The following is a 143,565-nucleotide window of genomic DNA, read 5'->3' as shown; positions in this document are numbered from 1 at the left end:
CATTAAATCAGGCTGTTTATCAAGTATAGTGCTTTACTAACGAGATTATTTCAGAAATAAGCAAACAAAACAATAAGACATGTGCTGTTTGTTTTTTGAAACAGGGTCTTGCTCTGTTATCCAGGCTACAGTGCAGTGACACAATCACGGCTCACTGGAGCATTGATCTTGTGGCTCAAACAATCCTCCTACCTCAGCTTCCCAAGTAGCTGGGGCCACAGGTGTATACCAACATGCCCAGCTAGGTATTTTTATGTCTGTCTGTCTGTTTGTTTGTTTGTTTTATTTTGCAGAGTTGGATGTCTCTCTAGGTTGTCCAGGCTGGTCTCAAACTCCTGGGCTCAAGTGAACCTCCTGCCTTGGCTTCTCAAAGTGCTGAGATTATGGGCATGTGCCACTACACCTGCCCAATATTGTTGACCAGAGTAAAGAAAAGACATAAACACCCAATAACAGTTAGAAGCCATATTCAGATTAGCTATAATTTTCACTAGAACCATCCCAATCTCTTGAAAGATAAAACATCAAATTAAATGTAGCCAAATCTAATTGCTTCACCTCTGATTTTTTTTAATCACTTGAAAAGGGTAATGGTTCCCTCACATTTTGTATAAAAAATCTACTAGCACAGAGCCTGGCTAGGGGAAGGCTCAGAAACTTGAATGTTAAATAGGATCCCAGGTGATTCTTACACACACTGAAGTATAAAGGTCACTGGACCATTCTAGTGACCATGGGTCCCCTCTGGTTGGCCTGTAGTTGTAATCTATGGGAACAAATTTCAAACTACCACATCTGAGGAATAAGTGGAGGTTGGGAGGTTACTTTTAGAAGGTAATTGGGAATGTACTCGAATTTGAGATTTGTTAAAGTTCATTTTAGTTATCACATATGAAAGAAGAAGCACACATGAGGAAAGGAGAGCTCCAGGGCTCAATGATAATTCAGTATGCCACAAGAGAACACTGAGACACAATTAAATGAAATCACAACAGTGTAGATGAGCAAGATAAAAATATTGAAGTAAAGATATAGAAATTTTACAAGAAGAAACAATTAGAAATTCTGGAGCTAAGAATTCTATGACCGAAATAAAAAAAAATCACTAGTGGGTGTTCAAAAGTAGACTTGACCAAACAGAAGAAAGAATCAGCTAATCCAGACACCAGTCATTTCAAATTATATAGACAAAGGAGCAAAAGAAAAAAGAATGAAAAAGAGCAAATGAACCTATGGACTTAAGGGACATCATAAAGTGAAATAGTATACTGATCACAAAAGTTCCAGATGGAGGAGAGAAAAATAAGAAGGAAAGTACAGTCCTGGCTAAAAGCTTGCCAAATCTGTAGAAGGAAAAGGACATACAGATACATGAGGCCAAATGGAACTCAAATAAAACAAATTCAAGGGAAGTCCACACAAAGACATGTTATAATTAAATGTCAAAAGTCAAAAAGAGTGAATTTTGAAGAAGTAAGACAATGCTGAAAGAGAAAAATTCTCAACCAAGAATGCAATTTCTGGAAAAAAATTTTCTTCAAAAATGAAGAATAGATGAAGACTTTCCCAAACAAAAGCTGAGAGAGAAAACTTCATCACCACTAGATTTGTCATAAAATAAATGACAGGCGAGCTCTTTGACTCAAACAAAAAGAAACTAAATAGCAAAACTAAGCATATTAAAATATAAAACTTACTGGAAAAGCTAATTATTTAAACAAATACAAAATTGTGCAACATTGTAATGGTGGTGCACCTTTTTCTAATATGAAAGTCAAAAGACAACAAAGTAGAAATTATTGTAACTACAGAAGTATAATAGTAGATATACACATATAAAAGATGTAACTGTGACATCAATAACAAAGTGGGAGAACTAAAAGTGTAGAATTTTTATGTGATTAAAGTTGAGTTGTTATTAGCTTAGAATAAACTTTGCCTCCATATATATGATGTTTTACATAAGCCCCAAGGTAACCAAAAAATAAAATACTACAGAAAATATACAAAAGAAAAAGAAAAGGAAATAAATACATATCAATACAAAAATATCAATAAACACAAAAGAAAACAGCAAGAGAAAAAAGAAAGACAAAAGAATTATAACACAGAAAGAAAAAATAAAATGAAGTGCCATAGCAAGTTCTTACTTATTAATACAACTTTGTAAATACAGTTGTCCCACAGTATCCCTGAAAGATGGGTTTCAAGATCCCCTGTAGATACCAAAATTTATGGATGCTCAAGTCCCTTATATTAAGTGATATAGTATTTGCATATAAACCATGCACACCATCCTCTATACTTTAAACCATCTCTATATTACTTATCATATCTAATAGAATGTAAACAGTATATAAATACCTGTTACACCATCTGGTTTGCATTACTTTTATTATTCCATTGTTATCATTGTTATTTTTATGGGGGTGTGTGATTTTTTATGCATGGTTGATTGACTCTGTGGATGTGGAACGTACATCCAGCTGACTGTAAATGGATTAAATTCCCCAGTCAAAAGACAAAGAACGTCTAAATGCATTAAAAAATAAAATCAAACTATAGGCTGTCAACAAGAGACTATAGATTCAAGGACGCCCAAAGGCTGAAAGTGAAGGGAGGAAAAAAATACTCCATGCAAATCATAATCAAAAGACAGCAGGAATGGCTAAATTTATACCAGGCCAAATAGACTTAGGTTAAAAACTGTCACACGAAATAAAAAAGGTCATTATATAATGATAAAAAGGTCAATTATCAGGATGTTAGAACAACTCTAAATGTATAGGCACCCAAGATCAGAGTACCTAACTATATATAAGGCAAACATTGACAGATTTGAAGGGAGAAATAGCAATAAAATAACAGTGAGGCCCATCATTACACCACTTTCAATAATGGGAATGAATCTCTAGCAGAAAATCAGTAGGGAAATAGCAATCTTAAACATCCTGTAAAACAAAAGGACCTCATAGACATGTACAGAACTATCCAGCAACAGCAGAATACACATTCTTCTCAAGTGACCATATAACATTTTTCAGGATAGGTCATCTGTTAGGCCACATAACAAGCACAAGTAAATTTAAGAATATAGAAATTATGTAAGTAGGAAAAGTATCTTTTCTATCTATAGTGATATAAAACTAAAATCAATAACAAGCAAAACTAGAAAATTCACAAATATATGGAAATCAATACACTCTTGAAAAACCATTATGTCAAAAAGATATCGAGGGAAATTAGAATGTATCTACATATAAAAAAGACCAAAAACACAAAATAACAAAACTTATGGATGCAGCTAAAATGGTATTGAGGCAGTATAGCAATAAACATCTACTCTAAACATAAGAAAAATGTCCCAAAACAAACCCACCTTACTTTAAACTTCAAGGAAGTAAAAAGGAACAAATTAACCAGAGGAATTAAATAACAGATTAGAGTAGAAATTAAATAAATCAAATACAGAATAGGAAAACAATAGAAAAAATCGATGAAATATAAAATAATATTGACAAATCTTAGCTAGACTAACCAAGAAAAAATAGAGAAGACTCAAATAAATAAAATCAGAAATGAAGGAAGAAACAATACAACTCATGCCATAAAAATACAAATGATCATAAGGGATTACTATAAACAATTATTTGACAATAAATTGGAAGGCCAAGAAGAAATGATAAATTTCTGGAAATGTACACCCTACTATGACTGAATCATGAAGAAATAGAAAATTTAAACAGGCCGATAATGAATAAGATTGAATCAGCAATAAAAAACTGATTAAAAACCTCTCAGCAAAGAAGCTCAGGAAGAGATGGCTTCGTTAATAAATGCCACCAAACATTTTTTAAAAATACCAGTTCTTTATATACTCTTCCAAATTATTGAAGAAAAACCACATTTCCAAACTCATTAAATGAGGCTAGTATTTCTGTGATATCAAAGACAAAGACTTTATAAGATAAGAAAATTACAGGTGAATATTCTTGATGAATAAAGATGCAGACATTCTCAACAAACTGAAATACTCACAAACAGAATTCAACAGCACATTAAAAGTATCATACCTCATGATCAAGAGGGATTTATCCCTGATATGCAGGGATGATTCAATATATGCAAATCAATAAATGTAGTACACCACATTAACAAAAATACAAAAAACATATAATCTCCATAGATGCAGAAAAAGCATTTGGGGCTGGGTGCAGTGGTTCACGCCTGTAATCTCAGCACTTTGGGAGACGAAAGTGGGCAGATCACGATGTCAAGAGATCAAGACCATCCTGGCCAACATGGTGAAATGCCATGTCTAACAAAAATACAAAAATTGGCTGGGTGTGGTGGTGCGTGCCTGTAACACCAGCTACTCAGGAGGCTAAGGCAGGAGAATTGCTTGAACCTGGGAGGTGGAGGTTGCAGTGAGCCAAGATTGCACCACTGCACTCCAGCCTGGTGACAGAGTGAGACTCCATCTCAAAAATAAATAAATAAATAAATAAATAAATAAATAAATAAGAAAAAGAAAAAGCATTTGGAAGTGGGTGGAGCAAAATGGTGGAATAGAAGTCTCCATCAATTATCCTCCCACAGGAACACCAAATGTACCAACTGTCTACACAAACACAGCACCTTCATAAGAACCAAAAATATGAGCACTCACAATACCTGGTTTTATCTTCATATCATTGAAAGAGGCACTGAAGAGAGTCAGAAAGAGAGTCGTGAATTGTTGATGCCAACTCTCCCTCATACCCACTGCAGCAGCCACATGGCACAGAGAAATATGTGTTTGGGAGAGGGAAAGTGCAGCAATTGTGAGACTTTGCATTGAACTCAGTGCTGCCCTATCACAGTGGAAAGCAAAACTGTGTTGAACTCAGCTGACACCCACCCACAGAGGGAGCTTTTAGACAAGCTCCAGCCAGAGGGCAATTTGCCCACTCCAGCAGATGGAGCTTGAGTCCTGGCAAGCCTTGCCACCATGAGCCGGAGTACTCTAGGGTCCTAAATAAATTTGACAGGCAGTCTAGGCCACAAGGACAGCAAGTCCTGGTGCTGAGCTGGGCTTGGAGCCAATGGACTTGGGAGCACATGACTTACTGAAACAACAGCTGGGGCAGCTAAGAGAGTGCTTGCCCACACCTCCCCTAACCCCAGGAGCACAGCTCATGGCTCCAAAAGAGATCCTTTACTTCTGCTTGAAGAAAAGAAAGGGAAGAGTAAAGAAGATGTTTGTCTTGCATCTTAGATACCAGCTCATTACAGTAAGAAAGAATATTGGTCAGTCATGAGGCACCATTCCAGGCCCTAGCTCCCAGATGACATTTCTAGACACACCCTGGGCTAGAAGGGAACCTGCTGCCTTGAAGTAAAGAACCAGTCCTGGCAGGACCCATCACCTATTGACTAAAGAGCCCTTGGGCCCTGAATAATGAGAAGCAACACCCAAGTAGTATGCCATATGCCTTGGGTGAGACTTGAGACATACCAGCTTCAGGTGAGACCTAGCACATTCTCAGCTGTGGTGACTACAGTGAGAGACTCCTGCTTGAGAAAAGCAAAGAGAAAGGTCAAGGGGACTTTGTCTTGCACCTTAAGTACCAGCACAGTCAAGTGGGCATAGTGCATCAAGGGGGCTCTTGAGGTTCCCTATTCTAACCCATGGCTCTTTTATGGCATTTCTGGAGCTTCTCTGGGCCAGAAGGGAGCCCATGTCCATGAAAGGTGATTCCCAGGCATAGCAGCATTCACCAGAAGTTGACTGAAGAGCCTCTGGGCCTTAAGTACACACAGGTGGGAGTGTGGCAGTTACTTACCATGGGCCTGTGAGGGTGGTGGCCACAGGGTCATTCTCCTCTGCCTGTGGAAAGAAGAGGGAAGAGTGGGAGGGACTGTGTCTTGTGGCTTGAGGACCAGTTCAGCTGCAGTATAATAGAACATCAGGTAGACTTCTAAAGTTTTTGACTCCAGTCCCTGGGTACCAGACAGCACCTCTAGACCTACCTGGGGCCTGGAGGACTCACTGCATGGAAGGGAAGGACACAAACCTGGCTGGCTTCACCACCTGCTGATCATAGAGCCCTAAGGCCTTCAGTGAACATAGGCAGTATCCAGGTAGTAGGCACAGCAGGCCTTGGGTGAGACTGAGTGTTGTTCTGCCTTTAGGTCTGACCCAGCATGATCCCAGTAGTGGTGGTCACAGGGGTGCTTCTGCCACTCCACCACCAGCCTCAGGCATCTCAGCATAGGGAAAGAGAAACTCCATATGTTTAAAAGAAAGTAAGAGAAGAGAACAAAAGTCTTTGCCTGGAAATCTGGAGAATCTTCTGGATTTTATCCAAGACCACCAAGATGGTACCTCTGTGAGTCTGGAAAGACCACAGCATTACTGAGCTTGGGTGCCTTTGAATGCATAATCATTCATCATAACCAAGCAGGATTTATCCCTGGGATGCAAGAATGGCTCAACATATGCAAATCAATCAGTGTGATACATTTATATTAACAGAATGAAGAACAAAAACCATATGATCATTTCAATTGATGCTGAAAAAGCATTTTATAAAATTCAGTATCCCTTCATGATTTAAAAAAAACTGGCTGTAGAAGGAACATGTCTCAACACAGCAAAAGCCGTATATGATAGACCCAGAGCTAGTATCAGAATGAATGGAGAAAAATTGAAAGCCTTTCTTCTAAGATTGGGAACATGACAAGGATGCCTGCTGTCACCACTGTTATTCAACACAGCACTGGAAGTTCTAGCTATAGCAATCAGACATGAGAAAGAAATAAAGGGCATCCAAATTGGAAAGGACAAATTCAAATTATTCTTGTTTGAAGATGATATGATCTTATATTTGGAAAAACCCAAAGAGTCCAGTTTATTAGAAGTGAAAAACAAATTCACCAAAGTTACAGGATAAAAAAATCAACATACAGAAATCAGTAGCATTTGTATATGCCAACAGTGAACAATCTGAAAAAGAAATAAAAAAGAATTCCCATTAATCATAGCCACAAATAAGATTAAATACCTAGGAATTAATTACAAAAGTGAAAGATCTCTAAAATGAAGACTATAAAACACTGATGAAAGAAACTAAAGATGACAACAAAAAATGGAAAGATATTTTATGATCATGGATTAGAAGAATCAATAATGTTTAAATGTCCACACTACACAAAGCAATCTATCAATTCAATGCAATCCTTATCAAAATACTAATGACATTCTTCACAGAAATAGAAAAAAACTATTCTAAAATTTATATGGAACCACAAAAGACCCAGAGTAGCCAAAGCTATCATAAGGAAAAAGAACAAAACTGGAGGAATCACATTACCTGACTTCAAGTTATACTACAGAACTATACTAACCAAAACAGCATGGCACTGCCATAAAACCTGACACATAGACCAATGGAAAAGAATAGAGAACCCAGAAAGAAATCCACAGACCTATAGTGAATTCATTTTTGACAAAGGTGCCAAGAACATACACTGGGGAAATGTCTCTTCAATAAATGGTGCTGGGAAAACTGGATATCCATATGCAGAAGAATGAAATTTGACCCTATCTCTTGGCATATACAAAAATAAAATCAAAATCTCACAGGATGTATAAAACAAAAACACAATAAAAAAGGTATTCAGGCAACATATAGCATAATGAATTGAATCATACCTCATATCTCAATATTAACACTGAATGTAAATGGCCTAATGCTCCACTTAAAAGATACAGAATGGCAGAATGGATAAGAATTCACCAACCAAGGATCTGCTGCCTTCAAGAGGCTTACCTAACACATAAGGACTCACAAAAGCATAAGGTAAAGGGGAGAAAAGAAAGATATTCCATGCAAATGGACATCAAAAGCAAGCAGGAGTAGCTATTCTTACATCAGACAAAACGAACATTAAAGCAAGAGCGGTTAAAAAAGAAAAAGAGAGACATTATATAATGATAAAAAGCCTTGTCCCACAGGAAAATATCACAAATCTAAATATATATGCACCTAACACTGGAGGTCCCAAATTTATAAAACAATTACTAATAAACCTAAGAAATGTGGTAGACAGCAAGACAATAATATTGAGGGACTTCAATACTCCACAGACAGCACTAGAGAGGTCATCAAGAAAGAAAGTCAACAAAGAAAAAATGGACTGTATCCTAGAACAAATAGACTTAACAGATATTTACAGAACATTCTACCCAACAACTGCAGAATATACATTCTATTCATCAACACATAGAACATTTTCCTAGATAGACCGCACAATAGGCCACTAAACAAGTCTCAGTAAATTTAAGAAAATCAAAATAACATCAAGTACTCTCTCAGAACACAGTGGAATAAAATTGGAAATCAATGTCAAAAGGAACCCACAAAACCATGCAAATAGGTGGAAATTAAATAACCTGCTCTTGAATAACTCTTGGGTCAACAATGAAATCAAAATGCAAAAATTTTTGTGAAGTGAATGATAATACTGACACAATTTATCAACTTTGCTCTGGGATAAAGCAAAGGCGGTGCTCAAAGGAAAATTCATAGCATTAAATGCCTATATCAAAAAGTCTGAAAGAGCACAAATAGACAATCTAAGGTCACACCTCAAGGAACTAGAGAAACAAGAACAAACCAAACCCAAAACAAGCAAAAGAAAATAAATAACAGAGATCAGAACAGAACTAAATGAAATTTAAATCAAAAACATACAAAAGATAACTGAAACAAAAAGCTGGCTCTTGGAAAAGATAAAATTGAAGACCATTAGTGAGATTAACCAAGAAAAGAAGAGAGAAGATCTGAATAAACTCAACGAGAAATAAAACAGGAGATATTACAACCGATAACCACAGAAGTACAAAAGATCATTCAAGGCTACTGTGAACACATTTACGTGCATAAACTAGAAAACCTAGAGGAGATGGATAAGTTCCTGGAAATATACAACCCTCCTAGTTTAAATTAGGAAGAAATAGAAATCTGAACAGACCAATAACAAGCAGCAAGATTGAAACAGTAATTTTTAAAATGCCAATTAAAAAGAAAGTTCTATACCAGACAGATTCACAGCGGAATTCTATCAGACATTCAAAGAAGAATTGGTAGCAATCTTACTGAAATGATTCAAAAAGGTAGAGAAAGAGGGAATCCTCCCTAAATCATTCTATAAAGCAAGTATCACCCTAATACCAAAACCAGGAAGGGACATACCAAAAAAAAAAAAAAGAAAGAAAACTACAGACCAATATCCATGGTGAACATAGATACAAAAATCCTAAACAAAATACTAGCTAACAGGTTTTTTGAAGAATAGATGGTTGTAGATGTGCAGTCTTTTTTCTGAGTTCTCTGTGCTGTTCCATTGATCTATGTGTCTGTTTTTCTACCAGTACCATGTTGTTTTGGTTACTGTAGCCTTGTGGCGCAGTTTGAAATTCAGTAGCATGATGCCTCCACCTTTGTTCCTTTGCTTAGGATTGTCTTGGCTATACAAACTTTTGTTCTGGTTCCATATGAATTTTAAAATAGTTTCTTCTGATTCTGTGAATAATGTCAATAGCACTTGCACCTCCTTGGTTAGGTATATTCCTAAGTATGTTTATTTATTTACTTATTTATTTGTCGTTATTGTAAAAAGGGATTGAATTCTTGACTTGATTCTCAGCTTGATCATTGTTGTTGGTGGTGTATAGGATTGAATTCTTGATTTGATTCTCAGCTTGATCATTGTTGTTGGTGGTGTATAGTCATGCTACTGATTTGTGTACATTGATTTTGTATCCTGAAACTTTACCGAATTCATTTATCAGATCTAGACGCTTTTGGATAAGTCTTTAGGGCTTTCTAGGTATATAATCATATTATTGGTGAACAGCAAGAGTTTGACTTCCTTTTTACTGGTTTGGATACCCTTTATTTTTCTCTTTTCTGATTGCACTGGCCAGGACTTCCAATACTATGTTAAATAGCAGTGGTGCAAGTGGCCATTCTTGTTTTTTTCCAGTTCTCAGGGGGAATGCTTTCAACTTTTCCCTGTTCAGCATAGTGCTGGCTGTGGGTTTGTCATAGATGGCTTTTATTACCTTAAGATATATCCTTTTTATGACAATTTTGCTAAGGGTTTTGATCATAAAGAGATGCTGGATTTTGTCGAATGCTTTTTCTGTATCTAATGAGATTATCATATGATTTTTAATTCTGTTTATGTGATATATCACATTTGTTGACTTGTGTATGCTAAACCATACCTGCATCCTTGGTATAAAATTTAATTGATCATGATTATCTTTTTTATATACTGTTGGAATCAGCTAGTGTTTTGTTGAGGATTTTGTATCTATGTTCATCATTGATACTGGTCTGTAGTTTTCTTTTTTTGGTATGTCCTTACCAGGTTTTGGTATTAGAGTGATACTGGCTTCATAGAATGATTTAGAGAGAATTTCCTCTTTCTCTGTCTTTTCAAATAGTTTCAGTAAGACTGGTACCAATTCTTGTTTGAATGTTTGATTAAATTCAGCTGTGAGTCCATCTGGTCCTGGACTTTATTTTGCTGGCAATTTTTAAATTACTGTTTCAATCTTGCCACTTGTTAGTGGTCTGCTTAGAGTTTCTATTTCTTCCTAATTTAATCTAGGAGGCCTGCATATTTCCAGGACTTTATCCATCTCCTCTAGATTTTCTAGTTTGTGCATGTGAGTTGTTCATAGCACCCTTGAATGATCTTTTGTATTTCTGTGGTATCAGTTGTAATATCTACCATTTCATTTCTAAAGGAGCTTATTTGGATCTTCTCTCTTCTTTTCTTGGTTAATATCACTAATGGTCTATCAATTTTGCTTATTTTCTCAAAGAACCAGCTTTATGTTTTAGTTACCTTTTGTATGTTTTTGTTTCAATTTCATTTAGTTCTGCTCTGATCTTTGTTATTTCTTTTCTTCTGATTGGTTTGGGTTTGATTTGTCCCTATATCTCTAGTTCCTTGAGGTGTGACCCTAGATTGTCTATTTGTACTCTTTCAGACTTTACAATGTATGTATTTAAGGCTATGAACTTTCCTCTTAGCACCACCTTTGCTGTATCACAGAAGTTTGGAATAGTTGTGTCACTCTTGTCGTTCATTTCAAAAAGATTTAAAATTTCCATCTTGATTTCATTTGTTGATCCAAAGATCCTTCAGGAGCAGACTATTTAATTTCCATATATTTTTATAGTTTTGAAGTTTCCTTTTGGAGTTAATTTCCAGTTTTATTCCACTGTGGTCTGAGAGTGTACTTGATATAATTTCAATTTTCTTAAATTTATTGAGACCAGTTTGGTGGTTTATCACATGGTTTATCTTCGAGAATGTTCCATGTACTGATGAATAGAATGTATATTCTGCAGTTGTTGGGTAGAATATTCTGTAAATATCTGTTAAGTCCATTTGTTCTAGGATATAGTTTAAGTTCATTGTTTCCTTGTTGACTCTTTGTCTTGATGACCTGTCTAGTGCTGTCAGTGGAATATTGAAGTCCCCCATTATATTGTGTTGCCATCAATATCATTTCTTAGGTCTAGTAAGAACTGTATTAAAAATTGAGGAGCTCCAGTGTTAGGTGCATATATATTTAAGATTGTGATATTTTTCTGTTGAACCAATCCCCTTATCATTATATAATGTCCCTCTTTGTCATTTTTAACTGTTGTTGTTTTAAAATCTGTTTCTGTTTTGTCTACAAGAATAGCCACTCCTGCTCATTTTTAACTTCCATTTGCATGGAATATCTTTTTCTACTCCATAACCTTAAATTTATGTGAGTCCTTATGTATTAGGTGGGTCTCCTAAACACAGAAGATACTTGGTTGGTAAATTTTTATCCATTCTGCAATTCTGTGTCTTTTAAATGAAGCACTTGGGCCATTTACATTCAACATTAGTACTGAGATGTGAGGTACTGTTTTATTTATCATGCTAGTTGTTGCCTGAATACCTTGGTTTTGGGGTGTGGGTGTGTGTGTGTGCATATGTGTGTGAGTTTTATAGGCCCTGTGAGATTTATGCTTTAAGGAAGTTCTATTTTGGTATATTGTGAGGTTTTGTTTCAAGATTTAGAGATCCTTTTAACCTTTCTTATAGTGCTGGCTTGGGAGTGGCAAATTCTCTCAGCATTTGTTTGTGTGAAAAAGACTGTATCTCTCCTTCATTTATGAAACTTAGTTCTTCTGGAGACAAGATTCTTGGCTAGCAATTAACTAGTTTGAGGAGGCTAAGGGTAGGACCTCAATCCCTCCTGGCTTGTAGGATTTCTGCTGAGAAATCTGCTGTTAATCTGATAGGATTTCTTTTATAGGTTACTTGATGGTTTTGCTTCATGGCTCTTAAGATTCTTTCCTTCATCTTGATTTTAGATAACCTGATGGCTATGTGCCTAGGTCAAATTTTTGTGATAAATTTCCCAGGTGTTCTTTGAGTTTCTTTTATTTGAATATCTAGATCTCTAGTAAGACCAGAGAATTTTTTTATTAATTTCTCAAATATGTTTTTCAAACTGTTAAATTTCTCTTCTTCCTTGGGAACACCAATTATTCTTGGGTTTGACCATTTAACATAAGCCCAAATTTCTTGTATGCTTTGTTCATTTTAAAATTCTTTTTTCTTTGTCTTTGTATGTTTGGGTTGATTTGAAAGCCTTGTCTTTGAACTCTAAAGTTCTTTCTTCTACTTGTTCTAGTCTATTGTTGAAACTTTCCAGTGCATTTTGTATTTCTCTAAGTGTGTCTTTCATTTCCAGAAGTTGTGGCTGTTTTTTCTGTATGACATCTATTTATCTGTAGAATTTTTCATCCACATCCTGTATTTTTTAAATTTCTTTAAGTTGATTTTCACCTTTCTCTGGTATCTCCTTGAGTAGCTTAGTGATCAACCTTCTGAATTCTTTATCTGGAAATTCTGAGATTTCTTATTTGTTTGGATACATTGCTGGAAAGCTAGTGTGGTCTTTTGGGGGTGTTATAGAATCTTGTTTTTTCATATTACCAGAATTACTTTTCTGATTCCTTCTCATCTGGGCAGACTATTTCAGTGGAAAAATCTGGAACTCAAGGACTGCTGTTCAGATTCTTTTGTCCCACAGTTGATCCCTTGATGTGGTGCTCTCCCTCTTTCCCTAGGGATGGAGCTTCCTGAGAGCCAGACCGCAGTGATTATTGCTTTTCTGGGTCTAGCCACCCAATGTCTAGCTACCAGGCTCCAGGCTGGTACTGGAGTATGTCAGCAAAGAGTTCAGTGATGTGATCCACCCTCAGGTCTTCCAGCTGTGGATACCAGCACCTGCTCTGGTGGAGGTCACAGGGGAGTGAAGTAGACTCTCTAAGAGTCCTTGGTGATAGACATGTTTAGTGTATGGGCTTTCTTAAATGCTGGTTATGCTAGCAGTGAGGTTGTCTTGTGGATATACTCAGGGCCTCTGGTTAGCCAGGATGTTGCAGGCTGTGGAATTAGCTGTTGTTTTCTCCTTCCTGGGAGGAGGGTTATTCTGTCATGAGTTGCTGTAATGTCGTGAGTTGGTGGCCTCTAGCCAGGAGGTGGTGCTTTCAAAAGAGCACCAGGGATTTTTGCCTATCTCATGGAATTTGCAGTGGCATGGTGCTTCTTTCAAAAGATCCGTGGACTCTTTTAGTTTTCCCGGCACATTCCTGTGGTGGTTCTTGGAGCAAAAGTCCACAGTGTGAGTCTCCACATGCTGTTCTGTCTGTCCAAGTGGGAGCTGAATCTTATCCCTGTCTCCTATCTGCCATCTTCTGTGAATGACTCTTTTAATGTACTGTTGAATATGGTTTGCTAATATTCCGTTGAAGCTGATATTCTGTCAAAGATTTTTGCACCTATGTTCATTAGTGAGACTGGCCTATAGCTTTCTTTTCTTGTAGCATATTTGTCTGGCTTTGATATTATGGTAGTGCTGGTATTGTAAAATGAGATTGAAAGTATTCCTTCATCTGTAATTTTTGGCAAGAGTTTGAGAATAATTGACATTAGTTCTTTCAGAGTTAGAATTCAGGCATGAAGCCATCTGGTCCTGGCCTTTTCTTTCATGGAAGACTTAATTTGATTAAATCTTCTTGTCCATTTGTTCCATTCACCTTTACAATTTCTTCATGAATCAGTCTTGGTAGCTTATATGAAGAAAGGGGAACACTACTATACTACTAGTAGGAATGCAGATGAGTACAGCCACTATGGGAAATATGTAGGTTCCTCAAAAAAAAGAAAAAGAAAAATAAATCTAACACATAATCCCACAATTGCACTGCTTGATATATAGCAAAAAGAAATGAAACCAATATATAAAAAATATATCTGCACATTCATGTTTATTGCACTATTCACAATAGCAATAGCGCTATTCACCATAGCCAAGATATGGAGTCAAGTGTCTATGAATGGATAAAGAAAATGTGGAGGAGGAGCCAAGATGGCCAAATAGGAACAGCTCCGGTCTACAGCTCCCAGCATGAACGACACAGAAGATGGGTGATTTCTACATTTCCATCTGAGGTACCCGGTTCATCTCACTAGGGAGTGCCAGACAGTGGGTGCAGGTCAGTGGCTGCATGCACCGTGCGTGAGCTGAAGAAGGGTGAGGCATTGCCTCACTCGGGAAGTGCAAGGGGTCAGGGAGTTCCCTTTCCTAGTCAAAGAAAAGTTGGTGACAGAGGGCACCTGGAAAATCGGGTCACTCCCACCCGAATACTGCACTTTTCTGACGGGCTTAAAAAATGGAGCACTAGGAGATTATATCCTGCACCTGGCTCAGAGGGTCCTATGCCCATGGAGTCTCACTGATTGCTAGCACAGCAGTCTGAGATCAAACTGCAAGGCGGCAGCGAGGCTGAGGGAGGGGTACCCGCCATTGCCCAGGCTTGATTAGGTAAACAAAGCAGCCTGGAAGATCGAACTGGGTGGAGTCCACCACAGCTCAAGGAGGCCTGCCTGCCTCTGTAGGCTCCACTTCTGGGGGCAGGGCATGGACAAACCAAAACACAGCAGTAACCTCTGCAGACTTAAATGTCCCTGTCTGACATATTTGAAGAGAGCGGTGGTTCTCCCAGCACACAGCTGGAGATCTGAGAATAGGCAGACTGCCTCCTCAAGTGGGTCCCTGACCCCTGACCCCTGAGCAGCCTAACTGGGAGGCACACCCCAGCAGGGGCAGACTGACGCCTCACACGGCCGGGTACTCCAACAGACCTGCAGTTGAGGGTCCTGTCTGTTAGAAGGAAAACTAACAAACAGAAAGGACATCCACACCAAAAACCCATCTGTACATCACCATCATCAAAGACCAAAAGTAGATAAAACCACAAAGATGGGGAAAAAATAGAGCAGAAAAACTGGAAACTCTAAAAAGCAGAGCGCCTCTCCTCCTCTAAAGGAACGCAGTTCCTCACCAGCAAGAGAACAAAGCTGGACAGAGAATGACTTTTACGGGCTGAGAGAAGAAGGCTTCAGACGATCAAGTTACTCCAAGCTACGGGAGGATATTCAAACCAAAGGCAAAGAAGTTGAAAACCTTGAAAAAAATTTAGAAGAATGTATAACTAGAATAACCAATACAGAGAAGTGCTTAAAGGAGCTGATGGAGCTGAAAACCAAGGCTCGAGAACTACGTGAAGAATGCAGGAGCCTCAGGAGCCAATGCGATCAACTGGAAGGAAGGGTATCAGTGATGGAAGATGAAATGAATGAAATGAAGCAAGAAGGGAAGTTTAGAGAAAAAAGAATAAAAAGAAATGAGCAAAGCCTCCAAGAAATATGGGACTATGTGAAAAGACCAAATCTACGTCTGATTGGTGTACCTGAAAGTGATGGGGAGAATGGAATCAAGTTGGAAAACACTCTGCAGGATATTATCCAGGAGAACTTCCCCAATCTAGCAAGGCAGGCCAACATTCAGATTCAGGAAATACAGAGAACACAACAAAGATACTCCGCAAGAAGAGCAACTCCAACACACATAATTGTCAGATTCACCAACGTTGAAATGAAGGAAAAAATGTTAAGGGCAGCCAGAGAGAAAGGTCAGGTTACCCTCAAAGGGAAGCCCATCAGACTAACAGCGGATCTCTCAGCAGAAACTCTACAAGCCAGAAGAGACTGGGGGACAATATTCAACATTCTTAAAGAAAAGAATTTTCAACCCAGAATTTCATATCCAGCCAAAATAAGTTTCATAAGTGAAGGAGAAATAAAATACTTTACAGACAAGCAAATGCTGAGAGATTTTGTCACTACCAGGCCTGCCCTAAAAGAGCTCCTGAAGGAAGCGCTAAACATGGAAAGGAACAACCAGTACCAGCCACTGCAAAATCATACCAAAATGTAAAGACCATCGAGACTAGGAAGAGACTGCGTCAACTAATGAGCAAAATAACCAGCTAACATCATAATGACAGCATCAAATTCACACATAACAATATTAACTTTAAATGTAAATGGACTAAATGTTCTAATTAAAAGACACAGACTGGCAAATTGAATAAAGAGTCAAGACCCATCAGTGTGCTGTATTCAGGAAACCCATCTCATGTGCAGAGACACACATAGGCTCAAAATAAAAGGATAGAGGAAGATCTACCAAGCAAATGGAAAACAAAAAAAGGCAGGGGTTGCAATCCTAGTCTCTGATAAAACAGACATTAAACCAACAAAGATCAAAAGAGACAAAGAAGGCCGTTACATAATGGTAAAGGGATCAATTCAACAAGAAGAGCTAACTATCCTAAATATATATGCACCCAATACAGGAGCACCCAGATTCATAAGGCAAGTCCTGAGTGACCTACAAAGAGACTTAGACTCCCACACATTAATAATGGGAGACTTTAACACCCCACTGTCAACATTAGACAGATCAATGAGACAAAAAGTCAACAAGGATACCCAGGAATTGAACTCAGCTCTGCACCAAGCCGACCTAATAGACATCTACAGAACTCTCCACCCCAAATCAACAGAATATACATTTTTTTCAGCACCACACCACACCTATTCCAAAATTGACGACATACTTGGAAGTAGAGCTCTCCTCAGCAAATGTAAAAGAACAGAAATTATAACAAACTGTCTCTCAGATCACAGTGCAATCAAGCTAGAACTCAGGATTAAGAATCTCACTCAAAACTGCTCAACTGCATGGAAACTGAACAACCTGCTCCTGAATGACTACTGGGTACATAACGAAATGAAGGCAGAAATAAAAATGTTCTTTGAAACCAATGAGAACCAAGACACAACATACGAGAATCTCTGGGATGCATTCAAAGCAGTGTGTAGAGGGAAATTTCTAGCAGTAAATGCCCACAAGAGAAATCAGGAAAGATCCAAAATTGACACCCTAACATCACAATTAAAAGAACTAGAAAAGCAAGAGCAAACACATTCAAAAGCTACCAGAAGGCAAGAAATAACTAAAATCAGAGCAGAACTGAAGGAAATAGATACACAAAAAACCCTTCAAAAAATTAGTGAATCCAGGAACTGGTATTTTGAAAGGATCAACAAAATTGATAGACCACTAGCAAGAATAATAAAGAAAAAAAGAGAGAAGAATCAAATAGATGCAATAAAAAATGATAAAGGGGATATCACCACCGATCCCACAGAAATACAAACTACCATCAGAGAATACTATAAACACCTCTATGTAAATAAACTAGAAAATCTAGAAGAAATGGATAAAGTCCTCGACACATACACTCTCCCAAGACTAAACCAGGAAGAAGTTGAATCTCTGAATAGACCAATAACAGGCTCTGAAATTGTGGCAATAATCAATAGCTTACCAACCAAGAAGTCCAGGGCCAGATGGATTCACAGCTGAATTCTACCAGAGGTACAAGGAGGAACTGGTACCATTCCTTCTGAAACTATTCCAATCAATAGAAAAAGAGGGAATCCTCCCTAACTCATTTTATGAGGCCAGCATCATCCTGATACCAAAGCTGGGCGGAGACACAACCAAAAAAGAGAATTTTAGACCAATATCCTTGATGAACATTGATGCAAAAATCCTCAATAAAATACTGGCAAACCGAATCCAGCAGCACATCAAAAAGCTTATCCACCATGATCAAGTGGGCTTCATCCCTGGGATGCAAGGCTGGTCCAATATACGCAAATCAATAAAGGTAATCCAGCATATAAACAGAACCAAAGACAAAAACCACATGATTATCTCAATAGATGCAGAAAAGGCCTTTGACAAAATTAAACAACCCTTCATGCTAAAAACTCAATAAATTCGGTATCTCAAAATAATAAGAGCTATCTATGACAAACCCACAGCCAATATCATACTGAATGGGCAAAAACTGGAAGCATTCCCTTTGAAAATGGGCACAAGACAGGGATGCCTTCACTCACCACTCCTATTCAACATAGTGTTGGAAGTTCTGGCCAGGGCAATCAGGCAGAAGAAGGAAATAATGGGTATTCAATTAGGAAAAGAGGAAGTCAAATTGTCCCTGTTTGCAGACGACATGATGGTATATCTAGAAAACCCCATTGTCTCAGCCCAAAATCTCCTTAAGCTTATAAGCAACTTCAGCAAAGTCTCAGGATACAAAATCAACGTACAAAAATCACAAGCATTCTTATACACCAATAATAGACAAACAGAGAGCCAAATCATGAGTGAACTCCCATTCACAATTGCTTCAAAAAGAATAAAATACTTAAGAATCCAAGTTACAAGGGATGTGAAGGACCTCTTCAAGGAGAACTACAAACCACTGCTCAAGGAAATAAAAGAGGATACAAAGAAATGGAAGAACATTCCATGCTCATGGGTAGGAAGAATCAATGTCGTGAAAATGGCCATACTGCCCAAGGTAATTTACAGATTCAGTGCCATCCCCATCAAGCTACCAATGACTTTCTTCACAGAACTGGAAAAAACTACTTTAAAGTTCATATGGAACCAAAAAAGAGCCTGTATCACCAAGTCAATCCTAAGCCAAAGGGACAAAGCTGGAGGCATCACACTACCTGACTTCAAACTATACTACAAGGCTACGGTAACCAAAACGGCATGGTACTTGTACCAAAACAGAGATATAGATCAATGGAACAGAACAGAGCCCTCAGAAATAATGCCACATATCTACAACTATCTGATCTTTGACAAACCTGAGAAAAAGAAGCAATGGGGAAAAGATTCCCTATTTAATAAATGGTGCTGGGAAAACTGGCTAGCCATATGTAGAAAGCTGAAACTGGATTCCTTCCTTACACCTTATACAAAAATCAATTCAAGATGGATTAAAGACTTAAATGTTAGACCTAAAACCATAAAAACCCTAGAAGAAAACCTAGGCATTACCATTAAGGACATAGGCATGGGCAAGGACTTCATGTCTAAAACACCAAAAGCAATGGCAACAAAAGCCAAAATTGACAAATGGGATCTAATTAAACTCAAGAGCCTCTGCACAGCAAAAGAAACTGCCATCAGTGTGAACAGGCAACCTTCAAAATGGGAGAAAATTTTCGCAACCTACTCATCTGACAAAGGGCTAATATCCAGAATCTACAATGAACTCAAACAAATTTATGAGAAAAAGACAAACAACCCCATCAAAAAGTGGGTGAAGGACATGAACAGACACTTCTCAAAAGCAGACATTTATGCAGCCAAAAAACACATGAAAAAATGCTCACCATCACTGGCCATCAGAGAAATGCAAATCAAAACCACAATGAGATACCATCTCATACCAGTTAGAATGGCAATCATTAAAAAGTCAGGAAACAACAGGTGCTGGAGAAGATGTGGAGAAATAGGAACACTTTTACACTGTTGGTGGGACTGTAAACTATTTCAACCATTGTGGAAGTCAGTGTGGCAATTCCTCAGGGATCTAGAACTAGAAATAGCATTTGACCCAGCCATCCCATTACTGGGTATATACCCAAAGGACTATAAATCATGCTGCTATAAAGACACATGCACACGTATGTTTATTGCGGCATTATTCACAATAGCAAAGACTTGGAACCAACCCAAATGTCCAACAATGATAGACTGGATTAAGAAAATATGGCACATATACACCATGGAATACTATGCAGCCACAAAAAAGGATGAGTTCATGTCCTTTGTAGGGACATGGATGAAATTGGAAATCATCATTCTCAGTAAACTATCACAAGAACGAAAAACCAAACACTGCATATTCTCACTCATAGGTGGGAATTGAACAATGAGAACACATGGACACAGGAAGGGGAACATCACACTCTGGGGACTGTTGTGGGGTGGGGGAGGGGGGAGGGATAGCATTAGGAGATATACCTAACGCTAGATGATGAGTTAGTGGGTGCCACGCACCAGCATGGCACATGTATACATATGTAACTAACCTGCACATTGTGCAAATGTACCCTAAAACCTAAAGTATAATAATAAGAAGAAAGAAAGAAAGAAAGAAAATGTGGAGTACTATTCAACCACAAAAAAAGGATGAAATCTTGTCACTCACAGTAACATGGATGGAACTGGGGGTCATTACATTAAGTGAAATAAGCCAGGCAAAGGCAGACAAACATCACAAATTCTCACTCATATGTGGAGGCTAAAGAAGTTGATCTCATGGAGGTAGAGAGTAGAATGATGGTTACCAGATACTGGAAAAGGGGTAGGGGATTAAGAGAGGCTCGTTAATGGGTACCAACATACAGTTAGATAGAAGGAATAAGTTATAGTGTTTGACAGCATATTGGGTGAATATAGTTAACAACAATTTATTGTATATTTCATAATAGGTAGAAGAGAACATTTCAAATGTTCCAGACACAAATAAATGATGTATTTGAGGTGACAGATGTCCTAGTTACCCTGATTTCATCATTATACATTGTATGCATGCATCAAACTATACCATGTACACTGTAAACATAATTATTGAGTCAATTAAAAATATGTAAATGAAGAAAGACATGATACTCTCAAAATCTCAGAAAATTCTCATAATTAAATTAAATCCACTTATATTTGGGAATTTATTATATAATATATAGAGCGTGCTTGGGGAGAACAATAGACAGAGTGTGTTGAAAGTAAGCACTACCTGCACCAACTCTAGATTTCGATCATTGCCATAAAATCTGTTATGGCATGACAAGTTGTATATTGTGCCACTTGTCTCTCTCCTGCTTGAATTCCACAGGGCTCTTAGTAACCCTGAGAGCCTTTACATATAGCCTGGGGAAGGTAATGAAAAGAGAGGGGCCCAGATTTCCTGGATCATGCTGCCTCAGCTGCAGTACACCTTCCAAAACACCCTGATTGACAAACAAAGGAGCTGCGATGATCAGGTTTACCCCAGATGCACCATTTTCTGTCAGTGGCTTCCACATCCAGTTTCTTCCCAGAGTTTCAAGCCAGAAACTTAATCAGGACTTGGTTTCCCTTGGGTACTCCTAACTTAATCAGTGACTTCCAGGCCCCATGGATGTTTTCTCTTCAGCTATGAAATATCCTATTTGGCCTGAGTTTAGCCTTGTCCTGGGACATCCAGAATGACATAGTTTGGGCACCCCCAGAACTTTACAGTCTGAGCTCAGCTATCCACTGATGAGTGAGATGAGAGGCAATGAGTTAACTAGAGATGTCACTGAACCTCAGTTGGTAACCACGGCAGTGATTCCAGGAAGAGAACACAGAATAAGGGAAGCAGAGAAGGCAAAAAGAGAGAAAAATGTAAGAATTATGAAGAGAGAAAAACATATGGGATTCAAACTTAATTTGAATAATTTATCTGAAATTGAAACACTGAGAAAAATTATGTTGTTTTTCCAGAATGACTGTCTTCTTGAGGCAGATGATATGTCAGAGAAGATTGTTACTTTTTTCTGAAGTTACAAATAGTAATATCTGATTTGGGGGGTCATGTACTAATGCAATCTCAACATAAATATTAATTTTACATGTATGCCTGTGCATGTGTGTGCATAAGGAATTGTACAAAAGAGGTCAGGCAGTCATCATCAAAGTGACAAAGAATCAATGAAAACCTAGGCAGTACCATTCAGGACATAGGCATGGGCAAGGACTTCATGTCTAAAACACCAAAAGCAATGGCGACAAAAGCCAAAATTGACAAATGGGATCTAATTAAACTCAAGAGCTTCTGCACAGCAAAAGAAACTACCATCAGAGTGAACAGGCAACCTACAAAATGGGAGAAAATTTTTGCAATCTACTCATTTGAAAAAGGGCTAATAACAAGAATCTACAATGAACTCAAAGAATTTACAAGAAAAAAACAACCAACCTCATCAAAAAGTGGGTGAAGGATATGAACAGACACTTCTCAAAAGAAGACATTTATGCAGCCAAAAAACACATGAAAACATGCTCATCATCACTGGCCATCAGAGAAATGAAAATCAAAACCACAATTAGATACCATCTCACACCAGTTAGAATGGCAATCATTAAAAAGTCAGGAAACAACAGGTGCTGGAGAGGATGTGGAGAAATAGGAACACTTTTACACTGTTGGTGACTGTAAACTAGTTCAACCATTGTGGAAGTCAGTGTGGCGATTCCTCAGGGTTCTAGAACTAGAAATACTATTTGATCCAGCCATCCCATTACTGGGTATATACCCAAAGGATTATAACTCATGCTGCTATAAAGACACATGCACATGTATGTTTATTGCAGCACTATTCACAATAGCAAAGACTTGAAACCAACCTAAATGTCCAACAACGATAGACTGGATTAAGAAAGTGTGGTACATATACACCATGGAATACTATGCAGCCATAAAAAATGATGAGTTCATGTCCTTTGTAGGGACATGGATGAAACTGGAAACCATCATTCTCAGCAAACTATTGCAAGGACAAAAAACCAAACACCGCATGTTCTCACTCATAGGTGGGAATTGAACAATGAGAACACATGGACACAGGAAGGGGCACATCACACACCGGGGACAGTTGTGGGGTTGGGGGAGGGGGGAGGAATAGCATTAGGAGATATACCTAATGTAAATGACGAGTTAATGGGTGCAGCACACAAACATGGCACATGTATACATATGTAAAAAACCTGCACGTTGTGCACATGTACCCTATTTATTTATAAATAAATAAATTTATTTATTTATTTATAAATAAAAAATAAAAAAAGCAGTCACCACTTAACATAAACTTCTTTACTTAACCTGATCATCTGCCAACACTCTGAAATTTTCATATTTTTAACTAAGGCACAAAAATTAGGGGGAAAGGAAAGAGAGGTGTTTGTGATGTTGTCTCCAATACGTTGAAGAGAAAGTTAATGATTTGACTAAAAACATCCAGTCTAGATTAGACTTCATATTCAAGTTTTTCCTGTGAACATATACCTCTTTTATTATTTTATTTGTTAAATTTTATTTCTAATGAACACATGATAATTATATATTTATGGGATACAATGTGATGTTTTGATAATCATTTACATTGTGAAATGATTAAATCAAGCTAATTAATAAATTCATCATCTCCTGTACTTATTTTTTGTGGTTAAAACATTTGAAATCCACTCTTTTAGTAGTTTCTAAATATATGGTGCATTATTATTTATTATAGTCACCATTCTATGAAAGAGATCACTAAATCTTATTCCTTCCATCTAACTGAATTGTTAGATGTTGATCCTTTGATCGACATCTCTCCTCCCCTCAGCCACCTCTTCCATCCAGCCTTAGTTAACCACCATTCTACTCTCTACTTCTAAGAGTTCAACTGAATGAGGTATCACCTCATATCTGTAGAATGGCTATCATCAAAAAGATGAAGGATAAGTATTGCTGAGGGTGCAGAGAAAAGTAAACATTTGTGCACTGTTGGTGGAAATGTAAATTAATATAACCATGGAAAACAGTATAGAAGTTCCACAAAACACAAAAATAGAACTACCATATGATTAAGCAATTTCACTTCTGGGCACATATCCAAAGAAATTGAAATGAGTATGTCAAAGAGATATCAGTACTCCTAAATTCATTGCAGCATTATTCGCAATAACCAAGACATGGAAGCAACCTAGGTATTTGTCATGAGATGGGTAGATACACAAAATGTGATATATACACACAGTGGAATACTATTTGGCCCTTAAAAAATAGAGAAATTCTGCCGTTAGTGACAATGTGGATGAACCTGTAGAACATTATGCTGAGTTAAAAAAAGCCAGACACACACAGACATCTTAAAATCCTCTTCCAAGTTATTTTGACTTTTGGAATATTTTCTACAATAAAATATGTTAAGGGATAAAGCTTCATAGACCACTGTGGAGCTAAGGGAGAATTCAGAGCAACCTGCAATCCCAAAGCGTTAGTTCTTCTTGCCCTCTGCAGATTGTAGAGACTTTGCCCGAGATAACCCTATTAGAGTATAATTCTGCCAGTGTTCTTACTTACAGCCAATAAAAGCTAACTGTAGCTGATTATGTAAATGAAAAAGGATTTATTGATGGAGTAGTAGGAATCTCACAGAACCAATGAAAGCTGAAGCCAGAGTTGAGGCTCAAATTCAAAGATACATATGCAAACCATCGTGCAGAACTGAAGATGAAAAATCAACATGACTGCAGCCATGGCTGTGCTATCGGCCACCAAAATGCTACATGAGCACCACTGTCATTCTGTTCTGGCAACTTGTCTTTTCTGCAATAAGTGTGCTACCTTCTTCATTTTTTTTTTTTTTTTTTTAATTGAGACAGAGTCTTGCTCCCTCTCAGGCTGGAGTGCAGCAGTGCGATCTTGGCTCACTGCAAGCTCCGCCTCCCAGTTCACGCCGTTCTCCTGCCTCAGCCTCCTGAGTAGCTGGGACTACAGTCACCTGCCACCACGATGGCTGATTTTTTTTTGTATTTTTAGTAGAGACGGGGTTTCACCGTGTTAGCCAGAACGGTCTTGATCTCCTGACTTCGTGATCTGCCCACCTCGGCCTCCCAAAGTGCTGGGATTACAGGCACGAGCCACCACGCCCGTCCTCTTTATTGTCATTTCTTATGCCAATATTTCAACATTGTTGCTCTTCCTGCTTCTGCTTCTTGATTCAAAGCCTGGTATACCTGTATCTGGTGGAGCCAAGAGTATATTCCTACACCTTCAAGTGTAAGGGAAGCTGGGAGAGCTAATATCTGGCAATATAAACAACGATTACATAAATAGAACTCCAAGCCTGATAATATTGGGATTACCTCAAACATAAAAAGGGATGGAGATACTGGACAGCAAACACACACACACACACACACACACACAGAAAAAAATAACAACTCAAATAAGCCATTCATTTTGACTATCCCATATCTCTGAGCTATGTTTCCTCTAGAGGTTACACAGGGTGGGAATTAAATTATCCACCTATGCAACAGCAGTGAAATGGGAGCAGGATGAGTAAGCGGTAAAACACTGTCTTGGGTAGTTGAGGACTTGTCTATCTCATGATGAATGCTGTTAGAAGATACTGTGCTGCTTGTAAGTTACTACTGCATTATCTGGAGTTCTGAGAGTAAAAGTTAAGCTAAAGGTAAATAAATTATCATCTGGAAAATCTCTGTAAGCCGCAGTGAAAGTTAGTGTTGTGCACTTGCCTTTCATCCTTCTTAGAACTAGTGAAGAATGGATATAGAGGATTCTTCACTTACTGTTTCTCTTTAAGCCAAAAATTCTTAGACTTGGGGGAGGGGGCCACTGAACCATAATTAACTGAATAACTAAAATCCTCACTTGTATCTAAGCTCTCATTGTGCTTGAAAAAGATGTTCATATATAAAATTGAAATATTTTAAATTAAAGTATGTTTTGTTTTAGTCTAAATGTGTACATAAAAGCATAAAAGTTTTAATAACTGGGGCTTGCTTAGCTACACTGAAATGAATTGTATTCCATTTTGTCTACTTTTTAATTATACAAATCGTATATTTTATAGTAAATAGTCATTGTAAAGAAGAAAACGACAAAATAATGAAAATTTTCACATCTCCACACCTCTACACACACACTTGCCTCCTCAGCAATGTGTTTAGTTTGGTGGATGTATTTCTAAGTCCTCTTTCTGTACATATAAAAGCAAAATCTCTGGGTTTTGAGTGGGTATATAAATTGGATTATACCTAAGTATTGTTCTACAACTGATTGACCCTCCCAACCACTCTGTACTCTCACCTAAACAGCAGTGTCTGAAAGGGAAATTCTAGCCAGCTCTGCAGGTACTTCTGTCAGTTTGGGACAAATCAGGACAAAGAAGCTGAAGATACAATTCTTCAGGAAAGACTTTCCCAGGAGATGGAGCATGGATGTGTAAGGCCACTAGTTCCACCATGTAGCACACTCAGTGGGTTCTTTCCCCTGCCAAAATCAGGATTTCAATTAGGAAAATACGTGAAATAAGAGCATGCTTGTTCTCTCCAGGCAAAGAAACTTTACTCTGAAAAATAAAGTCAATTCACTATTTGTTTAACCTCAATATTATTTGAGGTCTGTATTTAGTCGTTAGACCTCTTTTTAACCTGTACTGTCCAATACAATTAGACAGTACTGTCCAATACAATAGCCACGACCCACATGTGGTTACTGAGCACCTGCAATGTGACTAGTCCTAATTAAGATGTGCTCCAAGTATAAAATCAAATACCAGTTTTGAACACTTGGTGGGATGAAAGAATGTAAACATCTCATTAATAGTGTTTATACTAATTACATGTTGCAATACTATTTTGGGTGAGTTGGCTTAAATAAAAATATTAAAAATTTCACGGCTGCTCTTCAGCAAGGTGGAGTGGGCGCACCACGCGCCCTTCTTCCCTGAGCTGCCGGTAGCCGGCCAGGTGGCGCTGCTGCGCCTGAACTGGAGCGAGCGCTTCGCTCTGAACGCGGGTTAGGGGGCATTGTCCCTGCACACTGCGCCGCTGCTGGCCGCCGCAGCCTCCACGCAGAGCCCATGGCCGCTGAGCACGCCCTGGCCTTCATGGACCAGGTGCGCGCCTTTCAGGAGCAGATAGACAAGCTGGGCCTCTGCAGGTCGACTCGGCCGAGTATGGCTGCCTCAAGGCCTTCGCGCTCTTCACGGGCGACGCCTGTGGCCCACGTGGAGAACCTGCAGGAGAAGGCGCAGGTGGCTCTCACCAAGTACGTGCGGGCGCAGTACCGGTCCCAGCCCCAGGGCTTCGGGCGCCAGCTGCTGCGGCTCCCCGCCCTATGTGCGGTCCCTGGCTCCCTCATCTCCCAGCTGTTCTTCAACGCCTGTTGGGGAAGACGCCCATCCAGACGCCAGACATGCTGCTGTCGGGGAGTACCTTCAACTGGCCCACATTTCGGGCCGGTGACCACGACGGGGCCGCGTGCGCTGTGGCCGGGCCTGCAGACGGACCTCAAGGGACAGGGAATGCTGAGGCCTCCAGGGGCCTCCCGGGACTCAGGACCCTGGCTTCTCTCCTCAGACTTCTATTTTTTAATGACTGTGAAATGTTTGTCTTTTCTGTTTTTTAAATGATCATGAAACCAAAAAAAGACTGATCATCCAGGCCTCAGCCTCCTCCTCCCCAGGATCCTGGCCAGGATGGAGGTAAGGGATGGAGGGTCCAATCCTGGGACAGCCTTGTCCCTCAGCACCTCAGGCATGAACTTGTGGGACGGTGGGGTTGGCTTCCCTGGCATGATGGACAAAGGCCTGGCGTCTAGACCGGAGGGCCGCTCCAGCAGGCAGGAGTTGCTAGCATATGCCAGGCAGATCCTCTGGACACGTAATCTACCTCAGACAATATGTGATGACTCAATCAAGGCCAATAATAAAGACATTTCCTACCAAAAAGTAAAAAATAAATTTCGGCCGGGCACGGTGGCTCAAGCCTGTAATCCTAGCACTTTGGGAGGCCGAGGCGGGCGTATCACAACGTCAGGAGTTCGAGATCAGGCTGGCCAATATGATGAAACCCCGTCTCTACTAAAAATACAAAAAAATTAGCCGGGCGTGGTGGCGGGCGCCTGTAGTCCCAGCTACTCAGGAGGCTGAGGCAGGAGAATGGCATGAACCCGGGAGGCGGAGCTTGCAGTGAGCCTAGATCGTGCCACTGCACTCCAGCCTGGGCGACAGAGCGAGACTCCGTCTCTAATTAATTAATTAATAATAACAAAATAAATTTAACCAGTTTTTCTTTACCTTTATTAATGTGGCTTCTAGAATATTTAAAATGATTTATGTGGGTCACATTATATTTTTATTGAACAGCGCTGATTTGGACTGATCTCAAAGATTTCAATAGCTCTAAATACCATTACTATGTTGACAAGTCTCGAGTTTTTATCTCCACTCCCAATCTTGTATCATACCTCAAGACTTGCATATCCAATTGCCTACTTAAATTTCCACTTTGATGTTTATTAGTTTCTAAGTGTACTTCCTATCCTTTATTTCAGGGTACCTGCTTCAGCCATGATCTTGGCATAGGATGAGAAACCCTGGCTAATGTGCATAGTTCAAGTATGGGTTAGTCTTGTTCTGTCATGAGACAAAGTAGATTACCCTAGTATATTTATGTAACCTGATAATATTTATATAACTACATATAGAAGTACTTACATTTTCATTCTTTTCCCTTTTCCAAGTGGAAACAACCACCTTAATTGAAAACTTGGATACTGCTAACCAAATCTAACTTTGTGTATAAAATGAATTTAAATATAGTACGTATAATTTTAAAATTATAATAGACATTTCCATATTTTAACAAAAAGTCAGTAGGCAATAATTACTTAAGGTTAGTTATTTTTTGAGATATTAAATTTCTTCTTTTTACTTTCTTCTTAAAGCTGAGAAAAATAATTTTTGTTCCAAGGATACACCTCCTGAGATTCCCAAAGTGCTCTCTGGGCTTGTCCTTCCCCAGGTTATGTCTTTAATCCTGTCAACATTCATGTATAAGAATTCTGGGATATCAGAATCTTCCACCCAAACAGCCCATGGAGATTCAAACCAGTCTTGAATCTGTTGCGTTTTTCAATGGTGCATCTTCAGGCACATTTTTAAACGAAACTTCTCGCCTTTCTTAGTAGCCACCATTTGGATTTGGATCTCTAAGTGCACTTGTTAGAGCATTTCCAAACTCATTTTGATGATTGCCTTGCTTTCTTGCTCACATTAAACTTGAAATAGGAAGGACAGAACTCCCGCACTTCCTGCAGGTCTCCTCAAAATTTAGCTTAACTGAAGCCTTCCCAGACTGTTCTATTTAAAAGAGCATCCCCACTCTCACTAGTATCTATTCCCATCACCTGCTTTGCCCTTCTTCAAAGAATGTATCACTACAGGAAATATTGTATCTGAAATATTTATTTCTCTATTTCTTGATCCCTGTCTTCCCATACTGTAATATAAACTGCATGAGAATAGGTATCACTGCTATAGCTTCAGTGCTCAAATAATGCCTAATACATAATAGGAGCTCAATAAATGTTTGTCAAATAACCTTGTTAACTAACTCAATAATTGAGTTATTACTATTGCAGAAGCCATTCAGGAGCAGTAAAAAGAGAGTATAACTCATATTTCCTGCCCTAAAGAAACTTATATTCTAACTGGTAGGAAAGTTAAAAAATAGCACAAACAATGCTGTAATAGATACCCAAAAGGCAGACTAATTTTGAGTAAATATTTGGCAAAACTCAAAAGGCAATGAATTTAGAAAATAACATTATGATATGCTGCAGTGGGCAAGGAAAGTTTTGTAAGAGGTATCTAAACATGGGCAAGGTATGAATAGAACAATCTTAAGCTCAGGTTGTAAAACTAAGATTATACCCTGTAAATTAGACAGAGTGAGTCAAATGGGAGTGATGAGACATATATTAAGGTAAAAATAAAGTTTAAGAAGAAATTGAGAACATAAAAACTTATACAAGGTAAAGAATTCGGGATTTTTCCTGTGTTTAGGTAGAGAGAAAATAAGTGACTGATGGAGGTTTAAGAATATAATTCTGGAATTTGACAAGGGAGATAACAGAGACAGACCACTTATGAAGTGATTATGCCATCACAGATATGGAGTGCTCGGAACCTGCACAAAAAAGATGAGCATAAAGATAACAAATGATCCCAGGAAAGATGCCTAATCTGTTTAATGACAGATTAGAAGTGGGAATGAGATGGTAAGGAATTCTATTGTCAAGATTTCAAGTTCATGCTATAAATCAATAGATCCATTAGAAAATAAGGATGGCTAGAGCTAAGTTAAAAGGAGATTAACAAATTTAGGATTAGACATTTGAATTTGAAAATATCCAGCAGGATGCTGCAAATATTTAACTATACTTTGGTGGTAAAGTCAGTGCTGGAGTTACTCTAGAATCAAGATTTAGCACAAGATTTCCTCATGGAGTGTAGTACTGCAAATTAGTAATAAATTGCTACTTAAAAAAAAGAAAGAAATTAGAGGGTAGAAATTACCCCTGAGGAACAGTTTTCCAGAGTTTTATGAAGAACCACACACAAAAAACGTGCTTAATAGGCCTAGATTGTCAGCAATCTCACAGATTCTATAGCACTTTGGTTTGCACTGGGCATTAACTGACCTTTTTGTGTCTACCTATGCTAAAGTGTTAGCATTGGCAAAATGTGAGGTGTCAATCAAGTCAACATAATATTATTGAAGGCCCTTGTTGGTCCCAGAAGTTATACTTCAAATTATAAAGAATACAAAGGCAGATCCTTAAAATTGTCCCTGAATTGTTGAGTTTTGAGTGTGTGTGTGCGTGCGTGCGTGCGTGTGTGTGTTTTAATCTGGTAATTTGAAAGATCAGTGGAAAACTATTTGCATAGTTGCAATACATTCAACCATTGCTGTGCTCTCAAAAAAAAAAAAAAATTTGCTTCAATGAAGGCAGAATCTGAGGATGCTGAAATGTACCAAGCAGTATGTATTGAAAAGCAAAAGAGTAAGCAGAAGCTCAGTTTTAGAGAAATAGATGAAAATATTATTATGTAGAATTGCAAAATTAAAAAATCTATTTAAGGTACAAACATATCTGGACCATAATAGTAATAACTTCCTAAGACTGCAACCTTGGGTCCAATTAATTCTTTCAAATTATCTTCCCAATATATAAAAGTAGAACAAAATGAAAAAAAGCATGATCTCATTGGTCTTATGATCTTTCATCCTCCTAAACATTAATGATGCATTGTATTAAATTTGACTCTTAGATCCTTTAGAAATTTCCTACTATAACACATACAGAAATTTCATTTTTTTTGCTATCCCTCCCCCTCCCCCCACCCCACAACAAGCCCCAGTGTGTGATGTCCCCCTTCCTGTGTCCAAGTGTTCCCATTGTTCAATTCCCACCTATGAGTGAGAACATGCGATGTTTGGTTTTTGTCCTTGCAATAGTTTGCTGAGAATGATGGTTTCCAGCTTCTTCCATGTCCCTACAAAGGACATGGACTCATCAGTTTTTATGGCTGCATAGTATTCCATGGTGTATATGTGCCACATTTTCTTAATCCAGTCTATCATTGTTGGACTTTGGGTTGGTTCCAGGTCTTTGCTATTGTGAATAGTGCCATAATAAACATACGTGTGCATATGTCTTTATAGCAGCATGATTTATAATCCTTTGGGTATATACCCAGTAATGGGATTGCTGGGTCAAATGGTATTTCTAGTTCTAGATCCCTGAGGAATTGCCACACTGGTTTAACCAACAGTGTGCTGATTCCTCAGAAATTTCTTTAGTGCCTCTTTCATATCCTTGTTCTGGAAACTGTAGATCAGGGGATTAAAGAATGGAGTCGCCAGAACATAGAACAAGGTCACAAACTTCTGTATCCCATGATAGTCCCCAGAACCTGGGCTAACATACATCACCGTAAGGCAACCATAGAAGAGTGACACTACAGCAAGGTGAGAGCCGCAAGGTGAGAGCCACAAGTTGAGAAAGCCTTATGCCTTCCTAAATCTGAAGGCTCCTGTAGCACTGTGCTTAGGACACAGAAATAAGTCCCAAGGATATACAAGAAGGTAGGAAAGATGATGAGAGAGCTAATGATACCACAAGTCAGAGTAATTCCAGGTATTGGAGCACAAGACAGCCCCAGCAAAGGTGCCAGATCACAGAAAAAATGGTTGATAGTGTTTGGACCACAAAAGGGCACCTGAGATATTAGTGTCGAAGGGGTCAATAACCAGAGACAGCCACCCACCCAGCAGAAGATCACAAAATGATCCCAAACATGATAGGTCATTAAGGTGGGATAGTGCAAAGGTCTACAAATGGCAAGAAATCTATCAAAAGACATCACTGACAGAAATAAGCACTCTGCAGCACACATGGAGAAGAAGAAGTAGAACTGGGGCAGGCAGCCAGCATAGGAGATGCTCTGTGTATGGGAGATGAGATTGGTCACCATTATGGGCACATCAGAACTGACATAGCAGATCTCCAGGAAGGAGAAATTGGCCAATAGGATATACATAGGTGTGTGGAGTTTCTGGCTTGACCACACAGCACAGATGATGGATGTGTTACCCAGGAGGGTCAGAAGGTAGATGAGAGAGAAGACCACAAAAAGGAGGATCTGCATCTCCCTGCGGCAGGGGAAGCCCAAGAGGATGATCTCATTCACAAATCCAGAGATATTAGTGGTCTCCAAGGTCCTCATTGGTCTGGCCTGTAGAGGTGACAGAGATAGTAAGAACCACAGAAATTCTGCCCTGTCTCTTTTCTATCTCTTCTTCTGGTGAATAGATACATGTTTATTCTCTTCAATTTGGGTTTGTGACACTGCTGTCTTCCCCTTGGAAGGATGAGCTGTTCTTTCCTTTTCATCTCCTGTCCTAGTTTATTCAATAAATAGTCATTTTGCAAATTATTGTTCTAGAAGATAAATAACAATGAATAAAATAAAAAGAGTCCCTGTTATAGAGCTTATGCCAAATACCTGTTGTTCAAAGCAACTTCAAGCAGTACGTTGATGGCTCCAAAAGTTCTATATAGAGCAGGCCTTGGAGCATACATGTACTGGAAGAGATCTGAGGAGATTTACCTTGGAACATAATTTGCATAGCAAAGATACTGTTTTTACTTCAATTGTATGCTTCTGATAACTTCAGGAGAAGCTGATACAAATTATGGGGTTGATGTGAGCATCCCTCCACCTATATCAAAATGCTGCCATTGACACGGTAGCAATAGAATGTGACAAAAACAAAACTTTTCGTGGTTGTCTGAGACACACAGACAATATTCATTTGGAAATAATAACAAAAGGCTTTTGAGAAGAAAATGAACCTTGAGAAAATATAGAATTTTCCATAATGATGGAGGGAGAATATTATTTGCATATAATAAAAATGTCAAAAGATTTGGATACAAAAAATTACAACCAGAGAAGAGTCTAAAATAGTACAAGTGTACTTGCAAAAAAGTTGTGAGATATAAGGTATAAATATACGGTAATCACATGGCAGAGGACTTGCTGCCAGTCTAACTAGTTCAAGTTTAATTTGCTAGTCAAGGAAAAACAAGATGTACTAGTAGAAGAATGAAATAATTGAAGCTTTATGAAAACATTTTTCAAGACCATTTGGTGCAGGTTAATAAAATTAGCAAAAAAAAATTGGAAATTATTTCAATAGCCCAAGGAAAAAGTGTAAAAAGCTTGACCTGGGGCAATGTACATACAAACAAATACCAGGGAAGGGACAGAGGTAATTAAATTCTGCCCAAGAGGCAGAGGATGAGAACAAGAAAAAAAAAAAAAAAAAAAGCAAGGTTTCACTTTCCATTTGCCACAGATAGTCCTCTGCATGGGGTATCTCACAGGCGAGAGCCACTTCCAACACAGTAGTTGTGCACTGAGGACCTTTCTGTTCCAAAAGATTAGCCTACTGAAGGGTCATGTTGGATATCTCTTAGATTCCCCAGTCCTTTTTTCTTTTGACTCTTTTGAATCAGAATGTTACATTTCATGAAATAAATTAGCTACCACTTACAAAGTTTTCTTTCCAAGTCACACACAATGAGTGAAGATATGCTATGCTGTATCTGTGTGAAAGAGAACAATAAACAAGAGAGTTAGTCCAAATTATTGCCCAAACCTGCACCAAATGGTCTTGCAAAATGCTGTTTCCATAAAGCTTTGAACATTTCATTCTTCTAGTACATCTTGTTTTTCATTGACTAGCAAATTAAGCCTGAACTAGTTAGACCAGCAGCAGTGACTCCCATTTTCCTGTCTTCTAAGAATATAATCCTTTTGAAGATAATCTGCAAAGACAAAATTACAATTTGACAAAAAAATTCTTAATTCCATGTCTAATAAGCCTAATAATAAGAAAGCTGTTTGTGAAGGAAAATAGTTATGAAAATGTATGCTCCTTTTTATACCAACATCTAAAACAAAGTGGACTTCGAGATACAGAAAAGTTACTGCTCCACCTGCCTATAATTCCATATCCTAAATGTAGCCGGGGAGTCAAACAGCCTCTAAGCAAAGCACCTTTTGATTCTTTTCTTTACACAGGCCCCTTTCAGGCTTTACTCAGATGTAGAACATGCCACAAATCTCCCCATTCCTCATTACTTATCCCTTCCAGACTCTGAGGCTCTGTCTCTGGAGATCTCAATCCTGGGACCAGTGGGGGCAATTAACGTGCATTATACAGGCTTGAGTATGTTTCATCTTCAGAGATAATCATATAGTAGACAAAAACTACATAATATGCATACAGGCTCATGTGCAGTCACACACACACTTACATACACACAGATCAGGCTGTTAACATAGCAGTATTCCCTCCAGAGTTTCCTCTCCTAATCTTAATAAATTATCTTTGTGCCAACAAACTTTTTCTGCCGTGAGAGGCACCATTACCTTCAAATTTTGTTAATCTCAGAAACTAGACCCAGAATTTTTTTTTCTTCTCAAACAGTTTAATAACAAATAAACAAATGAAGGTACCACACTTGGCAGATAAAAAATGACATTTTGTCCATGTGTCTGTGCAATTAAAACAGATTTAGGTTCCCCATTGGGACAAAAAGAAAAACACACCAAAAAAGGAAGGAGGTTCCTTTGAAAAACATACTCCCTTGCTCCAAATTTGTAACAATTTTTTTTTTCTTTTTAAATTCACTACATGAACTCTGTGATGAGGTAAGAAAAGTGACGAGGGCTCTTCTTGCCTTTTTTCTTAAACCATTAAAGTAAAATCCATAATTTTCTACAGAGTACAACACAAGTTCACACAAAAAAGAAATTTTCTTTTGCAAATCAAAACAGGAAAGAAAGGAAAAGCTCAAACAAGGTGAAGGAAAAGCATTTCTACGGCTGAATCACGACTGAGTTGATCGAAGCCCGTTGTTGCTGCAGAACAGACTGTGCGTTTGGTCATAGCGGCAATTTTTTTTTTTCTCTTCACATTGTGAAATCACTTTACATTGTTTTCTAGTAGAAAAGGCAAAAAATTGTACAAAACCCCTAGTGTTAAATATGTTTGTACCAATAAAAAACTCACACAGGTTTGTCTCCAAAATGTAAAGTTTCTTTTTTTTCTTTGCTTTTTAAATTATTCACAAGACCCACAATTTTTCATCCACGTTGCCCAATTGGCAGTTTGAAGATCTTGCCCACTAAATCCAGAAGGATCTTATTCCCAGAAATCCACAGAGCTACCCATCTTTATTTCTTATAAACTCTTTTTCTTCACATATAGATCGAACAAGATAGATGTCAGTCAACCCAGAAGTTAAGACATCAATTGGGTGAAAAAGACAAATCCATTTCCTCTTTTTCAAGTGTAGATCACATTTCTAAGTCTCCTTTAGAGTTAGGTGTGGTCATGTGACTGAGTTCTAGTTCATAGAAAACAATTAAAACTGCTGTGCAACACTTCAGGCACTACCCATACAAGGACCTTGATGATTTTTGATACCGTTGAGCACAATGACATTGAAAGACATTTGTGAAGATGATGAAGTCAAAGAGAAGTCCTGAATTTCAGAATCAGCACTTGAAGAACCTGCCAATCAGGAGCACCCATTCGGATTTTAAGTGAGCAATAAACTTCTTTTGGCTCATGCCTGTAATCTCAGCACTCTGTGAGGCCGAGGTGTGTGGATCACTTAAGGTCAGGAGTTCGAGACCAGCCTGGCCAACATGGCAAAACCCTGTCTCTACTAAAAAATACAAAAATTAGCAGGGTGTGGTGGCACACACCTGTAATCCCACCTACTTGGGAGGCCAAGGCAGGAGAATCACTTGAACCCAGGAGGTAGAGGTTGCAGTGAGCCAAGATTGCACCACTGCACTCCAACCTGGGTGACAGCGAGACTCCATCTCAAAAAATAAAGAAAGAAATAAACTTATTTCATGTTTGATCCACTTTTAAAAAAATTGTTTGGAGAAGGACGTGACCAATTGAAACCAATATTTTTACATTTTGAAGAATGTATTAAAAAAAGAATTTGTGAATGGCTGTATCAACATATAATTCAGGGGCTTATTCCTTTCAAAGATTCAATTCTGAAATAACAGGAATAAATTAAGGAAATAATTTTTGGAGACTGAACAATTACTAGGAAGGAATAGAAAGTGAGTGTTAGTGAATACATTTACTACAAGATCACCATTAGGTTGTATTTGAATTTGAATATGATTTCCTTTGAAATATATGATCTTGTGCCTATCTACATTCACAGCAAGCACAATCCTTCCTTTAGTTTAAGCCAAAACCTGTGGTGCAGAAATAAGAAAAACCTTAAGCAGTAGGAAGCAGTGTGGAGTTTTTCAGTTTTTTGAATGCAAAGGTTTACAGAGACCTGAGGACCTTCAATTAAGTGAACATAGTTACAGGGGGAAAAAATAGTAAGAATTATCCATACCATCAGCGTTCAATTAACAGTAGTGAGAAAATACAGCTGTAAACCCAGTTGAAGAAAGTTGAGGATAGGACAAATTCAGAAGCTCTTAAAATCCTGGTAAGTAGAATTAAATTTTATTTAAAGCCAGCCATGAAAATTAAAAGTTATAATTAAAGTTTAATTAAAATGTAGAGGGTTTAAGACTTTATGTGAGTGGTATATCACTTTCTTAGATGCTATAAAATTAAATTAGAAATATTGATAGAAAACATGTTCTTGAAAATATTATTTTGCTGCCCTGTTTCAGGTATCTCTATGTCTATAAATTCAATTCCTGTCTCCCATGGGTTTGCTAATGCTGGTCTTTCTGCCCATACGCCCTCACTTTCTATCTCTGCAGTAAAATGTCACCATCCTTCTTAGGCAAATCACACACTATCTCTTAAAACTTCATTCTGAAAATTGCATGCGATTACATCTATTCAGAAATCGATAGGCAAATCAGGGTAGTCTTTTGGTCACACCTAATTTCCAAGTGTCAGGGAGGTACAATCCTATCATGCACTCAGGAGGAAAAACAAAATATTGGTGAACACAGTAACAACCACCACAACATTTAAGCTTCCTTTGTTCTTCATGTAAGCATATAATTAAACCTTTATTAAAAGGATGTAAAACAACTATATGTTTAAATTGACTACAATACTTTAAGCTCTTTGAAGCAAAGGTCTTTTCTTGCCTTTTGTCTTTTTACCTTAGAAAGCCCTCAGGACCATGGGTTCTTACTTTGTATATAATAAATTTATTTATAATTTTCCTTCAGTCAAAAATTCACTGAGTGAAGATGAGTACTATATACAACCTCTTCCAGGATACCCCTTTCTGGATATTGGTCATGCATACACTCAACACCATTGCCAAAATTTTGACAACTTGCCCTCAGAAAGATTTACTAGCTACTTTGTTAAATTTTGATTCTTCCCTTTTTTCATTTAGTTTATACCCTTGAATCACAGCATTTCACACATACATTGCTTTACATATCAGAGTTCAGTACAGGATAGAAAAACAACTCCAAGTATTTTAAGCAGAAAGAAATTTAACAGGGAATTAATGCTTGATTAACTCTTTTTCCTTGTTATTCATAGTCATCCTTAGAGAGGTAGCATAATTTTACCACATTAGGATAATCTGCACTTTCAGTATCTTGTCTTTCAATATCTTAATGTTTCAAAATGCTCTGTACTATACATTTGATGATATTTATCATACATGATATCATTAATTGATTCAATCCTTGAGTCAATAAATATTTGTGAAATAACTACTATTCACCAGACACTTTTTTCACTCACTCTTGATATCATAGTAAGGAAATCTGCCTCCAAAAAGTAATTAATTTGTGACATAGCAAACCCCAGAAGGGAAAATTTGAGGTAACACGATGAGTTCACTTGTACACATGGTCAACTATGTGTCACTGAGGTATCCAAGTAAAGACAACCAGTCAGTGATTGGACAGAAAAGTCTCAAGCTCAGGAGAGGGTAATATATATATTAGACATTAGAAGCTGTTAGTGCAGAAAGGGCATTTGGACCTGAAGTGGGTATATACTTCCTAAGAAATACTGCCTAAGAAATATTCATGAGAAAAGAGCAGAGAGTCTAATGTCAAGCCACCAGTAATGCCATAATAAGCACAAAAAAAATATAGCGGATAGGTGGAGAAGCAAAATACCAAAAAAGAAACAGGAAGAGTAAGTAGAGGGGGGGAAAAAAACAGAAGAAAATAAGCAAAGAAAATTGGATTTTCTTTGAATTTTCCTTTAGAGAGCAGTCAGTCTGGTCAAACGCTGCTAAAAAGTCAAACGATTCACGAACTTACAAGTGACCATTTGATTTAGGTACATAAAAATCACTGACGACTTTGGCAAAATTTCAGAGACATTGTGGAGAAGGAAGCCAGATTGCTGTAGGCTGAGGAATGAAGTGACAATGAGAGACAGAGAGAACCGGTGTAGACATGGGGCTTGGCTAAAGGAGAGGAGAGAGATGAAAACTGAAGGGGGATGTTAGATCAACGAAGAATTTTGTTTTGTTTTGTAAGGTAAGGTTCAGCAGGAAAAGGAGAGAAAGGTGGTAAGCAAAGGTACTTGCTCCCTGTAACTGTGGTGGAGGATGGAATACACAATGTGAAGGGGGAGATTTCAATTTGAACAAAAGGGTAAGAATCTCTTTTATTGTTTTAGGAAGAAATGAAAAGAATGTGAGGACAGATTCTTTCACTTTAGTATCTTCCAATCATCAATAACAATCTTCCTGTGTCATACTACTGGTTTGTCTTAAGTGATGTCCTAAGTGAAACACAGTACACTAGCTTTGCCTCCAAAGCTTTCTTTTACTTAAGTAATCCATCCACATAGAAAAAATAAATAAATAAATATTGAATAGTATTGTTAGACAATAAGATAGCTCTCCCACCCAAGACCCTCAGTTCTTCTGAAAGAAAACTGCTGTTCCTAAGTCACGTATAGATAATCAGTGCCTTTACAAATATATGTAAAAACACATGGTTTTGGGCATTTAATTTTTAATTTACATAATGTATAATATTAACATGCAATAGTTTTACGTATTTACAAGGTACATGTGTTATTTTGATACAGCTATATAGTATGTAATGACCAAATCTAGGTAATTGGGATATCTGTCACCTCAATCATTTATCATTAATTTGTAAGCACATGTTTTTAAATAAATTATAGTGTACTAATCACACTTTTCTGTACTTTAATTATTTCACTTAGAACTACTTCTTGGACATATTGCTTCTCATCAAAATGTATACATCTATCTTAATTCTTAATGGCTGTGTAGTTTTTCATTCTCTAAATGTAACATGATTTATTGATTCAGTCACCTATTAATAGACATGTATTTGTTTCCAGGATTCAGCTATGACAAACAATGCTGAAAGCTTATTAATATATGTAGAAATTTGCAAAATATACAATATCTGAAAGAAATATTCTGGAAAGTGAAAATTCTGAGTCATAAAGTGTGCACTTTTTTTTTTTTTAAACGGAGTCTCTCTCTGTCGCCCAGGATGGAGTACAGTGGCACGATCTTGGCTCACTGCAACCTCCACCTCCCGGGTTCAAGCGATTCTCCTGCCTCAGTCTCCTGAATAGCTGGGACTACAGGCACCTGCCATCACACCCAGCTCATTTTTGTGTTTTTAGTAGAGAAGAGATTCCACCATGTTGGCCAGGCAGGCCTCAAACTCCTGACCTCAAGTGATCCATCCTCCTCGGCCTCCCAAAGTGCGGGGATTATAGGCATGAGCCACCGCACCTGGCCTAAGTGTGCACACTTTAAATTTTGGTCAATATGGCCACATTTCCCTCCAAAGAGGTGTCAGTGCTTTCCTCATTACTGTTGCTTTTCTCTCTAACCTTGGCACCAAGGCCTAGCTTTTCACAAGTTCTTCAAAATGAGCTTCACAAATTATTTTAGCCACAATGTTTTATGGCTTCATTATGGTGATATGAATACTGTCCACATAAGTGACATTAATTACTGTCAGTTGAGAGAATACGGTACATATTCTTGAAGTAAGACTCTTTCATCAAAGATGACCCAATATCTACCCTTTAAATCTATATTGTACACACTTAATAATATAAGGTTAATGACCACATGAAATAAAGATATGGAGTAGGAGAAGGCTGCACCAACTACCCACAATGCATTATAGAACAAACCTAGCACTGCCACTATTTCAATATGGGCATAGATGGATACATGATTCTTCAGAACTCATTAGATCTGTTACCAGGTTAACCAGTTATTCCCCATAAAACTCATGACTTCTTACAAATCATTTGCTGGAGAATTTTTATATCCTAATTTCTTGAGATGGGCTCTACATTGCGGCAGATGGCTTTTTGACCTCTTAACTGTACACTCAAAGTTTATCTGGCTTGTAAAAGCTCTATGACATTTAGGCCAGACTGTATCATACATTCTATATGCAATAGAAAAAAGGTTCCCAAGGATACAAGCTATAAACAAAGCGCTTGTAGTAGTGTAATATAAGGGAGTAATAGTTGTTGCTATCATTATTATTTTTTTAATTTTAATTGACATACTAATTATACATATTTATGGGATAAAATATGATGCTTCAGTATGTGTATACATTGTGTAATGATCAAATCAAGGTAATTAGTGTATCCATCACCTCAAACATTTATAATTTTTGCTGTGAGAACATTCAAAATCCTCTCTCCTAGCTATTTTGAAATATTTAGTACCTTATTATTAACTATAGTACCCCATTATTAACTATAGTACCCCTAATGTTCAGATGCCAAATATGTGACAGAGACCTCAGGGATTATTCTTCTCTTTGGTTCTAAGGTGAATTAAAGTTCTAAAATGTTAGTTTGCGCATGCACAATTAGAAATAAGATACGATTTTAATTGAATGCCTACCCAACTGAAATACCAAGCCATTAATCAATTTAAATTCTGACCACATTAATGTAAACAGATTTCTCACCATGATTTTTTCATACTTTGAGATGTTGGCAATGGTTTCAAGGAGGAGTTGTGAAATTCTCAAAAGATTTCAACAATGGGATTAATTTGAATTCACCTTCTCCTTAAAGTTAATTGGATAGCTTACAACACAGTTGAGAAGGAGCTAAATTGTGATCTCAAACAATGAAACAGCACAGAATCTCAACTTTAAAATGCCAAATTTTCTTTTTTTTAACTTTTATTTGAAGTTCAGGGGTACAAGTGAGGTTTGTTACATAGATAAACTTGTGTCATGAGGGTTTGTTGTACATATTGTTTCATGACTCAGGTATTAAGCCTAGTATTAGCTAATTTTCCTGATCCTCTCCCTACTCCCATTCTTCACCCTCTGAAAGACCCCAGAGTGCATTGTTTCCATCTTTGTGTCCATGTCTCATCATTTAGCTCCTGCTTATAGGTGAGAACATGCAGTATTTTGTTTTCTGTTCCTTTGTTAGTTTGCTAAGGATGATGGCCTCCAGCTTCATCCCTGTCCCTGCAAAGGACATGATCTCATTCTTTTTGTATGGCTACCTAGTATTCCATGGCATATATGTACCACACTTTCTTTATCCAGTCTATCACTGATGGACATTTAGGTTGATTCCATGTCTTTGCTATTGTGAATAGTGCTGCAATGAACATACGTGTGAAAAATGGCAAATTTTCAAAAATGAAAATCTTATCATGTCACTTCCATGGATTCAATCTTTAAATATTATTTCTCACCTATGAGGTCAAGGTCATCCTATTTAGCTTATTTAAATTCCTGCATTTCTAACTTCATCTCCTTTCAGGACTCCCACATTCACTCTACACTCCGTCATACATTAGGATGGTTCTATATGCTCCTCCTTGTGTAACATCAGTTTTCATAAATTTGAGAGCCCAATACAAATGTTAGTTACAATTACTTTGCTCTGATTCCAGGGAAAATTAATTTCTCCTTTCTGTGATTACTTTACACTTAAAAATAAATAAACAAGACTCATCCTTCTGCTGTCTGCAAGAGACAAGTTTCAGGTGTATCTTTGCTTTTAAGCATTTTTTAAATTTATTCTTTACAACAGGACTTAAAAGAAAATTTATCCCACCAAGATATCCCCCATTCATGTATAAATGTTAAACTGTACACATAACTTTCCTCAGGTCAACTTTCATCTCCTTATTTCTGAGGCTATAAATCAGAGGGTTTAAAAGTGGTGTCACAGTTGAGTAGAACATGGTCACAAATTTCTGAAGCCCAGGCTGATTGGCTGCCCCTGGGATGACATTCACAACCATGACTGAGCCTTAGAATAGGGACACCACCACCAGGTAGGAGGCAAATGTGGAAAAGCCTTTTTCCTACCTGAACCTTTGGGAGCATGAACCACAGCTCAAAGAACCAGGGAGTAGGATGCAAGGATGTAGAGCAAAGTGATGAGGAGTATCACAGCACTGAAAGTGCTGCAAGTCAGGGTTGTCTTGGGGACACAGACACATGATATGGCCAGCATTGCTCCTAGTTAACACAGGCAATGATCAATGACATTTCAACCACCAAATGGAACTTGGGAGACAAAGGTAGACAGAGGAAACCCCCACCCAGCAGGCAGACACAAGAGTTCTGCAGACTTTCCTAGTCGTTATAGTGGGATAGTGTAGTGAATGACAGATGGCGACATATCTATCAAATGCCACAATGGCCAAGAAAAAGAAATCTGTGGCACAAATGGAGAGGAAGATGTAGAACTGTAAGATGCAGCCATTATAGGAGATGGTCTTGGAAGTTGAACGACATGTTTGGCACATTAGAATTGATGGAGCAGATCTCCAGGAAAGAGAAGTTAGCTCACAAGGTATACGTGGGGATATGGAGGTGCTGGTCCCACCACACCACACAGATAATAGTACCATTGCCCAAAAAAGCCAAGTTGTAGATGATGGAGAACAAAACACAAAGGGGAATTTCTACTTCTTGGCTATACAGGAAACCCAGGAGGATGAATTCATGAATAGTAGCAGTGACATTACTAATATGTGAAGTATGCATTTCTCTCTAACCTGTGATATGTACAGACATAATCAGAACTACATATTAAGTCTCCTATTTTAATTGGAAGTAGTTGGTATTGTAAGTAGAAAATAAAATTGAATGTTAATACTTAGTCAACATAGAAAATGTTTATCAAAATAGCACAATTGGAAGGCAAACAGGAAAACATCATTGGTGTTAGGCATTTTATTTTAAACATTTCCTCCCGAGTAATTTTTTTCCTATTTCAGCCTGAAAAATAAGAGAGCTAAATCATTATCACACCTTAACTGACCATCTTTATTTAACTTGAGTACAGCTAATAAGCTTGAGAAAGGTATTTCTGTCCTTGAGTTGGGCTTGAAATGTTTCATTACCTACATTATCATTTGAGTCTGAATCACAAGGTCAATAAATTCTCCCTATTTAGCTACATCAGTATAGACAATTACTAGGTCAGTCACAATAATAATGCACCTTTCTAATTATATCAGTTAATCCATAAATTAATCAATCTCCATTAAAAACTCACACCCCCAGATGATTCTGGTAAGAAAGACAACTCCTGGCATTAGAGAATTACTGTTATGCTGTATGGATGACAGAGAAGTTTGAACACAAATATGGTTGTTTCAGAAGCTTTAAATCAACAATAACGTTTATTCATTATTGAAATATGCAGGCTATATTATTGAATTAGAAGCATAAGTCTATAAAATAAAATACAGCTAGTAACTAACTGGACATCAATTCATCAATTCACAGCCTAATTTGGGAAATGTAGCATGTGCATTAGAAATATGGTTAGAAATTTCTTTGTTCACATTCACTCAGTCTTTTAGTCCTATTTGCAAAATTTGCCAGTTTACTATTTTCAGAATAATATCACCTACTTTATTTGTTAGAACAGGTTCTTCACTCATCTATTTTTTTCTAAGTATTTTACATTATTTTAAATACCCCTCAATTTTTATTAAACATATAGATCTTAGTAAAAAAAACAGAAGGCTTGACATCTTAATGATTTCTGAGTGGAAAGTCAAAGTGACTTTTTTTTTTGAGAGGGAGTCTCACTCTGTTGCCCAGGCTGGAGTGCAGTGGCACGATCTTGGCTCACTGCAAGCTCTGCCTGCCGGGTTCATGCCATTCTCCTGCCCCAGTCTCCCGAGTAGCTGGGACTACAGGCACCCACCACCACACCCAGCTAATATTTTTTTTTTGTATTTTTAGTAGAGACGGGGTTTCACCATGTTAGCCAGGATTGTCTCGATCTCCTGACCTCGTGATCCACCCGCCTCGGCCTCCCAAAGTGTTGGGATTATAGGTGTGAGCGACTGCACCCGGCCAAAGTGACTTTTTAATAATGAAGAGTCATTACAACTCAATAGCAAAATACACATAACAAAGCAAACATTAGTCAACTCGTTCAGCACCCAATATCAACCTGGCAAAGCTCCAACTTGTTCTCATTGGTCTCTATTGTCTTTGATCTACTACGGTTCGGGAGGGATGACCTCTGAATGGTAATTCACAATGGGGTCTCTGGGCAAGGTGAAGAGCAGGTAGTCACCCCGAGAGACAGGCCTGTTGAGCCTTCTCTAGGGCTCATCGAATGTGACCAGACAAATAAGGAGGGTTCTCTGAGTTAGGCCTGCTGAACTTCCATCAACAACCCCTTCTGAGGTCCCTTCTGCATATACAAACACACACAAAGACAAGACAGACAGAAGGCCTTCCAAATCATATCCCTAACCAAGAACTCCAAGAATATCCCTTCCAAACTGTACTCCTATTCTCCATCTGAGAAACCTCCTCAAAATCTTCCTGATTGAGAAGTCTCCCAAACCAAGACTCTTCCTAATAGTTAGAAAGAGCCAACTGATCCCCTCTAGGAGCCAAACAGACACCCCACAATGGGGATACAACACCACACCATAGGTCTACAGAATCAGTTGGGAGAAGGAAAGAGGCATTGGCACCTAGGATACTCACCAATCCAGACACTCCACAATGGTGCTACAGACAGACACCCTGTGATAGGGCTGCAGTTGAGGGACATCTCCCTATGACTATTTCTCCATTGCAATTAAATCCATGCACGATTGGTTGCAGTGCTCTGCCAGTAGAGAGAGTACCAGAGTCAGCCTCCAGTTCAAGAGAACTAGGCGGCCACTTGGGCTGGCTTCTGGATCCATCGCTGAAGTGGGGCCACTGATCCATGGGCAGGTAGCCACAAGGGCAATCCTGGATGAGCCAGTAATCCAATTAAGAAACTAGCAGATGAAAAATCTTACAAATGCTGAATCATCTGTCTATCTGTGTTTATATGTGCTGTGTGTATGCGTGATGTTTATATATAAAAGAGCTCTGATTAATTGGCTTAGAAAAATAAGCGCTTAAATCAAATATTTTGTCAGAAAAATAGAAACTGTAATGCCTTTTTGTTCACATGACTTTAGTAATCTTTTGGAAATAAAGAGTTTAAAAGATTATTGGTAAAATAAAATGTCTTGAAAACATAGACATTTTGTCTAAATTAAGGTCAGATATCAGATTTGCTAAATGCTTTAAGGTCAAACTGTATCCTTGATCTTTGAAAATTGCTCAGTTTACCTACTTTGGAGCATTAGATTATAGATGAGGCCTGGAGACATGTGGAGAGCCATGCCCCTAGCTATGCTGAAAACAGTCAGACCTTATCTTCACTTCTGTCTAATGTTCTAGGCTCCACCCCTGATACATAATTAAAATCTCTTACCAGGTTTTACACTTAAAAAAAAAGTTGCTAAGAGTTAACATTGTAACATGAAATTGAGATTACTGGAGAAACAGTTTTACACACAAGGTGTGTAGGAAATGTGTTTTTGGTAAAAGATTATAAGAAGACATAGGAATATGGCTTTTGTTAAAGGAAATGTAATTTTGTCTAGTTCAGAGGGTTTTAAAGATTGTCTTAACCTAAAAGAGTAACAGGACAAAACTGAAGATTTAAACAAAGTGAAAAGGGTTTGCAAAGGGTTAATCTTATTTTTAAAAAATTATGTGGGTATAAACAATGTGACTAAGATTTAAAAGAAATTATTTAGGTTTTTTCCATAGTTTAAAACGTTAAAATCATACTTATGTGGGGCCAGAATCTGGGCTCACGTGTCCGAATAACAAGGTTTTCTTAGAAAATTGATCTGCTGTTTGATAGAAAATTGTAAAGGGCTCAAAAAAGTTTATGAAACTCTTACCTTACAGTCAAACTAACTAAAACTGGATAGAGATATAAAATTTTATTTTTTAAAAACTAGCCATATTAAAGATGCACTAATGCAAACATGAAATTTGATAGTCTCCTTTGAAGACAATTTTTATGTAATGTTAAAAGATAATGAAAGGGTTTTGTTTTCTCCTTTGGGTAAATGGCAGGGGGAAAACGGGAGGAGAGAGAAGAGACAAATTCAGTTAGCCTTATCCTATCTATCTATATTGGGTCTTGTTTAGAAAGCTAAATTTCCTCTATCAGAGTAAAGGTTCTTTTTTAAAATTTTTGAAGTTATCATTTTGGCCAAATGAATGACTTACAGTGACTTGGGATCCTATTTTGTGATATCCAGTGTTTTAAAACTTTGATATTTGATAAACTTTTCAAAATCAAATTATAAATTATGTATCTTCCTAGCCCAATCTTTTAGACATTAAGTCCTCTAAAATCCAAAAATGACATTTGATTTATTTCATATAAAAATCATACAGGAAACATTTTCAGATATGAAATGGTGTTTGGCTTTCTTTGGGCTGTATTTGTGTAAATGTATTATTGGCATATGTTCTGAAATTATGTAAAACTCCTATAATTCTAATATGACTTAGTATATGTTATCAGTAATAATTATAATTATTATGTTAACTAACTGTGTGGCACAGAGGAAACAAATTTCCTTGTCAATCATGTCTTTAACTGTGGCTGCCCTAAAATGCTTTTGTCATCCACAGACAATTGTTGTCTGGTTTTGCTCCTCTTTAAAAGATAGTTTTATAATGAGCTATAAAATGTAACAAGTGTTCTTAAATGCAGGATTCTGATTAATAACTCTAGAGATTGTGACATTAGAGTAGAGGAAAAGCTTTCAAATAGAAGGGTGAATGGTGTTTGGTTTTCTTTAGACCATATACGTATAAATATGTTGTTAGTATGTGTTCAAAAACTTATGGGAAATTTCTATAATTCTGATATAATTTAGTGTACATTATTAATAATTATAATTATTATGTAAAATTATATGCCACAGAAGTAACCAAAATTCCTAGTCAATTGTAGCTTTAATAGTGGCTATAGACTTTTGTCATCCATAGATATTTTGTCTTGCTTTGGTCCTTTTCAGAAGGCAGTTTATGCTCAGATATAGGACTCTGAATATAGGTCTCAAGCAACTTTAAAAATTGTGCTATTGGAATTGAGGAGAAACAAAACTTCTAGGACTCTCATGGAGAGCTAATGTGTTAAACATTGCTAATCCTTTTGTTTTCAGAGTCAAGATAACATTTCTTTAGAGCTATTTGCGACTCATAACAAGTGAGTAAAATATACTCCTGTGAAAAAAATTTTTGGAGCATATTTGTTTCTCTCTACCTGATTTCTCCAGAATTCGGAAACTATGAGTATTCTCAATTTATGGCAGTATAGTTAATTGCATAAGTGCAATAAGAATGTGTTCTCTTTTGTAACAGGACACAACTGGAGAAATTGGTTATTTTACCAAGGCTTTGACTGGAATGGCATCCTTGCTTTAAAGAATCAAAGTTGACTTACAGAGCCAATTAAAGGCTCTTGGGGAATCTGGCCTCATACCTTGTCCACACAGAGTCCCTGTACAAGGTTTCTGACCTGTGATAAGTAAAGAATGTCACTTTCTAGGAGGTCCAGGAGCTCCAAGTCATCTTGGAACCTCAAAAGGAGAGAAATTTACCCAACTCATAGGTATTTGAGGGTACAGAACCATGGCTGGGCTCGGCTTTTAAAAAGTCTTGTCTGAGATTCCTTGTGAAACACAGTTCCATCAAAGCCAATTAAAGGTGTCCTTGTTCATTCCTGGGCATATGCTGGACTAACTTTGGGAGAAACTTAGCTTATAGTTAACAGCCCTTTCCCAAAGCCGACCTCCTTCTTGCCTGGGGTCTAGATTGCCTTTGTAGGACTAACATTAGCCACAAGATTAGAAATTATGGTTTAGGAGTCATGCAGCTGGAGGCTACAAGATTCTGACCTTCCTTAAACTGCTCCTAAGTTCAGTGCTTGAGATATTTTACAGCCCCTGCACTTGATGGATCAGCTGGCATCACCCAGATCAATAAACTGACTCATCTGATCTTGTGGCCCCCACCCAGGAACTAACTCAGCACAAAAAGACAGCTCTGACTCCCTGTAATTTCATCTCTGAACAGTCAGCACTCCTGTCTCACTGGCTTCCCCATCACTCACCAAGTTATCCTGAAAAACTCTGCTCCCTGAATGCTCAGGGAGACTGATTCCAGTAATAATAAAGTTCTGATCCCACACACACACACAGAAAGAATTCACAGAGAGCTAGAATTAAATTTTAGCTCTGTTAAATGTCAGCTTTATAACCTGAGACAAGTGACCCTCTCTCTCTCAGTTCCAGTTTCTCTATCTTCAAAATCAAGGTAACAATAATACCCACCTGTGAAGTTAATGAAGCATTAAATATGATCATGTGCACCTGGCACAGTACTCAGCATAAATACTTAGTGCATATCTGCTAGTTTTAGCACCATAATTACCATAAGCAAAATATGATCCAGTTATTCCCGAAAAAGTATTTGTTTGAACCCAAAGGGAGCATATTCAGCTTCCAGACACATTCTTAGATTTCGGTAGTCAATCTCATGATTGGTAGGAGTTTAATACATTTTTCATGGATTTTTAGATTAAGAATGCTAACTTACAGTTGAAAATATTCTAAAATTGCATGGAATAGAACTCAGAATAAATTTCAATACAAATAACATTATATATAAATTCCCAAATAACCTGCAGAGACTTAATTTGATCATTGAAATTACATTAACTATTCTTTAATCTCTAAGCTGAGTCCCTTTTAATATTATTCTATACCACTTTCCTCTTTCTCTGATTTCTAAATTGCTGGCTCTCTTCAGTCCTTTCCACAAAATGTTACAGCTACAGATTTTTTTACCTAGGCTTTTTAGGGGTAGGGGATGCAGTTTTAATTAACTGCAATAGAAAAATCCTTTCTGTAAAAAAAAAAAAATCAATTTTAATGAAAACTTGGGACTCCAGGCACAGTTCTCTTCTCCACTGCCTTGCATATGTTAAAGCTGGGATGGTAGAGGTGAGGTTGTGTCCTTTCAGTCTGAGTTAGCAACACTTCTTTTACTCAGAGAAAGGCTACAAATAAGCTGTTGGAATGCCATACTTTAGCATATCTTCCCATGTCACAGAATGGTAAATGGAAGAGCCAGGATTTGAACCTAGGTCTACATGATTCCAAAGTTTATAATCAATCTAATCCAAATAAATTGCTAACTGAAGAAGTGTAGACAGGGCTTGATGCAGTAATAATTTTCTGGAAGTCTGTCCCCTGCTTTGCCTCCCATAGAATACTATTGCCATTCCCTCCTAAGTCTTCCCTTCCTTTCCAACCTAAAATGAATAACAGTTAGTAACATGGAACATGCTCCCCACCTCCCACCCCCTACCTTCATCTTAGCACCTTTTTCAACATTACCTGAATGAGCACACTTTAAGCAAAGTTGACAATAAACAGGATATGGCACCACACAACATGAGACCTTGATCCCTGAGATGATTGTGGCCCAGGTGTGATTATAAATAAAAACAGAAGGGTGAATTGAAGTGAGCAAGGAACAATTTGAAGTCACTGTGGAAGGTAACTATGAAACAGAAAGTTACCATATGGAAGTTCTGTTACTGGAAAAACTATTATGTGACCAAAGGAGATATTAAAATTATGTAACATGTCAATGAAGACTGGGTTTTTCATACTGCAAATGACTAACAACTCACTTAAAAATTTTTAGGAGAGGGCCGGGTGCAGTGGCTGATGCCTGTAATCCCAGTACTTTGGGAGGCTGAGGCAGGTGGATCATGAGGTCAGGAGATCGAGACCATCCTGGCTAACACGGTGAAACCCTGTCTGCACTAAAAATAAAAAAATTAGCCCAGCATGGTGGCAGGCACCTATAGTCCCAGATACTCGGGAGCCTGAGGCAGAAGAATGACATAAACCTGGGAGGTGGAGCTTGCAGTGAGCCGAGATCACACCACTGCACTCCAGCCTGTGTGACAGAGCAAGACTTTGTCTCAAAAAAAAATAAATAAATAAAAATTAGGAGAGAATAAGACCTAAAGTTTGAGACATGTGAAGATTTTTGCCAAGATAGGTTTCCTTGTATGTCAGGATCTTTTGAGAGAATACTGTCTATTCTTGCAGTAATTTTATCAAAGAGTAAACTCACTGGGCCTGTCACAGATAATATACCAAGCAGGGTGAAATGCTCTTAAGTGATTACCTGAAAACATCTTCTCATTCATTCAACACGCATATATTCGTCATCTATTGTGTGAAAAGTAGACTAAAATTGGGGGAGGGGGACTCATTCACACTAACCCTGCTGAGATATAGCCAACCTCCAGCTGAATCCAAGGATCCTGTCTGTAGGAAACATCATAAATTTCTAGCATTCACTCACTTCTGGCTTTGATGTATTTACTGTTTAAGAAAAATACATCTTCTTTGTCATAGTTACTCCCTTTCCTTTAATGTGTTTGCTTTCTCCCAAGATTCTGGCAAAAGGAACACTGGGAGACGTTCTGACTGCCCTCTAGGGCAAACAGATTTTTTTTTTTAATGAGTTGTGAGAAAGAGGCAGCTTGGATGCACAGTTTCTGGGTCCCTTGTGAATGCTTCTTTGAGAACTACTTTTTCAGATGAGAACAGATGTGATTTGGCCAGATCAGTATCCCTCTTTGTATCACAAACATCAAAGTGATTGTCTTTTAAATTACCACAGCAGATAAGTAATAAAGATAAAAACAAAGAAAGGGTTCACATATTCTATAACTGGCACCCCTCCTTCTTTCTTCCTTTTCCCAGTTTTTTGGTGGCAGTCATGTAGTTGTTGATTGTCAGTGCAAAATAAACATGATGCCACTGGGGCTGTTCCCATTATTTTAGTCAAAGAACATCTTTATTTCTGCCTTCATTTAGTTATTTACCCAGTAGTCATTAAGGAGCAGGTTGTTCAGTTTCCATGTAGTTGTGCAATTTTGAGTGAGTTTCTTAATCCTGAGTTCTAGTTTGATTGCACTGTGGTGTGAAGACAGTTTGTTGTGATTTCTGTTCTTTTACATTTGCTGAGGAGTGCTTTGCTTCCAATTACATGGTCCATTTTAGAATAAGTGTGACGTGGTGCTGAGAAGAATGTATATTCTGTTGATTTGGGGTGGAGAGTTCTAAAGATGTCTATTAGGGATGCTTGGTGCAGAGCTGAGTTCAAGTCCTGGATATCCTTGTTAACTTTCTGTCTCATTGATCTGTCTAATATTGACAGTGGGGTGTTAAAGTCTCCCATTATTATTGTGTGGGAGTCTAAGTCTGTTTGTAGGTCTCTAAGGACTTGCTTTATGAATCTGGATGCTCCTGTATTGGGTGCATATATATTTAGGACAGTTAGTTAGCTCTTTTTGTTGAATTGATCCCTTTACCATTATGTAATGGCCTTCTTTGTCTCTTTTGATCTTTGTTAGTTTAAAGTCTGTTTTATCAGAGACTAGGATTGCAACCCCTACTTTTTTTTTGTTTTCCATTTGCTTGTTAGATCTTCCTCCATCCCTTTATTTTGAGCCTATGTGTGTCTCTGCATGTGAGATGGGTCTCCTGAATACAGCACAACAATGGGTCTTGACTCTTTATCCAATTTGCCATTCTGTGTCTTTTAATTGGAGGATTTAACCCATTTACATTTAAGGTTAATATTGTTATGTGGGAATTTGATCCTGTCATTATGATGTTAGCTGGTTATTTTGCCCATTAATTGATGCAGTTTCTTCATAGCATCGATGGTCTTTACAATTTGGAATGTTTTTGCAGTGGCCGGTACCAGTTATTCCTTTCCATGTTTAGTGCTTCCCTCAGGAGCTCTTGTAAGGCAGGCCTGGTGGTGACAAAATTTCTCAGCATTTGCTTCTCTGTAAAGGATTGTATTTCTCCTTCACTTATGAAGCTTAGTTTGGCTGGATATGAAATTCTGGGTTGAAAATTCTTTTCTTTAAGAATGTTGAATATTGGCCTCCATTCTCTTCTGGCTTGTAGAGTTTCTGCTGAGAGATCCACTGTTAGTCTGATGGGCTTCCCTTTGTGAGTAACCCGACCTTTCTCTCTGGCTGCACTTAATAAGAAGTGACAGAGCATAAAAGTTTGGAAAATGTGCAGCCTGATGATGATGCAGTAGAAAAGAAAAACCCATTTTCTGGGGAGCAATTCAAGTGGCAGAAATTTGCATAACTAACAAGGAGCCAAATTCCAATCATGAAGACAAGAGGGAAAATGTCTCCGGGGCAGGTCAGAAACCTTCACATCAGCTGCTCTCATCACAGTCCCAGAGGCCTAGGAGGGAAAATTGATTTCCTGGGCTGGGCCCAGGGCACCCTTTCAGCCTCAGAACTTTGTGCCCTGCATCCCAGCCACTCCAGTGGTGGCTTAAAGGGACAAAGGTACAGCTCAGACCATTGCTTTAGAGGGTACAAGCTTCAAGAATTGATGGCTTCCACATGTTGTTGAGCCTGTGGGTGAACAGAAGTCAAGAACTGAGGTTTGAGAACTTCCATCTAGATTTCAGAGGATGTATGAAAATGCCTGGATGTCCAGGCAGAAGTTTGCTTCAGGGGCAGAGCCCTCATGGAGAACCTGTGTTAGGGCAGTGCAGAAGGGAAATGTGGGGTCAGAACCTCCACCAAGAGTCCCCAGTGGGACACTCTGGGTGGATCACCTGAGGTCAGGAGTTTTCAGCGAGCTCCCTTAGTGGACCTGTGAGAAAAGGGTCACCATCCTTAAGATCCCAGAATGATAGATCCACCAATGGCTTCCATCTTGCATCTGGAAAAGCCACAGGCATTCACCTCCAGCCCCTGAAGGCAGCTGGGAGGTGGGCTATACCCTGCAAAGCCACAGAGCCAAGCTGCCCAAGGCCATGGGAGTCCACATCTTGCATCAGTCTGTCCTGGACGTGAGACATGGAGTCATAGGAGATCATTTTGGAACTTTAAGGTTTAATGACCACTTTATTGTCCTTGCAAGGGGCCTGTAGCCCCTCTGTTTGGGCCAATTTTGCCCATTTGGAACTGGTATATTTACCCAATACCTGTACTCCCATTGTATCTAGACAGTAACTAACTTGCATGTGATTTTACAGGCTCATAGGTGCAAGGGATTTGCCTCATCTCAGATGAGACTTTGGACTTGGACTTTTTAGTTAAAGCTGGAATGAGTTAAGAATCATGGAAGGCATGATTATGGTTTGAAATATGAGGACATGAGATTTGAGAGGAGCCAGGGGTGGAATTATATGGTTTGTCTGTGTCTCTACCCAAATCTCATTTTGAATTGTAGTTCCCATAATCCCCATGTATGATGGGAGGTTCCAAGTGGGAGGTGATTTAATCATGGGGATGGTTACCCTCATGCTGTTCTCATGATAGGGAGTGAGTTCTCAAGAGATCTGATGATTTTATAAGGGGCTTTTCCCCCTTTTGCTCTGCACTTCTCCTTGCTGATGCCATGTGCTTCCCCTTCTGCCATGATTGTAAGTTTCCTGAGGCCTCCCCAGCCATGCTGACCTGTGAGTCAATTAAACCTCTTTCCTTTATGAATTACCCAGTCTTGGGTATATCTTTATCAACAGTGTGAGAATGGACTAATACAAGTATTATGTTAGCTACAGGTTTTTGTAGATATTCTTTATCAAGTTATGGATGTTCTAGCCTATTCCTAGTTTGCTGAGAGTTTTTATCATGAATGAGTGTTTTTCAAGTGTCGTTTCTGCATCTATTGACATGATCATGTGATTTTTCTTTTTTAGCCTATTTATGTGGTAGATTACATTAATTTTCATTTATCACACTAGGTTTGCATACCTGAGATAAATCCCACTTGCTCATGCTGTATAATTCTTTTTTATATATTGTTGAATTTGATTTGCTAATATTTGGTTAAGGATTTATACATCCATGTTCAGGAGAGATGTTTGCCTGAGTTTTCTTTTCTCATGATGTCTTCATTTGGTTTCAGTGTTAGGGTAATCCTTTTCCCATAATGATTTAGATATATTTCCTGTGCTTCTATTCTCTGAGAATATAGAAAATTGGTATAATCTCTCCCTTAAATTTTTGGTAAAACTCACCAGTGAATCCATCTGGGCCTGATCCTTTCTGTTTTGGAAGGTCATTAATAATTGTGGCTCAATTTCTTCAATAGATATAGGTCTATTCAGATGGAAAGACCTCACCTCTTAAAAAAAGAAGAAATATGAATGGCTAATAAATAAAAGATATATATAATTAGGGACCAGAAAATGCAACCTTAAAAGTGAGATATGAATGTTTTTCTTATAGAATATACAGATAAAGTTTTCAAATACTGTAAGATGCATCCTCATCAACACATATATTAAGAATATATTTTGAGGCCAGGCATAGTGGCTCATGCCTGTAATCCCAGCACTTTGGGAGACTGAGGCGGGAGGATCACCTGAGGTCAGGAGTTTGAGACCAGCCTGGCCAACATGATGAAATGCCATCTCTACTAAAAATACAAAAATTAGCTGGGTGTGGTGGCTTGCACCTGTAATCCCAGCTACTCAGAAGGCTGAGGCAGGAGAATTCCTTGAACTGGGAGGCAGAAGTTGCAGTGAGCTGAGATTGTGCCACTGCATTCCAGTCTGGGTGACAGGGCAAAACTCTGTCTCAAAATAATAATAATAATAATAATAATTAATAATAATAATAACAATATCTTTTAAAAATAAATTTAGCAATATGAGGCCGGGCATGGTGGCTCACTCCTGTAATCCCAGCACTTTGGGAGGCCAAGGCAGGCAGATCCCCTGAGAACAGGAGTTCAAGATCAGCCTGGACAACATGGTGAAGCCCTGCCTCTACTAAAAATACTAAAATTAGCAAGGCATGGTGGCTTGCGCCTGCAGTCCCAGCTACTTGGGAGGCTGCAGCACAAGAATTGCTTAAACCCACCACTGCACTCCAGCCTTGGTGACAGAGCAAGACTCTGAGAAGGAAGGAAGGAGGGAGGGAGGGAGGGAGGGAAGAAGGAAGGAAGGAAGGAAGGAGGGAAAGGAATTTAGCAATATGTATTGAGGATATTAAATTGTACATGCCTTTTGACCTGAGAATTTGAAGTAATCTACTCTAGGGAAATATTCTAATATTAATTAACCCCAAAATTTTTGTTGCATTATTTTAAGATTAAAACATTGAAAATAGCCTACATACATCAGGAGAATGTAATGAAAGTAAGATTCATCATTTTGTAGCTTTAAAAATATTTGAGTTTTAATTGCATGAAAAAATGCTTATGTAAACAGGACACTAAAATGTAAATGTATGATTTTGTATATGTGAAGAAAAATGGTTACGACAAAAAAAAAAAAGGAAATACACCAAGTTTTTACCTGAACTTATGTTTGCCTGGCAAAATTGCTGGTAATTTTTGTTTTATTTCACTTTTCTTAATCTTCTAAATGTTTACCTGTTTAAACATATATTGCTTTGATAATCAGAATAAAAAACCCAATTTTGAAAATTTGAAAGAGTGGTACCTGGCAAGAATTAAATAAAATGATATACACATAAGAATTTGTCACAGTGCCTGGCATGAGAAGAGTTATCAATAATTATTGTTTTCCTTCCCTGCCATGTCAAGATTTAGGGCAAATAGTTTAATATTTAAGAACTCCGGTTCTTTTCTCAGACAGAATTGAACTCAGAGATTGGATTTCTTATTTATTTCAAAGTAAGACCATGAACAAATTATTTTTCTAAGCTTCAATGATCTCACCTATAAAATAAAGATAATATTAATATCTAACTTATTGTATTATTATGAGAATTAGATGAGCTTATTCATAAAAGTTATCTCAGTGCCTGAAATATAACAAACTTCAATAAATATTAACTGATAACATTTGTATGGCAAAGTGAAAGGTCAACTACAGGTGTGGCTAGACTTTTAGGTCCATGTAATGAATTCAAAAATGAGTAAACAAAATAGAGTTCCCTTTAAACAGAGAAAGGGTCTCAGAATTACATGCCAAATGGGCAAAGTGTTACATCTGTTTAACACTGTTTAAAAGAGTATCTGATGTTTGAAATAAACTCTTCAAAGGATGGGTCTTTGGAGTAATGTTAAACTAGATGAGGAATCTCAGCACAAAGATTCCCCTTTAGAGGGGCTGGTTTTGGCATCAAAATAGTTTCACCAGGGACAGAGGAATCCTAGCTTTCATTCTTATTACTGCTGGGGGTGCAAGGGGGTGGAGTGGGGAGGAAGTTTTGTTTTCTCCATGTTTGATCTTAGCCAAAAGGCTGAGAAGCAATAAGTCATGTTTTTTCTAACTTAAAAAGAAAATCTCCAAATGCACTCAAAGTGTAAGCACAAGGGACAGAACTCTGAGCTCCAGGGGAAGTGAAGAGCAGGGAAAAGGCTCTTTTTTTGTTCCCTATTCCAAATCAGTGTCTGAATTCACTCTTTTAACAAAGGCAGGTGCTCATATTTCATTAATATGGACAGAGAAACATGAATTTTGAGTATGGAAATGCAAGTTTAAGAAAGTACCTTTCTACCTTACCATTTCTGGCTTAAAAAAAAAAAAAAACACAGACATTACTTTCTAATGATATCAACTGGAAAGGCAAAAGAAAAATTAAAAGACAATTATGTTGCCATCATTTAATCCTTTCTACTATTATCTTGATTTTTTATCTTTACTCGAAACTGCAGCATTCTCCTTTAAATAAAATTTACTAAAGTAAAACTCATAATGCAAACTAATGCCTTTTTTTATTGTTTCTTTTAAGAAAAAACTAAGAATGAAGATATGACTTCTTCCAATGAGAGAAGAATAACAGTGTAGGTCTTTTCCAGAAGCTGACAGTTATTCCTCATAACATTGGATTCATTTTTTTAAACTTAACTTCTAATCGCTGCCTAGGTTTATGAAATGGTATCATTCATCTAAAAGCAAAATACAGCTTTTAGGATACCCTGTTGGGAATTTTCTTTCTCCTCAACCCTGGCTGACACAGAGGCTGACTTCACTGGCTTTAAATCCAAGTAGCAAATGAAAGAAAGATGATATCCGACAACCTACATGGTAAGTCAAATGGCACAACAGGGCACTTACTAGCACCTGGGAATACTCTAGGAATAGCAAAGATCACAAAAATTGCCTAGGGAAGGTACAAGATCCAGAAGAGTGAGTACCTTCAAAAACAATATTTTATAATGACTGTTTTTCTCAGCTTATAAAAGTAATATATGTTGCTCATAGGAATTTTGAGAAACATAGACCTGTATGCATAAAGAAGAAAATTACAGAACCTGTCATTTGACCTTGTAATACTTGCCCCTATTAATTTTAAGTTTTATTTCTTTACAGGAATTTTTCTGTTCTTCTGTGTTATTTACTTTTTCTACAAAAATGTATTTAAAGACTATATAAACTCACTATGCAAAGAACTCTGTAAAGATTGCATAAGAAGAAGCTATATAAACCTTAGCTACTCAAAGTCAGTATTACCTTATTGCTTATTAGAAATTTGGAATCCCAAACCCCATTCATTTCTTTTGAGTCAGAATCTACATTTTAACAAGCTCCTCAGGAAATGTTTCTGCACTTCTATGATTAACTTCTTTATTACTAATTTTTTCCACATGTCCAATTTCTATTTAATGGGTATAAATGTTTAAAAGCTCTGAGTATTTTTAAGTGGCCCACAAGAAAATTTGTTTACAAGTTTATATTCCCTCCAGTAGTTTTTCTGAGCATCTTTTTATTGCACCTCCACCAACACTGGTGTCATAATTATTCATCTTTGCAAAAGCAAAATTATATATCTCATATTTAAATTAACAACCTTCATCTAGAAATGTGAAAGTTATTGACTTAGCTCTCACAATATACACTGAAATTTTATATTCACATTTTTAAATGCCCCTTAATTTTATTGAAAAGAATACTATTTCCAATTTTAAAGGCATTTCAGCATGCAGGTATATAAATATATGTTCCAAAATATCCATTGCATTGAAAAGCATATAAAAACATAGTACTCACTTAGTAAACTTTTGTTGAGTTTTTGAAGTGGTTTAGGCCAGTAATCAGCTATAACGTGGAATAAAATTTAGAAGACAAGCATGAAAAGATTGTATCTATCACATGTCTGCTCAATAAATGGTAACAAGGTGACATTTTACATAAAATGAACTAAAATTCATGATGGAACAGTAATCAAAAAGTTAATGCTGTTATTTAAAGCAATTTTACTGAAAATATGTTAAGAAATATTGTTCTTTAATTATACAACTGCTGAAATTATATAAGATGAACGATAATGTAGCCAGTTCTTAAATTATCCAATAACAGAAAACCCAAGTCATCATGTCATCTTTGAAGTAACCCTAAGGGGAAAAAAATTTGGAGAGAGACAGAGATAGAAACACAGACAGAGAGAGAGTGAATGGTGAAATAAAGTGGTTAGAAAGAAAGAATGGCCTTCTCTAAGATATTTGGTGATATTGTCCCTGGACTAAGACCTAAACAAAAAGATCTTCCAAACTTCAGCTGAGAGCATTGTGGTGAGAGGGTCTTCCTGCTTGCAAGGTTTATGAGATGTACAAAGGTGAACAAAAAAGAATGGGCCATCTCTTGCCCTCAGAAGAGAGAGGCGCTGGACCCATCATAAACTAGAATACGAACATTCCAAAGGATTATCTCCATACCAGAGAAAGAAGAACAAAATTGTCAAAGACAATTGACATGAAAATCCAGCAAATCTCAATTGTTTTAAATAGTGTAAGTTCCCCCAAACACAGGCAAATTAAATCTAAGTGTGCTGAGAGAATTTACAGAAGTGATTTCAAAGCCATTATTGGTTTTCTTAAAGAAACCTGGAGAATGGAAGAAAATTTTTAAAAACTGAAATTGAGCAAAAGTTTTTTAATGCCATAAAGTACAAAAGCTGCTTGTAAAACTTTTTTATAAACAATCTATTTAATACTGTATGCCAGAATGTTTTCCAGAGATACAATGCCATTTTCTTTTTTTTTCTTACAGTCTAGAGGTCTTTTATTTTTTTTTTAACGTCTAATATGCCATGAATTCATAGGGAATAGGTTCCAGCAGCTCAGGCTCCTTCCCATTGGTTCTCACAAAGTGTGCTTTTCTGGGTGGTGCAGGGTGGTGAGTTGAACCCAGGTACCTTTGTCTTTGGCTTCTTTTTTTTCTGATCATTTTCGCATTTCAGGAAGCTATCTTGGCTCTTAGAGTGCCTAATGTGTTCCATATGCACATTAATTCTCTTGGCAAGAGTCTTGCCCTTAGTTTGTTTACAACAATGCCAACAGCATGCTGGGGGACACTGTAGACTCTTCCAGTTTCGCCATGGTGACACTTGTGGGGCACTCCTTTTTGAACAGTACACATTCCCTTGATGTCTACAATATCACCTTTCTTATAGATTTGCATATACGTGGCCAAAGGAACAATTCCATGTTTTCCAAAAGGCCTAGAGAACATATATCGGGTGCCACTCCTCTTTCCCTTTGTGTTTGTCATTTTGGTGAAGTACTGGAAGACGGCAGTTCTGGCTGAAAGGCTACAATGTCATTTTCAACATCTTTGTATGATTTATCTATTTTTAGCCTAGCTGTCTGTATACAATTGTTGCTAACAATAAATGTTAACCTGAAAAGGCATTTTTTCATGTCCTACATATTTTAATCAGACTTACATGAAACATACAAGAAATGTTTCTCAAATAAAATAAAATAGAGAAAAAAGCTAATGCTTTGAAAGTCAATGCAAAGCCAAAAATATCTTAATAGACTGAAGCAGTTGGTGCAATTCAATCATTAACCTCCCTCACTTCAAAAACTCAACAACACAAGTGTCAGGGCCAATCTGATTTTAAATCAATCTATTTCTCTTGTAGGCAAACTCTAAGTGCTTTAGTAAAATGAAAAACCTCAATAAAAATCAAAAGTATAAAGTAACTGACCACTAAAACTAATGTTCACTTAAGTCTGCATGAGTTTCTACAGCAAAAAAGGTTATAGCACCTCTGTGCTCTGTGTCAATCACACAGTATAAGGGGTATTATGCTCAGTTGTAGTACATCATATTTTCAGAAAAACATGATCAATCAAACGAAGGCTACCAGGATGATGAGCATCTGGAAATCACACCATATTCAATTGAAGAAACCAAGAATGCTCGGTCTAAATAGAAAAGACTCAAAGAGGACGTGGGTGCTTTCCTCAAATATTTTTCAATGCTGCTTTATAGACTTATTCTGAGCACGATATAGCAGAAAGAACAAGTTATGCCTAGTGCTGCCACTCACTGTCTGCGCATCTGGGCTGGTTACTCAGCCCTCCTATGGCTCAATTATTACTTCCATAATTATTGCAAGAGGAAGAAGAGTAATGCATGTTCAAAATCCTAACGGAGTATGTGCATAGGGTGGGCATGTTATAAGTGTTAGTTTCCCCTTTCTGAGGCAGAAGTGAGACCAAAACAATAAATCAAAATGGGAAAGTGACTCAGGAATACAAGAGAGAACAAGAAAATTTATTGCAACTTCTAAAACTGAAAGCTTCTCTGAAAGAGATGCCCTGCCTTCCTTCGTAATGAGCTCTTTGTCATTGGTTATTCCAGCAGAAGCTAGATAATCAACTAACAAGAAGGTAAAAGAGAGGGACTCTTAGAGCTGGTGGAAGTGAGGCTGGAGAACCCTTAAAGTCTCTTCCAGCTCCAAGATTCAGTGAGTTTAGATCAAGGAGAAAATGGGATCTTTAAGGTTCCATTCTAATCCATAATTTATCTGAGGCCAGTGAATGCGAGCAATACATTATTCCAAAAAATAGAAGGACAAACTTGACTGTATTTCCTTCAGAACACAGGAGAAAATGGGTGAACAAGGTACAATGTTCCATTTCCTTAAGTGGGTCCCTAGGACATAACACCTTGAATCAGTTGTCCCTCATGCAATAAAAACAAGTAGGAAACAGGGGCGCAAGGAGGTAGTGGGAGAAAGGGGATAATATATCTAATTGATGAAAACATTAGAAATAATAAAAGCAATGATAAATTAAGGGCTTCAAAGAAGACAAAAAACTGCTCACATCTTGGGGATTACATTTATGCAGGAGTTCACCAGATTTTTTTTTCTAATGAACTGATGTGGTTAAGAAAATGTGGACAGAGCATTTGAGCTCTGGGCTTCTAGACTGGAAGGCATGTAGAAGGAAAAAGACAGGTGAAGCAGGGATGAGAGGTCCATATTCTAAATTTCTAGGCTAAATTTTGGCCTAAATCAAAGCCTAAAATTTGCAACGATTTCTATTTCCCTATGTTCAAAAATCGTAGCCAGGTTTCTCCAGGGATTAATAAAACACTAAATCAAAAAATACCAGAGAGTAAATAGGTTGCATGCAAACTGGACTTCCACAAGGATGCCTGGTTTGAGATGATGGTTTTCAGTGCTGTTCTGTTATGGTTATGAGTGTAGTCTGATCCTCACTTCCACAAAAGTCCCCCAGAGAGCAGGGTGAGGAAAGGGCAGTGTGGGAAGAGATCAACCAGGAAGTTTTTCAGATTGCAACCTAAGTAGCCTTAATACAAACCACAGTGTAGCCATCAAGAAAGGATCCTGTCGTATAAGGCTACAGTGATATTCCTGCCAGGAAAGATAGCCTATCAGGAAGAAAATGAGAATTCAGGTGTGTCTGGTTGGCACAAAAAATAAGTTTTTTAAAAAATAACATGTATTATGTATATTTAAGGTATACAACATGATGTTACCAGATACATATATAAAGAAAATGATTACTATAGTGGAAGAAATTAATACACCCATCGTCTCACAAGGTTACAAAGTAGTCTTATAATAATGAAGTCCAGAGCCCATTCCCCCACCACTTGTGGCAAGCATACCTATAATCTACTCATTTGGCAAATATCCTAAATACAATACACTAATATGAACAATTGTCTTCATGTTGTACATTAGATCTTTTGGCTTGTTCAGCCTACATATTTGCTATTTTTTTTTTTTTTACCTAAATCTTTCCATTTCAAAAAAAAAAAGTCTTAATAAGAAACCTTATCACGAGGGAGTTACATCTTTGGTGTGGTCTAAAGGGCCTGGAAAGCACTCTCCTAATCATACACACACACACACACACACACACAGAGAAAGACTTACACACTTGTACTTAACCTGTCAAAAGGCTAAAATTTCACAGGCAAAAAAACATCCTTTTGCATTTTGAAACCACTTTAATTCATAAGATTAACAAGGGACTGTAATATCCAACATAATAATACCTGAACAGTTTATAATAGCTCATATTTCTGTAGCATTTTATAATCTGTAAACTACTTTTGCATATACATATTGTTTCATGCAATTCTCATGTCAGCTTTGCTATGTATGTATTATTAGTCACATTTCACAGAGAAAGTAATGTAGGCTCAGAGATTAAGTCCTTTGCTGAAGAAACACTGCTTACTAAGTGACAGAGCAAGGATTTAAGTCCAGATCTGTTACGTCTCCAAAGCTCGTGCTGAGACACACTGGTGGATTACAAACCCCATCTGGATCCCAGAACTGTATACATTCCAAAGCCTTCTTCGTATGATTCTTATAATAACAAAGTCCAGCGCCCATGACTACACCATCTTACAGATAGAAAGTAAATAACGATAATGGCCTAGAAATGGTCACTTAACGTAGCTAAGTTGTAACTTGCTTAAAATCACTTTGTCACTATGCAGTTATTTTCATATCTGGCTTCTTAAGTCTCATGTTCTCTCCTATAATCTGCTTGAGTAATATTACTGTTTCATTTAGTAAATCTGTTAATTTTAATTTTTTTTATGTGAGTTACCCATACCAACACTGACCTCTCAGTTTAGCTTTAGCCAGCCACCTATATGTATTTTCCATCATGTTCTCCAAAGCTGGCTGCACCAGGCAACCCAATGAGAATGCAGAAAGGAAATTTTGAATTTATATTTTTATTTTGATTCCAATAAAACTTTTTCAAAGTGTTACCAATTTTTACTATGTTGATGGACAGTAGTTTATATATAATTTATAGTGAATAGTCTTATATAGAAGGGTATACTCAAAAACTGTATTGTTGGGGAGTCTGATCAAAAAAGAAGTAGAAACCACTGGTCTAGTCTATACCCCCTTCCCTATGACCAGGAAAGTGTGCTTGCTCTCCTGGGGAGGAATTGGGAGGAATAATTCCCTCTGGATATGTAATTTGTGCTCTAATCCTCACAGGATGGCAGAAAATGACCTCAGAGGCCAGAAATATCTCCAACACTGTGAGAGATTTAATCCTCTTGGGCTTCTCTTGCCTCTGGGAAATACGGGTCTTCCTCTTTTTCACATTCTTTGTGACTTACATACTGACTCTCCTTGGAAACCTGGTTATCATGTGTGCAGTGCGCTTGGACCACAGGTTCCACACCACCATGTGCATTCTGCTGGCCAACTTCTCCTTCCTGGAGATATGTTATGTCAACTCTGATGTGCCCAACATGCTAGCAAACTTCCTTTCCAAAAACAAAAGCATTTCCTTAGCTCGATGTCTCCTCCAGTTATACTTCTTCTTCTCACTGGGCATAACTGAATGCTTATTTCTCTCCATCATGTCCTATGACTGGTTCCTGGCAATCTGTTGCCCCCTACACTATCCTACTGTCATGACTATTAAGTTTTGTAGCAGCCTGATCATCTTTTTCTGCATCTATGGTTTCCTCTGGTTTCTAGTCCCAGTTATACACATTACCCAGCTGCCATTTTGTGACTGAAACATGATTGATGACTTTCTATGTGACCTCAGTCCCCTGCTGGCCCTGGCATCAGCCTGTGTCCCAATCCCAGGGACTGTTCTCATATGTGGCACCATGAATTCACTCCTCATCTTTGCGACTATTTTCTACATTATTGGCTCCTATACCCTGGTGCTGAGGTCTGTGATGCAGGTACCCTCGGCTGCTGGCCGGAAGAAGGCCTTCTCCACCTGCTCCTCACACCTGGCTGTCATGTTTTTATTTTATAGCTCAGTCATGATGACATATGTGAGCCCAGGGTCAGGACGAGCAGAAAGCATGCAGAAGTTCACAACTTTGTTCTACTCAGTTTTGACCCCTTTGTTCAACCCCATGATCTACAGCCTCCAGAATAAAGAAATGAAGGATGCCTTGAAGAAAGTTCTAGGGGGCTCCTAAAATTGGTCTGTGATGTTAGTGAGTTATTCCCAAGTAAGTTCAGACTGTGAGCCCTCTAGCAGTGAAGAGCTGAGAAACTGGCAAGTAGATGTGAACTTTTCAAAGGAGACATTTCAAAATCCTAAATGCCATGTTATCAATGAATCCTTTCCCCAGGCAGAATTAATTGCCTCTTCTACAGCACATTACTTACACTTCTATTTAACATGTCTTTCATTCTTTCTTGTATTATGCTCAGCTATTTACAAATGTGTCTTCACATGCCTCCCATCTTTATTAGATTTTAAGTTCCTTGAGAGCAGGAACTATGCTTTATTAATTTCTGTTAATTCCAGAACCCAACACGGTACCTAGCATATATGTCAATAATATTAATTTAAATAAAATAAATATATTACTTCATATTTCCTTATTAGTTTCTATCATTTTTCATGGTCAGGACAATATCTAAAGAAACCACACAAACTCTGTAACAATCTATACTTTATATGTTTTATACATGAAATGAAAAGAACTTTCATATAAGAACATGAGGTCAACTTTGACTGGTAGGACGAGCTATTACCTGATAATCGAATCAATGGAAAAGTTTTACCACATGAAAGTGAATGTCTAAGAAATCATCTCCTTCCTTCCCCTCCTCAATCCCTTTGTCTGATGTCAGTTGCATTATTTCATTTTCTTCTTACTAACCATGCTTCCACTCCTGTATATTTTAAAATATGTCCCACAATCCTTGCTACTGAAAGTGTGGTCTTTGATCATCAGCTGGGTGTCACTGGAGAGCTTTTTAGAAGGCAGGGTCTGAGGACTGGATTGGGGCAGTTCCAAGATGGCCTAATAGGAACAGCTCCAGTCTACAGCTCCCAGCGTGAGTGATGCATAAGACGAATGATTTCTGCATTTCCAACTGAGGTACCAGGTTCATCTCACTGGGGATTGCCAGACAGTGGGTGCAGGACAGTGGGTGCAGTGCACCAAGTGTGAGCCAAAGCAGGGCCAGGCATCAGCCCACCCAGGAAGCACAAGGGGTCAGGGAATTCCCTTTCCTAGCCAAGGAAAGGGGTGACAGATGGCACCTGGAAAATTGGGTCACTCCCACCCTAATACTGTGTTTTTCTGATGGTCTTAGCAAATGGCACACCAAGAGATTATATCCCGCACCTGGCTCAGAGGGTCCCACACCCACAGAGCCTCGCTCATTGCTAGCACAGCAGTCTGAGATCAAACTGCAAGGTGGCAGCAAGGCTGGGGGAGGGGCGCCCACCATTGCTGAGGGTTGAGTAGGTAAACAAAGGGGCCGGGAAGCTTGAACTGGGTGGAGCCCACTGCAGCTCAAGGAGTCCTGCCTGCCTCTGTAGACTCCACCTCTGGGGACAGGGCATAGCCAAACAAAAGGCAGCAGAAATCTCTGCAGACTTAAATGTCCCTCTCTGACAGCTTGGAAAACAGTAGTGGTTCTCCCAGCATGCAGTTTGAGATCTGAGAACAGACAGTCTGCCTCCTCAAGTGGGTCCCGGACCCCTGAGTAGCCTAACAGGGAGGCACCCGCCAGTAGGGGCAGACTGACTCTCACATGGCTGGGTACCCCTCTGAGACAAAACTTCCAGAGGAATGATCAGGCAGCAACATTTGCTGTTCACCAATATCCACTGTTCTGCAGCCTCCACTGCTGAAACCCAGGCAAACAGGGTCTGGAGTAGACCTCCAACAAATTCCAACAGACCTGCAGCTGAGGGTCCTGACTGTTAGAAGGAAAACTAACAAACAGAAAGGACATCCACACCAGAACCCCATCTGTATGTCACCATCATCAAAGACCAAAGGTAGATAAAACCACAAAGATGGGGAAAAAACAGAGGAGAAAAACTGAAAATTCTAAAAATCAGAGCACCTCTCCTCCTTCAAAGGAATGCAGCTCCTCACAAGCAATGGAACAAAGCTGGATGGGGAATGACTTTGACGAGTTGAGAGAAGAAGGCTTCAGATGATCAAACTTCTCCGAGTTAAAGGAGGAAGTCCAAACCCATGGGAAAGAAGTTAAAAATCTTGAAAAAAGATTAGATGAATGGCTAACTAGAATAATCAATGCAGAGAAGTCCTTAAAGGACCTGATGGAGCTGAAAACCACGGCACGAGAACTATGTGACAAATACACAAGCTTCAGTAGCCGATTCGATCAACTGGAAGAAAGGTTATCAGTGATGGAAGATCAAATGAATGAAATGAAGCAAGAAGAGAAGTTTAGAGAAAAAAGAATAAAAAGAAATGAAAAAAACCTCCAAGAAAAATGGGACTGTGTGAGAAGACCAAATCTACATCTGATTGGTGTACCTGAAAGCGTCAGGGAGAATGGAAGCAAGTTGGAAAACACTCTGCAGGATATTATCCAGGAGAACTTCCCCAATCTAGCAAGGCAGGCCAACATTCAAATTCCAGAAATACAGAGAACACCACAAAGATACTCCTCAAGAAGAGCAACTCCAACACACATAATTGTTAGATTCACCAAAGTTGAAATGAAGGAAAAAATGTTAAGGGCAGCCAGAGAGAAAGGTCAGGTTACCCACAAAGGGAAGCCCATCAGACTAACAGTGGATCTCTCCGCAGAAACTCTACAAGCCAGAAGAGAGTGGGGGCCAATATTCAACATTCTTAAAGAAAAGAATTTTCAACCCAGAATTTCATATCCAGGCAAACTAAGCTTCATAAGTGAAGGAGAAATAACATACTTTACAGACAAGCAAATGCTGAGAGATTTTGTCACCACCAGCCCTGCCCTAAAAGAGCTCCTGAAGGAAGCACTAAACATGGAAAGGAGCAATCTGTGCCAGTCACTTCAAAAACATGCCAAATAGTAAAGAGCATTGAGGCTAGGAAGAAGCTGCATCAACTAAAGAGCAAAATAACCAGCTAACATCATAATGACAGGATCAAATTCACACATAACCATATTAACCTTAAATGTAAATGGGCTAAATGCTCCAATTAAAAGACACAGACTGGCAAATTGGATAAAGAATCAAGACCCATCAGTGTGCTGTATTCAGGAAAACCATCTCACATGCAGAGACACAAATAGGCTCAAAATAAAAGGATGGAGGAAGATCTACCAAGCAAATGGAAAACAAAAAAAGGCAGGGGTTGCAATTGTAGTCTCTGAAAAAACAGACTTTAAACCAACAAAGATCAAAAGAGACAAAGAGGGCCATTACATAATGGTAAAGGGATCAATTCAACAAGAAGAGCTAACTATCCTGAATATATATGCACCCAATACAGGAGCACCCAGATTCATAAAGCAAGTCCTTAGAGACCTACAAACAGACTTAGACTCCCACAAAATAATAATGGGAGACTTTAGCACCCCACTGTCAACATTAGACAGATCAATGAGACAGAAAGTTAACAAGGATATTGTCCCTGTTTGCAGATGATATGATTGTATATCGAGAAAACCCCATTGTCTCAGCCCAAAATCTCCTTAAGCTGATAAGCAACTTCAGCAAAGTCTCAGGATACAAAATCAATGTGCAAAAATCACAAGCATTCTTATATACACCAATAACAGACAAAGAGAGCCAAATCATGAGTGAGCTCCTATTCACAATTGCTTCAAAGAGAATAAAATACCTAGGAATCCAACTCACAAGGGATGTGAAGGACCTCTTCATGGAGAACTAGAAACCACTGCTCAAAGAAATAAAATAGGATACAAACAAATGGAAGAACATTCCATGCTCATGGGTAGGAAGAATCAATATCGTGGAAATGGCCACACTGCCCAAGGTAATTTATAGATTCAATGCCATCCCCATCAAGCTACCAATGACTTTCTTCACAGAGTTGTAAAAAACTACTTTAAAGTTCACATGGAACCAAATAAGAGCCCACAATGCCAAGTCAATCCTAAGCCAAAAGAACAAAGCTGGAGGCATCATGCTACCTGACTTCAAACTATACTACAAGGCTACAGTAACCAAAAGAGCATGGTACTGGTACCAAAACAGAGATATTGACCAATGCAACAGAACAGAGCCCTCAGAAATAATGCCACATATCTACAACTATCTGATCTTTGACAAACCTGACAAAAACAGGGAATGGGGAAATGATTCCCTATTTAATAAATGGTGCTGGGAAAACTGACCAGCCATATGGAGAAAGCTGAAACTGGATCTCTTCTTTACACCTTATACAAAAATTAATTCACGATGGATTAAAGACTTAAATGTTAGACCTAAAACCATAAAAATCCTAGAAGAAAACCTAGGCAATTCCATTCTGGACATAGGCATGGGCAAGGACTTCATGTCTAAAACACCAAAAGCAATGGCAACAAAAGTCAAAAGTGACAAATGGGATCTAATTAAACTAAAGAGCTTCTGAACAGCAGAAGAAACTTCCATCAGAGTGAACAGGCAACCTACAGAATGGGAGAAAATTTTTGCAATCTACTCATCTGACAAAGGGCTAATATCCAGAATCTATAATGAACTCCAACAAATTTACAAGAAAACAAACAAACAACCCCATCAACAAGTGGGCAAAGGATATGAACAGACACTTCTCAAAAGAAGACATTTAGGTAGCCAAAAGACACATGAAAAAATGCTCATTATCACTGGCTATCACAGAAGTGCAAATCAAAACCACAATGAGCTACCATCTCACACCAGTTAGAATGGCGATCATTAAAAAGTCAGGGAACAACAGGTGTTGGAGAGGATGTGGAGAAATAGGAACACTTTTACACTGTTGGTTTGACTGTAAGCCAGTTCAACCATTGTGGAAGTCGGTGTGGCGATTCCTCAGGGATCTAGAACTAGGAATGCCATTTGACCCAGCCATCCCATTACTGGGTATATACCCAAAGGATTATAAATCATGCTGCTATAAAGACACATGCACACGTATGTTTATTGTGGCACTATTCACAATAGCAAAGATTTGGAACCAACCTAAATGTCCAACAATGATAGACTGGATTAAGAAAATGTGGCACATATACAGCATGGAATACTATGCAGCCATAAAAATGATGAGCTCCTGTCCTTTGTAGGGAAATGGATGAATCTGGAAACCATCATTCTCAGCAAACTATCGCAAAGACAGAAAACCAAACACCACATGTTCTCACTCATAGGTGGGAATTGAACAATGAGAACACTTGGACATAGGGTGGGGAACATCACACCCTGGGGCCTGTCAGGGGATGGGTGGCTGGGAGAGGGATAGCATTAGGAGAAATTCCTAATGTAAACGATGAGTTGATGGGTGCAGCAAACCAACATGGCACATGTATACCTATGTATCAAACCTGCGCGTTTTGCACATGTACCCTAGAACTTAAAGTATAATTTAAAAAATGTTGTATCCAAAATAGTTGTCTCTTCTGAATGTTCTTTACATACTTATATTTGGAAGATTACACATAGTAAAAAGGATTGAGAATATGAAGAAAAGTTTGTATGGCAACTTATGCAGTCATTCGTTTAAAATATTTCTGAGAAAAACTATCTCCGCATTGTACTAGCTTTTGGATTATCCCAGATTATCAAAATTTCCTTCCTTCCCTCAGGGAGATCACAATTCTGTAATGGAAGTAAACTTTTTTAACCTTTCTTGTTCAGTAACAGTTTGATTGAAATATAATTCATATACCATACACTTCACCCTTTTAAAGTGTACAATTCAGTGTTTTTAGTTCATTTACATAGTTGTGCAACTACTACCACAATAAACTTTAGGATAATTTCACAACCCCACTTCCCCTACCACCAAAAAATATTCCAAACCCATTAGCAGTCGCTCCCTGGAAACCACTAATTCACTTTCTGTCTCTCTGTATTCACCTATTCTGGGTATTGCCCTAATACCAAAAACAGGAAACGACATAACAAAAAAATAGAACTGCAGATCAACATCCCTGATGAAGATAGATGCAAAAATCCTTAACAAAAAACTAGCTAACTGAATCCAACAGCATATCGAGAAGATATTCTACCACATTCAAGCAGGTTTCATACCAGGGATATAGGGATGATTTCACATATGCAAGTCAATAAATGTGATACACCACATAAACAGAATTAAAAACAAAAATCACATGATCATCTCAATAGATTCAGAAAAAGTATTCAACAAAAATCCAGCATCCCTTTATGATCAAAACTTTCAGCAAAATCAGCATACAAGGGATATACCTCAATGTAGTAAAACCCATTTATGACAAACCCACTGCCAACATAATACTGAATGGGGAAAAGTTGAAAGCATTCCCTCTGAGAACTGGAACAAGACAAGAATGCCCGTTGTCACCACTTTATTCAACATAGTACTGGAAGTCCTAGCCAGAGCAATCAGACAAGAGAAAGAAGTAAAGGGCATCCAAATCATTAAAGAGGAAGTCAACCACTCTTTGTTGATGATATGATTGTATACCTGGAAACCCTAAAGACTCCTCTAAAAAGCACCTAGAACTGATCAATGAATTCAGCAAAGTTTCAGGATACAAAATCAATGTACACAGATCAGTAGCCCTGCTACACACCAACTGTGACCAAGCCGAGTATCAAATCAAGAACTCAACCCCTTTTACAATGGCTGCACACACACACACACACACACACACACACACACACACACACAACTTAGGAATATACCTAACCAAGGAGGTAGAAAACAAAGCAGTATTCCTCTACAAGAAAAACTACAAAACACTGCTGAAAGAAATCATAGACGACATAAACAAATGGAAACACATTCCATGTTAATGAATGAGTAGAATCAATATTGTGAAAATGATCATACTGCCAAAAGCATTCTACAAAGTCAATGCAATTCCCACCAAAATACCACCAACATTCTTCACAGAACTAGAAAAAAAAAACCCAAAATTCATATGAAACCAAAAAAGAGCCTGCATAGCCAAAGCAAGACTAAGCAAAAAGAAGAACCTGGAGGCATCACATTACCTGATTTCAAACTACACTATAAGGCCATAGTCACCAAAACAGCATGGCATTGGTATAAAAATAGGCACATAGACCAATGGGACAGAATAGGGAACCCAGAAATAAACCTAAATATTCACAGCCAACTGATCTTTGACAAAGCCAACAAAAACATAAGGTAGGGAAAAGACACCCTATTCAACAAATGGTGCTGGTATAATTGGCTAGCCACATGTAGGAGAATGAAACTGGATCCTCATCTCTCTCCTTATACAAAATCAACTCAAGATGGATCAAGGACTTAAATCTAATACCTAAAACCATAAAAATTCTAGAAAATAACATCAGAAAGGCCCTTCTAGACATTGGCTTAGGCAAGGATTTCATGACCAGGAACCCAAAAGCAAATGCAGTACAAACAAATAGATGGGACTTAATTAAACTAAAGAGCTTTTGCACAGCAAAAGGAAAAGTCAGCAGAGTAAACAGACAACACACAGAGTGGAAGAAAATCTTCACAATCTATACATCCAACAAAGGACTAATATCCAGAATCGAAAACAAACTCAAACAAATCAGCAAGAAAAAAAATAATCCCATCAAAAAGTGGGCTAAGGCCATGAATAGACAATTCTCAAAAGAAGATATCCAAATGGCCAACAAACACATGAGAAAATGCTCAACATCATTAATGATCAGGGAGATGCAACTCAAAACCACAATGCAATACCACCTGACTCCCACAAGAATGGTCATAATCAAAAATTCAAAAAATAATAGATGTTGGCATGCATGCAGTAAAATGGGAACACTTCTACACTGCTGGTGGGAATTTAAACTAGTACAACCACACAGAAAATGGTGTGGAGATTACTTAAAGAACTAAAAATAGAACTACCGTTTGACCCAACAGTCCCACTACTGGGTATCTACCTAGAGGAAAAGAAGTCATTATACGGAAAAGATACTTGCACATGCATGCTTATAGCAGCACAATTCGCAATTTCAAAAATGTGGAACCAGCCCAAATGCCCATCAAGCAACGAGTGGATAAAAAAAATGTGGTGTATATATATGATGGAATACTACTCAGCCAGAAAAAGGAATGAATTAATAGCATTCGCAGCAACCTGGATGGGATTAGAGTCTATCATCCTAAAATAATGGGATTAGAGTCTATCATCCTAAAATCATGGGATTAGAGTCAAAGATCTCAGGAATACCTGATGAACAAGTTGTGTTTATCACTCAGCATAGCAAGGGATAACATATTTCATGGGGAAACTCTGGGATGTCTCAGTATGAAGATGTTAGAAAGAACCTATTTTAGGATTTGTGCTATGTTGGGTGATTTCGGGGAGGGTCTAAGGAAGTGGTAGTTTGCTCCAGTTGGACGCTGTCAGAAAGCAAGGGCAGTTCTATGACTAGGGTTTTTGTTTGTTTGTTTGCTTGCTGGTTTTTTTTTTTTTTTTTTTTACTTTAAGTTCTGGGATACATGTGCAGAATGTGCAGGTTTGTTACATAGGTATACATGTGCCATGGTGGTTTGCTGCAGATTTCAACGCGTCATCTATGTTTTAAGCCCCACATGCATTAGGTATTTGTATGACTAGGTATTTTAACAAATCTAATCTATAGGCTGAAAGATTTGCCTCCATCCTAGAGGAGGTATCTATCTCTAAAATCATTCTTGCGATTCCTCGGCTGTCTGCTGTCTTCTGTCTGCGGCTGTACGCTGCCTGCTGTCTCTCTGCTTTTTATGTGATTGGCATTCAGTAGAATGCAGGTTCTGAGCACCTCATGTAGCAGAATGAGAGTCTCCTCTGCTGCCATCCTCATCAGCTTCCCTTATGCCTTGTTTACTCTTCATTCTACCACCGCAAGGTGTTTCTCTCCAACCCCTCTCCTCTCAGATTGTTCTCACACAGAGGCCATCATTTCCTAACATTGTGCTGGGCCAGAAGAACAGTAACCAGATCCTTCCCATACCAAAGCGGCAACCATTTCGGAAAAGCCTCCTTCATGTTGCAGCCATTGGACATGATAATACATGTGATGTGCTGCCATTTGTTGAGAATCATGTGAAAATTAAGCTTCTGCCCCATCACACTAAAGTTCCAGCCCTGAGTCCCCACGGTTTTCTCCCTAGGCTAAGATAGAAAGGAAGAACATGAAATGTGCAGAAAGCATTCTCTTAAGCAAACATGTATAACTTGTCTAAATTGTAATTATTTCCTGGAACAGGATGCACCTCTAACCTCTACAGGCAGATCACAGATTCCATTGTCCAGCTGTATAATGAATTCTTCTTCTCAGAGAAGAAGAATCTCCCCAGCTTGCCTGAATCAAATTTCTAGAGGTAAACGGTGAAAGGCCACAATATGAAGTCACTCTCAGATGAGTCCCTTCTCTTGTCACACCCCACAGTAGAAACAAAAGAGGACAGGGAGGCCAGAGCTGCTCAAAGCCTTATAACCCACAATTCTCGTAGTTATTCTCAACTTATAGAGGGCTGCTTTCTAGATGCTCCCCCTCCAGGACTGCAGACTGCCAAGCTCCAGGAATAAGTAGCTCTGAGAAATATATTATTTAGCTGCAAGCCACACTCACTATTGCAAATTGGAGAAAAGAAGGACAAACTTAAAAGGTGAAAAGATTAAGAGAACAACATGGTGAAACCGCATCTCTAATAAAAATACAAAAATTAGCCGGGCCTGATGGCATGCACCTATAGGCCCAGCTACTCGGGAGCCTGAGGCAGGAGAATCTTTTAAACCCAGAAGGCAGAGGTTGCAGTGAGCCAAGATTGTGCCACTGCACTCTAGCCTGGGTGACAGAGGAAGAATCCATCTCAAAAAAAAAAAAAAGAAAAAAGAAAGAAAGAAAAGATTTAAGAGAACAATTATTTTAATTGAATACACTTTGTCAAGATTAAATCAACTTTCCCCTAGAATACTGAAAGAATAAGCAATCACAATTTAGATTCTAAGTAACTGGTCTTTGAGGAAGTGTGAAAAGCAAAAAGGTGCCAGAAGCCAAAAAAAGGAGCAAAAGTCCTACTTTTCAAACTGATGAAAATAAAGTACTAAAAAATTGAAATCACCATAGTTCTTCTTGGTTCTTGGCAAAATACAAATGTACTAATTCAAATTATAATATCCTAGCTACCCTATTGTGTGCAGCTCTTACCACTGAGGAGAAAAACCAAACCCAAACAAAAGTGTGTTCAAGTCGGCAAAAATGTTTACAAACCTGCAAAATCTCTTCAGCCTATCCCTTAAACTCCAGACTTGGTATTTACGAAGTTCTGCTGTGTATGATACCCACCTTAATAACCATTCTTGCACAAGTTCTGTTAGGTATAAGCCAAGATGACACGAGTTTTTTTGTTTGTTTGTTTGTTTTTTACCCTCTCATGCCTATGTTTGCTTTTGCTTCCAAAGGCCCTTCTGAGTAAGGACTGTCCTCAGACTACTGGAGTCACTTAGTCACAAGCTCACCTGAGGCTCAGAGCTGGCAACACCTGGGAGTTTATGTCAATCCCACAGCACCCAGCAACCCTGCCTGCAAAATATTTACCCATGAGTGACAGGTTCACATGTATGAAAGCCCAGCTCCTTGACTTGAGGGGCAACTTTTGCGGTGAATTAGCTTTGGGAAATGGAATCCAGAGGCCAACTTTGCAAAAATGCAGATAGATAAAATAGGAAGAAATCTTTGCCTTGGAAGTCCAGTTGAGAAAGAGAGTGATTTACTTGAGACTGTGAAAACAGAGACTAAAATCTTTACTTTCTCTGGGAAAGAAGCTGATGGTGAAAGAGAAACAAAGAGAATGGTGGGAAATAGGGTGGGCCTATTCAGTAGCTTTAAACCATTCTGTCATATTATAAAGCCTGGTGAGGTTTTAACTAACACAAGTGCCTGGACTCTACACATAGAGATTCTGATTTAAATGCTTCCAGGTGGGTGGAAGCCATTAGTAGTCTTAAAAAGCTCCCAAGTGATTTTACCATGTGGCTAGAGATGAAAAGGACAATCTACCTACTAGAATCTCAAGTCACCAGCATTGAAGTGTCCCAAATGTGCAGCAACCTCATAGAAAAAACTTAACACCACCCATTGATGGAATCTGCCTTCCTCTCTCCATGGTCTTGTTTGCATAGCGTGGAACATGGAGAAGAGATAAAGAGGTAGATGGAGAGATTGAACCTGGAATTTGCCTATGGAGAGCAGTTTCTCAAACTTTTCTGACCACAAGATGCAGTGAGAAATATACAATACTTTGTGATCAGTTTTTTTGTTTTTTTTTTTTAAGACGGAGTCTCGCTCTGCTGCCCAGGCTGGGTGCATTGGCATGATCTTGGCTCACTGCAAGCTCCACCCTCCTGGGTTCACACCATTCTCCTGCCTTAGCCTCCTAAGTAGCTGGGACTACAGGCACCCACCACCACGCCCAGCTAATTTTTTTTTTTTTTTTTGTATTCATAGTAGAGACGGGGTTTCACCATGTTAGCCAGGATGGTCTCGATCTCCTGACTACGTGATCTGCCCACCTCGGCCTCCCAAAGTTTTGGGATTACAGGCGTGAGCCACCGTGCCCGGCCAACAATTTTTTTTCTTTTTTTTAATGAACAGAGCATCAGTAAATGATACTGCAAGTTTAAGACACGTAATAGTCAAGTTAAAGGAGTCCTCCAGGCAGAAAGAAACTGACACCAGATGAAAATCTGGATAAAAAAAAAAAAGACACTAGAAATGACATCTACATAGGCAAATATATAATTTTAACATCTGACTGTTTAGCTGGGCACGATGGCGCACACCTGGAATCCCAGCATTTTGGGAGGCCGAGGAAGGTGGATCACTTGAGGTCAGGAGTTTGAGACCAGCCTGGCCAACATGGTGAAACTTCCTCTCTACTAAAAATTCAAAAGTTAGTCAGATGTGGTAGCCCATGCCTGTAATCTCTGCTACTCAGGAGTCTGAGTCAGGAGAATTGCTCGAACTCGGAAAGCAGAGGTTGCAGTGAGCCAAGACCGTGCCACTGCACTCCAGCCTGTCCGATAGAGTAAGACTCGTCTTAAAAACACCACCAACAACAACAAAAAAACAAAAACAAACAAACAAGCAAAAACACATCTCACTCTTGAAACAAAATAGAGATGGATTGTAAGGTTTATAACACGCGTAAAGTAAAATGCGTGACAATAGCATAAAGGCAGGGAGAGGAGTTATGTGAAGAGGTATGATACCACTTGAAGGCAGACTGTGATGGGTTAATTTTTGTGGAAAGCAAGGCAGAATTTTTGAAGTTTGTTTCTTCAAATACTTTCAGTTTCCTGTACATACAAGCTAGTTTGTTCTGCAGAGATCTTCTTTTCTAGGAGGCTCGGAGGGGGACCTTCTGCTGTGTGTCCTCCTGGGATGCACAAGACACAAGGGAACAGTCTTTCACTTTTCAATACAGTGATAGGCCTGAGGAGAAACAACTGCAATTTTTTTTTTTTTGATGAGTTGGGATTCTCACTGGTCTTGAACTTCCGAGCTCAGTGGAGGCTTCCCCTACGTCGGCCTCTCAAAGTGTTGAGATTAATAGGCCTGAGGCACTGCACCTGGCCACAACCACCAACATTTAAAATCATGTCCCTGGGTGGATTTGAACCACCAACCTTCCAGTTAACAGCCGAACGCGGTAACCGATTGCGCCACTGAGGCAACCTCAATTGCCTCCTTTCATCTCCATGTAGATTAAGCAATCACTAAACTCTAGGGGTTGCCATTTGCTTTCTGCAGGACAACTGTGCAGACTACAAAGCTTTGGAAAACCGGAGAGGCTGAGTCGACTAACCGTGCTGTTGCACGTTAGAAATGCGTGCATCGCGTGACTCTGAAGCCAGAAGGGCGGCCGAATGGCTTTCACCCTGCGTTGACCGTCGCCTGCTTCAGAAGCCAGTGCCTCTGGAAATGCCTGGATCTGCGACCCCAGTCTGAGCCAAGTAGGGCCCAAGGGAAGCTGAACTCCCCGACGGCTCTCATGGTAGCTCTTTCTGTTTTTTTGCGCCACCTTCAGGCAATCATCTGCTCCGCTTGCTCTCCCCTCACTCAACTTGGCTTCAGTAGATGGGGTCCCTGGGGCGGGAGCGGGAAAGAGGCAGGGGAGTCAAAAGGGAAAACGTGAAAAGGAGGAGGGAGAAGCAGGGGAGACCAGGACGAGACAATGGGACAGCCCAGGACGCCGGTGCAGAGGGCACCGGCTGGATGCAGAGAAGATGGGACATGTATCAGAATGGAGAGGGGGAAAAGGGGAGAAGATGTGAGAGAAAATCACAAGAACCTGTAGCTGCCCAAGAATAAAGAAGTAAAAATCGCATAATGTTTTTACATTAATAAAAATAAAATCGGGGGACCAGGCGCGGTGGCTCACGCCTGTAATCCCAGCACTTTGCCAGGCCGAGGTGGGTGGATCAACTCCTGACTTGAAGTCAGGAGTTCGAGACCCGCCGGGCCAACATGGGGAAAGCCGGTCTCTACTACAAATACAAAAATTAGCTGGGCGTGGTGGCGCACGCTTGCAGTCTCAACTACTCAGGATGCTGAGGCAGGAGAATCGCTTGGACCTGAGAGGCGGAGGTAGCAGTGAGCCGAAATCATGCCACTGCCCTCCAGCCTGGGCGACAAAGCAAAATTCTGTCTCTCAAAAAAATATACAAATAAATAAAAGAGGGGTGGGGAAGCAAACGACGGGCAGTAGATGTGTGGGGCGTGTTGGGATTCTGTAGTGGTTTGTAGTCTGCGTTGTGCCTGCAGCAACCTCTGTTCTAATCCGAATCCTGGTACAGTCAGACTCTATCTTAGACCCACTGGGGCGAACCCACGTGTCTTTTGGTTTGCTTTTGATTCCTGCACCAGCTGCGGCCTTTATCTGCAGCCAGAAAGCCAGAAAGCAGGGTTTACCGCTGGCCCCACAGCGCCATACTGTCTGGGGAAAAGAAGGAAACCCAAGAGTACACAAACAACGGCCCAAAGAGAAACCTTCCAAGTGCTCTATGCCTCACCGTTTAGCAGAAAATATCAAGCAACTCTCAATCTAGCTGGTCTGTAGCTTCCACGAATGAAATAATGTATTTATTGCAGTCTTTCTGGTTGAGATACTTCAAATATTTGGTGGAACTTTTAATGAGAGAGAGAGACACTCTCGAGTGTGGAAGAAAAAAAAGAGGGGATGTGAAGATGAGGCGACTTTAGGACAGAAAAAAAAAAAGAGACGAGGAAGCCATGTAAACGTTTTCGGGTGGGCTTGAGGCGATGTCAGTTTTGAACCCCGTTATGTCAGGTAAAGAGCGCAGCCTCGTCTAGCACAAACATCGTTTCCCACATTGAGGAAATCAAAGGGATCAGCAACTCTAGAGTGCGATGAAGAAGCTTCACTCTGGGCGAACCCCCTTCGTGACCACGGTCTGTCCCCTGCCAGGTAAGTGGAAATGAGCACATGGCCTGCAGGGACAGCGCAGCCTCCTCGCCCTTGCCGGTCGCTCAGGGTCACCACCCTCCCCACTGCCGCCCCTCGCCATTCTTCCAAACCACTCTCCACCAAAGATTCCACCGACAGTCACCCCACAAGACAACCCAGGCCGCCTCTCAGCAGCGGCTCCCGCCCCGCAGCCACCGCGCCCTCTCACCCCCGCAGTTCTGCCCGCCGCCTCTGCCGAGTCTGTGCACTGCACCCCCCTGGCTCCCGCTCTCCCCAGAGCTTACAGTGCACGCGGGGTTCTTCCGAACCCCTCTTGGGAGTACTGAAAGGAAAAGGGGGAGCGTGTGCAAGTGCTTGGTGGAGTATAGACATCGTGGGATTTGACTGCGGTACCATCGCTTCCACGTCCTAGTGCTGATTTTTACACCTGCCTTCTGCTTAGGGTACCGGCAGCAGTTTTCCATCTGTGCCTACTCCACCTGCTGTCCTTGTTGCCTCAGCGAACATCACCTCCCTCTACCGTTCAATCAGCAAACGGGACCGCCCTCGAGGACCTCACCCGCCGCTCACCCCCCTAACAAATTCGCGGGCTTCGCCTCCGGTCGCCTCTTCCGAAGGCCTAACGAGCGCGTTAGCTGCCAACGGAGGTGAGGAGGCTCCGCTGACTGGCTGGTGCCCGTGTCCGGGGCTGCCACAAACGCCACGACTTGGCTTGGCCTCTCTCTTAGTTATTCGCAGCTCAGCGCGATAGGCGCCTCCGGGGCAGCGACGGGAAAGAGGGTGGGCTTATTGGGTGCAGCTCCCCCGGGGGCTGGCAATCTCTGCACGGCTGTATACACCTGAGCGAGACGCTCAGTCGCTCTCTAAAGCTGCTTCCGCGGATGAGGGACACGGAGATAAATAGGAGCGCTGTGTCGTGAGAGATGGTCCACCAGGACTTGCCCTCCTTCGCCCGGCTTTGCCCCTCGCTGCGGAGACTGTTCTGCCTCTGGCCCTTGCAGCAGGCCGGCTGACAGCCATAGTGAAGGAAGATTCCTGCCGGAGGGCGGCAGTGCAAAATAATTCCCTGACCGGGAATCGAACCCGGGCCGCGGCGGTGAAAGCGCCGAATCCTAGCCACTAGACCACCAGGGACACAAGGGAGAATGTCTTCTCTCTCTTCTTCCGTCAGAAGCGACAGTTTCCCTGAGCTCTGGGAGGACTTGGGTCTTGTGAGGGTCGCTCTTTGCTCCTGGAGTCTCTCACAAGGCCATTCCCTTCCTGCTTTCTTCAAAAAAAAAGCCTGCAAGCGACACACCGAGGGCTCCGCGAGGGACACCGAGGCCTCGAGTCCCGAGTCCTGGAGCGAGTTGCAGCGACCCGGCCGCAGCTCACCACTGAACTAGAGATGCGCCTTTGCGAGGCGGCAGCAAGTGACCAGCAGGTCGTGGGTCGCCAGGTCCGGAGCCGCGCACCAGGTTGCCAGGAGGAGGCGGGAGCGGGGTAAGACAGGGGCATCCTCTGCATCCTAAAGGACCCAGACGCCAGCACCCTCAACATCATAAGGATTCAGACGGATGCGGAAACCGAGACCGGCTGGATGGGAAACTCTTTCCTGGAAGGCTCCGGGACCCTCAACTGGTCTCCGACCTTCCCCTGCAGCCGTGACACCTGCCATTTTCCCATCTTAGGCGACGGCAACGCCACCCTTCCGTTTGCTCCGGGCAAAACTTCCAGAGTTCCCTCTGACGCTGGACTTTTTTCCTCAGATCCAAGATCCAACTGGTCATCAATTCATGATTTCCCATCGGCTAAGTGCGTGAGCATTGATTTACACGCGAGTCTCTCCACCTCTGCGGAATGGCTACTTTGGGGTAGGGGAGGGCCGGTGGATTGCAAGGTGTTTAGCAGCATCCGTCGCCTCCGCTGACTAGATAGATGCCAAGGGGTTAACATTCTCCCTCCCTGCTTCCCCTAGTCGTGACCTAGTGTCCCAGAGGGGATGGGAGAGGCGTGTAAGGGCGAAGTTGCCCCCTCTTGAGAACGACTGATGCCCGTTGTCCTGCTCTGAGCTTGTGCAGAGGACTCTCCAGATGAAGGCTCGGGGGTCTATCCAGCTTGAGACCCCTCGGTCTCCCGCACAGTCGGACCTTGGGATTGGAGGCTTTTAACATCTCCACATCATGAGATTCGAAACCTTTAGGTCTTTTCTTCCATTCTGTCCTCCAAATCGGCCTCTTCCGAGTCTGTCGACCAGGGCCATCCAAGCAGAGGGCTGGGTTCGCTCAACGAGGCTCCTCTTGGCCCTCCTGGAGCTTCAGGCCTCTTTTGGTTGCAGAGAAGCTTTATGGGCCACTTCCTTCGGCATCCCTGGGGGCAGGTGCGCAGTGCCCCGGGAAGAAGAGTTTGACTGCGGTTCTCGACCCCCGGCGCCCAAACTCCATCACTGTGCGCGCGCTCTTCCAGGCTCCTGCTGGTCCCACTCGCCGGGAGTTAGGTCTCGGGTCAGCCTGAGCTCCCGAGACGCCCAGTCCCGGAAGGACACGTAGGGGAAACCAGCTGCTCACTTTGGTCTTGTCCGCAAGGGACCCCTTTCTGCTGGGAAAGAAAGGCAGCGAGTCCTGTCCTGTTGGGTAGGCAGAAGAGAGAGGTCCCTTTTATAAGGGCATTAGTCCCATTCAGACTAATGGGACTAAATCCAGAGACTGTGCTGAGTGTTGTGGATTTTTTGCATGTTCATCCTCTCCGCAGACAACTGGAGATGCATTGTCTCCAGAGGGTACAATAGAGAATCTTCCATCACAAGTCAGCAACCAGCATATGTGAGTGAGAGCATGTGTCCCACTCAGAAATGAGAGTGTATTAGTCCGTTTTCACGCTGCTGAGAAATACATAACAGAGGCCTGGATGAAAAAGAGATTTAACTGGACTTACATTTCCATATGACTGGGGAGGCCTCAGAATCATGGCAGGAGGCAAAAGGCACTTCTTACATGGCGGCAGCAAGAGAAAATGAGGAAGAAGCAAAAGCAGAAACCCCTGATAAACCCATTAGATAGTGAGACTTATTCACTCTCAGGAGAATAGCACAAGAAAGATCCACCCCCATGATTCAATTACCTCCTCCTAGGTCCCTCCCACAACACATGGGAATTCTGGGAGATACAATTCAAGTTGAGATTTGGGTGAGGGCACGGCCAAACCATATCAGAAACGGATGAAGTGACAGCATATCCTGATGTGTGTGATGGTTTTATGAGTTATTACCTATTTCAAAATTTATTGCAATGTATAAAAAAGAACAAGGACTTGCACTATCTGACTTTAAGGCTTACTATAAGCTATTATAGACAAGGCATCAGGAGTGACAAATAAACAGACTGAGTTAAGAGACTTGAAACTGATCCACAGCTATACAGTCAATAAATGGGTTTTCAATAAAAGCAGTTCAATAAAAGAAAATAAATCATTTCAATTAATGGACTTTTATATGGAAGTGGGGAGACCAACAATGTTATTCTCCCTCACACTACACACAAAAGTAATTTCAGGTGCATTATACACCAAAACTTAAAAGGTAAAGATATAAAGCATTTCAAGGATACTTTGTGACTTGTTGGTAGGCAAAGATTAGCCTACCAACAAGCAGGACACACAAAAAATATATATATAAGAAAGACATGATAAATGAGACTTCATCAACATTAGCCACACCTTCTCATCAAAAGATAGCACTAAGAAAGTGAAAAGGCAAGCAAGCCACAGACAGAAAGAAAATAGCCACAAAACGTATCTGACCTCCACACCCTGCAATTATAATTATAGTGGTCTGGTACACTGCACCTAGTTTCTGCTGGAGTATTTTCTGGGTGTATCTAATGAGTAAGAGAGGGCCCCATGGGATACTCCTTCAGTTCCCAGATGAACAGTGGGAAAGACTCCACGTTGACCAACCCCAGGGGCCTGAAAACCCAGGTCCTCAAGGAGGGTAGAGGATACCTGGACCCCGACCCAGACCACTGGATGGGCTGTACCAAGAGACCCAGTAAGAGAAGGGATTTCCTCCTGCCTCAGGTTCTCTGTTCTTCTGTGGTTAGACCACCTGAACCCAACTCCCTCCCCAAGCACTGGAGATGGGCTTTTCCAAGGGCTAGGGATCTTGCTGTCCTGAGAACAGCTGAGCAAGGGGGTCGAGGAGGAGGTTGGGTGGTGGAGGAGAGGAAACCAGCTAAGATGCATGAAGCAGTTGGCTATACCAGGCACAGAGAGGACCCGCTGGGACCCAAGAGCCTGCATATGAAGCCAGGCCTTGGGCCACCTTGTTCCTCAAAGGGGTGCCTACTTCCATGGGGTCTTCAAAGGGACTGTGGAAAGAGAGGCCTTCAGACCACACCTCTGAATGCTTTTCCACCACAGCATGCCCTGTGGCCTTTATCCTGCTGGTGTGGAACAGTCAGACCCCTGCAGGGCTGCAGAGCCTCTATACTGGGAGGCATCCCAGCCTGAGTGTCAGAGCTCAGAGAGCAGGTCCCCAAGCAAGCAGAGAGGAGGGCACCTTTTGGACAGAACGTGTGGGACAAGAGCGATGGCTCATCCGTTCAGGTTCCTCACAAAATGAGAGTCAGGAAGATCAGGGCGCAGACCTGATTTCCCACCCAGGGCTGAAAGCAGACAACCAGAGGGAGAGCAGCACCTGGGCCAATGAGGTAGAAGACAGAAGACCTCAGTGTACTCCTGCCCTCAACCTCACCCCCTCCCACCCACATCCTCCACGCCCCCTGACCACCTTCCTCAGAAGTGTAATAGGAATCCAGATTCCCCCTGGCCTGGTTGCTGCGAGAGGCACAGTGGCCTGATGGAGCCTGAGGCAAGCGTGGGAAGATGTGGATTGTCTAACTGGAGGTTGGGAGTTCAGGGTGCAGAAGGAGAAGCTTGGAGTGCAGGGTTTGGTGGTATGCGTGTGGCAGTAGGCAATAGAAAGAGACAACTAGGTCACTTGAAATACCATGAGAATTCAAATGTAGAAAATTCCCGGGGAAGTATACGTGCAGGCATTCACGAGATCCAAAAAACAGCTGCTGCACAACTGCATGTTGCAAGCAAGCCCTAAATTGCTGATTTTGAAACAGCCTGATGGGTTCACAAAGACAATTTCTGAACAGTCTTAAGAGCAGAGGTGCACCAAAGCCACTGTGCCCTGCAGCGCAGGATCCCAGAAAGTTCTTTAAGGACAATTTATGGAAGATTTTTGGAGTTGTCCTTGGTAACCCCCAAGAATGTTTTGGTTAGTAGAATTTTAGATGTCATCAATTTAAAAATTAAAACTAAAACTCTGGAACTCATAGAGAGATAAAATTAAGAGAATACATTCACTATCCTGAGTAGAAAGATTTCTTATAGAACATAACAGGCTTTAAAAATAAAGAAAAAATATGGCAAAATTTCATCAAATTAAATGCTTTCAGAACTAAAGTTAAAATCTGAAGCCACCCAACCAACTGGACAAACTGCTTCTTGTCCAAGGAGACCCCAGAGAAGTCTTAAATACTGAGTTCCTGCCCAGTATTTGGAAGCTCAGACACCTCTCCTTATACTCTCTCCCTCTTGTGGTTTAGACACAACTGACCAGCATTATTGTTAAAATAGAGACCACAAGAATGACAGAACAGACTCCTTATAGTAGTAAGATGCCATATTATAAACAAGACCTAAGGCCACGCCAGGCAAGGTTAAGTCATGCACCCCTCAACTTAAAGAATAAACTATGTTCTAATTGCCACAGGTTTTTTTCTTCTTCCTTTTTTTCTCTAGCTAAACAAGCACTGGCCTTGAGATAAGCAATGCTGAAGCACTTGCAGCTCACTCATTACCATAAACTGACTGAGCCCTCCCTACACAAGCCATAACAACTACAGCTTTGATTGGACAAGAGACTGATTTCAGTAACTTTCTCTTGATAAGAGACCACTGGCTGTGGACTGGTTCTGGACAGTTTACAGAGGCTGTGCGCTTGATTGCCTTTGTGTCCCTGCTTCACCTTTTGAAGCATAGGGCCTAATTATAATGTATTTAAATGTTGTCTCCACCCCAAAGTGAACATGGGTTGCATGCAACAGGCATGTTTACTCAGCATGCATGCAGCAGGATTCCTTCATGAATATTCAGAGCTCCTCCTATTCCCTGTTGAATACGCATATGTGGCCCACCAGATCAACATAAATCCCTGTTCCCCCCTCCCCTCCCTGAAAACCTACTTTTCGGGTTTCAGCAGGAGGGTATGCCTTCCAGTCCGTGGGAATGGCCACCTTGCAGGCTATAACCCTTTATAAAAAATAAAATTTCCCTTCTAAATTTATAAATTGTGTGATTTTTCAGTTGACAGCTTTCAGTCAGACTTTTGACTGACTGGGAAAAGTCATTTGCAATATATTTATTTTAAAAATGACTCCTCAGGATAAAAATCAATGTGCAAAAATCACAAGCATTCTTATACACCAATAACAGACAAACAGAGAGCCAAATCATGAGTGAACTTCCATTCACAATTGCTTCAAAGAGAACAAATTACCTAGGAATCCAACTTACAAGGGATGTGAGGACCTCTTCAAGGAGAACAACAAACCAATGCTCAACAAAATAAAAGAGGATACAAATAAATGGAAGAAACATTCCACGCTCATGGGTAGGAAGAATCAATATCATGAAAATGGCCATACTGCCCAAGGTAATTTATAGATTCAATGCCATCCCCATCAAGATACCAATGACTTTCTTCACAGAATTGGAAAAAACTACTTTAAAGTTCATATGGAACCAAAAAAGAGTCTGCATTGCCAAGTCAATCCTAACCCAAAAGAACAAAGCTGGAGGCATCACGTTACCTGACTTCAAACTATACTACAAGGCTACAGTAACCAAAAGAGCATGGTACTGGTACCAAAACAGAGATATAGACCAATGGAGTAGAACAGAGCCTTCAGAAATAATGCCACACATCTACAACTATCTGATCTTTGACAAACCTGACAAAAACAAGAAACGGGGAAAGGATTCCCTATTTAATAAATGGTGCTGGGAAAACTGGCTAGCCATATGGAGAAAGCTGAAATTGGATCACTTCCTTACACCTTATACAAAAACTAATTCAAGATGGATTAAAGACTTAAATGTTAGACCTAAAACCATAAAAACCCTAGAAGAAAACCTAGGCAATACCATTCAGGACACAGGCATGGGCAAGGACTTCATGTCTAAAACACCAAAAGCAATGGCAACAAAAGCCAAAATTGACAAATGGGTTCTAATTAAACTAAAGAGCTTCTGCACAGGAAAAGAAACTACCATCAGAGTGAACAGGCAACCTACAGAATGGGAGAAAATTTTTGCAATCATCTGACAAAGGGCTAATATCCAGAATCTATGAAGAACTCAAACAAATTTACAAGAAAAAAACAAACAACCCCATCAACAAGTGGGTGAAGGATATGAACAGACACTTCTCAAAAGAAGACATTTATGCAGCCAAAAGACACATGAAAAAATGCTCATCATCACTGGCCATCAGGGAAATGCAAATCAAAACCACAATGAGAAACCATCTCACACCAGTTAGAATAATGATCATTAAAAAGTCAGGAAACAACAGGTGCTGGAGAGGATGTGGAAAAATAGGAACACTTTTACACTGTTGGTGGGACTGTAAACTAGTTCAACCATTGTGGAAGTCAGTGTGGTGATTTCTCAGGGATCTAGAACTACAAATACAATTTGACCCAGGAATCCCATTACTGGGTATATACCCAAAGGATTATAAATCATGCTGCTATAAAGACACATGCACACATATGTTTATTGCGGCACTATTCACAATAGCAAAGACTTAGAACTTATCCAAATGTCCAACAATGATAGACTGGATTAAGAAAATGTGGCACATATACAGCATGGAATACTATGCATCTATAAAAAATGATGAGCTCCTGTCCTTTGTAGGGACATGGATGAAGCTGGAAACCATCATTCTCAGCAAACTATCGCAAGGACAAAAAACCAAACACCACACGTTCTCACTCATAGATGGGAATTGAACAATGAGAACACTTGGACATAGGAAGGGGAACATCACACACCGGGGCCTGTTGTGGGGTGGGGGGAGGGGGGAGGGATAGCATTAGGAGATATATCTAATGTAAATGACGAGTTAATGGGTGCAGCACACAAACATTGCACATGTATACATATGTAACAAACCTGCACGTTGTGCACATGTACCCTAAAACTTAAAGTATAATAAAAAAAAGTCAAAAAAAGACTCAATTCCTGAATATATAAGAGAACTTTTGTAAATCAGTAATATAGAGCTAAGCCAAATAAAATAGGGCAAAATATTTGAATAGGCTTTTGCAAAGGAGAATTTCTTATATGCTGGAAGACATAAGAAAATATGCTTCATAGTATTGCTCATTAGGCAAGTACAAATTAATTCCACACTGAGATATCACTAACCACTCACCAGTGTATGGCTACTTTTTTTTTTTTTTTTTCCCTGAGACAGGGTCTCATTCTGTCACCCAAGCTGGAGTGCAATGGTGAGATCTTGACTCACTGCAACCTCCCCCTCCTGAGTAGCTGGGACTACAGGTGCCTGCCACCATGCCCAGCTAATTTTGGTATTTTGAGTACAGACAGGGTTTTGCCATGTTGGCCAGACTGGTCTGAGAGCATAGCTACATTTAAAAGTTAGTACACCAAATGCTGACAAGAATTTGGTGCCACTTCAACTGTCATCACTGGTGAAAAAAGCATTCTAGAAGACTGGCAATTTATACTAAGGTTAAACTTATACTCAGGTCATGACCCAGCAATTGAAGGACTTCCATGAATCTCAAGTGCACACAAAGACTGTTATAAGAATATTCATCACAAGAATTCAATAACCCCAAAATTGAGAAGTGATCTATGAAACTACATGGATATATCTCATGGGTATAATGAACGTAACTGCAGAAAAAAGGCCAGATATATTCACTTGTGTGAACTTTAAGAACACGCAATTGTAACCTATGGGAATAGACATCAGAATAGTGATTAACTAAGAGGACACAGGGTGGAAATCGCCTGGACAGGGCCTCTAACAGGCCTTTTTCAGATCATGGCAATTTTCTATAACTTGAGCTGGGTGGTGATAACATTGATCAAAACTAAAGAAATTGCACTAAAGATCTGGGCACTTTATGTGAACTGTAGTTTATTTACTGTTCTCATTGCTTGAACCTGGGAGACACAGGTTGCAGTGAGTCGAGATTGAGCCATGACACTCCAGCCTGGGTGACAGAACAAGACTACATCTCAAAAATAATAATAATAGTAATAATTTACTGTTCTCCTAAAAATTAGTGGATGGGGAATGGAGGCAAGCCAGTGCAGACCATGACAACTCGTTTAGATTTTATTGTAAACCCATTAAAAACTCGTTCTCGTTTTGTGTTCTTAAAAAATCCCACTGATACAGCCGTTTTCTCTACCAGAAAAGACTATAACCACATTATTTCATCAGTAGAAGCTACAGACAAAGGACCCTTGAGAGGCGGCATCTTCACCTACGGGAATTTTTTCTGCTCAATTGTGAGACAAAGAGCATGTCCACGTTTTCCTTTTGGCCAGGCCGCCCCATAGTTTCTGCACTGTGGGCTAAACTCCAGAAGCTGGCGCCCTTCCGGGCCAGAGGTTTACTCTGCTCTCTGGAGGCTGCTAGGACTAAAGGCAAAGCAAACGACGGGTCTATTAGCCACAATTGCAGGATAGAAAACACTGCTGTGACTCACATTAGAACCCAGGTTGCGGCAAGCACAGCTACAAGTATTAACCACTACACGACCACAAAGCCTGCTGACAACCATTGCACTTCTTATATTTTTTTAATGTAAAAACACTCACTTTTTTATCTGCTTTATTCTTGGACGTCTGCAGATTTTCGTGCTTTCCTCTCTTTCATGCGCTTCTCCGTTTCTCTCCCCATTCTGCTGCATAATTTAAAAAAAAAAAAATCTCATCTCTCAGGATCCGGCCACCGCCTCTACAACAAGCCTCCTGGAAGGTCTCTTTGTCCCATTGACATCTCTGCCTTCTTTCGCTGCTTTTTTTTTTTTTTTTTTTTTTTTTAACGGAGTCTCGCTCTGTCGCCCAGGTGGAGTGCGGTGGTGCAATCTCGGCTCACTGCAACCTCTGCCTCCTGGGTTCAAGAGATTCTCCTGTCTCAGCCTCCCAAGTAGCTGGAATAGCAGGTGCATGCCACCACATTCGGCTAATTTTTGTGTTTTTAGTAGAGACGGGATTTTTCCATGTCAGACAGGCTGGTCTTGAACTCTTGACCTCAAGCGATCCATCCGCCTCGGCCTCACAAAGTGCTGGGATTACAGGCGTGAGCCAACGTGCCCGGCCAAATTTCAGGCCAACACCTGTCGACACACATTGCCAGACACACAGAATACCTCGCAGAACACCGATGGGCCCACAAAACACGCGGAGGCTGCCGTGGCTGACGACGTTAGCAAATTCGTTTCACGGTGTCTGGGGTACAGCCCTGAGGGTCCACTGGCCACCTCTGCGCAAGGACCAGTCTCCGCCGCTCCCCTCATCTCCACGCAGATTCTTCCCCACACACCTTCCGTTTCTTTGGGCCGCTGAAGCCTCTTGGACCTCTGAGGTGACTGTCCTGCCCTCAGCTTCTCTCCTTCCAAGAGCGTCCTTTCTTGATCCTCTACACAGTGGCTCAGCGGTAAGCCCAAGGTCCAGCACGCGAATCAGGAACCTGATGATTCTTCGGGTTTGCAGGGATCCGCCCCGTGAATAGATGAAAGTAACAGGTACCAATATCAAAACTGCAGTGACTCACCGGAAACACTTCACGCTTCCCACTTCGCTAAGCTGTTGGAGTCCAACAATTGCATGGGTCCTGGGTTAGTGTCCTGAACGTCTCTTGCCACTACTCTGGTAACTGTTGTCACTTTACCTTGTGGTGGCCAAGCCCCTAAATGCACTATTAGGTTATGCAGTATAATTTTGCAGCGTAAAAGACGGTAAAGAGCCATAATGAAGTGAAAAAGACCCTCCTGCATTGGCCGGGAATTGAACCCGGGTCTCCCACGTGGGAAGCGAGAATTCTACCACTGAACCACCAATGCCTCTCAGCAATCCTCTGGAGGATAACAGAAAAGAGTATCCAGAAAGACTTACAAACTTCCAAGTGCCTTTCTTCAAGTGTCGACTAAAAGCTAACAAAGACATCCGAACCAAATGTTTTTATAGGAAACTTTTACTAGACAAAGTTATAAATATCAAAATAGCTCATTTGGCGGATCAAACTACTAACTCTGAAAAAGGTCTTTCTACCTGCATTATAAACCCCTATAATAAAACATCAGAAATTCATTCATGTTTCTTTTTTCTAATCCTAAATCTTCCATTGTCAATCTCAAACTGCTGCCTTAGAGGTTCTGAGGAGGTAACCTAACTGGTAGTTTAGGTAAGTAAAGTTCAAATCCAGGGAATAAATAAGAAGCAGAAGCAGAATTAGAAGAAAGAGGAAATAAAAGGACAGAATCAATGTACAGATAATGAAGAAACAAAGGTTGGTCCACTAAGTTAGTCTTTTGTCACTGGTTTTTTTGGCAAAACAGTAATGATCGGTCTCGTAATCATTATAATACTATTATTTGTCTGCTGGAAGATGTATAAAGCATTTGAAGGAAATGTGATATGAAAAGATGAAGAACCCTTGCTGTCAATGTTTCATTGTTTGGGAGAATCCCAAACATATGCTTTGATGTATTAGCTATGAAAGGAGTAGACTAGTTTAATGAAATATTGACCGGTCAAAATATTAACATATTAGTCTTTTGATGAAGTTCAAATAGTAGAGAGATTTCTTTCCTCAATTTTCAATGGAAACATTCAACTGAAGAGACAAATCCAGAGTTTTCCCCACATGTTGGGTCTGGGAGTCATTATGACTTTTTCAAAGACAGGAGCTGTGACATGGAATCATGCTTCTTCCCTAGCTGAGAAGCCAAGCTAGGTCCAGGCTGAGTCATAAACTTGAGCCCACCAAGGAAATCACCCTTCACATTGACCTCGCAGAGCTTTGGCTGTTCTCTGTTCTTTACCCAACACCCAAGACACACACCAGCTCTGGCCAACAAACCTTAACGTATGATCTATATCAACCAGAGCTACATTTATTCCCAAATCTCCTTCTAAAATACAAACCTGTACTTTCTACTCTCAACTTCTAAATTTACAAAGGCCTCATATGCATCTCAGAGTCACAGATGCTAAAACTTAACCGGTTTTCTGAGGATTATTTGGGGAAGGGGTATGCATTCAAAATCTTTTGTAGATAGATAATTCGTGTGGTTTCAGAATATTGACTCTATGAGTTCCAGATGCAGATTTAGAACCTTTTTTAAAAATATTTTGTTTTTGTTGTCTCGCAAATCAGCCAGATCTGCAACTTATCAGAGTAAAGCGAAGCCAAGCAGGACACTTCCAGGCGATAGAAGAGAATGAAGGGAACCTTAAGGAATTTCTGGAAGCAAAGCTAATATTAAGCAGGCCTCTTGCTGGCAGACCAGTGGAAATTGTAGCCTGGTCAACAATCTGTCTAGATCGAGGAGTTCTAAAATGTAGCCACAGGTTCAACTACTTTTCTGTTTGTTTCCCAACCTCGATTAAACTCACTAAATTAAGGGACAAAAAGAAAAACCAAAAAACCACATTTCCCACCAGTCTCGAGCCAAGGGCCTTTCACATGTGAGGCAAACATGATAACCACTACACTAGAGAAACTGCACATACACTGGAAAAGGCAAAACATAATCATGAAAATCTTAGATCAGCCATTTCTATTATTGTTTCCAAAGTAAGAAATTCAACTGCATTTTGAAATTCGACTGAAAAAAGCCCAATAAGCACCAGCCATCAAGAAGACTATGGCTCCCAATAGGCCCAGGCTTAGCGTTCCGCAGCTACCCCCAACAGGAACACCATGGGGACCCACACCCGGGCTTCAGGATCCCGCATCCTCCCCTGGGTATCCAGTTCCAGAACTAAGCGCCCTGTGCGGGATCCTCCCGGCTGACACTCTTGGCTCCCAGAAGCTGCAGGAGCCGGCGGGCTTTGAGCGTCGGAGCCCCGGGCGCCCCGTGCCTCGCAGGAGTGTGGACGCTGCCCTTCTAGGGATGGGGACCCCGCCTCGGAGCCTTTTCCCCCGCGCCAGCTGTCAGAGCTCTTGGCTCTTCCCGTCCTCCCAGGAACCGTAAGACCCTCCTTGCCCTCCCTTCCGCAGGCCAAGGGGCGCGGGCTGCGCGCTCTTTCCTTGCGGACCCTTTGGCCTCAGCGCCTCGACGTCTTCCTCCCAAAGGGCATCCTTCACTGCTGCTGTCTCTTAGTCTGTCCCACTCAATGTAAGTAATAGTTAATCACACTTTCAAATTCTAGCAGGTACCGTAGCAAAGGCTGTGTCTCAGGGCACTTGGCTGTTTAAAAATACGGGCACATCAACTCAGGCCAAGCCACGCCTTCATGAGGCCGAGTATAAAACCCTGGAAGACCCAGGGGAAGCCCACTTAGATTTCACGATCGCTCCTCTCTCCCTCGTCGGTCTTCTGATTCTTCTTGAAGGGCAGTTTCATTTTACCCTTTACAAAACTGAAACGTCTTATTTGTGCTTTTTGTAATTGTTCTGTTCAATAAGGTTTTGGAGTGCGCATTTTAACCTAAGAGGGACGAAGAGATAAAGGCGGTTTTCACAGAAAGCGTCAGGATGGATTTTCACGTTCACCTCGCAGCAGATGGCCAACAGGCAGAAAGTCTCTTTTTGCTTGAAGACATTAAAATCAATCTCTCTCTCCCCCGCCCCGCCTTCCCTCTCTCTCTCTTAATGCCAAAAATTAGCTTTTTGGGAGGCTGAGGCAGGAGAATCGCTTGAACCCGGGAGGCAGAGGTCGCAGTGAGCCGAGATCGCGCCACTGCACTCCAGCCTGGACGACAGAGCAAGAGTGTCTCAAAAGTTTGGAGAAGAAGGTGCTATTTTACCTAGTTGCTTTTCTTATTGCAGTGGTGACCGCATTGCCTTCAAACCTGAAGTCCCAGTGCTTCCACCCTGGGGAATATGCAGACCGCTTGGTCACTGGACGCCAGGCCGCAGTGCTGGCCTAGTTCTGCTTTTGGCTTTAAATGCAGTTGGGGGAGGCGACTGGACCTCACCAGAGACTGGTGGGATGTTACCCTCACCAGCGACTGGAGGGCCGAGCTCCAAAAGAGGCCTACTTCATAGCCTTAAATCAGGAAATGTCATGAAATCCCACCCCTCTACTGCCCCATTCCCATATTCTATCTCTTCCCCTGGCCACTCTGAGAGGATTCGCCGCCTTTCTGTCGCGTCTAGACCCTTTGGAGTCCCACATGGACAAGACAAAAGGGGCATTGCCTTTTCCTACAGGAGCGGGAGGAGTCCTCACAGCGGAGGAAACAGGCTCACAGAGCGCATCCCCACACACTTGAGCCCTGCCGGGTTCCAGAAAAGCCAACAAAGCATTCTCTGAAGCTTCTCTTGGATATGTACCCAGAAATAGGGTTACTGGATCATAGGGTAGATTCTATTTTTGGTTTTTTGAGGAAGCTCCATACTGTTTTCCACACCAGCTGTACTAATTTACATACCTATTCACAATGTGTGTGTTCCCTTTTCTCTGCATTATGTCTAACACATCATTCACGTTTTTGACAAATGCCACTCTAACAGGTGTGAGATGATACTCATTATGGTTTTAATTTGCATTCCTCTAATGATTAATGATGCTGAACATTTGAGAAAAGCTCATTTTTAATGCCTCAATGTTGAGAACTGACAACATTATTGTGAAAGATAGGAAGAAATAAGGTAAAAACAAAACAATGTCATTCAAACAGGATATCAGATTTGCACATAGGCCTTTGTGGGGCAAATGGGAACCCAGCGCACAAAAAGTTGAATTATATGGAAGCAATATCACAAATGAGTTAGGAAATGTGAAAAAAATAACCAATAAGAGAGATATAATTAAAAATAGACCTAATGGATTCACACTATCACTACAAATACTGGAAGCCCGGGAGTTTCATTTGGGAGAAAGAAATATTTGCTTTCATACATGATCAAAACTAATGAAAAAGTTAGATCCTGAGTTACTTTTCAGGCCTTTACGTTTAAAACTTAAAGTTAGCCAAAGAAAGTCCACTTTGAGATGGAAATATGAAAACCCAAATTAGCCTGGGGAAAAATCAGACCCCTAGACAATGTTTGATTTTCTCACTTTAAAGTGGGAAATTAGATCAGATGTACCTTAAGGTTTTTCTGGTGTTAACATTCGTGGTTCATAATTTTTTCTTTTTAAAGAAAATAGGTAGATTGAAACCAATAGAACAAGATAAATATATATTCAGAAGGCACTTTAATAATGGGTAAACTTCATGAAAGTTAGACATTATTAAGCAGAAGGAACCCTTAAGGCCTAGAAAAGAATAATGCTGTGTCTACACTCAAGACTAACGGCAAAGTGTGTTTTAGTTAAGTTACTTGGCAATGACAACATCACACAGTTTAAATGAGGGGTGGGATCATAAGCTTTCAGAAGTAGTTTTATTGGGTCCCCCTTCCTTTATTTTGTCACAAATGCTGGGGGGCACATATGGAGATGGCCATCAGCCTGATTAAGCCTGCCAACAGAGTCTTAGAGACAGACACTCCCAAGAGCCTGTCAAATCTCAGGCTCACAAAGCCCAAGGAAGATTGGGTGCCTGGGAATTGAGTGGCTTTGTCTAAGGATCTTTCTTCTTTGACCTGGGTGCACATGTCTTCACAACCTCAACTGCTATGCTACTGAACACCATTGCACATGTATACTGTGAATCAACCCTACCACAAACCTGTGACCTAGATTTGAACATACTTTGTTATGGGGAATAGCAAAAGTCAGTGGCTTTGCACCAACCCCATCAGCTCTGTCAATCATTGATCCATATAAGCTGTTCAGGGCCCTGCTCTGTTCAATGTATTGGTGACCTGAATGGAGATCTAAAGCATATAATTAATTCTACAAATCATCACCAATCAGGGGGCCACTACATGATTTGTGGAAATGCACATCGAATATTTGGATGACTTGGATAATTGGGGAATGATTCAGTATAGCCAGAATGAATATATAAGTGACAATTACAAGTGACAATATTTATAGAGATAAAAGAAAACAACATGACCCAGAAACAGCTGTGGGGGAGGGGTGGAAAATTCAGAGGTGGAAATTGACCCTAAGTTAACTAAGACTCCAAATGCTGCCACTGAGAAGATAAAGAAGCCAATGTGACATTGGGACGTAGTAAGATTAATATTGGACAGACAGGCAGGAACTCCTTGTACTGAAGTAATTAGTCATATGATAAGTAGATTATCATACTCAGATTTTGATTTCCACCCTTTTAAGAGTGCAGGAAAAGACCAAAGATAAGCCCAAAATGAACAATAACAAAGTCTAAAAGTTAACAAATTCCCATTTGAGGAAAAGCCATAAGATCTGCTTTAATTAAAACATTGATGAATAACTTCAAGAGTGTCCTCGAGAAATAGAAAGGTGCTGGGCAATTGTTCCTGCCTCTGTTTCCTCCACATGCTGAGATTTGTAGAGAGAGTTTGTCTGGCAGCATCGGCACAAGGATAATAACCAAAAAGTGAGGTTGGCTGCTTGGCAGGGTGGCTTCACCTCCACCTCTCAGTAGCTGCAGAGTGTGATTCTTCTACTGCCGATGAAATAGTTGGTGTTGGCAGGGCGTGCTGGCTCATGCCTGTGATCCCGGCACTTTGGGAGGCTGAGGCGGGCAGATCACGAGGTCAGGAGATCGAGACCATCCTGGCTAACATGGTGAAAGCCCGTCTCTACTAAAAATACAAAACAAACAAACAAACAAAAAAATTAGCCGGGCATGGTGGCGGGCACCTGTAGTCCCAGGTACTCGGGAGGCTGAGGCAGGAGAAAGGCATGAACCCGCGAGGTGGAGCTTGCAGTGAGCCGAGATCGCGCCACTGCACTCCAGCCTGGGCGACAGAGCTGGACTCCATCTCAAAAAAAAAAAAAAAAAGAAATAGTTGGTGTTCTCTTCCCTGTGTAGCTCCACCTTATTCTAATTCTGTGACTGGGTCTGCTGACTCTTTCCCCAGTGCCGAGTCCTCCCTCTCAGCTGCCCTTGAGAGAGTCGGAGTTACAGGCAGGGCCTCAGGCTTTGCGCCCAGATATCTTAAGCCATCAACTCCTGCCATCCAGGACTCAAGTGTTGCAGAGCTGATGAAGCGTCCCGACTTGTGATAAAACTCACAGGACCCTGTCTCCTCAAGAAGAGAAGAATCACCACATTCACACCCTCCAGCCCTGTTTCAACCTCGTTTGTTTGCATTTGTTTTTAATTTCTTATGTGCTTTTCTCCCTCACCATCTCTGGATTCTCTTCGTCTCTATGGGGAAATTCCTCCTGCTCATTTGGTGTGTCCTTCCCACCCAAACCAGTCCCCAGGGCCCTTATTGCCTGACTAAGGCACTGAGGTTGGGTTGCTGGAGGCGCACCAAGGTAGAGGTCTCTGTTCCCATGTGACACCTAGGAAGGGTGGAGAGAGAGGGGGTGAGTGTTGGATGCAGGGGCTGCCTCCTAATCCTGATGCTAGCTTGGTACAGCCCCACAGCCCCCCTTCCTGGCCCTGCCCACCCCAGTAACCCTGTGTCACTCCTTCCGGCATTCCCTGAGCCCCTGGGAGTCAGGGCTGTGGCCCTGGGCATGGAGCCAGTCTCCTGCTGTGACAACCAGGTGCCTGTCACATAGGCAGCTCGCAGTCAGGACCTGCAGCCTCTGAAAGCCCTGCACGGTGCTGCCTATTGGCTACGGTTCAGAGAGGGCCAATTAGTTGCCCAAGGACAGAAGCAGGACTCAAACCTGGGATCCGCTTGACCCAAAAAAACCATTGCTGAGTGAGGCCTGGCCAATCCCTCCAGGGAAGACAGAGAGCACAGAGCTACCTTCCAGGCCTGTGGGAGTCTGGGAGTGGCCCAAGCCAGGGGCGGGGCAGCAACAGGCTTTAGGACTTGAACTGGCTCTCCTCCCACAGGACAAAGACAATTCTGGTGCCACAGTCTTGCATCTGGCTGCCCACTTCGGCCACCCCGAGGTGGTGAACTGGCTCTTGCATCTTGGCGGTGGGGACCCCACCATGGCCACAGACATGGGTGCCCTGTCTATCCACTACGCTGCCACCAAAGGAGACTTCCCCTCCCTGAGGCTTCTCGTCGGGCACTACCCTGAGTAAGATCACCCCTCTTAAGGGGTCCCCTGGGTGGGCCGGGCCAGGGCTTTTGGGGAGGCCTGGGATTTTCCACGCCTCTCTGGCACTCCAGGGCAACAATCCCTCCAGTGGCCATCCTGGGGCCAGAGAAATGGCTCCCACTCAACGTGAAATTTTCCCCTCCTGGAAAACCCCTTCTGGGGCTGCCCCCAGAGCCTTGCAAGCAGGTGCTCCCAGCATCCTCAGCTGCCCGGCCGCACGCAGCTGGACATGGGAGGCTGCGCACACAGGTCAAGGTCACCTGTTCCCCTTGGGCTGCTTCCGCCACAGGGGCTCTGTCTGGCTTAGGCTGTGCTCATTTGCAAGACTGTTCAGAATGGAGTTGGAGGCAGCAAGGGCAGGAGCACCTCCTAGGCCCTAGTCAAACAGGCAGAAAGGGAACCCCATTAGTTACCAAGCAGTTAAGGGAGAAAGACCCCTCCCAGACACCCACCCCACCTCCTGACCCCAGAGCCCCTGGCTGGAGGCCATCCAGAGAGCAACTTGTTATCTCCTGTGGCCCCTCAGCCCGTTCCCTCTACCAAGGGAAGCACAGGGATCCCAAACCTCCTGGGGAGTGGTCTGGGAGCTCCCCCGGGTGGGGTGGGGGGTCGTACAGAGCAGGGAGCATGTGTGAGTCTTGGGGAGGGAGGGAGGGACTCAAGTCTTAGGTGCGCCTGGGGAGGCAGGGATCCTGGGAAAAGCTGCCCAGGCCCTGTCTGAGAGGGTAGGGTGTCAGATGCCACAGGGGTCTGAGCAGGGAGTGGGGTGCTCTGATGGGTAACCCTCTTTAGTCTAAGTGGGAGCCTGAGATGTAAATGTGAATGTGGACCCAGCCTTAGGATGTGAGCAGCTACGAGGTGAGAGGGACTGGCCTGTCCCCACCACTGGTCAGTTTCTGGGTGTGCCTGCAGGGCCCCTGGCCACGAGGGAGCAAGCTGGAGGCCAGTTCTGGCCATATGGCCATGTGGCAAGGTGGCCAGGGCTGCAGCCTCTTGGGCCCAGGCACACTGGCGTGGATGTAGGGTGGCCCTAGGACCAACCAGGCTGGGCTCCAGTGGTCCCCTCGGCCAAGGACAGGGGAGCTGGGCCTGGTTCCATCCTTGCTAAGAAGGGGCTCCCTGGTTTGGTTAGTGGGAGACCCAACAGGCGGCACCCTGAGGAGGGGGCGCCTCACAACCAGCCCTGCCAGGCCTTCTTGGTGGCCGCTTTGGTACGAATTCACTGCTTCCAAACAAACTAGGGTTTGGATCATGTCAAAGTCAGTGGGATTTAGACTAAGAGGGCCCCAGGGACCCTTGAGTAGAGGGTTCCAACTGGCTCCTGTCAGCACCTCTTGGAGGCTGTCCCAGATTCCTGAGTTAGACTCTCCAGGTTGGGGCCTGGGAGCCACACCTGGGACATGGCCCCATCCTCACAGCGGTGATTCTGATGCACCTGTCCCACACCCCCACTTCAAGCAGAGGAGAAGGACAGGTCTTGAGAGGGGCAGGTTCCCCTGATTGCGGGACCAATATGGCCCAAGTGTGAACTGGAAGACGCTGAGCCCGCCTTCTGCAAGTGCTGGTGGGGCCCGCCAGCCCCCGAGCCTTCCTCACTGAGAAGCCACGATCCCTCCGTGGGCTGGATCCCAGGTGTTAGGAAGACTGGTTGTGCTGTGGAACGCCCTCCAGGGCTCTGGGGCTGGGGAACCCTGACCCCCTCCCAGGCCATGCCAGGTGCTGTGTGTGATTGAGCGCTGGTGCCGACTCAGTGGCCAGATGGCCTGGAATGACGAGCTGCCAGCCCCCCAGGAGTCACCATGAATCTCGGGGAGGTGGACAGAGGGCTTGGGCTCCGTTCCCCACAGCAGCATGTGACTCGACTGATAAGAAGGTGTCTTTGTCTGGTTGCCATGCTGGGCTCATGCAGGAGAGGCAGCTGGGAATTGGGGTTGGGGGCTGGGATACCCACTTAACCTCCTATCTTGGGGGTAGGGATTCCTGCTCACCGAGGCTGTGGATATGAGGGCTGGAAGCTGGGGAGGGCAGAGGCTTGAGCTGCCCCAGGCCACAGGCCCCAATCAGGGGACCCAGGGGACCCAGGTGGCCCAGCTTCATGCTCTTGTGAGCCTCTGGGGCCTGCTGTGAATCACTGTGAATTATTCACAAGGCTTAGCTCTCTCGCTGGCGCGTGGGTGAGTGCTGAGGAAGGAAGGGCTCCCAGACCTGCTGGTGGGAAACTCAATCCTGCCCAGGGAGGCTGTGGGTGGCCGTGGGACATGGAAGTGACATGCTGCAGAGGAGCTGGAAGGCTGGACAGCCTCGGGGAAGCTCAACTAATTCCAGAGCTACACCTTGGGGTGTTATAATAGAAAGCGCTTGAGATTGCAGGAATGTCCTGCACGTCCCCCACACCTTCCCGTCTATCCCGTTCATGGGACCAAGTCTTCCCAGAAGCAGAAGACTTGTCACAGTGACCTCAGGGGCTGCTGCCACGTGGGACCCTCCCTCTGAGCCCTTGTAGAAAAGGGATCTCTCATACAAAATTAGCCAGGCATGGTGGCACATGCCTGTAATCCCAGCTACTCAGGAGGCTGAGGCAGGACAATCGCTTGAACCCGGCAGACGGAGGTTGCAGTGAGCCAAGATCGCGCCATTGCACTTCAGCCTGGGCAACAAGAGTGAAACTCCATCTCAAGGGGGAAAAAAAAAAAGAAAAAGCAAAGGGATCTCTCAGTTGGGAGGCATGGGGCTTGCAGGAGCTGGGCTGGGCAAGTCCCAGGCCCTGGGTCTCAGGGAGATTGAGTTGGGAGGGTTGGCCCTCCCGGCAGGAGCTCCAGTGGCTGATGGAGGGGAACAAGGGGTCCAGACCCCCAATCAGGGCAGAGTGAGGAGGGGCAAAGAGCAGGTGGCCCCAAGGCCGGTGGCCACCCTCCCAGGAGGGTCCTGGAGCCCAGGAGCTCACTCTTCCCCCCTCACACCTGCTTCTGGCTGCCCCAGAGCCTGAGCAGCTGGGCAGGGCTGTGGGGGTCAGGGAGCCGGGGATCAGATGGGACCCTGAGGCTTGAGCTTCCAGGCTGGGGAGTGAGGAGGCTCCACGCTCTTCCCCTGGGCTCATGGGCGCTGCCAGTCACAGCAAGCTGGAAAACCAGTTAGCCCAGAGATTTTATCAACTTCAGCAGGTGCCTCCTTCCCCCAAAGCCTCCCCTACCCCTGACCAGACTAGACTGGAATGGGATTGGAAAGTACCTGGGGCTGGGTACGGTGGCTCACGCCTGTAATCCCAGCACTTTGGGAGGCCGAGGCAGGTGGATCACCTCAGGTCAAGAGTTCAAGACCAGCCTGACCAACATGGTGAAACCCCGTCTCTACCAAAAATACAAAAATTAGCTGGGTGTGTGGCTGGGCTATGCCTGTACAGGTGGCACATGCCTGTAATCAATCCCAGCTACTTGGGAGGCTGAGGCAGGAGAATCGCTTGAACCAGGGAGGCAGAGGTTGCAGTGAGCCCAGATCATGCTATTGCATTCCAGCCTGGGCAACAGAGCAGACTCTGTCAAAAAAAAAAAAAAAAAAAAAAAAAAAAAAAAAGAGAATGAATGAAAGAAAGGAAGGAAGGAAAAGAAAGAAAAGAAAAATAATCTAGTGCTGAGTATCTTCTGGGGGTCTGGCACCACCCAGTGTCATCTGAGCCACACAACCACCCCGAGCAGTAGCTATGTAATCAGCCCATTTTACAGATGGACTCATTCAACTAATGTTTATTGAGCATCTTCTATGTGCCAGGCAATATTCTAAATGCCAGTGATATGCTGGTGAACCAGACAAACGTCCCTGCCTCGTGGAGCTGACGGGTACAGAAATGGTGTTTTAGAGAGGCTGATTCACCAGCTGTGGTCACCACTGGCTTGCTGTGTGGCCTTGAGCAGGCTGTACCTCCTCTCTGGGTCTCTTGCCCACTCCTGGTCCAGGTCCTAATCACTCAGGGCCTTTCAAGTCCACTGGAGACTTCCCCTTTTCCCTTCCTTTGTGCAAAGCTTCACGGAGTCTGGCTGCTCCCATGGCCCAGGGGTTCAGGCAACCCCCACCTGGGACAGAAAGGGAGTTTCTTGGGAAGCCCCAGCAACTCTCAGCTTAGAGAGCCCCAGGGCCCAGGGCTCAACTCTCCCCCGTAGAAGGCTGGAGGCTCTGCCTGGGGTGGTCCCTGATTCTGCCACAGGCCGTGGGGGCTCATTCCTTTTTAATCACCAGCCCCAGATCTACCCTTGGTGTTTGTCAGTTCACCTGGCAGCAGGTAGTGGGGGCGGGGCCTGTGTCCACACTGAGGAGGTGGCTGCTGTCCTTGACCCCCTGACCCACGTGGAGGCTCTGGGAAAGGAAGGGCCTGGTGGAGTCCGGAGAAGCCCCTCACAGCAGGAGACCATCTCGTGTCTCCACCAGCAGCTCCTGGTCCCAGCTGTCATGTAACCGGGGCTAGTGCCCCTGCCCTACCCTTCTAAGGGGGAGAGCTGAGCCTTGGGCCCTGGGGCTTTGTAAGCAGCATGCTGCTGGGGAGTCCCAGGGCTTCTGAGAAACCCCCTTTCTGCCTCACGTGGGGGCTACCTGAACCCCTTGGGCTCAGCTGGGCCATGGGAGCAGCCAGGCTCCATGAGGCTGTGCACTACAGAACGGAAAAGGGGAAGTCCTCAGTAAGCCTGAAAGGCCCTGGCCTTCACCCGTCCATGTCTACCCGCAGCCTTTGAAAACACAAGTCCTGCTAGGCGCGGTGGCTCACACCTGTAATCCCAGCACTTTGGGAGGCTGAGGTGGGCAGAACACGAGGTCAGGAGTTCGAGACCAGCCTGGCTAACATGGAGAAACCCCGTCTCTACTACAAATACAAACATTAGCCGGGTGTGGTGTCACGTGGCTGTAGTCCCAGCTACTCTGGAGGCTGAGGCAGGAGAATTGTTGGAACCCGGGAGGCGGAGGTTGCAGTGAGCCAAGATTGTGCCGCTCTACTCCAGCCTGGGCAAAAGAGCGAGACTCCGTCTCAAAAAAAAAAAAAAAAAGAAAAAGAAAAGAAAAGAGAAGACAATGCAATTCCTGGTCTGGTGCAGTGGCTCATGCCTGTAATCCCTGTACTTTGGGAAGCTGAGGCGGGCGGATCACAAGGTCAGGAATTTGAGACCAGCCTGGCCAATATGGTGAAACCCCGTCTCTACTAAAAAATAGAAAAATTAGCTGGGCATGGTGGTGGGTGTCTGTAATCCCAGCTACTCGGGAGGCTGAGGCAGGAGAATTGCCTGAACCCAGAATGTGGAGGTTGCAGTGAACCAAGATCGTGCCACTGCACTCCAGCCTGGGCGACAGAGCAAGACTCCATCTCGGGGAAAAAAGTTAGCCAGCTGTGGTGGCTCCCGCCTGTAGTCCCAGCTACTTGGGAGGCTGAGGCATGAGAATCACTTGAACCTGGGAGGCAGCAGTTACAGTGAGCTGAGATAGCACCACTGCATTCCAGCTTGGGCAACAGAGCAAGACTCCGTTTCAAAAAAAAAAAAGAGCACATCCCATCACAGGCTTCTGGCCACTGAAGCCTGCTTCACTTCCTTACAATGAAGGCTGCTCACTTCCTTACAATGGCCCAGAGGCTGTCCCTCCTCCGGGCTGTGGTCCCCTCCAACAGGCCAGCGCCCCTGCCTTCACAGAGGCTGATCCCTCTGCAGGGATCAGAGATCCCCGCCTGCTCTCTGCCTTCCTCCAAGTCTTTGCCCAGACCTCACCTCAGCAAGGCCAACCCTGAGCCTCGCTGAAACTGTCACCCACGCCCATGATGCCCACTCACTCTCCCACTGGCCTTGTTCCCTGCCTCCCTTTTTCTTTGAGACTTGAGTCTTGCTCTATCGCCCAGGCTGGAGTGCAGTGGCACAGCTCTCTGTAACCTCCACCTCCCAGGTTCAGGTGATTCTCCTGCCTTAGCCTCCCAAGTAGCCAGGATTATAGGTGCATATGGCACCACACCTGGCTAATTTTTGTATTATTAATAGAGATGGGGTTTCACCATGTTGGCCAGGCTGGTCTCAAAGTCCTGAACTCAAGTGATCCACCCACCTCGGCCTCCCAAAGTACTGGGGTTACAGGCATAAGCCACTGCACCTGGCCTCCCAGCTGCCCTATGGTCGCCTGGCTTTGCATTCTGTGTGCATCCTGTGTGACAGCCGAAAGCTAACCCCTACGAGAAGCCCCTGAGACACATTCCATCTCTTCACTCCCTGCATTTCCAGATTTCTGGCCAGGCCCTGCATCACACAGACAGATGCGTGTTTTCATCGCATCTGTCCCGGACTAATGAGGCCAGGGGCTTTGCGTTCCCGGCTCTGTATGCCCAGAGCCTGACTCCAGTAAACATCTGCTGAATGAGTGCGGCATGGAATCCAGGGACTTGTCCACTCCTCCTGCAGCTGATTGCATGTGACCCTAGACGAAACTCCCCTCTGGGCATTCCCGAGCCTATCTGGCAAGTGGACCCAACCTGCCCTACCAGGCTGAGGCCATGAGTGAAGAGACATCCCCTACTCCTGGCCTGGATGTCCCTTCTCATATTTATTCATTCGACAAACAGCAACTGGGTGCACCCAACTGCCTGGCCTGTCATCATGTCAGCCACACATTCTTCTATCCACGTGTGTTTGGGTCTGAGGAATAGGAGAACGAGATAATTCAGGAGTGACAAGTGCTATATAGTGAAATGAGCAGTTTGGTAGGAAGCGATGGAGATGGTTCTTTAAGTTGAGGGGTCAGGGAAGCCAGGCATCTTTGAGGAGAGGAGAGCTGAGACCCTAATGAAAAGAGGGTCGGCCTCGCAGCCCTGCCGTGATGGAACTGGCAGTGATGTGGGGAGGTGTAGAGGCCTCAGGTGGGATCAAATTTGGCCTAGTTACGGGCCAGGAGGAAGACCTGGGAGGCTGGGAGAGTTGCAGGCAACTGTAGGCTTCTGGAACTACTCCATGCTAGCTGAAGGGCTGGGGTGTAGAACCTTTCTCACATCAGGGCTGTATTTCCTCCCTGGGCCAGGCCTACTGGGGAAGCTTTTAACACAGGCCAGGAAGTTTGACTGGAGGACACCGAGAGCCGTAGAGCCACCAAAGGCTCCGTGAATTTCAATTCAAGGCAGTCACAGGCCGCAACCGGACTGATCCTCGGAGGGACAGCCTCTTCCTGGCCTCCCTCTGGGGAGGCATTACTGGCAGTGGGGAGGGCTGCGGGGATCATTCTGCAGCCCGAGTCTGGCTCCATGGGCAGCTCACTCCCTGCGGCGGTGTTGGCAGTCAGCTGGCACCAGTCTCCACCGGAGATTCCCACAGCCCACACGGGCGACCCATGTTTCTTTTGTGTAATCAGAGGTGACCTGATGAATAGTTACAGTTTGTCCATAGCATCTTTGTTCCCAGGAGAAAGAAAACAAATCATGATTTCTATGATCATTGCCAGGGAGTGTCTGATCTACAAAGAGGGTTTGGGTCAAAGCCAGGGCAAAGGGCAAGGCCTTGGTCTGCGAGCATTTTTCTGCAGCTGTCACTGTGGTCGGGGCTAGAGCTGGCAAGGGTCTGGGAGTCAGACGTCTCCCCCAAGACCCATCCTCTCCCCTCTAGGTAGTGTTCCCCACAGCAGAAATGATGCCTAGCCTGGCCCATACTTGGCAGGACCTGGACACCCCAGGCCAGCCATAGACCCCCCTGGCAGCTGGTCCTCCCAGGCACAGGGAAGGATCCTAAAGTTCAGCAATGGCTGTGCACCAGGCACCAGGCCTGTGCTCAGGGCTCTGCAAGCACTTCTCAGGCACTCCACACAAGGTCAGAATGACAACTGTTGCCCCCATTTCATGGATGGGTTTGGGAACACAAAGAGACAAGAAGCAAGACTGTGGCACAGCTCAAAGGCACGGGACTCGAGCCAGGTCCTCCTGCGGGGCTGTGCCCCAGCAGCTGTCAAAGAGTGTTCCTGAGTTCCCAGCAGTGAGGTCAGTGGGGAAGGGCAGTGGTCTGTGCGGTGGGAGGGAGGGAGGCAGAGGGACAGACCGACCAAGAGCAGAAGCGGTGTAGACGTGGCACATTTGGAGTCAGAAGCAGGCTCTGCATCAGATGCAGCCTCAAATCGGGGCTCTGCCTCTTTCTCACAGAGTGATCTTAACTCTCTGTGTCTCAGTTTCCTCATCTGTACCAGGAGAACACTGCTAATACCTGTCCTGTGGGGTTGTTACAAGGACCAGCTGAGAGAACGTGTGTGTTGTACTCATCACAGTGCTTGAGACAGAGTAATCATTCAGTAAATGGTGGCTGCTATCACTATTATTTACTATTATTACTTTTATTAATTCCTCTCTCCAGTGATGGGGATTTTATTTTCTCATTTATTTATTTATTTTAGAGACAGGATCTTGCTCTGACACCCAGACTGGAGTGTAGTGGTATGATCATAGTTCCCTGCAGCCTCAACTTTCTGGACTCAAGTGATCCTCCCTCCTCAGCCTCCTGAGTGGCTGGGACTACAGGTGTGCACCAACACACCTGGCTCATTTTTGTATTGTTTGTAGAGAGGGAGGTCTCCCTATGTTGCCCAGGCTGGTCTCGAACTCCTAGGCTCAGGCAGTCCTCCTGCTTTGGCCTCCCAAGGTGCTTGGATTCCAGGTGTGTGATGGGAATTTCATTTTGGTCCTTATGCCCATCCATATCTTTGTAATACTCCCCAGTGACTGTGAGAGTGCCCATTGTTCTTCTTGTCCTCAGGCCAAGGCAGAAGGGGATGTTGAGCCAGGACCCCCTCCCACCCAGCCCATCAGCATATCTGCCCCGTGTTCTGGGATATTCCAGGCTGGAGTCTCTGGCTCCATAATGCGGTGCAAGAGTGCAGATGGTGAAATACTAATGAGAATGGTGATGCGCTCCAGCACTTACTGAGGGCTCATTCTGTGCCAGGAACTTGGGCTGGGAGTGCCAGCCAGCGGCCCTGCAGGAGGCTGTGGATACCACTGCCCCCTGCTGCTCAGATCCTGCTTGACGCCAGCTTCTCAAACCTTCTCCGGCTGGCTGGACACCCCTGGGTCATGGATCTCTGCCAAGTGGGGAGTGCTGGGAGAGCAGAGCTCACTGCAGGTCTGGCCCCCCACCAGCTGTGCACACTGCCGTGGGCCTCTGCAGAAACAACCCAGGGGGCCCCTACCAGCCCCCGATCCCCAACACCCTGCACTCACTGTGCCTTGGTTACCGGGTGAATAATTTAGGCCGCTGAGTGTCGGTCATGAAATATTAAACAGCCTGTTCCTGATGCACCAGCATGTGCGTGGGGGTGACACTGGCACTGGGGTGTGGAGGCTGGCAGCCATGAGCCAGCATGTTTCTGAACATAGATACATAGCTGGGTCTTCTGTCTCCCTCATCTGTGTCGACGGGACCCCCTCTGGATCACCAGGCATGGTGCCTGCTCCCCGCACCATCATGAAGTGCCCGGCTCAGCATCAGCCCCAGCAAATGGCATCCCTGTGTCTAGGGAGTGGGGAGGGAGGAGAAATCAGTGAGTGGGGGTCCATGGGGGCTGCAGAGTCAGGGGTCTCAGTCAGAGTCAGCCTTGGGGTCTCAGGAGTCAGGGAAGTGGACACAGAACCAGGGCTTTAGGGACAGAGAGATGTCAGCTGGGAGGGGCTTAGGATATGTGTGAGAGGGAGGGAGAGGGCACACGTGACAGGGGTCAGAAGAGGGGCTAAGTCATGTTGGGAACAAGAGGGTGGGTGGAAAAAGTGGGGTAGCCTGGTGCAGGTTGATGGGCAGGCAACAAGTGGATGCGCAGCTGGATGGGTGGGTGAGGGATGAATGCGGGGTGGAGCATGTGGTTGATCTGGGGGTGAAAGACTGGGGGAGGTAGATGGGCAGGATGTGAAGTCCTGTGAAGAATTGGCGTCCTAGGCACAAAAGGTGAACTGGAACCCAATAGGTCGCAGCCCCCAACCTGGAACTTCTCCTGGCTCTGGGGTTAGGCTGTGGCTCTATCTAGTGTCCTTCGCTGGTAACTGCACCCTTGGCTGTTCACACCCAGCAGCCCAGCAGCCAGGACAGCTCTGCTGTTCCCCAGTTAGGCCCCCTCTGGGCTGGCAGAGCAAGGATAAGGGACAGTGACAGCCAAAAACTAGGCCCTAGGAGAAGCCCCTGAGACACATTCCATCTCTTCACTCCCTGCATGCCCTTATTGCCAGCCAGGCCCTGCATGCAGAGACAGATGGGTGTTCAAATGCCACTTACCAGCTGTGTGACCGAGGACAGAGCTGAGTCTGTGCCTCTGTTGTGGGACTATGGGTGATGGCACAGAGTCTCAGCCCCACCTGTGAGCCTCCCCAGCTGCAGCTGCACCATTGATTGATTCTGATTCTGGCAGGTCCCCTGCTAGGTCCCTTACCAGTGTAATCTCAGTTGATGATCACAGTAATAGTTGATGGCTGGGCGCGATGTCTCACAACTGTAAACCCAGCACTTTGGGAGGCCGAAACAGGCGGATCACTTGAGCTCAGGAGTTCGAGACCAGCCTGGCCAAGATGGCAAAACTGGGTTTCTACTAAAAATACAAAAATTAGCCAGGCGTGGTGGCACATGCCTGTAGTCCCAGCTGCTTGGGAGGCTCAGGCAGGAGAATGGCTTGAACCCAGGAGGCAGAGGTTGCAGTGAGCTGAGATTGCACCACTGCATTCCAGCCTGGATGACAGAGCAAGACTCCGTCTCAAAAATAAAAATAAAAAAAGAACATGCTTGCTAGTGCCGTAGCCCAGAGCTAGCACAGCAGAAGCATTCAGTACATAGCGGACATCCAGAAGGCTGCCACATTAACAAAAACAGCAACAACAAAACCCAGGACGTTTGACTAGCTTTGAATCTCAGATAAACAAGTTTTATTTTAGTGTAAGTATGTCCCAGGCAATATTTGGGATATAGAATACTAAAGCATTATCTATTTATCCGAAATTCAGATTGAACCGTGTGAACTGCATTTTGTCTGGCAACCCTTACCACCTGCACTCTGGGAACTCAGTCTTCTGGGGGAGGCAAAGGTCAAAGTCAGTTATGGTCGACCAAGCATGACAGGTCATGCTCATAGTGGCCCTGGGCAGTGTGGGGGAGGCCAGCAAGGGGGAAATAACTCAGGGTGGCCCTCACGGAGGAGGGATGGGTACTCAGTCCTCAAGAGGGAGGAGGATGGAAGGACATTCCAGATGGAGGGGGCACACGATGAAAGGGATAGAGGTCAGACATAGCAGGTGTGGGGACTCATGGTGACAGTGGGTGAGAGGGGAGGAGAGGCCAGCTCACATCTTTGTAGACCTCGGTTAAAAAGTGGGACCGAGGCTGGGCGCGGTGGCTCTGTAATCCCAGCACTTTGGGAGGCTGAGGCGGGCGGATCACGAGGTCAGGAGTTCGAGACCAGCCTGGTCAACATGGTGAAACCCTGTCTCTACTAAAACTACAAAAGATTAGCGGGGCGTGGTGGCGCATGCCTGTAATCCCAGCTACTCAGGAGGCTGAGGCAGAAGAATCGCTTGAACCCGGGAGGCAGAGGTTGCAGTGAGCCAAGATCCAGCCACTGCACTCCAGCCTGGGTGACAGAGATAGACTTCTCAAAAAAAAAAAAAAAAAAAGTGGGACTGAGGGCAGGGCAGTGCTGGGTGGGACGCCCTCAGGGGCCTCTGAGGGAGGGTGGCTCAGGACTCAGTCCAGGGGGCGCCCCCCTGGCTGCAGCAGGCTGGTGACAGAGCCCTCTCCCACCCACTCTCTCTGACGTCCAGGGCTCCCCGGGAGGGGACGGGGGGCGGGTGAGGAGGCCTCGGAGGGGGTGAGGCTCTGAAAGCCCACGGTGGGCGCTGTGTCTCTGCAGGGGAGTGAATGCCCAAACCAAAAACGGTGCCACGCCCCTGTACCTGGCGTGCCAGGAGGGCCACCTGGAGGTGACGCAGTACCTGGTGCAGGAATGCGGCGGAGACCCGCACGCGCGCGCCCACGACGGCATGACCCCACTGCACGCCGGGGCGCAGATGGGCCACAGCCCGGTCATCGTGTGGTTGGTGAGCTCCGGTCCCGGGCCGGGGGGAGGGGAGGCAGGGCGGAGCCGGCAGGGCGGGGAGTGGAGGGAGCGGGGTCATCGGGGTGGGGCGGGGGACCGGGGACCAGGCCTGCAGGAGCCTGGCCCCCAGCCCCCGCCCCCTCTCCCCGGCCCTCCCGCCCAGGTGAGCTGCACGGACGTGAGCCTGTGGGAGCAGGACAAAGACTGCGCCACCGCCATGCACTTCGCGGCGAGCCGCGGCCACACCAAGGTGCTCAGCTGGCTGCTGCTGCACGGCGGGGAGATCTCGGCTGACCTGTGGGGCGGGACCCCGCCGCACGACGCCGCCGAGAACGGGGAGCTAGAGGTCAGCTCGGGCCGGGGTGGGGGCGCGCGCCCTCTGCTGGCACGGCGCTCTCGGCATGGCCCTGCCTGGGCGCGGGGGTCCCAGCTCGCGGCCGCGGCCGGGTCCTTACTGCGTGCCCCGCAGTGCTGCCAGATCCTGGTAGTGAACTGCGCGGAGCTGGACGTCCGCGACCGCGACGGGTACACGGCCGCCGACCTGTCGGACTTCAACGGCCACGGCCACTGCACCCGCTACCTGCGCACGGTGGAGAAACTGGTACGATCCCTGCGCTGCTCCTGTCGCATTCTCTCTTCTCGCCCCTCCACTCCAGTGGTGGGTGTCGTCACCCCTTTTACCAAGGAGGAAGCTGAGGTTCAGGGACGTGAAGCCCGCTACCCCACACGACCTCTCAGCCTAGAACCACTGCCTACTGGGGACTGAGGGAGTAGAGGCACAAAGGTTAATGGAAAGAGAACAGGGAAGAACAGGGTCACCCCAAGGGGTAAGGCTGGAGAAATCACCAGACAGGCCCCATTGGGAACAGGCAGGCTCATTCACCTACCCATAGACATTAGCTTGGGTATAACTCACAGCCACCCTCTGCAGAAGAGAGTGTAAGTGTCCCGTTCCACATATGGATAAAGTGAGTCTGCTGGGCACCAGGATCCCATCACCAGTAAGTGGCAGAGTGGAGAACCTACCTTGATGGCCTGACCAGGAGCCACCTCTCGGCCCCTGCATCATATATTTGCTGACTTCATGGCTGGGTCATAACTGGAAACCCATGCTACTCTTTTAAAATTATGTTATTATGGTGAGACAGCCACGAAGTGACCTACTGGGACTTGAACTCAGCTGTGGATGTCTCCAAGTGAGGGCTCTGCACCATCTGGTACAATGCCTGCTTTGAGGCAATAGGCAGGGAAGAGAGTGGGCCTCGCAGCCAACCCCAAAAGGATGCGGACCAACTCCATGGGGCAGCCTGGCCGTGGAGGGGCTGTGAAATGAGGCCCGGAGAGAAGAAGGCAGATGGTCTGTGCTCTGAGCACTGTCTGTCCATCTGCCCTCCCTGCCAGCACAGGGGGATGGTCCTGGCTCTGGGAGCTGCAGAACACAGCAAGGCCCAGAGGCCAGAGGCTGCAGGTGGGCCTGAGGATGAACTTCCCCCCAAGAAAGAGTCTCTGAAAGAGAATGAATGGCCCAGCAGGTAGTGAGCACTCTGTCACTAGGGTATATAAGCCGGAATGGACACCGGGAAGGGCATTTCTGCATCAATGGTGGATCCCCTTCAGTTAAGAGAGTCTGTGACTCTGTTGAGGGACCGTGGGGGGTGGCACCAGAGTCCAGGGCACCTGAGGGCCTCTCTGGATGCAGCTGCTAGTGGTCATAGGACAGCAAACACTATTCATTGGATTCTGACTTAGGCAGGTACCCTGCCGAGTGCCTTAAAGGTGTAATCTCAGTTACCCTTCACAGTACATTAAAAAAATAGTTGGCTGGGTGCAGTGGCTCAGGCCAGGCACTGTGGCTCATGCCTGTAATCCCAGAACTTTGGGAGGCCGAGGCTGGCAGATCACGAGGTCAGTAGGTCAAGACTATCCTGGCCAACATGGCGAAACCCCGTATCTACTAAAAATACAAAAAAAAAAAAAAATTAGCCAGGTGTGGTAGCACACGCTTGTAGTCCCAGCTACTCGGGAGGCTGAGGCAGGAGAATCGCTTGAACCCAGGAGGTGGAGGTTGCAGTAAGCCAAGATCATGCCACTGCACTCCAGCCTGGTGACAGGGCAAGACTCCGTCTAAAAATAAAATAAAATAAAAAAGTTGACAGGCCGAGTGTGGTGGCTCATGCCTGCACTTTGAGAAGCTGAGGCAGGTGGATCACCTGAAGTCAGGGTTCAAGACCAGCCTGGTCAACATGATGAAACCCCATCTCTACCAAAAATACAAAAATTAGCTGGGTGTGGTGGCGGTCGCCTGTCATTCCAACTACTTGGGAGGCTGAGGCAGGAGAATTGCTTTATCTCAGGAGGTCGAGGTTGCAGTGAGCCGAGACCGGGCCACTGCACTCCAGCCTGGGCAACAAGAACGAAACTCCGTCTAAAAAAAAAAAAAAAGTTGACGGTATGGCATTTACTGGGCGCCATGTCCTGGAGCTCAGCAGAGCAAGTAGTGCTGTTACCCCCATTTGCAGATAAAGAAACTTAGGCACAAAAAGCATAGGTGACTCGCCCAAAATAGCTAGTAAGTTGGGGAGGGGAAGTTTGAAGCCACTGTCCCAGACTGCAGAGCTGGGTGGCTCAGGCCAGGCGCAGTACACCTGCTGTGTCCCAGCCTCTTATCTGCTGTCTACAGGGGTCAGGGCTTGGTGCCCTCAGCACCCACTGCTGTTGCCCAGGTAAAGAGCACCTTTGGGTGCTGCCCACGCCACCTCCTATGGCTCCCCTGACTCCTGCAGTAGGTAGCAGGGCCTGGTCCCCTGGAATGGGTGGGGTGTGTGTGCCCTGGTCCCCTCACTCAAGCAGGACCAGCTGCGGCAGGGACAGATCCAAACCACAGAAGACGCTGGCCCAGAAAAGGCAAACACTCCCGCAGAGCCCCTAATTACGGGGCCAATGAGCGCGGCCGCCAAGCCGTTACCTGCTGCCAGGCCTGCCTCTCTCTCCCAGGGGGCTTGTGACACTTCTTAGGCAGGGAGGGGGCACGGGGCAAGGAGGTGCAGGTCTGGGCAGGAGGCAGCGGAGCAAGCGGGCTTGCCGGCAGCAGGGGCAGCATGGGCAATGTAAGCAGGGCCCCCACCACAGCCCCCTCTGCACCGGGAGGGGACAGGCCTGTGGTCAGACGCACAGACCGGGCAGGGCGGGGGAATAGCAGGCCTGGCAGCCTGAGCTCTGGCTGCCCATCACTGCTCAGCTGGCCATCCAGGCCCCACCCTTACCCAAAGGTCCCCATCAGGAGACAGGCCGGGCTGGTGTTGGGAGTCTGCCCCAGGTCCCAGGTCCAGCGGGGAGAGCCGGCTTGCCAGCCAGGTAACTAGGGATGGGCCTGTGCTGTGCCCCTCCCCATGGAGCCTCTGCCGATCCGTGAGGGAGAAGGCAGATCTCCTGGCAGTTCTCCCCTTGGGGTGCAGCTCAAGGCCCCCTCCTCGTTGATCTCTCTACCCTCCTAATCAGGGAGGAGCCAGGGGAGGGAGTTTCCCAGGAACCTGGGTCCTGCTGCCTGGCAGGGCTGGGCTTGAATCTTAACCTGGAGGAACCTGAGAGACCCTCTAGTGATGGGGAAGAGACCCCAGAGAGGGGTGTGGCTTGGCCAAGATCCCATGGGGAAGGCATGGCTGAGTAGGACCCTGGCCTGGAGAGCAACGCATCTTGGGGTGCTGTTGCCTTCATGGCCTCCCTGCCGCCCCTTCAGAGCGTGGAGCACCGCGTGCTCTCCCGGGATCCATCCGTGGAGCTGGAGGTGAAGCAGCCGAATTCAGGCATGTCCTCACCCAACACCATGGTCCAGCCTCTGAACTTTGACCTCAGCTCGCCCACCAGCACCCTCTCCAACTACGACTCCTGCTCCTCCAGCCACTCCAGCATCAAGGGCCAGCACCCTCCACGTGGTGAGTGTGCCCAGGAGGAAGAGGGGGAGGGAGAGCAGACTGAAGCCAGACTACTGGGCTGTGAGGGTTGGCCTTGGGCCAGCCTGCCACAGCCAATATCGGAGACCACCCTCATCACTTGCTTTTAAACATGGGGAGGTGACACCCTTTCTGGTGAGAGACAGATGTCACTCATACTTGTGTGTGCTCATCACAAACATACATGTACATCCACATGTACTCTCCCCACCCACAAAATCCACGTGTGCCGCCCACCATTCAATATTCTTAGCTACTCACACACAAAAGCACACACTTGTACATGTGTACATACAGCATACAGATATGAACACACATACAGAGCCATGCTAATATCCGCACACACCCACCTTAACAGAAGCACACAATGCTCTATTTCCATACTACAGATATGCACACACACACACAACCATGTCCACAGAGCAATGCACACACATTCGTTAATACAAAGAAGCATGTGCACAAATGCGTACACACTCAAACATACACAAATGCACAATCGCCTCGGCAGACTGCAGGCTTGTGTGTACACACACCCTGACCATGCCCTGAGCATGGGCGTCCGTCCACTTGCAATGCCTGCTTCACGCCGCCAGATGGTGGCCTCCAGACCTGGCAGGGGTGCCCTGCAAAGATTGGATGTGGCCATCCATACGCCCAAGGAGTAGACACTCCCCTTACAGGTGACCCTGCCCTCTAGACACACCAAAGCCTCCAGTGCTTCCCCTCCAAACTGGAGTGCCTGGTCTTCCCCCAATAAGTGCTGGGCTGGGGCAGGGCAGGGCCAGGGAGAGGAAGCCCAGCAATGCCAGGGGCCACAGCAGGTGTACCAAGTCGTACCCAGAGCCCACCTTGGCACTCGGCAAGTTGTTTCCAGGTGGTGGAGAGTCTCAGTCTTGGGGGACAGCCTGTCTGCATGCTCCCAAATCTGGCCCTTCCTTCTGCCTCCCCAGGCCTTTCCAACACTAGAGCTGCAGACACACAGAGCTACATGGACATGCTGAACGCGGAGCTGGGCCTGCCTCGGGGCACGATTGGGAAGCCCACACCCCCACCACCCCCACCCAGCTTCCCCCTACCATCCCCACCCCCAGGCACCCAACTGCCCCCACCCCCACCTGGCTACCCAGCTCCCAAGCCTCCTGTGGGACCACAGGCAGCTGACATCTACATGCAGACCAAGAACAAACTCCGCCACGTGGAGACAGAGGCCCTCAAGAAGGAGGTAGTGAGCCCTCAACCCCTGCCTGCCTCCCAGCAGGGGGACTGGGCTGATGGGGGCCAGTGAGGCCAAAGGCCTGGCCTCACTAGTGGGCAGAGGGTGGGGGGTCCCTGAGTCCATGGCATGTTCAAGAGTCAAAGCTCCTGGCGAGTCCCACGAGGCATCAGGGCTGGACACTGGACTGGGAGGAGAGTAAGAGCAGGTCACTGCCCTCCATGGGAGCTGGGGGGTGAAGGACGCAGGTCCAGACAGCTGTGCCTCCCCAGGAACTGAGCCTGTGCCACCTCTTGCACAGAGTGGCCGGGTTGTCATGGAGTTGACAGAGAATGCATGGAGACTGCCCCTCCCCAAGCATGCCCCCAGCCCCCACAGCCCCAGGCTCAGTCGGAGAGTGTCACCCAAGGGAGGTGGCTGCCAGGTGGAAGGTGCCAGTGGCATGGCTGTGGAGGTAAGGGCTGGAAGGAGGGTGGCGGGAAGGTGAGCAGGCCCTAGCAGGGCTGGGCGCCTACCGGCAGTGGGGGCTGGGAGGAAGTGAAGCTGTGGCTGGTTGCAGTTTAGGGCTTGAGCTCCTGGGGGAAAGGGCCAGGCCTGAGCTGGGAGCCCTGGAGGGAAGCGAGCCTGTGTGGAGAGGATGAGGCCAGTGTGGGCAGGTGGAGTGTGAGGCGCCAAGGGATGTCTGGGGCCTGCAGCCGCCTGGCTGAGGCTCTGGAGCAAGGGTTGGGGCAGAGGTCTGGTCTGAGCAATTCTGGGTATCCTGGGCAGGGTGCCCTGGGGAACACTGGCGTTCTGGCCACAGGAACAAAGCAAGGATGGTCTAAGAGGTGAGGGGACAGCCTGAGGTCACAGGTGGCCAGATGTGGTGTGGCAGCTCCCTGGGGTCCTGCTGGAGCCTGGGACCTTGCAGTTCTCTCTGAAGCCCAAGGCAAAGCCACCCCAGGGCCAATTCATACAAGGTGACTCAGGTCACAAGACCAGTGGGCAAGGGAGGCATGGGAGGGACACCGAACCTGCAGGCCAGCTCCAGTAGCTGCCCTCTTCATGCCACCTTAGACCAAGCTCCCACAGTGGCTTCCCCTTTCATCTCTGGGAGGCAGAGGGGGCCGGGCGGGTAGGGCTGCAGGGGCCCTGGAATCGCTGAGCTCCCAGCACAGACTGTGGGCCCCGCCCAAATCCACAGGACAGGTGGCCCAGCCAGTGCCCCGTCTCCACCGCTGAGCCCAAGTGCCAGGTCTGCGTGGTCCCCTCCTGGCTGTGTGAGCCTCCTCCCGGCTGTGTGCGTCCCTCCCAGCTGTGTGTGCCCCTCCCGTCTGTGTGCGTCTCTCCTGGCTGTGCGCGTGCTGGGCCGCAGGCGCCAGGGCCCGGGCGGGGAAGCTCTACAAAGGGCTCTTTGTGTCGCCGCGGCGCCTCCCGCGCGGGTGCCTGACCGCTGGCGGGAGCAGGGTCGTGGCGTCGGAGCCTCCGGGCTGCAGGGGGCGCGGAGCGGGCGGGTTGGCCCCGAAAACAAATCCTGCGGTGTCGCGTTTCCTGCAACGTGAGCCAGGTCGGGCGGGGTGAAGGGTCTGAGGCCACCGCAGGGACGCGTGGGCTGGAGAGTGGGGCAGGGGACAGCCCCCACCCGGTCACTCAGTCTTTGGCCCGGCCGCCTCACTCTCCCTCACTGAGCTGGGCCTAGTTGGGGGCGGCTGCGACGGGGCGGGAAGCGGCGCTGTCACCGGATCCCGCCTTACGGCCCCTGAAATCCGAGGCTTGAGCGCGGGTGTCGGTGTCGCTTTCGTGGATGGCGATGGTTTCCAGATGCAGGAGGGGAAGGGTGGGGACGCGACACGGAGCCAGGAGCCAACTATGAGAGGCCCCCTCTGCCCACGGTCAGCCCTCTCCCGTCTCGGGCGGGGATGAAGGTGGGGGCTCAGCTCCCAGCTTAGGGAGAGGCGCAGGGGGCGGGGTCACATCTGGCCGGGGGCGGGTGCAGAGCCAAGGCCAGGTGTGGCAGAGTAGTTGGCGCCCCCGTGGCATCCGCGACGGCTGGCGGGGTTCGGCCTGGGATTAGCGGGCACCGGGTGATGTCAGGCCGTCGGAGCCCATAGGTTGGCTGTGCGCGGGCGTCTGTAACTTGAGAGGAAGTATCAGGTAACGCAGGTGTCAGGTCCTGCCGCCCCCGCCGCCAGGTGCACAGGGAGGGCCACCAGCACCGTGGCAGGTAGGAGCAGCCCCCGGACGGGCAACCGGGGTCCGGAGCAAGCCGGAGCCTCGGAGAGCACAGGCTCTGGAGGGGGCTCCCTCCGGCCCGGGACCCCCGAAAGACAGGGCTCCGCGGAGCCCTGGGGACCCGCAGTCCTTCTGACAGCCGAGAGTGGAGTGCAGCCGAGAGCCTAGTGAAGGCTCAGCTGGGAGGTGCCCCTTCTCTAGCTCCCCCTGGCCTCGGGGCTGGGCCACCCCGCCCCTGGGCCCGCCCCTTCTGGCCTCAGTGGGGGCCCCTGTGCCCCTTGGCCTGTGCCCAGAACCCCTCCCTGTAAGGCGGGTGGAGCCTGCCCTTCCGCCGAGGCCCCCATGAACCTCGCCCGCTGCCCACCGTGAGAACAGGGGGTCTAGGAAGTCGGCTGCTGCACCCCCCGACGGCCGCTGGCCGCGAGTCCCCAGGAGGTGAAGAGCTGGGCGGGGAGACGTGGGGGAGCCTACCGGGCAGGTGCCCGAGCCCCATCGGTCACGGCCAGGACGGGCTGCGGAGGCAGGATTCCAGCCGCAAGCCCCGCGCCTTCAGCAAGCAGCTCAGCACGGGGGACTACTACCGGCAGCTGGGCCGCTGCCCGGGCGAGACGCTGGTCCCACGCCCGGGCATGGCGCACAGCGAGGAGGTTCGTGCCCGCCAGCCCGCGCCCGCCGGCTGCCCGCAGCTCACTCGAAGGCCCCTCCGCTCCCCCGCAGGCGGCGCAGCCGTCGCGGATGCTACAGGGGCGCCAACTACTCTACCACACCTGGCCGCGGCTCTGCATCCGCCCCCGGCCAGATGTGACCCCGAACCCTGCGCCTCTCCCTAAGCTGGGAGCTGAGCCCCCACCTTCATCCCCGCAGGCGGAACTCCCTGGGAACCACGTGCCTAACGGCTGCGCCGCGGACCCCAAGGCGTCCAGGGAGTTGCCCCCGCCGCCCCCGCCGCCATAACCGCCGCCGCCCCTGCCCCAGGCCAGGAGTTCGCCGTCGGTGGTCCCGCCTCTGCCCCTGGAGGGCGCTGGCCCTGTCTGCTGGCAGCGCCGCTCCTCCTCGTCCACAGGCCGTGAGTAGGGGCAGGTTGAGGGGTGGGGGGTGGCGCTAGCCCTGAAAGGGGAGGGAAATCTAGACACCGCCCCCTCCCCAGCTGTCACTGCCCCGGTCCTTCCTCTTCTACATGTCTTCCGGCCACCCCTACCCCATTGAGTACTTGACCCTAAGAGAGGGCTCTGGGTTGCTTGAGGTCCTGCCAAAGCAGGACCGGGCTGCAAGGCCTGGGGCAAGTCCCTTCCCCAATCTGGGCCTGCCTCCCACCCCCTAGCTGTGTGGCCTGGGCAAGTCCCCTCCCCTCTCTGGGCCTGCCTCCCACCGGCTAGAAAGGGCCTTCCAGCTCTGGCGCTGGTATTTCCCATGAGCTGGTGCTGGTGTTTCTGATGAGCTGGTAATGGAGGGACACTTGATGTAGAACCAGCTTCAGAGAGGCCCCACAGCTGGCCACCCTTCCCCTTGCCCCGTCTATCCTGAGCCTCTATTTCTCTCTCCACGTCTTTCTCTTGTCTTTCCAAGCAGCACAGACCTGAAACCTTCTTAGATATGCCAGGAACTCTTCCTAGCCAGTTCCTGCCAGGGGCCCTGGGCCAGCCAGAGCCTCGCTATGGGGGCAAAGCTGTGACCCACCATGTTTCCCCCTCCCTCCCGGGTGACTTCCCTAGGCATCCTTTTTTAAGAGCTAGACTGGTGCAGGATTCCTGGGCTTCTTTTCTATAGGGTGGGACAGTGTCCCCCTGCCAGGACACCTAGAAGGCCCAGGACAGGGTGCCCAGATGTGGTGCTCCCTTCCCAGCCACTCAGGGCAGAGATCATGCTTAGTGGCACCCCCAAAGTTTCATCTCCCTGACTAGGAGTGCAGAGCAGAGCTTGTCCCCCTACAGTTCCTATTGGAGCCCCAGCCCCTGCAGATCAGAGCCCATGGAAGCATGTCCAGCACCTGCTGAGCCTCCTTCTCCTTCCCTCCACAGCCTGCAGCAGGGCTGGATTTAAGGGCGGAGAAAAATACACTCTGGGCTTCCCCAGACACCCCCACCCAGCACATCCAGGGCTGGGTGCCCTATCCCAACCCAGTGCCAAGGTGGAGGCCCTTGCTAGGGGCTACAGCCAGTGGTGGCCCTGCCCAGCCCTCAGGGGCACCAGCCAAGCCAGGAACTCCATGGACCACCCTCATGGGGCCCCAGAGCAGCCTGAGCCAGGGTCAGTTGGGCAGAAAAGCTCCTCCTCTCTTCTCCACTTCCCCACTACTGTTCTCCCTGGCCCGCTCCCTGTCCCCTGCTGTCCCAGTCTCATCCTGGCCCCCTCTCCCTCCTAACTCTGCTGTCACTTCTCTCCTCTTGGTCCCTAGAAGTGAGAGTCCTGAGGCACAGCAAGAGTGAGTAGTTGCATGTGCGGCTCCTGGCTGAGGCTGAGGCACGGGGTGGGGGGAAGAGGCAGGAAAAGCAAGGCAGGAGGGGCCCAGACTTGAGGAAAGGGCAGGGGCAGGGGCTGGCAGGCGAGAGAACCTCGATGCGTGGGTGGGGCCTTGCACCTCATACCTATCCTCATACCCACATATGCACCCAAGCATTCTGCGCCTGGCTGATGGTTTTGCCTACGTAAATGAGCCAGCCACACCGATTTTCCCTTTCTCCTACTCTTCTCCTCCCGGTGACTGCATTCTGGGATCTCCAGCCTGGGAATCCAAGAGCTGTCGGCCCATTTATTCCTCCCTCCCAGACCTGACCCCTTCATCAGGGCTCAAGAGACCTCTCTCTCCAAATCTCCATTCCCCTCCTCCGGCTAAGCCGGAAAATACACCCTCTGCCCTGGGTGTTTGCATATTACCCGCCTGCCCTTCTTCCTGGGTGCCTCCTGTAGCCTTAGTAAGGGCTCTGCTTTCCCCTAGAGCTGAGCCATGCTTTGCCATAAATGTGCTCCCGGCTTGCAACCAATGTGTCTGCTTGTGCGTCTGTCTGTGGCTGTGGTGGGGAGGGAGGGGACCAGGTGGGTACTTGCACTCTGGGGTCCGGACTCTGCATGTCCATGGAGGCCCCAATGGACTCAGTTCAAGGGTCACTGAGGCTTTGCTGATGTAGGGAGAGGGCCAGAGGGAGGCTCCACCCCAGCCGGGCTGAGCCAGGGAACCTGGGACAAAGGTCGGGTGGCTGATTCCAGGTAGTGTTTTGGAGCTGGGCAGTCAATGGCTGGGCGGAAATATATGCCCAAGAGCCACCATGAACTCCCAGGGGCCTCCAGGCAGGGGCCCTCCATCCCGTGAGTAGGGTGGGGAGGATGGTGGGGTTGCCACAGTCGGGGAACCAAGGGCCCGCCTCTGGGGGCCCTGAAAGCTGCCTGCGGGACCTGGGATCTGGAGAGCTGCCCGCTGGCGCCGAGGATGGGCACCCATCCAATCTTGGCTGGGGAAGGGGGCTGCAGAGGGGCGGGTGAGGGGTGGCAGGGATGCAGCCCCACCCTGGCCAGTGCCTCATCTCCTGCGTCCGCATAGGCACCAAGTCTTTCAATATGATGTTCCTGATGGGCGACAACTCGGAGCTACTGGCTGAGATTAAGGCAGGCAACAGCCTGAAGCTGACGCCGCAGAGCAAGGGGCTGATCACAGTGTTCTCAGGCAGCGGGCAGCCGGCCTTCCAGATAGGCAGACCTAGCAGGAGCCTGCGACCCGGCTTCCCTGGCCTTAGGCCACCGGGCGCTCAGCCCCACTGCTTCTCCCTGCAGCCCGATTCGCCGCTGCCATCTGTGTCACCTGCACTGTCACCAGTCTGGAGCCCCACACCGCCAGCTGTGGGGTTTCAGCCGCTGCTCAATGGAAGCTTGCTTCCTGTGCCACCCACTACTCCTGAGCCGGGGGTGCAGCTGGACGTGGAGGCGCTCATCCCCAGGCACGATGAGCAGGGTCGGCCCATGCCCGAGTGGAAGTGCCAGGTGATGGTGGGCAAGATGCAGCTGAAGATGTAGGAGGAGGAGGAGCAGAGGCAGAAGGTGGTGGGGTGGGGTGCCCAGGGAGCCCTGGGGTCTGCATCTGGATGCACAGCCCATCCCCCACACCAGCCCCAACACCAACCTCGGGACCTCCTATTTTCTTTCTTTCTTTCTTTTTCTTTTTCTTTTTTTTTCTTGAGACAGAGTCTTGCTCTCTCGCCCAGGCTGGAGTGCAGTGGCGCGATCTCCGCTCACTGCAACCTTTGCCTCCTGGGTTCAAATGATTCTCCTGCCTCAGCCTCCCAGGTAGCTGAGATTACAGGCGCATGCCACCACGCCCAGCTAATTTTTTTGTATTTTTATTAGAGACGGGGTTTCACCATGTTTGGCCAGGGCTGGGATTACAGGCATGAGCCACCGTGCCTGGCCATTTTCTTTAGGGAAAGCAGGGTGGCATGACCCCGTTTGGGGCTTGTCCCAGTCTCCACACACACCCCCAGCAGCTTGTCCTTGGAAGTGAGACAGCAGCCTTTCTCAGACTCTCCTTCACCTGCCTAGCACCTGGGATCTGGTTAAAAGGCCTGTTTGGATTCAGGAGGTCTGGGCGGGGCTGAGGCTCTGCATTTCTAGCCAGCTCCTGGGTGAGGCTGCTGATGACGCTGGTCCAAGGACCACACTGAATAGCCAAGAGGGCTCTGGTCTCAGTCTTAGGGACCTGGGCTCGATTGCTGCGCTGCCGCCTTCCAGCTGCAGATACTGAGCCTCATCCAACCTCAGTTTCCTTCTCTGTAAGGTGGGCTGATCAGCACCAGCTGGCAGGATGAGTTGCCTTCCATTCATCCAACAACTAATCCCCGAATGCCATTTATTTTTATTTTTTATTTATTTTTTTGAGACAGGGTCTCACTCTGTCACTGAGGCTGGAGTACAGTGGTGTGATCTTGACTCACTGCTACTTCCGCCTCCTGGGTTCAAGTGATTCTCCCGCCTCAGCCTCCCGAGTAGCTGGGACTACAGATGCCCGCCAACCACACCCGGCTAATTTTTGTATTCTTAGTAGAGATGGGGTTTCACCATGTTGGCCAGGCTGGTCTCGAACTCCTGGCCTCAAGTGATCCGCCCGCCTCGGCCTCCCAAAGTGCTGGGATTACAGGCGTGAGCCACCACGCCTGGCCCCCGAGTGCCATTTATGTGCTCCACACACTTGTAGCCTCTGGGGATTCATGGTTAACATATCAAGGCCTGCTCTAAGGTGGCTGCGGACATGTGTGCAAGTCACCAAGCACACAAAATGGGGCAGTGTGAGAGAGTGGGTGGCAGTGGAGAGAAGTACCTGGGCTGATGCAACACAGCCAGCTGCAATGGGGAACGCAGGGGACTGGGGCAGCCCTAACGGGCCACCTTATATGTGTGCTGGGGGGTGTGTTAGGGAAGGAGGAGGTGATGTCTAAGGTGACACTTGGAAGATGAGTGAGGGGTGGCCAGGAGGAGAGGGGGCTGAAGAGCCGCAGGTGGGACAGGGCAGTCTGGAAGTGAGAGTGGATGTGGCCCTGACTGTCCTGGAGGAAGGGGGTCGCTGAGCTGGAGAGACCTCAGTGGGGGCCAGGTTACCAAGACCTGGACAGAGACCCAGAAGAGAACGGACTTTCTCCTGGAGCACTGGGGAGCCGGGTGCGGGGAGTGTTAAGCAGGGAAGAGGCTGCTTCCTATTTGTATGTGGGGAGTGGATCCCATAGGGTCAAGATGAATCAGGGACCTCTGTGGAGGCGATGGCAGGCCCAGGGGGGGAAACTGGACATCAGAGGTGGAGAAAAGTGAGCAAATGAGAATATTACGGCGCCCAGCTGTCCAGCAGGACAGAGGGAGGGGAAGGGTGGGCAGCTCAGTGGAAGCTGCAGCTGCAGCCTCTTTAAGAGCGGAGTGGCCTCTCATTCTGCACAGAAAACATTGACCACAGGGAGCGGAAGGCTTGGGCCACAGGGGAGCTGGAGAAGGCGTCATGAGTCTGGGAAGAGAGGCCTCACAATAGCCGCCCTCGGATGGGTTGGGGAGGGCCACCGCGCTTCTCAGCTTCAACGTCTTTCGCAAGTTCCTTGGGTGGTGTAATGAGCGAACAAGCCAGGCATGGAGACCCAGTCTGCTGGCCTGTTCTTGCCGCCGCACCAGCGACCAGCGACCGGCCGTGCCCCCCGCCAGCGGCCAGAGTGGACACTGCCCAGAGCCTGGAGCAGCGGCTCAGGCCGAAGCCTCACCCCAGCGTCACCCCTGCCAGCCAGACGCGGTCCCTCCCTGCAGATGTAGCCCCGCGGAGCCATTACACCACCCAGGACATGCAAAAGGTTCCCGGCGCCAGGTCGGAAGCTGGGCCAGAGGGAGACGCGCCTCCCTCCCCTCTCTTGTCTTCCCCGCCTTAGCTGATGGCGGCCAGCTCGTGCTGCTACCCCCGCGAGGGCTGGAGGTACTCCCGCGGGCACAACGCCATCCTCTGGCCCTTTGGCGAGCTCATGACCGAGGCCGACATCCTCCGCATGGAGCAGCAATCGAGAACCTGCTGGCAATCCTGTGCCTCAGGCGGGCCCACGGTGTCCGGGGGCTCCCAGTCGGCCAGCGGGCCGTGGGCGGCGGCGGCGCTGGGCTGGCCAGAGCCGGCCGCCACGTAGTCCTCCTCCAGGATGGGCTCACGGCCCGGGGCGCAGAAGCTGGAGGCGCGCCTGGAGCAACTGGAGCTGGAGCTGAGCAGCTGCTGCCCATCTCGGCCGCCCTGTGGAGGCCGCACTTCACCCTCGACCCGCGCCGAATGCATGGCCGCGCCGCCAGCCTGCCCGCCTGGTGCAGCAAGATCTCCACGCTGCTCAAGAGCATGGCCACGCTGCTGGCCGCGCTGGGCGGCCGGCCTGCGCACCTGGCGGAGCTGCTGACCGCTGACACGGGCCAGTCGCTGGCGCCGCCGCCCGAGGCGCCCTGGCTGCGGAGGCCGCTATGCCTGGGCCGCTCGCACTCGCTCAACTGGTGCCGCGAGGCTGTGGCGCGCGAGATCCTCGAGTGCGGCGTCTCCATGCAGCATCTCCGCGCCACCTACGAGCTGCGCGCACTGGACGCGGCGCCCCCGAGCTGTCCGCGGCGCCCCCGAGCTGTCCGCGGCGCCCCCGAGCTGTCCGCGCTGCAAGCCCCCGCAGTCCGCTGGCGCCCCCGGGCCGCGAGCCCATCCTGGAGAAGGACTACGTGGCTGTCGGCTCTGGCCAGCCCAGCGCCGCCGCCGCCCACGGCCCGCTGGCCGACTGGGAGCCCCCGGACACCCTGGGCCCGCCTGAGGCACAGGATTGCCAGGCGGCGCTGCCTGAGCCCGAGCAGCTGGCGCGCCGGCCGCCCCTCTGCACGGAACTGTGCGGCGTCCAGAACTACCTCGACCTGTGCAAGGAGCGCATCGTTTACCTCTTTCTGGAGCACTGGCGCCGCTGGGCCTTCCGCGGACCAGGCCGCCGCGCCCAGGCGCGTCTAGGCAGACTGCTGCCTCGCGTGACGGCCGCCTGTGCTGGCCGGAGCTGGAGGCCACGGACTCCCCCCGGCTGCCGGCGAGCAAGGGCGAGGCTCACAGCCCCGACGAGCGGCTGCGGCAGCTGCTGAGGCAGCGGCAGGCGGTGGGCAAGCTGCTGGACCACTGGCGGAGCCTGCTGCGGCGCGTGCCGGCAAGCCCGGGCCTGGCGCACTGCGTGTACTGGCCCCAGCACTTCCTGTGGCCCCTAGACTGCGGGGCACCCCCGCGCTACGAAAGCCTCACGCTGGACCTCTTCATGCTCGGCTACTTCCAGCTACTGGAGATGGGCCTGAGCCGCGAGGAGCGTAAGTTCCACCACCTACTGTGCTACAAGCTGTTCCACCGGCTGGGCAGCTACCCGTGGGAGCGCATCCGCCTCTTCCACCGCGTGGTGCTGGAGGAGGTGGAGGCCGGCAGTGCGGCTGGAGCGACGGCTTCGAGGACCTCAGGCACAGGTTCTTCGGAAAAGGCCTGGAGGCTGAGCCCGCCCCCGAAGAACAGGCGAAGAAAAAGGAAGAGAAGGGGAAAGAACAGGAGCGGACGGAAGAGGCCGCTCTGGTTCAGAAGGGGGACCCGCCCGCGGGGCAGCGTCAGGCTCTGGCCCCTGCGCCACAGCCGCCGCCCCCGCCCGCCGCGCCCCCCTCGCCCGCCGCGCCCCCCTCGCCCGCCGCGCCCCCCTCGCCCGCCGCGCCCCCCTCGCCCGCCGCGCCCCCCTCGCCCGCCGCGCCCCCCTCGCCCGCCGCGCCCCCCTCGCCCGCCGCGCCCCCCTCGCCCGCCGCGTCCCCCTCGCCCGCCGCGCCTCCCCCGACCTCAGACTCTCCGGGTTCCGAAGCCCCCGCCGAAGACCCCTTGGAACTGGTGTCTGAGATGGGCGAATTCAGCAACGAGGACATCTGCCGCTACATCGACCGCAGCTTCTCCTTCTGGAAGGAGAAGGAGGCAGAGCTGTTTGACATCTGAGCAGCGGAATTCGGAATTCGCAGTTGACCGTGGAGCGTCTTAACGTGGGCCTGGACGCCTGTCTGACGCCCTCCAGAGGCGTGAAGCAGCGGGAAGAACCCAGGAGTGTGGCCTTGAGCAGCCTGGAGGGCCCAGGACCAGGCTGCCTCAGCCTCTGAGGTCTCATGGTGAGCAGGCTGTGGGGCGTTGGTAGGATAGGCAGGGCAGGCACAGAACAAACCAGGTGTCCCCCTCTCGCCCCGTGGCCTTGCTGAGCTCTGTGTGGAGCCAGGCAGCAGAAGAAGCCCCTCTGAGTGAGGGGCTGCGGCTCCTCCTTGGGGCAGTGTGGCCTGCTCTCTGGTTTTCCACTGGAGTTCACAGCTACCTCCTTGGCTGAGGTCAGGGGAGCCACGTGTGCAGTGTTCGGTGTGAAGTGTGCCGTGTACAGACCCTTTCTCCTCTGTAACATTCAGGAAATACAACTCTTTGCTGTAAACTGCCTATGTTGGACACCACACCTGCCCCTGATGTCATTGCAGCCCCACGATTGTAGAGCACGTATCCAGTCTATTGGGAAGAGGGCAACCATGGGCTGAAGGTTCTTCGCAGGGGAGCCAGAGTCAGCCTGAGTCTCCCTGAGCCAAGAGGCTGGGTGGGGGCTCGCACCTGCGTCTGCCCAGAGGTCTTGGACCTGTGGCCATTGGCCACCTGCCCCTGTGGGGAATCAGGCTCAGGACCTCTGGGTCCCAGCTACTTCTTCTCTGCTTCTGTCTCACTCAGCTCTGATCTCTCTGGTGCCTCCTGTAGGACACAAGGGTCTGGGTTACTAGGGGAAAGGAGGCCAGCTCTGAGGGGGTGTGACCAGGCACCTCCATCCACTTGTCTCACAGAAATGCATCAAAAGGGTCACTTCCTGTGACCCTGACTCCTTGAGGTCCCCAGGTTGAGGGTGCCCCCTATCTCCCAGCCCCTGCAGGCCCTGAAGCTTTGTGGTTGTGTTTCAGGAGGAGGAGGAGGAGGCCTGGCTGGCCAGCATGCCCGCCTGGAGGCGGGACCTCCTGCGGAAGAAGCTGGAAGAAGAGAGGTGAGCTGGCGGTCAGGCAGAGGCTGGCCTGGCAGGGTGTCTTGACTGCGCCCCTGAGGCGGAGGTACCAAGTGACACTGTCTGTTTTTCCTTCCAGGGAGCAGAAGCGGTGAGTGCAGGGCTGGCCCCAACCTGCCACCCTTACCCCCACCCAAGTCACAGAGGGTCGTCCCTTCATCCAGGCCAACTTAAGTGCACCCTCCTGTCTCTTGGCCCTTGTAGCACAGCCTCCTTCCTCCCTGTAATATCCCAGACTGCTGTCCCCCAGAATCTCTCTTTCATGCTCTGAGAACTTTGTTCCCGGTTACTCAGTCCCTGCCTCCTATTAACCTGGCCTTTTCTACCCTTCAGTGAACCTAACCCCAGTATCAATCACCTTGATTGTCTGGCCCTTAGAACGTGTTTTCTGCCCCTAGTAATTTCACCCAGCCCAGTGCTGTCCGATAGAAATATAATGAGAGCCACAGATGTGATTTAAAATTTTCTAGTAGCCACAGTGAAAATGTAGAAGGATATAGGTGAGCTTAGTTTTAGTACTATTTGACACAAAATATCAAAAATATTATTTTGACACATAATTATGAAAATTATTAATGAGATATTTTATACTCCTCTTGTAAAAGTAAGTCTTTGGCCAGGCATGGTGGCTTACACATGTAATCCCAGCACTTTGAGAGGCCAAGGCAGGGGGACCACTTGAGTCCAGAAGTTTGAGACCAGCCTGGGCAATGCAGTGAGACCTCATTCTGAAAAAAAAAAAAAAAAAAAAAAAAAAGTGGGGTTTCACTCTTGTCACCCAATCTGGAGTGCAGTGGCGATCTGGGATCATGCAACCTCTGCCTCCTGGGTTGAAGTGATTCTCCTGCCTCAGCCTCCCAAGTAGCTGGGATTACAAGCATGTGCCACCACACTCAGCTAATTTTGTATTTTTAGTAGACATGGGGTTTCACCATGTTGGCCAAACTGGTCTCAAACTCCTGACCTGAAGTGATCCACCCGCCTCGGCCTCCCAAAGTTCTGGGATTATAGGCATGAGCCACCAAGCCTGGTCTTTATTTATTTATTTATTTATTTATTTTTTGAGACAGAGTTTTGCTCTTGTTGCCCAGGCTGGAGTGCTATGGCACAATCTTGGCTCACTGCAACCTCTACCTCCTGGGTTCAAGTGATTCTTCTGCCTCAGCTCCCAGGTAGTTGGGATTACAGGCGCCTGCCACCACGCCTGGCTAATTTTTGTATTTTTAGTAGAGGCCGGGTTTTGCCGTGTTGGTCAGGCTGGTCTTGAACTCCTGATCTCAGGTGATCCACCCGCCTCAGCCTCCCCAGGTGCTGGGATTACAGGCGTGAGCCTTCGCACCAGGCGTGCAAAATTTTTTTTTTTTTAGTTAGCTGCACGGGGCTGGGCGCAGTGGCTCATACCTGTAATCCCAGCACTTTGGGAGGCTGAAGCGGGTGGATGACCTGAGGTCAGGAGTTCAAGACCAGCCTGGCCAACATGGTGAAACTCCATCTCTACTAAAAATGTAAAAATTAGGTGGGCGTGATGGCGCATGCCTGTAATCCCAGCTACTCGGGAGGCTGAGGCAGGAGAATCACTTGAATCTGGGAGGCAGAGGTTGCAGTGAGCCAGGATCACGCCATTTTGTACTCCAGCCTGGGCAAGAGAGTGAGACTCCATTTCAAAAAAAAATTAGCTGGGTGGGCCAGGCTCGGTGGCTCACACCTGTAATCCCAGGACTTTGGGAGGCTGAGGCAGAATGATCACCTGAGGTCGGGAGTTCAAGACCAGCCTGACCAACATGGTGAAACCCCGTCTCTACTAAAAATACAAAAATTAGCTGGGCATGGTGGTGCGCTCCTATAATCCCAGCTACTCAGAAGGCTAAGGCAGGAAAATCCCTTGAACCTGGGAGGCAGAGGTTGCAGTGAGCCGAGATCGTGCCACTGCACTCCAGCCTGAGTGACAGAGCGAGACTCCGTCTCAATAAAAAATAAAAAAATAAAAAAATTAGCTGGGCGTAGTGGCACACAGCCGTGGTTCCAGCTACTCGGGAGGCTGAGGTGGGAGGATTACCTGAGCCCAGGAGGTCGAGGCTGCAGCGAGCCATGCTCTCACCACTGTGCTCCACCCTGGCAACAGAGCGAGACCCTGCCTCAAATAATAATAAAACTTAGTCTTGAGATCTTATTGCTCTTATTGCCTGACTAAGGAGGTTCTGGGTAGGGAGTTCATTTTAGATCTGCTTTTTTTGTTTGTTTTTGTTCTTATCGAAAACTACCTTTGCAATCTCATGTTTCTCTTGGGCCCTCTTTAGTGGCCTAACTTCTTCAAACCATGATTTTCTTGTAGTTCGTCAAGGTGGCTTTGGAGACAAGTCTGGCAACTGTGGAGACCCAGAACCCATCTTTGCCTTGAGAATGCAGAGCTGAAAGAGGAGATGGGAGAAGAAATGTCTGATGGATGGGAGACTGAGGAAGACAAGGAGAAGGGCAAGGTGATGGTTGAGACTGTGGTTGCCAAAGAGGGTCTGAGCGAGAGTAGTCTTCAGGCTGAGTTCAGAAAGCTCCAGGGAAAACTGAAGAATGCCCACAATGTCATCAACCTCCTCAAGAACAACTTGTGCTGAGTAGCAAAGAAGGGAATAGTAAACTTACTCCGGAGCTCCTTGTGCATCTGACCAGCACCATCGACAGAATAAACACAGAACTGGTTGGTTCTCCTGGGAAGTGCCAACACCAAGAGGAGGGGAATGTGACTGTGAGGCCTTGTCCCAGACCCCAGAACCTTGACCTTGGGGCTACCTTCACAGTGGATGCCCACCAAGTCAATGTGAGCTTAGATGGAATGAAAAACAATTGGAGAAGGGCTCGAAATGTCAGTGTTTACTTTAAAACGTTCTCCCATGTGAATCAGGAGGTACCAAGAGAAGGGTCTCTTTGTACCACAAACAATAGTAATAATATTCTGCCTACATTCAGCCTTTAGAAAGCCTTTTACAACATAAATATTTCTTCAGTACTTAATTTTTCAGATAACACACTAGGCATTGGCACGGGGCAATAAAACCAGTGGCTGCCCTTGAGATACTTAATATGGTAAGGAAAGATGGCACATAAACAGGTAATTTTAACAGGAGGGGGTAACTGCTGTAACACAGAGATGCATCAGGTTATGAGGCAGCCCAGACAAGTGGTATGTAATGACATCCCTTCCTTATCAGTGCCATTTTTTTTTTTTTTTTGTCACAGCTCATCACAGGTGTCTGTTCCTGGACCTCAGATAGATTATTGGGTTCCTGTTTAGGGAAGGAGCCATGCTGAAGATTCAGTAAAATGGAGAATACAGGGGATTCTGAGAGAATCAATGGGACAGAATGTGAGGGGAGATGAGTGGAGGGTTCCACCCCTTCTCTTTTTGACCGCTGAGAAAACATTTCCTGAGAGCTCCTCTGTAGACTTGATTGGCGCTGTGCTGTGTGCTGTGGATACAGATATGAAGAAAACATTATCCCAGCACTCCAGGAGCTCCATCTGGAAAGCAAGTCACTGCCAAATGGCATGAGAAGTGCTGTGACAGACTTGAGTAAAGTCAACAGGTTTCAGAAGGGGCAGTGGTCGTCACTGCATGGGGGTGACCTCGGACTGTCCTGATCCCTGTCTTGGCCCCTTTCACAGTTGGATAACCAGTCCCAGCCTCGTGACCCTGGGCCTCAATCAGCGTTTAGCCCACCAGGGTCCACCCAGCACCTGCGCTCCCAGCTGTCACAGTGCAAACAACGCTATCAAGATCTTCAGGAGAAGCTGCTGCTATCAGAAGCCACTGTCTTTGCTCAGGCTAACGAGCTGGAGAAATACAGAGTTATACTTAGTAGGTAACTATGACTTATTAGGAAAGAACTAGCCTGTACATCTTATAAGTTCTGTGTGTTCTCTACCGACATGACATGGTTATTGAGCACATGAAGTGTGGCTAGTGCAACTTGGACAGTTGGTTTTATTTAATTTTAGTTAATTTAGTATAAAGTGGCCATATGTGGCTACTAACTACCTTATTGGACAGTACAGGTGTAGGTGTCTTGGGACTCTAAATGAGTTCAGCTCCATTCAACATTTATTGAACCCTTGCTGATAAAGCACTAGCCAGCTTCAATGGGGCTGCTAGAGATGAGAGTGCACAATCCCAGACTTACAGATACCTTGTCCCAGCTAAGGCCTAGGTTATGTGAAGGGGAGATTATCAATGGCAAATGCAGGCTCCTCCTGTGGAAAGAAATTCTGCTTCCTGAAGCTGGTGGTCTCTTCTCCCACCAGTTCAAAGAAACTTCTCTCACACTGTGGATCTGCCCTCCCTGCCCCAAAAGGTTAGGGTATGTGCCATTGAGGCTGAGGGCATATGTGGGAAATGCAGACATTCTCTAACACCTGCTGTCTCTTCCCAAGCAGGTGAATCCTTGGTGAAGCAGGACAGCAAACAGGTCCAGGTGGACCTCCAGGACCTGGGCTATGAGACTTGTGGCCGAAGCAAGAATGAGGCTGAACGGGAGGAAACCACCAGTCCCGGTAAGAGCACAGGGTGTGGGGCTCCCCTTCCCTCCCTGGAGTCAGCTGTCACATTTGGGTGCTGTTGGCCAATTCCACACCTGACAAGTAGTGGGGAAGAGGAGGACAGGAGGTTAATAGGAGAACTCTTACCCAAGATGAGGCTGAGTATAAGTTTGAATTTCTACAATTAGTTTGTGGCACACTGCTAATAATAATAATAATAATAATAATAATATAAAGTTCTATACAACTGATTATTATAGAAATACTAAGGCCTACTTAGAGACCATATGAGGTTTTGGAAACATGCAAACCATAAGTTTTGCAAAACAAAAAATAATTTTGTTTTGCATTATAAAAGGACTACAACTATAGGGCCACCCACCACATTGGAAACCAGAAGAGAAGAAAAACACAGTCTCTCTCATTCTTGAGGAAGTATAGTGTGGCAGTTCAGAGAAACGATGCTGGGGCCAGACTGGTTGGTTCAAATCCCAATTTGTAAACTTTCCAGTGTCCCAGTTTCTTCAAATGTTAAAATAGTGATAAAGGAACTACCTACCCCATCAGGTACTAATGTCAATTAATTGAGTAAATTCTTATAAAATGCTTTAGAACTGTGCCTGGCATCAGGTAAAATGCTGTGGATTAGTTGTGATTCTGACTACCACTGCCCTAATACACTGATGTTAACATGCTGATATATTTAGTCGAAGTCTTATTTTCCTTTGCCTATTTTTCACACAGTTGTAACCCAATAAACTTTTAAATTATACTAAAAAGTAGAGTGCATTAAACTTGCAGCATGCAGAAATAGCTTGCCCTACATTCTTGTGGCTATCCTAACTGGATAAGGCCATGTTAATGTCTTAAGAAACATCAGTGTGTGTGGAATGAACACAGGACGTTGGAGGATTTGAATTGTGGCTCTGCCATGTGCTGGTTTGAGTGATCTAGAACAAGCTAGTTTACCACCTCTCTTTAAGTTTTGGTTTCCCCAGTCAGTAAAATAGAAAGTGGTGAAACCTAACTTGTAGGTATAAGGAGGATAAGAAATACTGTATTTGAATGCCTGGCACAGTGTCAGGGTTGAATAAAGTACTACTTCACCTTATTCCCTAGTAATTATTGTCCTCATGACCAAACCTGGCTCTTCTCAAAGGCAGTGGCCACAACAGCACATCCAACTTTTATTTAGGAAGACATCTTTGTCTTTTGTCAGAGTGTGAGGAGCACAACAGCCCCAAGGAAATGGTCCTGATGGAGGGGCTGTGCTCTGAGCAGGGGTGCCGGGGCTCAACGCTGGCTAGTTCCTCAGAGAGGAAGCCCTTGGAGAACCAGCTAGGGAAGCAGGAAGAGTTCTGCATATATGGAAAGTCAGAAAACATCTCAGTCCTATGAAAGGACATCAAAGATCTGAAGGCCTAGCTGCAGAATGCCAACAAGGTCACTCAAAACCTCAAGATCTGGGTCTGGTCCCTCTTGGTTACAAGTGATTATTTGTCTAGTCTGGAAAGACCCTGGAAGCTGAGAGCTGTTGGCACCCTGGAGGGGTCTTCACCTCACAGTGTCACTGATGAGGATGAGGTGTGGCTGTCTGATGGCACTGGGGCTTTCTACTCTCCAGGACTTCAGGCCAAAAAGGACCTGGAGAGTCTCATCAAGAGAGTATCCCAGCTGGAGGCCCAGCTCCCAAAAAATCAACTAGAAGTGAAGCTGGCTGAGGAGGTAAGATCAGTCTCGTGGCCTTGGTAAGGATGGCACTGTTTGGGCATTTTCTGGATTGAAAATGTGTAAGTTTGTGCTTGGTGTAGGGTAGCTCAGGCAGTTGGAAGAAAGAACATGTCTGGGTATTCACAAGGACACTGATTTAAATGGTAGATATAGGTCTGCAGAAAAGACAGGTAGACAAGCAGGAGGACATAGTATGATGTCCCAGTATCTGGGAGATACCAGGTCTCAGGGAATTCCTCTCAGGGATATATTAGTAAAGTAATAGTATATATGGTATAGTATAGTATAGTAGTAATACTGGAATCAGATTGCCTAGCTCTGATGCTTACTACCCAACCTTCTTAACCTTTCTGAGCCTTTGTCCTTATCTATTAAATGAGATGATAAGAGAACTCATCTCAAAGGGTGGATATTAGGTTTAAATGAATTAATACAAGTGCTGGCCAGGCGTGGTGGCTCATGCCTGTAATCCCAGCACTTTGGGAGGCCAAGGCGGGCAGAACACCTGAGGTCAGGAGTCCGAGACCAGGCTACCCAACATGGTGAAACCCTGTCTCTACTAAAAATACAAAAATTAGCTGGGCATGGTGGTGCATGCCTGTAATCCCAGCTACTCAGGAGGCTAAAGCAGGGGAACCGCTTGAACCTAGGAAGTGGAGGTTGCAGTGAGCTGAGATGGCACCACTGTACTCCAGCCTGGGTGACAGAGCAAGACTCTCTCAAAAAAAAAAAAAAAAAAAAAAAAAAAAAAAAAATTAGTACAAGTGCCTAGAATAGTGCCTAGCATATATTAAGCACTCAATGCTATTTGCCATAGTTATAAGTGTTATTGACACTTTGTGTCGAAAACACAGACATTCATCTTGGTATGTGTTCTGGTTACCTATTGCTAAGTAATAACCACTCTAAAACTTAATGACTTCAAACAATACTTTATTATGCTTCATGGTTCTGTGGTTTGACTGGGCTCAGCTGGGTGGCTCTAACTTAGGGTCTCTTGTTTTGGGTCTCATCACTTGATGGCATGAGAATTTATGTGATGGCCATGATTGTAAAACACAGTCAGCCACAAGTATCACAACAGAAGAAATTCAGGCACCAGGTGGTGGTTAAAACAGAAGACATGAAAGGTCCTATCTAGACTTAGGATGAAATGATTCTAATTATTCATTGAGTATCTGCTGTGAATCTCTGTATACTGGTGCTGTAAGGGATGTGAAATGCAGAACTATCTTCATTCTCACAGACTTTATGATTTATCTAGGGACATATAATTAACATATATATAACAGTTGAAGAACAGTGGCATGGTAAATTTTTTGTTTTGTTTTGTTTTGTTTTGATACAGAGTCTCACTCTGTCACCCAGGCTGGAGTGCAGTGGTGCCATCTCAGCTCACTGCAACCTCTACCTCCCAGGTTCAAGCAATTCTCCTCCCTCAGCCTCCCAAGTAGCTGGGATTACAGGCATCTGCCACCATGCCCCGCTAATTTTTTTATGTTTTTAGTAGAGGAGGGATTTCACCACATTGGCCAGGCTGGTCTCGAACTCCTGACCTTGTGATCTGCCTGCCTCAGCCTCCCAAAGCGCTGGGATTACAGGCATGAGCCACCACACCCAGCCCATGCTAAATTTTTTAGTGAAATACTTTATCAGGGTAGAATTTAGTCTTAAATACCTCTTATGGCTTATGTGTTGGAATTCAGCTTGGAGGAGTTCCTTAGAGATGTTCTCATAGAAATGTCTACAGAAGCCCCCATAACTTATCATCCACTCTTTCCTCTTCTGTCCTGCATTAGGAAATATGATTCCCTAATTTAGGATCAGGCCCGGGGAACTGTCTTACCTATGGCAAAAAATATGAGAAGGGAGAGGTATTTATTATCTTCTCACCCAGCATGCAAAAGATACAGTAAAATATTTTGAGGATCTCCTAAGGAGCAATGACATTGACTACTACCTGGGACAGAGCTTCCGGGAGCAACACGCCCAGGGAAGCCAGCTGACAGAGACGCTCACCAGCAAACTCAGCACCAGTAAGTTGGCCACAGGGCTTTGGAATACTCTCAGTCACCCCCACAGTTCCAGCCCCTGGTGGCCACCACATCTCCACTGCAACTTTTTAACCTAGGGTCCTGTTTCCATTTCATTTCCTGGGGCTAATACAGGATCAAGACTGCTCAGTGGGGAGCATGGAGAGGAACACACAGGGCTGGAGATGCCATGGTTACAACTCTAGAAACTTCACCACTCACGAAATGTGACCTGTGGGGCAGGGGCAGCATCCCTCTGGTGCTAAGAGGGAGTAGGGGACATGAGATGGAAGGGCCTTGAAACAGGAGGAAGACCCACAAACTAAGAATTGCAAGACCCAAGCTCTAGGCTGGATGCTGCCACCAACTTGCTAAATGCCTTATCTTTGTGGTGTCTCCGTTTATGGCATGGTAATGTACATGCATGTACTCCACATATGGATAAAGTGCCATGCTCTTTTATACATGGTTTAGGCACTGGTTGCAGTAGTTCAAGGGCTACATTGGTTATTATTGAGGTCCTCTACTCAGAATTTCCAGAGAATATCCAAGGGAGTAAAGTAGGATCAGACTTGGGAGCCACCCAGCCCTCCTCCTGGTGGCAGGTGCAGAGGTGGGCCAGGGCTCCTTGTCATCTCCTCAGAGACCAGTGCAGGTTCTGCATGAAAGCTGTGGTGGGACATATGCACTGGGGTGCTAGTCTGCAGCAGGACATGGAGGCTGGAGTGTCCCACAGGGCAGCTGGGCAAGGGCCTCATGATTAATGGAACAAAAGACATTTTAAATGTTTTACCCTGATTTAGGGCAGAGGAAGTCATGATGATGACTAGCAGGTCAGGGACAGTGGGGTCACCTGTGTAGAGACACAACCTGAGGCCTTCCAGAATAACTATTCTAGATGCACACATGAAATGCTCACTACTCTGTCTCCAGATAGGCTCCTGCGTTTGTAATGCGGGAAGTGAGACCAGCCTAATTTCTTATAGTTTCTTTCTAAATTTGGTTTGCAGAGGATCATAAAAGTGAGAAAGATCAAGCTGGACTTGAGCCACTGGCCCTCAGGTAATTCAGAGGGGAATCTGGGAAAGAGATTGGGACTGAGGCCCAAAAGGTCAAGGGTGGCGGCAACTCCACAAATCAAGGGGAATAAAGGAAAGTGCTGAATGTATTGAATTCATGCATTCATTGAACACCTCACTGTTGTTTTTAACTAGATTCTTTCTTCTCTTTTGGTTTAATTACATTGGCACATTAATTCTCCAGGCTTAGTTACCTAGAAACAGTCTGAGCTAAAAGTGAACTAACTAGGTTTCAAGAGTCTTCTGCCCCACTAAGGGTCCTGCTTTCCTGCTGTGTGTTTCATAAGTAGGATGAGCTTTTTCCAAAGTTGGCCTGCCCCAAGTTGGGTTGACAGCTAGTTTAATAGTCACTCAATTGCCCTGGGGGAAAAAAGAAATCATATGACAGTACCTGGTGAAAGAGGCCTAGAGCTCACCAGGAGGCTGCAGTGCCTCAGGACCCAGATCTCAGTGAGTTGCTTCATATAATGATCAATGAAATATGGGCTCAGAGTGCATTGTAGCCACTAGGTGGGGTTCTTTGTGTCATGCTTGTGTCTCAGACTACGTAAATGCTTCTGAAAATATATGTAGTGAAGGACAGAGTGTTGTTTTTTGTTTTGTTTTGTTTTTATTTCTAATCCATCATAGAAACATTGGTCTGAATTCAGTTAACTACCTGATTCCACTTATCATGCTCTTGGATGTTGGGACAATGGTTTGCTCTGTGTTTCTCAATGCTTGCTTTCAATGTTTATGCTTGTGTTGTTGGAGATGGTAACAAAGAGTTCGCCGGCTGCAGCTGTTCCAGGGATCATACTTTAAGCAGGAGTGCCTTAAAAGGAAGGCTAGCTATGTCTTTGCTTGTCGTCAGCATATCATGTGGCCAGAGCACTGGGTCGCTATTTTCTCTCCATCTACACCCCACCTGTGCTCCATCCCTAAGCAGAGGTGGGTTATTTCCATTATTCTCTGCAGGCATGGTCCCCTTGGCTTACTTGGCTTTTCCTATGAGCCATAGTTAGGACAGGTTAGTTTGGGTGACTTTGGTTTTACCTGTTCTCCCCCTTCTCCCCACCAGGCTCAGCAGGGAGCTGCAGGAGAAAGAGAAAGTGATTGAAGTCCTGCGGGCCAAGCTGGATGCTCAGTCCCTCACACGCTCCAGCAGCCATGCCTTGTCTGACTCCCACCGCTCTCCCAGCAGCACCTCTTTCCTGTCTGATGAGCTGGAAGCCTGCTCTGACATGGACATAACCAGTGAGTACACACACTATGAAGAGAAGAAAACTCCTGGTCACTCAGGTAGCCTCCGCTTTCTGCATGGATACCGTCTTTGTCTAGACTGAGTGGAGACCTCAGGAAACAGGCCTTATAGCTCCACCATGATGTGTATCAGGCTGAACATGGCTGTGGGGCCAAGTGCCATGCACAGGCACCAGTGGATCAGGATCTTTGCTCTGCTCCTGACTCTACAAGTTCCCTCTGTCACCCTGGCCTCCATGGGCATGTACATGCCGTTGGGCACAAGGTGAGCCATTGTGAGGAGAGTGAGAAGATCAGGCAGACTCTTCCTCCTCGGTGACTCTTTTGGATAGATCTTCTTTAAGATGGAAAACCTCCCTCATCTCTGCTACAATGATCTTGCCACTTATTCCTGAGCAGTGTTCCCTAAGTATATGTGGGTGTCCACAGATGCTGCTAGGCTTGCCTGATATCTTTGGCGTTGCCATTTTCATGTTTCAGAGCTCAGAGCACCACTATTGTCCCTAAGGTGGTTTGCCTCGCTGTAGGAGCTGTCTGCAAGCAAGGAAATGAACACGCAAACAGTGCTTGTGCTTGGTTCTTTCCCTGAAAGCAAGACTCTAGCCCTGGTACCCCTGGGTAAATGTAAGGCCAGGATTCCAATTCTCTGTAGAACATCAAACGTTTTCTTTCATTCATGGGTTTTATAGATTCCATCCATCATTCGAGTCATTCTGCTGTATTGTTTTCTAAACCATCATCAACCACTGCATCTCAGGGGGTTAAAGCTGAATCCAGGAGCAACCCCATCAGCTTGCCAACTCCCCAGAATCCCCCCAAGGAGGCCAACCAGGCCCATTCTGGTATGCAACAGCCAATGGGGCAGAAGCTTCATCTCCTCTTTCTCTGCTGCCTGTTTGACTTTTCTTCAAGGACGGAGGTTTGGACTGTTAGGGGCCTAAATGCATCAAAACCCAGACAGAATCAAGAAACCACTCTCATTCACCAATTGTGTCTGATTTAAGAAAATAGTTTAGAAAATAAGTAATCCCCATCAGGTTTTGATCTGCATACCAGCTTTGACCAGTAATTGGCTAATCATTTAAAAAGAAACATTTTTATTGCTTTTCTCTCATTTTATCCTGGGAGCAAAGAGGCAAAATGTTTCTCCCAGGATTACAACAGCCATAGGATGAAAATAAATTCACATCTACTGATCGACTGTGTATGTTACCCATTAAATCTGCATGGTGATCCTCTGCAAGAGGCAGTGCTACTTATTTCATAGCCAAGGATGCCAAGAACAGCCTCAGACAAGGTTCTGTTCGTAGTACGTTACCATTAATGTATGTATGAATGGATTGGCAGTCCTTGATTTGTACATAGTGAATATCTTGGGGGCAATTAAAGAGGTGCATTTCATTTACAAGTCCACCTTAGTTGCCGGAGCGTACACTGCTCATTCACAGCCCTGTACCAGGGATGGCAAGGAAAAGGCAAACCTTGTCTTCACCTCCTACCTCCCACCATAGCTGGCTGGCTGCCTTCAGTGTGGTTTGTTGTGAGGTTTGACTTGAGTAGAGGTGCTTCCAGAAAACGCAGTGCTTTCTTTTGCTGCCCTCATTTCCTTGAAGGCAATTCAACCAAAATCTTAAGGAAGAGGAAGTGTTCCAATGCTTCCTGATACTGGTTTCAAAGTTTCTAGGCCAGAGTGGGCAGCAGCTGCACCAGAATCATGAGGAAAAGTGGTGCTTCCAGAATTGTAGACATCTGCTTAAATGTTTTGGGTTCAAACAGAGCAGAAGATGAATAACAGAGGATTTAAAAATCAGAATGCCTCCTCAAAGAATGCTTGGGCTGTTACCTGGCAATTTGAGTGCATTTGCAGTATTGATCTGAAATGGTGTCAGCACCACTGGGATGTGTTTTAGGATGTAATCATTGTCTTCTACACTAGACATTCTCTACGGGTCAGCCTTGGTTTCTGCTCCCCCTCCATTGGCTACCTGCCCTTTAATTGCTTTTAGGGAAGAGGAAACAGTTTTAAACATTGAAACTTGCCAGGGTTTCTAGAAACCTGTCTGTAGATGGGCTGCCTAAAGATCACCAGGGAAGACCTTTTTTAAAATGCAAATTTCCTGTTCCAAGAATTTATAATTCTGTAAGTCTACATTAAGGCCTAGACAGAATCAAGAAGGCCTAAAGTATCTACATATATTAAGAGTTTTTGCTATGTGATTTAAATGCCCAGAAGGGTTTGCAAGCCATTTTGTCTAAGCCACTCTACCAAGGCATCTATGTTTAATTTGGTGAATGAACACGTTGATTTGGAATTGTGAAGTTTGTTTCCATCAGAGTCCTGAACTGCATGCACTAGTAATGAAAATTTCCCAACAGCCTTTGTTCACGTCTCTCCTACTCAGGATGGGACCTGATGCCATCAGAGAGGAGTTCTAGGTGGAGAAAGAGTCTTGTCCCAGGGCCAAGGACTGATATATGCTGGGAGCAGAGCCCCAGGGGCCCTTGAGAGCATTCAGGCTCCCTGACTTGTCCATGCCCAGGATGGCTGGGATGGGGCTCAATAATGCCACCTTACCTTCTTCAGCCAATTGCCTTCAAGATGTACATAGAGGATGTGTGCAGGACAGCCCTGGCCGCAGAGAAGAGGGAAGGTCAGCCAGGCCAGCCTCTCTGGTAGCAATGGTCACTCATGGCTGTCTCATCCTGTACCACACTAGGTGATAGCCACTCTGCAGATGTCTGTTCAGGGAATGGTTTTACCTTCTCAATCTTTTACCCATTTTTTCTCTCATTTTCTCTTGATGATGTATCTCTTTTCTCCCTACCTTTCCATTTCTAGGCTTTCATTTTCACTCCATACCCAAGCTGGCTAGCCTTCCTCAGGCAGCATTGCCCTCAGCTCCATCCAGCTTCCTGCCTTTCAGCCCCACTGGCCCTCCCCTCCTTGGAGGCTGTGAGACACCGGTGGTCCCCTTGGCTGAAGCTCAGCAGGAGCTGCAGAAGCTGCAGAAGCAGTTGGGAGAAAGTAAGCACTTCTGCATTTGTGTGCTTGCGAAGGGCGGCCACACACTGTGTTGCTCTGCATGGCTCGGGCTGGATTGCAGAGTTTAAAAAAAACAACATGGGTACATGTTACACATGAAAGACTGAGGGAAAGCTCTGCTTGCTTATTTTTTGGAAATGTATTTACTGTTATTTCTCTGATGTGTATGTCTCATCAGTTAACAGGTAGATATGTTCACGGGCTCTAGACCTGGTGCTCTCACACTGTAGACAGTGTTGGTTACCACCAAGTGTGCTGAATCCCTGACAGACTGGCGGACTGCTCATTGGCAGGGAGGGAGACAGATGTTATGCTTTGCCTATGCAGGATGAAGTAGCCAAGAAAAAGATGGCCACGTTCAGTGGGCTCGTTTGTGTGGCTATTAGATTTTTCTGCTGTGAAATGCTGTTAATCAAGTTCAGTTCCTGACATCATAAGGTTGGAGCAAAAAGGGTAATTGTAGAAGGATTCAGAAGAGGAAATGATGAGCCCCTTTTCCCACTGCACAGGGTTCATCCCTGCTCTGGGACAGGTGACACATAGGCAGCTTAGAACCACAGCACCAGCTATGGCATCTGACTGTGAATCCCACCCTCCGACTCCCAAAGATAATTGATCTTATGTAGTTATGTAGACTGTGGACAGTCACGTTTTAGCAAACGCTTGGATAAATTTGTAGGCTGGATGCTCATCATGTCATAAACGCAGACACCACAAGGATAAGGCATTTAGCGAGTTGGTGGCTAAATGCACCATTTAGCAGCATCCGGGCTAGAGCTTGGGTCTTGCAATTCTTAGTTCATGGCTCTTCCTCCTGTTTCAAGGCCCTTCCATCTCATGTCCCCTACTCCCTCTTAGCACCAGAGAGATGCTGCCCCTGCCCCACAGGTCACATTTCATGAGTGGTGAAGTTTCTAGAGTTGTAACCATGGCATCTCCAGCCCTGTGTGTTCCTCTCCATGCTCCCCACTGAGCAGTTTTGATCCTGTATTAGCCCCAGGAAATGAAATAGAAACAGGACCCTAGGTTAAAAAGTTGCAGTGGAGATGTGGTGGCCACCAGGGGCTGGAACTGTGGGGGTGACTGAGTGTAATCCAAAGCCCTGTGGCCAACTTACTGGTGCTGAGTTTGCTGGTGAGCGTCTCTGTCAGCTGGCTTCCCTGGGTGAGTTGCTCCCGGAAGCTCTGTCCCAGGTAGTAGTCAATGTCATTGCTCCTTAGGAGATCCTCAAAAGATTTTACTGTATCTTTTGCATGCTGGGTGAGAAGATAACAAATACCTCTCCCTTCTCGTATTTTTTGCTGTAGGTAAGACAGTTCCCCGGGCCTGATCCTAAATCAGGGAATCATATTTCCTAATGCAGGACAGAAGAGGAAACAGTAAGTATGAAAAAAGTGGATGACAAGTTATGGGGGCTTCTGTAGACATTTCTATGAGAACATCTCTAAGGAACTCCCCCAAGCTGAATTCAGCACATAAGCCATAGGAGGTATTTAAGAGTAAATTCTACCCTGATAAAATATTTCACTAAAAAATTTAGCATGGGCTGGGTGTGGTGGCTCATGCCTGTAATCCCAGCGCTTTGGGAGGCCAAGGCAGGCAGATTACAAGGTCAGGAGTTCGAGACCAGCCTGGCCAATATGGTGAAACCCCCTCCTCTACTAAAAACACATAAAAAATTACCTGGGAATGGTGGCACATGCCTGTAATCCCAGCTACCTGGGAGGCTGAGGCAGGAGAATTACTTGAACCTGGGAGGTAGAGGTTGCAGTGAGCTGAGATGGCACCACTGCACTCCAGCCTGGGTGACAGAGTGAGACTCTGTCTCAAAACAAAACAAAACAAAAAATTTACCATGCCACTGTTCTTCAATTGTATATATATATATATATATATACACACACACAAAATTAACATATATATGTTAATTTTATGTCCCTAGATAAGTCGTAAGGTCTGTGAGAATGAAGATAGCTCTGCATTTCACATCCCTTACAGCAGCAGTATCAGAGAGATTCACAGTAGATACTCAATGAATAATTAGAATCATTTCATCCTAAGTCTAGATAAGACCCTTCATGTCTTCTGTTTTAACCACCACCTGATGCCTGAATTTCTTCTATGTTGTGATACTGTGGGTGACTGTATTTTGCAATCATGGGTATCTCATTAACTCTCATGCCATCAACTGATGAGACCCAAAACAAGAGACCCTAAGTGAGAGCCACCCAGCTGAGCCCAGTCAAACCACACAACCATGAAGCATAATAAAGTATTGTTTGAAGTCACTAAGTTTTAGAGTGGTTATTACTTAGCAATAGGTAACCAGGACACATACCAAGATGAATGTCTGTTTTCAACACAAAGTATCAATAACACTTTTAACTATGGCAAATAGCATTGAGTGCTTAATATATGCTAGGCACTATTCTAAGCACTTGTATTAACTTTTTTTTTTTTTTTTTGAGACAGTCTGGTTCTGCCACCCAGGCTGGAATGCAGTGATGCCATCTCGGCTCACTGCAGCCTCCACCTCCCAGGTTCAAGAGGTTCTCCTGCCTCAGCCTCCTGAGTAGCTGGGATTACAGGCATGCACCACCATGCCCAGCTAATTTTTATATTTTTAGTAGAGACAGGGTTTCACCATGTTGGGTAGCCTGGTCTCGGACTCCTGACCTCAGGTGTTCTGCCCACCTCAGCCTCCCAAATTGCTGGGATTACACGCATGAGCCACCACGCCTGGCCAGCACTTGTATTAATTCGTTGAAACCTAATATCCACCCTTTGAGATGGGTTCTCTTATCATCCTCATTTAATAGGTAATGACAAAGGCTCAGAAAGGTTAAGAAGGTTGAATGGGTAGTAAGCATCAGAGCTAGGCAATCTGATTCCAGTATTACTACTATACTATACTATACCATGTATACTATTACTTTACTAATATATCCCTAAGAGGAAATCCCTGAGATCTGGTATCTCCCAGATGCTGGG

General features: G+C 44.8%; 5 protein-coding genes, 1 long non-coding RNA gene, 2 other non-coding genes and 2 pseudogenes across 11 annotated transcripts; 7 read left to right on the top strand and 3 right to left on the bottom strand.

Annotated features, from left to right (window-relative positions):
- The first annotated feature begins 27,024 nt into the window (after positions 1-27,024).
- LOC134738188 (olfactory receptor 11H4-like) lies at positions 27,025-65,130 on the top strand. The gene is given in 2 exon segments (XM_063652124.1): positions 27,025-27,424; positions 64,178-65,130. Coding segments are annotated over 2 exon segments (1,353 nt in total).
- A 14,044-nt stretch (positions 65,131-79,174) lies between these two features.
- LOC129012658 (uncharacterized) lies at positions 79,175-81,344 on the bottom strand (annotated as a pseudogene). Its single transcript, XR_008493664.2, has 2 exons — positions 80,128-81,344; positions 79,175-79,550 (listed from the first exon to the last, which is right to left on the bottom strand). The product of XR_008493664.2 is annotated as an uncharacterized LOC129012658 (transcript).
- LOC129012663 (uncharacterized) lies at positions 79,568-79,941 on the top strand (annotated as a pseudogene).
- Positions 80,620-80,691, bottom strand: TRNAE-UUC (transfer RNA glutamic acid (anticodon UUC)). Its single transcript has one exon. It is a non-coding gene; the product is annotated as a tRNA-Glu (tRNA).
- A 2,538-nt stretch (positions 81,345-83,882) lies between the features above and the next one.
- LOC129012660 (FAM231A/C-like protein) lies at positions 83,883-84,392 on the top strand. The gene has a single exon (XM_054448582.1). It carries the CDS (start codon positions 83,883-83,885, stop codon positions 84,390-84,392), a length of 510 nt encoding a protein of 169 aa, XP_054304557.1.
- A 6,256-nt stretch (positions 84,393-90,648) lies between these two features.
- Positions 90,649-90,719, bottom strand: TRNAG-CCC (transfer RNA glycine (anticodon CCC)). The gene has a single exon. It is a non-coding gene; the product is annotated as a tRNA-Gly (tRNA).
- A 1,806-nt stretch (positions 90,720-92,525) lies between these two features.
- LOC129013197 (espin-like) lies at positions 92,526-120,381 on the top strand. Its single transcript, XM_063652123.1, has 11 exons — positions 92,526-92,851; positions 97,334-97,427; positions 97,726-97,919; positions 109,812-109,998; positions 110,161-110,598; positions 113,734-113,929; positions 114,901-115,172; positions 115,465-115,617; positions 118,239-118,440; positions 119,770-119,796; positions 120,096-120,381. The coding sequence occupies exons 1-9, from the start codon at positions 92,526-92,528 to the stop codon at positions 118,326-118,328; spliced, it is 1,950 nt and encodes a 649-aa protein (XP_063508193.1). The 3' UTR covers positions 118,329-118,440; positions 119,770-119,796; positions 120,096-120,381.
- Positions 120,382-125,701: 5,320 nt separating this feature from the next.
- LOC134738123 (uncharacterized) lies at positions 125,702-129,297 on the top strand. Of its 2 annotated transcripts, none has more exons than XR_010123667.1 (3): positions 125,702-126,005; positions 126,822-126,901; positions 129,252-129,297. It is a non-coding gene; the product is annotated as an uncharacterized LOC134738123 (long non-coding RNA). The 2 variants fall into 2 exon arrangements; XR_010123666.1 differs by lacking the exon at positions 129,252-129,297 and adding an exon at positions 126,999-127,453.
- A 42-nt stretch (positions 129,298-129,339) lies between these two features.
- Positions 129,340-132,914, top strand: LOC134738187 (myomegalin-like). Its single transcript, XM_063652122.1, has 5 exons — positions 129,340-129,391; positions 129,457-129,731; positions 130,577-130,769; positions 131,345-131,461; positions 132,666-132,914. The coding sequence occupies exons 1-5, from the start codon at positions 129,340-129,342 to the stop codon at positions 132,842-132,844; spliced, it is 816 nt and encodes a 271-aa protein (XP_063508192.1). The 3' UTR covers positions 132,845-132,914.
- A 3,368-nt stretch (positions 132,915-136,282) lies between these two features.
- On the top strand, positions 136,283-143,008 carry LOC134738120 (myomegalin-like). Of its 2 annotated transcripts, XM_063651358.1 has the most exons (4): positions 136,283-137,219; positions 137,350-137,525; positions 140,371-140,556; positions 141,882-143,008. In XM_063651358.1, the coding sequence occupies exons 1-4, from the start codon at positions 137,149-137,151 to the stop codon at positions 141,902-141,904; spliced, it is 456 nt and encodes a 151-aa protein (XP_063507428.1). In that variant the 5' UTR covers positions 136,283-137,148; the 3' UTR covers positions 141,905-143,008. The 2 variants fall into 2 exon arrangements, with proteins under 2 accessions (XP_063507428.1, XP_063507429.1); XM_063651359.1 differs by lacking the exons at positions 136,283-137,219; positions 137,350-137,525 and adding an exon at positions 137,539-138,373.
- Positions 143,009-143,565: the final 557 nt, after the last annotated feature.

The sequence above is a fragment of the Pongo pygmaeus genome, chromosome 15, assembly GCF_028885625.2.
Source record: "Pongo pygmaeus isolate AG05252 chromosome 15, NHGRI_mPonPyg2-v2.0_pri, whole genome shotgun sequence".
Lineage (NCBI taxonomy): Eukaryota > Metazoa > Chordata > Mammalia > Primates > Hominidae > Pongo > Pongo pygmaeus.
The sequence above is the reverse complement of the archived record's forward strand: the minus strand, read 5'-3'. Positions and strand labels throughout refer to the sequence as shown.

Excerpts from the sequence above, each read along its gene's own strand:
- LOC129012660 (XM_054448582.1), top strand. The coding sequence starts at position 83,883 with ATGGGGTCTTCAAAGGGACTGTGGAAAGAGAGGCCTTCAGACCACACC.
- LOC129013197 (XM_063652123.1), top strand. The coding sequence starts at position 92,526 with ATGGCTCCCAATAGGCCCAGGCTTAGCGTTCCGCAGCTACCCCCAACA. Across the intron at positions 97,920-109,811 it reads CTCGTCGGGCACTACCCTGA|GGGAGTGAATGCCCAAACCA; the intron begins GTAAGATCACCC and ends GTGTCTCTGCAG. Across the intron at positions 115,173-115,464 it reads CAGAGGCCCTCAAGAAGGAG|AGTGGCCGGGTTGTCATGGA; the intron begins GTAGTGAGCCCT and ends CCTCTTGCACAG.
- LOC134738187 (XM_063652122.1), top strand. The coding sequence starts at position 129,340 with ATGGGAGAAGAAATGTCTGATGGATGGGAGACTGAGGAAGACAAGGAG. Across the intron at positions 129,732-130,576 it reads TGGATGCCCACCAAGTCAAT|TTGGATAACCAGTCCCAGCC; the intron begins GTGAGCTTAGAT and ends CCCCTTTCACAG. Across the intron at positions 130,770-131,344 it reads GAAATACAGAGTTATACTTA|GTGAATCCTTGGTGAAGCAG; the intron begins GTAGGTAACTAT and ends CTTCCCAAGCAG.
- LOC134738120 (XM_063651358.1), top strand. The coding sequence starts at position 137,149 with ATGTGGCCAGAGCACTGGGTCGCTATTTTCTCTCCATCTACACCCCAC. Across the intron at positions 137,220-137,349 it reads TGCTCCATCCCTAAGCAGAG|GCTCAGCAGGGAGCTGCAGG; the intron begins GTGGGTTATTTC and ends TCTCCCCACCAG. Across the intron at positions 140,557-141,881 it reads GCAGAAGCAGTTGGGAGAAA|GTAAGACAGTTCCCCGGGCC; the intron begins GTAAGCACTTCT and ends TTTTTGCTGTAG.